Here is a 144,179-nt window from a genome sequence, read left to right as displayed (position 1 = left end):
ATCTTCCATTCATTTGTCCTTAGTACCGTCTATATCTCTGATCCTCTTTCCCCCGACTCAGTCTGAAGAAGGGTCTCAACCGGAAATGTCATCTATTCCATTCTATGATTGTGGCTTTTGAAAACCCACGCGGGTAACAGGGAGAACGTACAAACTCCGTACAGACAGCACCCGTAGTCAGGATCAAGCCGGGGTGTCTGGCTCTGTAAGCGCTACAAGGCAGAATCTCTACCGCTGCGCCACCCTTGCCGCCAAAACCTTTTTTTCCCAGCGTGGAAATGTCAAAGACAAGAGGGCATAGCTTTAAGGTGAGGGGGGGCAGAATTCAAATGAGATGTGCGGGGCGAGTCTTTACAAAGGCAGGGTGGGTGCTTGGAATGTGCAGCCTGGGGTAGTGGTGGAGGCATGTACGGTGGTGACTTTTAAGACATTTTAGAGATACGATACAATTGTGACACTTAAGTCATGTTAGAGACTTGTAAACAGACACATTGATATGAAATTATATGGATCATGTGCAGGCATTTGAAATTAGTTTATCTTGGCCTCATGTTTGACATAGACACTTGGGGCTTGTATCTGGGCTAAACTTTTCTATATTCTATGTTCTATACACTCTGAGAATCATCCTATACCAGCTTCAATGTCCATGTTCAAAGGGCCCAAAATTAGAGCTCATAATTATTTTAAACCATCATCTGCAGTTCCTTCCTACACATTTCGTCTGTCCCACTGCGACATCTCCTCAAGGTTTGCCTACTTTGCAAATGTTCTCTTCCTCTCTCCTCCTCCGAGAGTTCAGCAACATCTCTGAAGAAGGGTCTCGACCTGAAACGTCACCCATTCCTTCGCTCTAGAGATGCTGCCGGTCCCGCTGAGTTGCTCCAGCGTTTTGTGACAATCTTCGGTTTAAACCAGCATCTCGCAGTTCCTTCTTACACATTTCGTCTGCAACATCCTCTCTCGCTGCTCACCCTCTCTGATTCCTCCTGCTCTCCGCTCAACCACCACGTTTTATCCCAGACTCATCACCTTGCCCACAGCTAACAATGGCCTGTTTGCTTTATCATCGTTGCTTTGCAAGTTCAAGTTCAAGTTCAAATTTATTTGTCATATGCACCATAAGGTGCAGTGAAATGTAATTTACCATGCAGCGTAACAATTAAAAAAGGACACAATACACAACATAATTCAACACAGACATCCACCACAGCATTCTTCACTGTGGTGAAAGGCAATACTGTTCACACAGTCCTCCTCCTCCTCCTCCCTTGTTCACCTGTGGTCGGGGCCCTGACCCTCCGTAGTCGCCGCTATGGATGGCCCGATGCTCAAGCACTCTGGTCGGGATTTTATTTTAGACTATTTTATATTTGAACTATTTTTTGCATATCTTTCATTCATTTGTTCCATATCTCTTTACATCGCCGTCTGTAACTCTCGTTTCCATTTCCCCTGACTCTCAGACTGAAGAAGGATCTCGAACCGAAACGTCACCTATTCCTTTTCTCCAGATATGCTGCCTGTCCCACTGAGTTACTCCAGCTTTTTGTGTCTGTCAACCAGTAGATTTTTCCCTTGAAGTTTATGTTCTCCCCTTCCCTCATGATCCAAGAATACAGGCAGCCCTAGTGCACAGCAAGTATAGGAGACAGAGTCGTGATGGTGAACTATGACAATGTCCTCTATCTGAGTGGCTAAAAGTTTTTCTGAAGCAGAGAAATCTGACTCGCTCACCTGGCAACATAGCTAATATCTGGTGTGTACTAATGCATTTAGCAACCAGCAATATCACCACAAGTATCATTGACTCTCGCTTCATGTTCATAAGTGATAGGAGCGGAATTAGGCCATTCGGCCCGTGAAGTCTCCTCTGCTATTCAATCATGGCTGATTTATCTCTTCCTCTAAACCCCATTCTCCTGCCTTCTCCCCATAACCCCTGACACCCGTATTAATCAAGAATCTATCTATCTCTGCCTTAAAAATATCTATAGACTTGGCCTTCACAGCCTTCTGTGGCAAATAATTCCACAGATTCACCACCCTCTGACTAAAGAAATTCCTCCTCATCTCCTTCCTAGAGGGACGTTCTTCTATTCTGAAGCTATGGACTTGTCCTAGACTCTCTCACTAGTGTAAACATCCTCTCCGCATCCATTCTATCCAGGCCTTCCACTATTCTGTATGTTTCAATGAGGTCTCCCCTCAACCTGCTAAACTCCAGTGAATACAGGCCCAGCGTCGGCAAACACTCATGATGTGATAATCCACTCATTCCTGGGATCATTCTCATAAATGTCCTCTGGACCCTCTCCAGTGCCACCACATCCTTCCTCAGATACGGGGCCCAAAACTGCTCACAATACTCCAAATGCGATCTGCCCAGTGCCTTATATAGCTTCAGCAATGCACCCCTGATTTTGTATTCTAGCCTTCTCGAAATAAATGCTAGTATTGTGTTTACTTCCTTCCTACCAACTCGACTTGCAGGCTAACATTTTTGGTGAATCCTCCCAAGCCCCTTGGCACCTCCGATAACTCAATTCTCTCCCCATTTAGAAAATAGTCTATGCCTTTATTCCTACTACCAAAATGCATGGCTCCACACTTTGCTACGCTGTATTCCATCTGCCACTTCTCTGCCCACTCTCCCAACCTGTCCAAGTCCTTTTGCAGTCCCTGCTATCTCTCCACTACCTGCCTCTCCACCTATTATCGTATCGTCTCCAAATTTGGCCACAAATCCTCCAATCTTCTCATCCAAATCATACAACGTGAAGAGCAGCGGCCCCAGCACCGAGCTCTGCGGAACTCCGCTAGTCACTGGCAGCCAACCAGAAGCAGCCCCCTTTATTGCCACTCTTTGTCCTCTGACATCCAGCCAAACTGCTATCCATGCTAGTATCTTCCCTCTGCCCCCCCTGGAGGAACTATACATCAGAAGGAGCAACTCCAGGGCCAACAAGATCATGGGAGACCCCTTCCAGCCCAGCAACGCACTGTTCCAGCTGCTACACAGGCAAACACCTCCGTTGCCATGCTGTGAGAACGGAGAGGATGAGAAGGAGTTTCTTCCCAGAGGTCATTAGGACTGTAAACTCCTATCTCACCAGGGACTAACTTTACTAAACCATTTTACTGTTGTGTGGTGTCTTTTTAAAATTGCTGTTTTATTTCCCTTTTTTCCTCCCACAAATGTGTAATATGTGAATATGTGATTTTACTTCGGAGTCACGTGAGTGACTACGTGAAGACCCCGTCCAGTACGCATGCGTGTCATATCGTCTATCGCATTGCGTGACGACTGGCAGAGTGAAGTGATTCTCCTGCCAACAACAGACCTGAGGTAAGTTTTTAAAATACTTTCAGGTTAAATTTTCTTGCAGGAACCCCCACTTAGAGGTCCTGCTTTAAGTCCGGGGCTAAGTCGGGACGGAGGGGAAACCCCAATCTCGAACTTCAGGGAACCCCGGTCACGGGGAATCCCGCCCACGGACCTAGACGCTCGGAACCGCGTAATGCGGGTAGCGAGCAGCGGTAAATTCACCATTGAGCCGCTGGCAGCAAACCAACGGCTTCATATGGTGGAGAACCCGCTCGGGAGACCGCGGGACGCGGGGAGCGGACGGCGGGGATTCGCCTTCGAGCCGCTGGCTGTAGAGCCAGTGGCTTCATATTGGTGCCGGGGAGGGCACCTGCATAGCCGCTCCGGAGACCGCGGGGAGCGGACGGCGGCGGATTCACCTACATAGCCGCCCCGGAGACCGCGGGAGTGGACGGTGGTGGATTCACCTACATAGCCACCCCGGAGACCGCGGGGAGCGGACGGCTGCGGATTCGCCTTCGAGCCGCTGGCTGCGGAGCCAGCGGCTTCATATTGGTGCCGGGGAGGGCACCTGCATAGCCGCTCCAGAGACCGTAAGTATACCCCCCCCCCCCCCGAAGCAGGATAACCCCCCCCCCCCCCCCGACTTTGTAAATTGCAGCTATCCCTTTGATAGGGACCGCGGGGATATCCCGGCTGTAGTTACTGCGGGGATACCCAGATGGGGGGGGGAAAGAAAGCCCCAGCTGGTGAACACCGTGGAGAAGCCCTGTTATAAGGGACCACGGAGAAAAAGCTGGGGGGGAGAAATAACCCGCAATGGAGTGTTTCTACAAGGACCACAGAGGAACCCCACCTGTAACAAACCACGACCACGAGACTAGGCTCGGGAGGAGTGTTGCCCCGCAGCAGAAGGTTTTAAAAGGACATGCAGGTAAATTCCTTACTCGAAGGTCGTTGTGTGCTGTTTTGTGAGAATATGTTACAGGAATGGACGCCGGCGGGAGCAACTGTGATCGCATATCCCGCATGGAGCGGTTGATGGATCAGAAGCTCCAATGTGACATGCTCCGGTATATGGAGCCTAGTCACCAGGGGGTCCTTGGACGCCCATAGCAGCACCTTATTGAGGGCTGCATAATGCAACTCCCTCGACAGAGGGGTGTATTGGGAGTCACTTCTGGGCTGACTCTGAAGAAACCACAAGTGTGCAGGGGGTGCAGGAACAACACTACCAGCAGCAGGAGCTCGACGAGTGGCGTTGGGTTAAGGAAGGCCACATCATCACGCAAGACCTCACATCTTCGATGGCAGCACCCCTACGCACCCACCAGCAAACCAAGATGAACTGAAGCTGGTGAAAGCTTGAAGGCCGTACAACCAGGACAAAGGTCTTTTTAGGCCACAGCCCAGAACGGCCTTCGTTGGAAGATGCGCCAACCTCGTACGCGAGCTCCTCTACCTCCAGGAGCAGATGTAATCATGCACACATGTTTGAGCAGCTCCTGGTCGGGTTGCATAAGTCCTCCCATTCGGATAAAGGTATGGAACCTCATCGATGATGTCTCCAGTCACGGATACAAGTTGGTTTGAATATTTACACTGGTTTGGGATAACACTAGATTAGTTTATACTGCACACAGGTATGGTTGGAGTTGCTTTTCAAGACAAGGCTCACAAGAATGGGATGATCATTGTCAGCAGCCTCAAACCGCATGTGCAATATAGACTTTTCTGAATAACTTCCATGTGATCATTTCCACTCACAGGGTTGAAGATATTTGAAATTTAACTGGATGAGGCAACGATTCACTCAGTAGCGTTACAATGGGCTAACTCCAGTTTCTAGATTATTTACCAAATCACTACTATCAGTGCTTCGACTGCACAGAGCTAACAAATAAGTAGCATGGCCAATCTGGATGATATTGAACATACTGTATTTTACTAAATTAGCCTTATCAGCCACATAGCTATATTTGAGGAATTGGTTCACACCCGTCCAGTTAAATTTAAATTAAGTTGATACCAACTGAAACTATTGATTGTTGGGATACAATCATCCATTTATTGGTCTGGGATCAGCTCTGAGATAAAAATTAGACCTCTGCTATTTTTAGCTGAAACAATCAAAGTCACTATGATGGACAGCTTTGCTCCACTAAAACCTCTTATCCGTAAATCTTCAGTCATTTCCAAACTGATGCTATTGCCCAAAGATGGGTAATTTACTAATACCATCTCTAGTTACGGAGGCAGATGGGATTAGCATGAGTTATCAAGTGTTCAGTCATGGTATCAACTGCCAATGGACACCAGGTGCATTCTGTGCATTAAAGGGTGTGTGGATATGCATATACGGCATGCACAAGTCCAAGGTGATACACTTTGGTGGTGGTATATGTTAATCACAAAGGTACAATCAAATCAAAGTGTCTGGTGATAGTTTTACCAAACCACATTTAGCACTGGTGTATTATTATGCAAAATCAATGACAACACAGAATGAATGTGTGATCACAAAGTATTTAATGACAATGTGGATTGATAGAACACTAACTATTGAGTTGCTTGCATCTAGTTTCAATCAACAGTGAACGAGGCATACAGTGGCGAAGGGTGCATTCTCGCTACACTAGGAAGGAATGTTCTTTTATGTCTTCCTCCATTTGGCCTCAATAGACGGGTTTTGCAAAATTCAGCAAGATTCCCGCTTCCGGGTTTTCATAGTGCCTGCCTGGGTTATACACCTATGGCTCCTGCTGAGGCGAAGAATGAACATAAAACCTTACATGGTTAATTCCGGATAAAAAGATGCTGGTTCAGTTATGATGTTGAAACCATCCTCTGCATGATATAATCAATCATAGACTCACAGACTCTGAGAGATCGTTTCTGCGGCTTGGGTTGTCAAACCATGAGCGTTAGAGTGCTCACTACAGATTGTAGGGATAGCAGCATATAGCAGCTATCTGCATAGGAGATGGGAAGCATTGTTTATGCTTCCTTACGTTTAACACGGCACGGATGACTGACACATTAAAATTCAGTTTTATGGGATTATAACATTAAGTTACTATTCCATTACTGTGCCTTAAGTACCTCCTAATCATTTGGCTGATGAGTACATAAACCACTCTGTCCGGTTCTCACCCTCTGATATCCAGAGAATGAAGGTATCGTCAGCTTAAAACCTCCCAGGTTTAGGGACGCAGAGATATGGGTTGTTAACATTGTACTACGTCACTTCACCGATGGGCATCAGCAACATCCCTGCCCATGGTCATACTCACGTACTAGTAATTACGCCATGACACTGAGTACATGGCTATGGGTCCAGTCATTGCAACACTGGATAGGATGATCATATCTGCGGGCTATTATAACATGTTTGTTTATGATTAATCAAGCAGATTAGACAGGGACATAAGACCAAACTAGAGTTGCATACCCCATGGACCTGGGGTTGCGTGTGATCACGCATTTACACCAGTATGTCAAGGTTCCTAAGAGCTTTACAGACTGACAGCAATATTATAAGTTACATAAAATCTTGTTAGAAGGTATCACTACGAACCTTCTCCTGATGGTTATATGGGTCTGGCATATACAGGAGTGTACATTGACATTGAGTCTCACTCCACCAGGACCATTATACCTCAGCAGCAGGGATGGACCACATCCTAGCGGTTGCAGGATGGTCAAACTATTGATCTATCCAAATATTCAGAATAAACCTATTGCCAGAACAGGGGTATTTGCCAACTCTATGTTAGGTATGGTTCATACTTCCTCCAGGTTGAGGGAGGTTACTATTGCCACTATTATTCATTTATAGCATCAACATGTCTATATCTATGTCATGTCTGAATGCATTCTCAATGCTCACTCATCATTGGCCTACTGATGCAGTGTATGACGCCTGGACTTGGTTCCACGGCATGAAATCACAGAGCTTTAAAATCTTGACGTAGTCACTCACGTGACTCCGAAGTAAAATAGTAAGATTAAACGAGAACTTACCAGTTTGAAGTTTGATCTTTATTTTATGAGGCATAACGTTGAGGGATTACGCTCCCAGCCCTCTATCATAAAGTTCAACAGGTATTATGGTTCTCTTATCTTACTGTTCATTTCAACAACTGTTTTCTGTGATTTCACACCGCTGCTTTGAAGATTGACACGCATGCGTACTGGACGGGGTCTTCACGTAATCCCTCAACGTTACTCCTCATAAAATAAAGATCAAACCTCAAACTGGTAAGTTCTCGTTTAATCTTACTATTCTGTTCCATAGTTTGTTTGTTTTTTTGCACAATCCGCGAGTATTGCCACTTTTCATTTCACTGCACATCTCGTATGTGTATGTGACAAATAAACTTGACGACTTGACTTGACTTGATACCATGGGCTCTTATCTTTAGCATCCTCACATGTGCACTTTATCAAAGGCTTTCTGAAAATCCAGGTGAACAACATCCACTCATTCTCCTTTGTCTATCCTGCTATTTACTTCTTCAAAAAATTCCAGCAGATTCGTCAGGCAAGATCTCCCCTTCATAGAACCATGCTGACTTCGGCCTATTTTATCGTGTGCTTCTAACTACTCCACAACCTCATCTTTTATAACCGACTCTAAAATCTTACCAACCACTAAAGTCAAACTATCTGGGCTATAGTTCTCACTATTCTGCTTTGCTCCCTTCTTGAACAGCAGAGTAATATTTGGAACCATCTGGAAACACCCCTGACTCTAGTGACTTTACCAAAGGGAGCTGAGGGAATGCTCTGCGTTCTGTTTCACAGAGACATGGCTCACCCCCAGCTCCCTAGACTCAGTGGTCCAGCCTGAAGAGTTCTCCATCCACCTTATGGACCGTACACTGGCATCTGGGAAAGGAAGAGGAGGGGGCGTCTGCCTCATGGTCAACTCTGCGTGGTGCTCAGAAGTGGCAGTCCTGTCCAACTCCTGCTCTCCACAACTCGAACATCTGACGGTGAAGTGCCGCCCCTTCTACCTACCGAGAAAATTCACCTCCTCATCCTGACCGCGGTCTACATCCCACCCCAGGCAGACGTCCGTCTGGCACTGGAGGAGCTGCACGCCATGGTCAACAAACACCAGACGGCTTACTCCGAGGCATTTACCACCATTGCTGGGGACTTCAATAAGGCAACCTAAAGAAATCACTCCCTAACTTCCACCAACATGTCTCCTGCTGCACCAGAGGACCAAACACCCTCGACCACTGCTACACGACCATCAAAGATGCCTATCACTCTAGGCCTCGCCCTCACTTCGGTAAATCCGACCATACTGCGGTGCTGCTGCTTCCTGCCTACAGGCAGCAACTGAAGAGAGCACCTCCAGAGGTGAGGACAGTACAGAGCTGGTCGGGGGGAAACTCCTACAGACTCCAGGACTGTTTGGAGTCTGTAGACTGAGCAATGTTCAGGGACTTGGCAACGGACCTGGATGAATACGCCACAGTCGTTACAGACTTCATAAAGAACTGTGTGGAGGACTGCGTCCCAACCGAGTGTTTCCTAACCAGAAGCCTTGGATGAACCATGAGATCCGCAATCTTCTGAAGTCCAGATCCCAGGCATTCAGGTCTGGAGATACAGAGGTCTACAAGAAGTCCAGATATGACCTTGGCAAGGCCATCAAAAAGGCCAAAAGGGACCTGCTCCAAGCTGGAGGATGAGACGGTTGTTCGGCAGCTGTGACGGTGCTTGAATGCCATCACCTCCAACAAGGCGAAATCAGGAGGCAGCTCAATTGTCGGTGAAACATCACTCCCTGACAAGCTCAATGCGTTCTATGCACGCTTTGATAGGGAGAACACTGATGGTATTTCAGTCACAGTCACAGAGGCCGACATCAGAAGATCCTTCATGGGGGTGAACCCTCGGAAAGCGCCTGGACCTGGTGGTATACACCGCCGTGTTCTAAAAACCTGTGCGGACCAACTGACTGGAGTTTTTACGGACATTTTCAACCTCTCACTTCTGAGGTCTGAGGTCCCCACCTGCTTTAAAAGGGCATCAATAATACCGGTGCCCAAGAAGAGCAAGGTGACGTGCCTCAATGACTATCGACCAGTGGCACTAATGTCTGTGGTGATGAAGTGCTTTGAGAGGTTGATTATGGCGCATATCAACCCCTACCTCGAGAAAAACCTTGACCCACTGCAGTTCGCCTACCGCCACAACAGATCAACGGTGGATGCGATCTCACTGGCTCTCCACTCCGCTCTGGACCACTGAGACAACAAAAACTCATATGTCAGGCTGTTATTCATTGATTACAGCTCGGCATTTAATACGATCATCACCTCCAAGCTGGTTACCAAACTCTCAGATCTGGGTCTCTGCGCATCCCTCTGCAATTGGATCCTCGACTTTCTCATCCACAGACCACAGTCTGTTTGTATTGGTGGAAATCTGTCATCCTCGATAACAATCAGCATGGGAGCACCTCAAGGCTGCGTGCTCAGCCCCCTGCTGTACTCACTCTATACTCTATACTCATGACTGCATAACCGGACATAGTGCAAACTCCATCATCAACTGTTGTGGGACGTATCACTGATGGTGACGAGTCAGAGTATAGAAGTGAGATCGACCGATTGACCAAATGGTGCCAGCACAATAACCTGGCTTTCAACACCAGCAAAACCAAGGAACTGATTGTGGACTTTGGAAGGGGTAGGATAGGGACCCACAATCCCGTTTATATCAACGGGATGGAAAGGGTCAAGAACTTCAAATTCCTGGGTGTGCATATTTCTGAGGATCTTTCCTGGTCCCAGCACACTGATGCAATTATAAAGAAAGCACATCAGTGCCTCTACTTCCTGAGAAGATTACGGAGAGTCAGTATGTCAAAGAGGACTCTCTCGAACTTCTACAGGTGCACAGTAGAGAGCATGCTGTCCGGTTGCATCGTGGCTTGGTTCAGCAATTCGAGCGTCCAGGAGCGGAAAGATTGCAGAAATTTGTGACCATTGCCCAGTCCATCATCGGCTCTGACCTCCCCACCATCGAAGGGATCTATCGTAGTCGCTGCCTCAAAAAGGATGTCAGCATCATCAAGGACCCACACCATCCTGGCCATACACTCATCTCTCCGCTGCCATCAGGTAGAAGGTACAGGAGCCTGAAATCTGGTACATCCAGGTTCAGGACCAGCTTCTTCCCCACAGCCATAAGGCTATTAAACTCGCCATCAAACAAACTCTGAACTATAACAGCCTATTGCACTTTATCTGTTTATTTATGTGTATATATAATAATAATAAATAATAATACATTTTATTTATTGGGCGCCTTTCAGACATCTCAAGGACACCTTACATAGATTAACAGGAATATAAACATATAATCAGAATAAAATAAATAATAAAGACATCACAGAAACACAAATTCAAAACAGAATTCAGTCCAAAAACAAAAAATCAAAAACACAATGTGAAGATAGAGCAGCGGCAGCTAAAGCGCGCCAGCGTCCACTCTCCCTTCACGGCAGCCATCTTGGACAAAGACTAACAGGATTACCATACAGACAAAAAATCATCCCCCCAACAATGGATATCACTGTGGGGGAAGGCACAATGTCCAGTCCCCAACCCCAAGTTCACCCAAAGTCAGGCCTATTGAGGGCACTGCAATTGCCTCTATGGAGGCCCGATGTTCCTGGCCGTTCTCACCGGGTGGTGTTGCCCCGGCGTCGGGAGAGTCCTCTCAGCGGCTGGGCCACCTGGAACGGCCGCTTTCTAGCTGGAGACCGCGGCTTCCGAAGCCGACAAGGCCGCGCCGGTTTGGAGCTCCCAGGCTCCCGATGTTGAAATCGGCGCCGCCCGCTCCGCTCCGCAGACCCGCAGCCCGGAGGTGTCGAACACGGCGGACACAGCTCACCAGAGCTCCAGCGCGTCGATCCAGCGCGGCGACCCAGGCAAGGCATCGCCCGCTCCGCTCCACGATAGCGCTCCAGCGCTGTGCCGCCACCGAGGCCGAGGTGCTGGGCGGTCCCCGCCAGGAAACGGCGCTCCAAGCCCCCTACCCCCCACATTAAAAAGTCCATATCTCCAAACATCACTAAACAAGACTCACTAAAAACTTTTTAAAAAGCGAATTAAAACGGATGGCTGCTGGCTAGCAGCCGTTCCCCAAGATGGCTCCTCCTCCCGCGATCACAGTATGGTCTTTGCTATATGGACACACTGAACTGTTCTGTATTTATGCTTACTATATTCTGTTGTGCTGCAGCAAGCAAGAATTGCATTGTCCTATTTGGGACACATGACAATAAACTCTCTTGACTTGACTTGACTCATGCCTCCACAATCTCTAAAGCCACCGCTGAAATCTTATTGAAACATGTAAGATTATTGAGGGTTTGAACACGCTAGAGGCAGGAAACATGTTCCCGGTGTTGGGGGAGTCCAGAACCAGGGGCCACAGTTTAAGAATCAGGGATAAGCCATTTAGAATGGAGATGAGGAAACACTTTTTCACACAGAGAGTTGTGAGTATTAGGAATTCTCTGCCTCAGAGGGCAGTGGAGGCCGGCTCTCTGGATGCTTTCAAGAGAGAGCTAGACAGAGCTCTTAAAGATAGCGGAGTGAATGGATATGGGGAGAAGGCAGGAATGGGGTACTGATTGTGGATGACCAGCCTGTCACAGTCTGCCCTCTCCTCATTCTCATCCACTTCACCTCCCAGTACTTTTCCACCGGTCCCTCCTTCTCCTCACCTGCCTGCCTGCCACTCCCCTCTCATCAGCCCAACTCTCCTCACCTGTTGCACTCAGTTGCCTCTGATCACCAATTAACCCGGTATATAGACTCTCCTCACCATTCACACAGTGCCAGATTGTTCTCAGCATTCATGCAAGACTCTCCAGCGATTTCCCGACTTCCTGCCTGGCTTCGACTCTCCTTTCGTCTGTCCCTCGCTGGTTTGTTTGCATCGTGTGTTGGATCTCCTGGTTACCGGACCTTCCGCTACCCCGATTACGTCTCCTGCCTGCCCCTCTTCGGAACCCTCGCTCAATCCTGAGCCTCTGTGTGAGTACGGTGTACCCATTCCTGTGTTACTACTCTGTGTTACAGTATCGTAATAAAGTTCGTTACCAACTATACCTGCCTGATTCTGTGCTGCTATTGGGTCCAAGCTATACCCGTTACAGTACAATCTGGCCAACAATGGACTCAGCGCACACAACGTCTCCGTCAAACCGCTTCGAGAGGATTGAGCACACGCTCCTGCAGCACGAAGCTATGCTCACTGCCTCCAACTCTGAGGTTCGACAGGCTGTGTCAAACCAGGAGCAAGCATTGGTTGCACTAGCCACCCAGGTCCAACAGCTGACGACCACCCTCGCCCAGGCTACACCCCATGCTTCGCCTCCGGCTCCGACAGCACCAGCTCCCGGTCCGCCAGGACCATCACCTGAGCCCCGGGTGGGAACCCCGGAGCGCTACGCTGGAGACCCGGAGGGCTGCAACCCATTCATCACGAACTGTTCCATTCTCTTCGCCCTACAGCCCTACACCTTCGCCCAGGAAGCAGCGAGAGTGGCGTTTACCATTAATCACCTGACTGGCAGAGCTCGGCTGTGGGGAACGGCTGAATGGGAGCGACGCACGCCAGCTTGCTCCTCTTTCCAGGCCTTCGCCGCGGAGCTTCGCAAGGTGTTCGGTGAGGTTTCGATGGGTCCGGAAGCTGTGGGAGGTCTGCTGGGGTTGAGCCAGGGGAACCAGAGCGTCGCTGACTTCGCCATCGACTTTCGCACCAGGGCCCGTCAGAGTGATTGGAACGCCCCGGCCCAGTGTGACGCTTTCTTGCTGGGCTTGAATGACTATATCAAGGATGAGTTGGTGTCCCACGACCTTCCTTCTTCTCTGGATGGGCTTATTGAGCTAACGACCCGTCTGGACCGACGCATCCTGGCGAGACGTCGGGAGCGGCGACAGGTACAGGCGGACCGCCAGCTATCCACCCAAGCTCATTTTCCTCCGGAGACTGGACTACCCTCGTCGGGGCAACCGTCGAGGCAACCCGAACCCATGCAGGTGGGTCGCACCAGTCTCACCCCCGGGGAACGTCGGCGTCGGGGGAACCTCTGTCTCTACTGTGGCCTGGCGGGTCATTACATCTCCAAGTGTCCAGTAAAAGGCCAGACTCACCAGTAGCGGAGGAATTACTGGTGAGTCGAACCTCTGAACTTTCCTCTGCCCGACGCCCTCTTTGTCATGCCCGTCTGCTGTTGTCTGATGGTTCTCACACCCTCGCCACCTTCATAGACTCTGGTTGTGACATTAATCTTATGGACAAGGAACTAGCCCGCCAGCTTGGCATCAGTTGTGTTCCCCTGCCTGAACCTGTTCCCGCCAACGCCCTCGACGGCCATCTCCTGGGGACTGTTTCTCACCAGACGGTCCCAGTGCGCATGCTCCTGTCTGGTAATCACCATGAGACCATCCAGTTCCACATCCTGCAGTCTCCCCGTCTTCCCCTCATCCTGGGTTACCCCTGGCTTCAGCGACACAACCCCAACATCGACTGGAGGACAGGGGTCATCTTGGGTTGGAGCCCTTCCTGCCACCAAGTGTGCCTGAAGCAAGCCTCAGCTCCTCAACCGGCCACCTGCTCCAGTTCTGCTCCAGATCTGACGGGGGTCCCAGCCGAGTACCATGACTTTGGGGAGGTTTTTAGCAAGTCTAGGGCCACCTCCCTTCCTCCTCATCGGCCCTATGACTGCGCCATAGACCTCCTGCCTGGTTCCGCTCCTCCTTGGGGTCGCCTTTACTCACTGTCCGCCCTTGAGAGAGGCGCCATGGAGAAATACATAAACGACTCCTTGGCTGCTGGTCTCATCCGTCCCTCCTCGTCTCCTGCTGGGGCTGGGTTCTTCTTCGTGGAGAAGGACAAATCTCTGCGTCCCTGCATAGATTACCGGGGGCTCAACGGCATCACGGTGAAGAATCGCTACCCTCTCCCACTCATCTCCTCTGCTTTCGAGCTCCTGGAGGGGGCCACCATCTTTTCGAAGTTGGATCTACGCAACGCCTACCACTTGGTCCGCATCAAAGAGGGAGACCGCCTTCAACACTCCCACGGGACATTATGAATACCTGGCGATGCCCTTTGGCCTCACCAACGCCCCGGCCGTCTTCCAGGCTTTGGTCAATGACATTCTCGGGGACATGTTGAACAAGTACGTGTTCGTCTATATTGATGACATCCTCATCTTTTCACGGACCAAGGAGGAACACGTACACCACGTCCAGGCAGTTCTACATCGGCTCCTGGAGAACTCGCTCTTCGTTAAAGCTGAGAAGTGCGAGTTTCACTCCCCGTCAGTCTCCTTCCCAGGATACATCGTTGGCCAAGGGAACATCAAGATGGACCCCGCCAAGGTCTCTGCTGTCACCACCTGGCCTGTTCCTGACTCCCGCAAGCAGCTCCAAAGGTTCCTGGGGTTCGCCAATTTTTACCGACGGTTCATCCGTGGCTACAGTACTGTGGCCGCACCCCTCACGGCACTCACCTCCTCCAAGGTTCCGTTCCGGTGGTCTGCCGTGGCCGACGAAGCTTTTCAGGCACTCGAGACACGGTTTACATCTGCCCCCATCCTCCAAGTTCCGGACTCAGAGAGACAGTTCGTGGTGGAGGTGGACGACTCCGACGTGGGGGTGGGAGCTGTTCTGTCCCAGCGGGCTGCCGGGGACCAGAAGCTCCATCCATGCGGCTTCTTCTCCCGACGCCTGACCCCTGCTGAGAGGAATTATGACATTGGCAACCGAGAACTGTTGGCGGTTAAGTTGGCGTTGGAGGAATGGCGTCACTGGCTGGAGGGAACCGAGCAGCCTTTCTTGGTTTGGACTGACCACAAGAATCTTGAATACCTCCAGTCAGCCAAGAGGCTCAACTCTCGTCAGGCCCGCTGGTCTCTCTTCCTCACCCGCTTCAACTTCTCCCTCTCCTACCGACCTGGGTCCCGCAACGTGAAGCCCGATGCCCTCTCTCGACAGTTCTTGGCGAAGGAGGAGCCTGCCTCTGGCCCCAACACCATCCTCCCGTCCTCGCACAGGGTTGCCTCCCTCACCTGGGAAGTGGAGGAGAGGGTCAAGGCGGCCTTGGAGAACCAGCCGGGACCCAGCGCATGCCCTCCTGATCGCCTGTTTGTGGTTTCTGCCCTGCGGTCCGACGTCCTTCAGTGGGCCCACAGCTCTCGACTCACCTGTCATCCCGGCATTCAGCGGACCAAGGAGATGGTGCTACGGAGGTTCTGGTGGGCATCGCTGGAGGTGGACACTCGGGAGTTTGTCAACGCCTGTCCCGTTTGCAACCAGCACAAGGTCTCACACCAAGCTCCTGCGGGTCATCTGCTTCCACTGCCTGTACCCCATCGACCATGGTCCCACATCTCCCTGGACTTCGTTACCGGCCTGCCCCCATCCAGTGGTCACACCACCATCCTGACCGTGGTCGATAGATTTAGCAAGATGGCTCACTTCGTGCCCCTGCCCAAGCTTCCGTCAGCCAAGGAGACTGCCGAGCTCATGTTACTCCACGTCTTCAGGCTCCATGGTCTCCCCGTCGATGTGGTCTCCGACCGGGGACCCCAGTTTGCCTCTGTGTTCTGGAGGGAGTTCTGCACGCTTGTGGGGGCCACCGTGAGTCTGACGTCCGGATTTCATCCCCAGTCCAACGGCCAAACTGAAAGGAAGAATCAGGAGATGGAGACGGCGCTGCGGTGTATGGTGTCCAAGCATCCCTCCTCCTGGTCCCAGCAGTTGTTGTGGGTGGAGTACGCCCACAACACCCTGACAAGCTCGGCCACTGGGCTCTCCCCTTTCCAGTGTGCCTACGGGTTCCAGCCTCCACTGTTCCCGGCGCTGGAGAAAGAGGTTTCCTGCCCGTCCGTCCAGGCCTTCATTCGTCGCTGCCGCAGGACGTGGACCCAAGCCAGGGCGGCTCTTCTCCGCTCCGTGGACCGTTACGCCACGGCTGCCAACCGTCACCGCACCCAGGCCCCCACCTACCTCGCGGGCCAGAAGGTGTGGCTGTCGACCCGGGACCTTCCCTTGAGGGTGGAGTCCAAGAAGTTGGCACCCAAGTTCATCGGTCCCTTTGAGATCCAGAAGGTCATCAACCCAGCGGCTGTGAGGCTCAAGTTCCCTCGTTCCATGCGGGTCCATCCTACGTTCCACGTGTCCAGAGTAAAGCCAGTCCGGGAGAGCTCCCTGGTCCCCGCAGTCCCTCCTCCTCCACCTCCTCGTCTCATCGACGGAGGCCCCGCCTTTACGGTGCACCGCCTCCTGCGCTCCCGCCGTCGCGGGAGGGGTCTCCAATACCTGGTCGATTGGGAGGGTTACGGTCCAGAGGAGAGGTCCTGGGTTCCTGCTCGACACATCCTGGACGCCTCCCTCATCAGGGAGTTTCACCGGCGTCATCCCGACCAGCCGTCCAAGTCCGCCACTCCTAGAGGGGTCGCCGCCCCTGAGACTCTGTCCCCTCTTCCGTCTGAGGCGCCCAGTGATGACGACACGGAGCTTTCCTCTGATGCTATGGAGGAGGATGCGGACATGGATGTCTCGGACGAATATTAGCCCTCCTCCGGTCCCCCTCCTCCCACCCAACTCTGCGTGGGATTGGGTTTATTTTCTTTATTGTTTTTTTTTTTGTTTTGGGACGTCAGGAGCCGTCCCTTGAGGGGGGGGGTTCTGTCACAGTCTGCCCTCTCCTCATTCTCATCCACTTCACCTCCCAGTACTTTTCCACCGGTCCCCCCTTCTCCTCACCTGCCTGCCTGCCACTCCCCTCTCATCAGCCCAACTCTCCTCACCTGTTGCACTCAGTTGTCTCTGATCACCAATTAACCCGGTATATAGACTCTCCTCACCGTTCACACAGTGCCAGATTGTTCTCAGCATTCATGCAAGACTCTCCAGCGATTTCCCGACTTCCTGCCTGGCTTCGACTCTCCTTTCGTCTGTCCCTCGCTGGTTTGTTTGCATCGTGTGTTGGATCTCCTGGTTACCGGACCTTCCGCTACCCCGACTACGTCTCCTGCCTGCCCCTCTTCGGAACCCTCGCTCAATCCTGAGCCTCTGTGTGAGTACGGTGTACCCATTCCTGTGTTACTACTCTGTGTTACAGTATCGTAATAAAGTTCGTTACCAACTATACCTGCCTGATTCTGTGCTGCTATTGGGTCCAAGCTATACCCGTTACACAGCCATGATCACATTGAATGGCGGTGCTGGCTCGAATGGCCTACTCCTGCACCTGTTGTCTATTGTCTACTGTCTATTGGGAGAGGGAGATAGAGGGAGCAGATGAAGGTTCAGGATGGAAATCTAGAGCTCAGTGCTGACACCCAAAGGTGTGGTGGGTTGAGAAAAGGAAACAACTTTAGCTTCTCAACGGATTGTGGGACTGGCGGTACTGAGAACAAGAATCATGATATTAAACTAAGGACACTTGAGGACCAGAGCCAATATTGATCAGCAAGAAGTGAGGTGATGAATAAGATCAGCACTCTGCTGGCAGGGATCTCTTGTAAGGTACCTGGGTGTAAACCTGTTTCCCAGCTCACTGTGCTTCCAGTATTCCTCACACCTCACCTCTTATCCGTCGCACATCTCAGTTTTACCTCAGTTTGCACCAAAGAAGAGGCTCTGTAAAGGCAAACTCTAAACGTGCTGCTGAAGCTGATGAATAGGAGAGAAATATAGCAGATTCATAATGTGCCTGTCTACGTAAAAGGCCGTTGCCCGAAGTATTTGACTGAAACCAATATCAATACACACACACACACACACACACCATCAAAAAATTATTGTGTAGCAAGGAACCGCTGATGCTGATTTAAGCCGAAGATAGGTACAAATCTCTTGCTGAAGGCTCGCGATGCCGCTTTTAGATCTGGCGACGCTGAGGGATACAGCTCATCCAGGGCCAACCTGAAAAAGGGAATCAGGAGCGCTAAACTCAAATACAAACGGCAGATCGAGGAGCATTTCCAAAACAACTCCGACCCCAGACGTATGTGGCAAGGCATCAAGTCCATTGTCGACTACAATAAAGTTAACACCCCCCCCCCCCCCCACCACCCCACACAGAGACAACGCCTCCCTTCCTGACGAGCTAAACTACTTCTATGCTCGTTTTGACCGGGACAACAAAACACCAGCCATCAAAGCTGCCCCACTCCCGAATGAACAACCCCTCAGTCTCTCCACCTCTGCTGTACAAGGCGCACTGAGCAAAGTGAATGAGCACAAAGCTGCCGGCCCCGATGGCATCCCCGGGCGTGTGCTCAGGGCATGTGCTGGACAACTATCCCTGGTCTTCACTGACATTTTCAATCTGTCACTGGCCCAGGGTGTCGTCCCTACTTGCCTCAAGACCTCAACCATTGTGCCAGTGCCCAAACAGTCAGCTTCAGGGAGTCTCAACGACTTCCGCCCAGTGGCACTCACCCCCGTCATCGCAAAGTGCTTTGAGCGGCTGATCTTGGCTCACCTCAAAGCCAGCCTCCCCCCCCACACTGGACCCCCATCGGTTTGCCTACCGGCCCAACAGGTCTACAGAGGACGCCATATCTGCGGCCCTACACTCTGCCCTGACCCACCTGGACAACAACTCCTACATCAGGTTGTTGTTCATCGACTTCAGCTCCGCATTTAATACTGTCATCCCCGCCAGCTTGATCACCAAACTCAGCGGACTTGGCATCACCACCTCCCTCTGCAATTGGACACTGGATTTCCTCACCAACAGACCACATTCTGTTAGAATCAACAACCTCACCTCCTCCACTCTAACACTAAACACCGGCGTGCCACAGGGCTGTGTGCTCAGCCCTCTCCTCTACTCCCTCTTCACCCATGACTGCGTCCCTAAGTATGGCTCCAACGCCATCATAAAATTTGCCGATGACACCACGGTGGTAGGACTGATCAGGGACAACAACGAATCAGCCTATAGGGAGGAGGTCCAGAACCTGGCAGCCTGGTGTACCAATAATAACCTCGTCCTCAACTCAAAGAAGACGAAGGAAATCATTGTTGACTTCAGGAAGAACAGAGGTGGCAGACATACCCCCATCCACATAAACGGGACTGAGGTGGAGCGCGTCCCCAACTACAAATTCCTCCGGGTACACATCTCAGAGGATCTGTCCTGGTCCCTCAATACCACCAAACTGATCAAAAAGGCGCAGCAGCGCCTTTACTTTCTGAGGAGGCTTAAGAAAGCTCACCTGTCCCCCCAGATCCTGTCCAACTTCTACCGCTGTACCATCAAAAGCATCCTGACCACCTGCTTCACGGTATGGTACAGCAGCTGCACCGCAGCTGACAGGAAGGCACTGCAACGGGTGGTGAAAACCGCTCAGCACATCATCGGTGCCCCGCTCCCTGCCATGGATGCCCTCCACCGAAAACGGTGTCTGAGACGGGCCGGGAAAATCATCAAGGACCCCTCTCACCCTAACCATGGACTGTTTGCCCTCCTCCCATCAGGGAGGCGGTACAGGAGCCTCAGGCCTCGCGCAAGCAGGCTGAGGAACAGCTTTTTCAACAACACCATTACACTGCTGAACTCAGAGTCCCGTCGCTAGCTTTCTTTAGACTCTCCCATTTGTATACATTTATTTGCCTATGTACCAGTTTAATTCATCCACAGTCCACACATTGTTAACCAGTATTTTTACTTTTATTTGTATTTTTTATTTTTATTTCTACTATCTTGCACTATGACCAGACGCTAAAATGCATTTCGTTGTACCTATACTCGTATTTGTGCAATGACAATAAAGTTGAATTGAATTGAATTGAAATGCTGGAGTGACCCAGCGGGACAGGCAGCATCTCTGTTGAAAAGGAATAGGTGATGTTGCGGGTCGAGACCCTTCTTCAGATTGAGAGTAGGGGAAAGTGAAATGAGAGATATAGATGGTGGTATAGTCTGAAAAATGGGTCTCACCCAAAATGTCACCTATTCCTTTTCTCCAGAGCGGCTGTCTGACCCGCTGAGTTATTCCAGCTTTTTGTATCTTTCATAACTAAATTATTATCAGTCATTCATTTTGACGGCAAAAGAACTGTATCAACAGATCTTTTCTATTTGTCCCTGTTTGTTAATCTGGTTTTAATATCTCAGAAATCCCACTTGTAAAAGTCTCTATGCTTTTCCTGTTCTGGTGCACATGCCTCTGACTAGGAATACCAAAAGTTGATTTTTTTTTTCTGGAAAATATCCCAGAAACAAATACGCATCTTCTGCATAACCTGTAGAAAGGATCACAAGTAAATGCAAGCATGTGGAACTGGCACTGTGAGAGCCCACACGCACAAACCCAGCCTTGTTTGACCTGAGTGCTATTAATTGCTTGGAAAAACTATCTTGTAAAGTTTAATAATGTTGGAAGGATTGTATTTGTCGCTGCTCTTAGTCCTATGTGCAAGCAAATCTATGCGTGTGCGGAAAAAATGAACGGAAATCCTTGCTTGTTAAAGTTAGTTATCAAGTTTAAATTGTTTCTCAAACATAGCGAGGTGGCTTTAAGGTACTGAACCTGGGGTGTACCTTTCAACATGTGAGGTTATAGATACCGTTTTATCCTTCTTGTAGAGCAAGTTGGCCGGTGACCTGTGCTGGCTGTACGTGGCGACACACCAATGTGTGTTTATTCATTACCCTTAACATCTCAGACATTCCCCAAGGCATCTCATGGAAACATAATCAGAAAAAACAAGTTAACACTGAGTGGGAGAGATTAGGAGCACTGATCAAAACAGGGGAGTAGTTAAAGGGTCAGTTTCCATGCCGTATGACTCTATGAGATCTTGTGTGTTGGAAGGAACTGCAGATGCTGGTTTAAACCGAAGATGGACACAAAAAGCTGGAGTAACTCAGCGGGACAGGCAGCATCTCTGGAGAAAAGGAATAGGTGATGTTACGGGTCTGAAGAAGGGTCTCGACCTGCAACGTCACCTGTTCCTTCTCTCCTGCGGTGCTGTCTGACCCGCTGAGTCACTCCAGCTTTGTGTGTCTATTTTCTATGAGAATTTGACTGCATTGATACTAACTAACATTAAAAAAAAAATGATTAGGGTCAGTGTTTGATCTTTGTGGCAGAAATATATATCATTATCAGCAGCTGTTCAGCTCGGAGAACAGGATGTACATTCTAAAGCTAATTACACACTAGAGTTGAAAAGATTAGATCACAGTTGACACTGTTGAATCAGGAACATCTGGGGCATCTGTACACGGGCTGCAGATGCGCAATAAATGCTGGACGTGTTGACAAAGTGCAAAGCCCAGGGCTGAAGAAGGACAGAGGAAGGAAAGGGCAGCACGGTGGCACAGTGGTAGAGTTGCTGCCTTACAGTGCTCGCAGCGCCAGAGACCCGGGTTCGATCCTGGCTACGGGTGCTGTCTCCCTGTGGGTTTCCTCCGAGATCTTCGGTTTCCTCCAACACTCCAAAGATGTACCAGTTTTGTTGGTTAATTGGCTTGTTATAAATGTAAATTGTCCCTAGTATGCAAAGGATAGTGTTAATGTGCGAGGATCGCTGGTCGGTGCAGACTCGATGGGCCGAAGGGCCTGTTTCTGTGCTGTATCTCTAAAACTGAAACAAAAAAATGTCTCACATAGTCCACACAATCGCAAAGCTTTAGCTGCAGGTATTTGCAAACAAGGTTTATTTCCGCTATTTCATGCTCATTCATGCTCAACATAACTACACATGTTGCTTCAAGACCTCTTCAACTGAGATAGTATGAGGCTGCGTTTAAGTGTGGAGGAAGGGACTGCAGATGCTGGTGTACACAATAGACACAAAATGCTGGAGTAACTCAGCCGGACGCAGCATCCCTGGATGGAAGGAATGGGTGACGTTTTGGGTCGAGACCCTTTTCAGACTGAGAGTCAGGGGAGAACGAGACACAGAGATAAGGGAGGGTGAGGTGTAAAAATCAGAGTTTGTATTTCGTAGTTGGTAATAATACTACTAAATACTAAACATTTAGTGGCAATACAAAATACATCCAACAATTAAAGTGAACAATTGGGCTGGGTACTGTGAAATGGGAATAGAAACTGATTTCATACTCAAGGCTGATGATCTTGGGTAAATGATCAGATAGAGGGGACAGGGAGGATGACAATCAATGAGGAGGACAAATCACGGGGACCATGAATGCACTTGCTGACAACTCAGCTCTACAAAGTGTAGGAACGGTCAGCCCTGTGGTTAAAAACACAGCATTCATGTTACAAAACAAGGGAATACATTAAAAGTTTTTGAGCAGAAGAAAGAAGGGACGGCCATGTGGTGCAGCAGTAAAGTTGCTGCCTTACAGCGCTTGCAGCACCAAAGACCCGGGTTCGATCCTGACTACTGGTGCTTGTCTGTAGGGAGTTTGTACTTTCTCCCCATGACTTGCGTGAGTTTTCTCCGAGATCTTCAGTTTCCTCCCACACTCCAAAGATGAACTGATTTGTAGGTTGATCGGCTTGTTATAAATGTAAATTGTCCCTAGTGTATATGTATAAGTGTAATTGTCCCCAGTGTATTGGTATAAGTGTAAATTGTTCTTGTGTGTGTCGGATTGTATTAGTTTAGTTTTTAGTTTAGGTTAGAGATACAGCGTGGAAACAGGCCCTTTTGGCCCACCGGGTCCGTGTCGACCAGCGATCCCCGCACATTAACACCATCCTACAACCAGGGACAATTTTTACATTTACCAAGCCAATTAACCTACATACCTATACGTCTTGGAGTGTGGGAGGAAACCGAATATCTCTGATAAAACCCACGCAGGTCACGGGGAGAACGTACAAACTCCGTACAGACAGCACCAGTAGTCAGGATCGAACCCGGGTCTCTGGCGCTGCATTCGCTGTAAGGCAGCAACTCTACCACTGTGCCACCGTGATCGCCCGTTTAGTGTGCGGGGAGCGCTGGTCGGTGCGGACTCGGTGGGCTCAAGGGCCCGTAAACGTCCGCGCTGTATCTCTAAACTAAACTAAACTAAACTAAAGTAAGAAACATGTCTGGAAGCACTGGGTTGTGAGTCAGATTGTAATTCTATGTGGCCTGCAAAGTTCACGTTTTTAATGACGCACAGCCAGCAGGAATCTGGATTGTGAGACATGTCTTACTTTGAACTAATGGCTTCATCTTTTATGCGTTTGATAAAACAAAGGGCGAGAGAGCTCTTTTCTGTAAATAAATCTGTGGAGCCAATTATTTCTGGTTGTTCTTTGTATGTGTGAGGGAATCTTTGTAGCAAGGTCAGTGTGGGGGCAGTAATGACTCATAGCAAATAAGAGGATAACGAGAGGCCCATTGGAGTGGACAAATGAAGAATTGTATCCATTTAAAGTAGTTGCAAGATTTCTCTGTCACATTTCTTCTTGGAGTTGACTGATTCAGACAAGATATTAAACCAATGTCCTGTCAGTCCCTGGGAGTGTGTTAAAACATCGGAATCCTAGTCTATGGAATAGATTCACAGCAATGCGGAGAGCTCTGCACTCTGTGTCTTCCTCTTTGCTCTACCTGTTGTACTTGAGTTTGACTTGACTGTATTTACATATAGTATATCTGATCTGTTTGGGTAGCATGCCGGTGTGGCGGAGTCTTGTGGCAGCGGCTCGACTGCAGTCCGTCTGTCTTCTCTTTTTTTAATCCTGTTAGGTGTATGTTTATGGTTTTGGTTTTACTTTATTTTTAGCTGTGTATATGCGGGGGGGGGGGGTTGGGAGAAACTTTTAAATCTCTTCCCTGTACGGGGACATGTCCTTTTCCCTGTCTAGTCTCCATTGTCGTTGGGGCCTAACATCGTGGAGCCTGCGGCCTCCATCCGGAATCGACCTGGGGCTCCAGTCGCAGAGCCTGCGGACTCACCATCGCGGCTGTGACCCGACCGGAGCTTCGGCTACACGCCCTGTGGACGGTAACATCGGAAGCTCGCGGGTCTCTGGTGGGAGACCACTTTTCGGAGTTCCCGCAACGGCAACTTCCCCCGCCCGAATCGAGGGGTTTAAATCGACCTGGAGCGGGGCCTTACATCGCCCGGCGCGGCTTAAACGGCCGTGTGACTTACCATCGTCCGCTGGGGGCTCTAACATCAAGAGCCTCGATCAGTTCGATGCAGCAGTTTGACTGCTTGACTGCGGGAGAAGAATAAAGAACAGAGAACAGGGAAGAGATAAGACTTTTGCCTTCCATCACAGTGAGGAGGTGTTTGGAGATTCACTGTGATGGATGTTTGTGTGGAATTGTGTTAATTGTGTGTTTTGGTTTTTTGCTGTTATGACTGCAGGAACGAAATTTCATTTGAACCTTGACAATAAATGGCATTCTATTCTACACTGTACCTCAGTGTCCCGGCAAGCAGGCCCTGGGTCTTGCAAAGCTTGCCACCACAGAGTGGCGATGAAGGACCCGCTCACCGCAGACAGACCAGACCGAGGAGCGGTAGCCGTGGATCGACAATGGTGGGCCCACCAGTAAGGCCTGGCTCTCCCTCCGCGGGGTCCAAACTCGGCCCCGAGCCAGCGGCGTCAACGGGGGCTGCACAGCCGAGGGTGAGGAGGAACCTGAGAGTGATGTGGAGCGTTGAGATTGAGGAGGGCCGTCCAGAACGAAGACGGACCCTGAGGGGGAGGGTGCTGTTGAGAACAAAGGGGGGGACGGCAGGGGGGTCATCGAGAACAACAGGGGACCAGGTGGGGGGGGGCTCTGAGAACGATGGGGAGACCAGACCGTGGGGGAGGTGCTGCTGCCACGTGCGGCAACAGGCAGTAGATGGGAATGTTTGGTGAACCTTTGTAAAACCCTGTCCCACGGTACGAGTTCATTAAAGAGTTCTCCCGAGTTTGCCCTGATTCGAGCTCGGAGATTTACGGTAATGGTAACTCGTCGGTACTTGGGGCTCTCGTGGACATTTTTCAACATGAAAAATCTTCACACGTCTTCCCGTGCTTACCTGCCATTAGCGAAGTTTCCCGAGTAACTGCCGTTAGCGCTAAGAGATGTCCCCGAGCTCCGACGTACCCGCTACGTTCATTCTCTGTGTTTACCACGAGTTTGATTTTTTTTAAACTCGGGAGAGCTCTTTAAATGAACTCGTACCGTGGGACAGGGCTATTACTTTGTCGGTGCCAGACACACGGCGACATTGTGTACTGCCCTGGTGAGGTCTTCTACTGGATTTTACCGGGTTGTATGCAACTCAAAACATTTCCCTGTGCCAAGGTACATGTGACAATAAATTTTACCTGTTTCGCTTTTCCCCCAGAAGCTGCTTAAAGGGCTTGTCCCACTGTGGCGACCTAATTGGTGAGTTCAGAAGAGTTTAGGAGAGTTTGAAAAAGAAGACCTCCTTCGACTATGTGGAAGACTGGAAAACGGCACCCGAGCCGCGGGGCTGGAGAACGCCAGCAGAGCCGCGGGGCTGGAAACAGCCAGCGGAGCCGCGTTGCTGGAGACCGCCAGCAGAGCCGCGGGGCTGGAGAACGCCAGCGGAGCCGCGTTGCTGGAGACCGCCAGCAGAGCCGCGGGGCTGGAGAACGCCAGCAGAGCCGCGGGGCTGGAGACAGCCAGCAGAGCCGCGGGGCTGGAGCCAGCCAGCAGAGCCGCGGGGCTGGAGACAGCCAGAGGAGCAGCGGGGCTGGAGACAGCCAGCAGAGCCGCGGGGCTGGAGAACGCCAGCAGAGCCGCGGGGCTGGAGACAGCCAGAGGAGCAGCGGGGCTGGAGACAGCCAGAGGAGCAGCGGGGCTGGAGACCGCCAGCAGAGCCGCGGGGCTCGAGACCATCAGCAGAGGGCGGGGCTAGATACCGCCACCGGAGCCACGGAGACGCGGAGCAACGGAGCGGCAGAACACCAGCACGCACCAAGCCAGCTCGGCCGACCGGAAGCACCAACAGACGGCGACGCGTACGAAAGCACCGCCGGGGACGCAGAGGTGGGTTAAAGGCCAGGTTAGATCTAGCCTCACACAGGCTAGCGATTCCTAGCCTTTTCCTCGCCAACGTGCGCTCACTGGCAAACAAAATGGACGAACTCCGGCTAAGGATTACCTCCCACAACTGGATCAAAGACTGCAGCATCCTGATCTTCACGGAAACTTGGCTCAACACCGACGTTCCTGATAGCGCCATCCAGCTAACGGGGCGTCATTTACTCCGAGCGGACAGGACGACAGACTCCGGTAAGACCAGAGGTGGGGGTCTGTGCATTTATGTAAATAAAGCATGGTGCACGGACTCCACCATCATCGAGAGTCACTGCTCAGCTAACCTTGAGTTCCTCTTGGTTAGATGCAGACCGTTCTATCTGCCCAGAGAGTTCACCTCCATTGTTGTGACTGCAGCCTATATCCCTCCTGATGCTAATGCCAAGCTTGCAATGAAAGAGCTGCATACTGCCATTAGCAATCAACAGACGCACAACCCCGAGGCAGCCTTCATTGTTGCGGGTGACTTCAATCACTCCAACCTGAAGACTGTACGTCCAAATCACCAACATGTCTCCTTCCCCACTAGAGAAGACAAGACACTGGACAAAGTCTACACTAACATGGCTGAAGCTTACAAAGCCGTCCCCCTCCCCCACCTTGGTCAGTCTGATCACCTCTCATTGTTCCTGCTCCCATAAGTACTCCCCACTCATCAGACGGGTTAAACCCACTGTGAGGACAGTTAAAGTCTGGTCAGAGGAGGCGGACTTCACACTTCAGCAGTGTTTTGGAAACACTGACTGGAAGGCGTTTGCAGCCCAGGCCACCCTTGACTCCCACACGGACATTGATTCCTACACATCCTCTATTCTGGACTTTATAAACTCCACCATCAACAGTGTCACCTCCCTCAAACAGGTGACCATATTCCCGAATCAGAAGCCATGGATGAACAGCGAGGTCAGGCTACTGCTGAAAACACGGGACACCGCTTTCAGGTCAGGCGATGCTCGAGCCTACAGCTCATCCAGGGCTAACCTGAAGAGGGGCATCAAGAAGGCCAAGCACTGCCATAAGCTCAGGATTGAGGAGCACTTCAACAACAACTCCGACCCCCGACGCATGTGGCCAGGCATTCAGGCCATGACGGACTATAGACCCACCAACACCACCCCCACATCCAGCGATGCCTCCTTCCTTGAGGAGCTTAACCACTTCTATGGCTGCTTTGACAGGGACAATCTAGAGATGGCAATCAAGGCTGTGCTCCCTGCCGATCACCAGCCCCTCACACTCACCCCCTATGACGTGTACGTGGCACTGAGTAGGACTAATGCACGTAAAGCTGCTGGCCCTGACGGCATCCCCGGGCGCGTCCTCAAGGCCTGTGCTGCGCAGCTGACAGATGTCTGGACTGACATCTTCAACCTGTCACTTGCCCATGCAGTTGTCCCCACGTGCCTTAAAACCACCTCCATCGTGCCGGTGCCAAAACACTCCACTGCGGCGAGCCTCAACGACTTCCGCCCAGTTGCACTTACTCCCATCATCACCAAGTGCTTCGAGAGGCTGGTCCTGGCACACCTCAAAGGCTGCCTACCCCCCACATTGGATCCCTATCAGTTTGCCTACCACAAGAATAGGAGTACGGAGGATGCCATCTCAACGGCACTTCACTCCGCCCTCTCCCACCTCGACAACAGAGACACTTACGTAAGAATGCTGTTCATCGATTACAGCTCAGCATTCAACACCATTATACCCTCTAAACTGATCACCAAACTCGGTAACCTGGGCATCGACCCCTCCCTCTGCAACTGGATACTGGACTTTCTAACCAACAGACCCCAGTCTGTTAGGTTAGACAAGCACACTTCTTCAACCCTCACCCTGAACACCGGCGTTCCACAGGGCTGTGTGCTGAGCCCCCTCCTCTACTCCCTCTTCACCTACGACTGCACGCCTGTACATGGTACTAACACCATCATCAAGTATACAGATGATACAACGGTGATTGGCCTCATCAGCAACAATGATGAGTCGCCCTATAGGGAGGAGGTCCAGCTCCTAGCAGCATGGTGCGCTGACAACAACCTGGCCCTTAACTCCAAGAAGACCAAGGAGCTCATTGTAGACTTCAGGAAGTCTAGGGGCGGCACGCACACCCCCATCCACATCAACGGGACGGAGGTGGAACGTGTTTCCAGCTTCAGGTTCCTGGGGGTCAACATCTCCGATGACCTCTCTTGGTCCCACAATACCTCAACTCTGATCAAGAAGGCTCACCAGCATCTCTTCTTCCTGAGGAGACTAAAGAAGGTCCATCTGTCTCCTCAGATCCTGGTGAACTTCTACCGCTGCACCATCGAGAGCATCCTTACCAACTGTATCACAGTATGGTATGGCAACTGCTCTGTCTCCGACCGGAAAGCATTGCAGAGGGTGGTGAAAATTGCCCAACGCATCACCGGTTCCTCGCTCCCCACCATTGAGTCTGTCCAAAGCAAGCGTTGTCTGCGGAGGGCGCTCAGCATCGCCAAGGGCTGCTCTCACCCCAACCATGGACTGTTTACCCTCCTACCATCCGGGAGGCGCTACAGGTCTCTCCGTTGCCGGACCAGCAGGTCCAGGAACAGCTTCTTCCCGGCGGCTGTCACTCTACTCAACAATGTACCTCGGTGACTGCCAATCACCCCCCCCCCCCCCGGACACTCCTCCCACAGGAAAAACACTATGTCTGTATATATGTAAATAGCTTTATTTATTGAAATCATATGCTATGTCGCTCTTCCAGGGAGATGCTAACTACATTTCGTTGTCTCTGTACTGTACACGGACAATGACAATTAAAGTTGAATCTGAATCTGAATCTGAAGACCTCCTTTGACCTCCTTCGACTATGTTGAAGATTAGCTACAACTAGCTTCGGGAACATTGGACACTGAATAGTGGAGAGTGAAAACGACCTCCTTCGATCTCCTTCAACCTCCCTTCGACTATGTTGAAGATTATCTACGACTACCTTCGACTACCGTCGATTACCTTTGACTACCCTCGATTATCTACAACTAACATGCCGACCTACTACGACCTACCTCGATTAAACCTACGAGTAACAAAAAAACGATTTTTCCATGGCGACCTTTATTAACCCGCGGGCATTTTTCAGCATGTTGAAAAATATACGCCGTGACCTAGCTGAGGCCTCGAGTACGCGGGGACTACTCTTGAGCATGAAGGAGCGTTACAAAGACCTCCTAGGACCTCGTGTCGACCATGCTGCGAGTATGAGTCGAGGGCAAACTCTTCTGAACTCGCAGATTAGGTCACCACAGTCGGACAGCCCCTTAACTCTGGGCACTCTCTGGAATTGTCTATGTTGTTTGTGTTTTAGTTCACAAGTGATTGGAGATGAATTAGGCCATTCGGTTCATCTAGTTAGTCTACTCCGCCATTCAATCATGGCTGATCTATCTCTCCCTCCTATCCCAATTCTCCTGCCTTTTCTCCCCATAGCCCCTGACACCTGCACTAATCAAGAATCTATCTATCTCTGTTGGCCTTCATAACAAGAGGAGTTGAGTACAGGAGCAAAGAGGTCCTTCTGCAGTTGTATAGGGCCCTAGTGAGACCACACCTGGAGTATTGTGTGCAGTTTTGGTCTCCAAATTTGAGGAAGGACATTTTTGCTATTGAGGGAGTGCAGTGTAGATTCATAAGGTTAATTCCCGGGATGGCGGGACTGTCATTTGCTGAGAGAATGGAGCGGCTGGACTTGTATACTCTGAAATTTAGAAGGATGAGATGGGATCTTATTGAAACATATAATATTATTAAGGGTTTGGACACGCTAGAGGCAGGAAACATGTTCCCGGTGTTGGGGGAGACCTGAACCACAGGGGGCCACAGTTTAAGAATAAGGGGTAAGCCATTTAGAACGGAGATGAGGAAACACTTTTTCACACAGAGAGTTGTGAGTTTGTGGAATTCTCTGCCTCAGAGGTCAGTGGAGGTTTGTTCTCTGGATACTTTCAAGAGAGAGTTTGATAGGGCTCTTAAAGATAGCAGAGCCAGGGGATATGGGGAGAAGGCAGGAACGGGATACTGATTGGGGATGATCAGCCATGATCACATTGAATGGCGGTGCTGGCTCGAAGGGCCGAATGGCCTACTCCTGCACCTATTGTCTATTGTCCATAAACTAACTGGATAATAAGCTACTAAATAGAGCTGTACATCTTTCAGGAGAATTTAACCTCAGCTGTGAGACGTTAATCCTCCATCCATTCTTTCAAAGGTGGACCCCACCTGGGTTTAGTATTTTCCCAGGGGAGAGCAGTACTCACACAAAACAATTTCTGGATTCACTATGTGAGCAGTTTTCAGCTGAAAATAGAAATGTCAACCCTTTCATTTTGGCCACATCGGGATAGCCACATCGAAACATAGACGATAGGTGCAGGAGTAGGCCATTTGGCCTTCGAGCCAGCACTGTCATTCAATATGATCATGGCTGATCATCCAAAATCAGTACCCCGTTCCTGCTTTCTTCCCATACCCCTTGATTCCATTAGCCTTAAGAGCTGTATCCAACTCTCTCTTATACATCCAGTGAATTGGCCTCCACTGCCTTCTGTGGCAGAGAATTCAACAGATTCACAACTCTCTGGGTGAAAAAGTTTTCCCTCATTTCAGTCCTAAATGGCCTATCCCTTAATTCTTACACTGTGACCCCTGGTTCTGGACTCCCCCAACATAGGGAACATTTTTCCTGCATCTAACCTGTCCAATCCCTTAAGAAATTAATATTTTCCTTTAAGGAGAGGGCCGCCAGCTGTATCCAGAGGTAGCAGGATTACTGCCAGAGCCGTGACTGTGACAGCAGCTCATTTTGAATGACAGCTGCTGTCAAGACCCTTCTCCAGACAGATGTCAGAAGTCACTTTAGTGCAAGAGGTAAAAAAACTGCATTATTTGAAACTGCACATTAATTATTTTGGGAAACCAACTTCCAGTTAGGCATAGAAGTTAGACACAAAAAGCTGGAGCAGCTCAGTGGGTCAGGCAGCATATCCGGAGAGAAGGAATAGGTGACGTTTCTGGTTGAGACCCTTCTTCAGATTCAATTAGGCATACCTAATTAGTCTGAAGAAGAGTCTTGATCCGAAACGTCACCTATTCCTTCTCTCCGGAGATGCTGCCTGACCCGCTGAGCTGCTCCAGCTTTTTGTGTCTATCTTCTAAGGCTCGCCGACCACAAAGCATGTTCCAGTTTGTGCAGTTGCACATCTTTCACTTGTGGAAAACTGCTCCACAATTCATAGCTCCACCACTTAGATTTCATTTGGCCTGCGTTCATTTTGGAAGAGAGTTGCAGCAACATAACTGAAAATAATTTCATTGGCAATCTGTAGTTTCCCCCGAGGAGACTTTCAGGGAAGTAAAATGACTAATGTTTTATCCAATGGAAACAGGAAGTGTTTCATAATTAGTGTTGCCAACTGTCCCGTATTAGCCGGGACATTCCATATATTGGGCTAAATTGGTTTGTCCCATACGGGACCGCCCTTGTCCCGTATTTGACTGCTACTACTCGTGTCGAGGGGACTGGTTGGGTCATAGCGACATGTCTGGCCCCGCCTCACCCGTCCCGACGTAGTGCAGCCCATGGAGTGCAGCAGCAGCGCCTCGCCCGTGGGCCCGTTGGTCGGCAGCCCGGCCAGCTGTCCAACCTTCGGGCCTTCGCTTACCGCGAGCGCACGCCGGGGGCTCTAACACCAAGACCCGGTGTGCGGCCTTGCATCACCCGGCGTGGCTTTAATGGCCACGGGACAATCGCCATCGCCCGCCGGGGGCTTTGACTTTGACTTTGACTCTGACATCGGGGGGGAGAGTGCAGTGGAGAGAGTTTTTTTTGCCTTCCATCACAGCAATGTGATGGATGTTTATGTAAATTATGTTGTGTCTTGGGTCTATTTGTTTGTAATGTATGGCTGCAGAAACGGCATTTCGTTTGGACCTCAAGGGGTCCAAATGACAATAAATTGAATTGTATGTTGTATGTTGTATCAACTGTTGCTACGAGGCCACAGAGAGGCCACATCTCACCTTCTCCTCCTGCCCCTTGCCACACACATGTCTTTCTTCTTTATCGTTGTACATACCAAGGCCTAAAGAAGAGGAAGGAGTGAGTGAAGGTGAAGAGGCAGTGTTTCATGGTGTTAAACAGTTGGAGCAACAACAGGGGGGGGATGGGGGGAGGGGGGGGATGGGGGGGGGGGGGGGGGGGGGGGGGGCACAGTGGCCCGACGGTAGAGTTGCTACCTTACAGCTCTTATCATTGGACTGTATTTTGGGTGTGGGATAAAACAAGAATCTGCTGTTAGTGAGGCATGGTAAAATGATGTTACATATCCACCTCACAGAGACTGGTTCTGGTGTAGACGAGGCACAGCCAAGGGGGGAGTCTAGCACCAGTTTCATTCAAGGACCCAAGCAGTCGTTCCAGGTGCGACAGAGGTTCACCTGTATCTCCTCCAACCTCATCTATTGCATCCGCTGTTCTAGATGTCAGCTGATCTACATCAGTGAGACCAAGCGTAGGCTTGGCGATCGTTTTGCCGAACACCTCTGCTCGGTCCGCATTAACCAACCTGACCTCCCGGTGGCTCAGCACTTCAACTCCCCCTCCCATTCCGTATCCGACCTTTCTGTCCTGTGCCTCCTCCATGGTCAGAGTGAGGACCACCGGAAATTGGAGGAACAGCACCTCATATTCCGCTTGGGTAGTCTGCATCCTGGTGGCATGAATATTGAATTCTCACAATTCTGTTAGCCCTTGCTGTCTCCTCCCCTTCCTAGCTCTCCCTCAGCCCTCGGGCTCCTCCTCCTTTTTCCTTTCTTCTCCCCGCCTCCCCCCACCCCTCATCAGTCTGAAGAAGGGTTTTGGCCCGAAACATTGCCTATTTCCTTCGCTCCATAGATGCTGCTGCACCCGCTGAGTTTCTCCAGCATTTTTGTGTACCTTCGATTTTCCAGCATCTGCAGTTCCTTCTTAAACACCAGTTTCATCCAGGTCTTGTGCAGAGGTTGGAGCTGTGCATTCCAACTGGATCAATGGCTGCCTCCATCAGCACAGCTGTGCAACACACCACGAACAAACATCCAATGGCCACAAGTTTTATTGCAGGCGTGCAGGTCGGGGAAGCTCAGGGCCCTGCTATTGTGGCTCTGAATACCTCGCCGCACAGGGTTTTGGGTAGTCCTTCAGCCTTCTCTCCACTAGGGTCTTAGAATTGCTCATGTTCTGTATCTAGACTGGAAGTGGCTTCACCCCACACACACTTGATGCTCTTTCTTTCAATGACGGCAGTCATGATCCCACCCCTGCCTCTGCTCCAGTGTCTATCAGCTAACCAGCCCACTCTGCTGCTGTTTTAGTTTAGTTTAGAGATACAGCACGGAAACAGGCCCTTTAGCCCACCGAGTTCGCACCAACCAGTGATCCCCACACATTAACACTATCCTACACACACAAGGGACAATTTTTTGAACATTCATATCAAGCCAATTAACCAACAAACCTGCACGTCTTTGGGAAGAAACCAAAGATCTCGGATGAAAATCCACGGCCGGTCACGGGAAGAAGGTGCAAACTCCATACAGACTGCACCCCTGGTCGGGATCGAACCCGGATCTCCTGTAAGGCAGCAACTCTACCGTTGCGCCACCGTGCCGCATCCCCCCCCCCCCCCCCCGTGTTCAGAAAATGATGGTGAGGAAACGTTATCCTTAAGACTCCAGTTCATCAGCCACAAACCTTGAATCCAAGAAGATCAAATAAACAATGGCAAAAGCTTTTACTATTACCACTGAAGTAATCTGACCAGGAAACCCTTTTACTCTAAATAATACACGTGGTAACGCAGTGAAGGCTATGAAGTGCAACTGAGAAAGAATCATGGGATCAAATCTCCCTGATAATAAGCAAACATCATATTGTGTACTTCATTATGTTGTGATGCTCTGACAATTGTCAATGGAGGCAAATGTAGCCAAAAAATCCTTCAAACTCACTGGACAACTTCATGTCCAGAGTCGATGCATTTGGGAGTTTCTTGATCATGCTGTGCCTGCCTTTGAGTCTGAATTATGCTATGGCATTATCCATAGGGTTGCCAACTTTCTCACTCCCAAATAAGGGACAAAAGTTTGAAATAAGGGGCAAATTCCCAACGGCATTTCGTTGACAGACTCGGCTGTGGCTGGGTGAATGATGAGTTGGCCCGGGTGATGGACTGCACACAAAGCCCAGCCGGCATGCCAGCTGAGGAGTTTTGGCCCGGGCCCATCCCATCCAACTCATGAACCGATGATCGGTCATGGGAAGGAGGGGTGGTGGTGTAAGGCCCCGCTCCAGGAGCTCTTCAACCCCGCAACTCGGGTGGGAGAAGTCGCCACTGCGGAAGCCCCGAAAAGCGGTCTCCCTCCAGGGACCCGCGGGCTCCCGGTGTTACCGTCCGCCAAACCCGCAGTTGCAGCCACCGAATCTCCGGGGGTCGGGTCGCAGCAGCGTCCACCACAGCTCCACCCGCTCTGGACTCGGCCAGCTCCGCGACGGTGAGTAGTCGGCACCACAGCCCCCAGTCTTCCTGTTGGAGGCCGCTCCTCGTTGCAGCCCCAACGACAACGGAGACCCGACAAAGAAAAGGTCGGGTCTCCCGTGCAGGGAGAGATTTAAAAGTTACCCCCAACCCCCCCCACACCCCCCCCCACCCCCCCCACACACATACCCCAACAAAAATAACAAAAACTACATAAAAACATAGACATAAAATAATAAAAACGCAGACGGACTGCAGAGGCCGCTGCAGACAAGAGTCGCGCCGCCTACCGGATCCACATCCGGATCCACATCAGGTCCCACAAGGAGTTCCAGCTTCCCTCCTCACCTCCTCCATCTATTAGTGACTGCCCGGCCCACATATTCTCTCAGTTCTGAAGAAGGGTCTCGATCCAGAACGTCACCCATTCCTTCTCTCCAGAGATGCTGCCTGTCCTGCTGAGTTACTGCAGCATTTTTGTCTGTCTTTGGTTTAAACCGGCATCTGCAGTACCTTCCTACATCTTCTCGTTTGATAGCTTCCTGCCCTCTTCATTGACTTCCCATCTACAAAACTGATGGGCTCATTGTGGAACTAAACATAGAAGTACAAAACTACCTCAGATTCCCATCAGAGATGGGGTGAGCCTGCTGTTGGCTGGCCTCATGTTTGCCTACAACATCCCGTTAGCAGCAGGGCCCTGAAGAACATAGCTTTGACTCGGACGATTTAACCTGGTACTACCAAGGGTCAGTCCTGTTCTTACCAACGATCCTTCAACTTGGGTCCATTCAGATCCAGGATATTAATCTACATGGGTGCCGTTTCGGGTTGGGTTGAGAAGAGTCTGAAGAAGGGTCTCGACCCAAATCGTTACTCAAGTCTAAAGAAGGATCTTGACACAAATCGTTACCCAAGTCTGAAGAAGGGTCTCGACCCAAAAAGTCACCCATTCCTTCTCCCCAGAGATGCTGCCTGACCAGCTGAGTTACTCCAGCATTTGGTGTAAATCAGCATCTTCCTTCCTCCACCTATTAATCTACACGGCAGGTTCACTGAGGTCAGTGTGTGGTACTCATTCTCTTCCCCATTATTGTGTGAATTCTACCATCGCATTCCTGTCGTGACTCAGTCAAATTATTATGCATTAGTCAACTTGGACGAATTCATCGCTGAACGTTCCAGAGCCCAGCGTCGGGAAACAGCTGGCAGCGGAGCTTGGAATTTTCCCAGTTTTATTTGGAATTGAAATCATGTGTACAAAATCAAGTGGATTGCTTTGGCCTGCAATGAAACAGCCCACTTGTGTATTCGAGAGGTCCCAGTTTACATGGTAAGATGTTTCGTTGTGAAGGTATTTGTGCAGCAGTTGGACATCACAATAACAATCTGACCCGTCAACTGCTAATAAAAGCATTAAAACTGGAAAATAGCTGACAATTATTTCAGGGATCATTGGGTTCTGAAGGGATGCCACTGCCAATGGATGTTTTTGAATTAAAACCCTGCAACTGTTATCATATCGGAAGAGTTTGCAACCTATACCACACAGCTGGAGATGGACACAAAACGCGTCTCAGGGCGCCGTCCTGTATGGATATGGCTGCCCAGCCTGCAGCTGTCTGTTTTTTCATCTCTTTTTTTAATTTTTAGTTAGTTGAGTTTTTATTTTTCGGAGTTCTAGTCTTTTTTATGTGGGGGTGGTGGGGTGAAGGGGGAAACTGCTTTTCAGGGTCCCTACCTGGTTGGAGAGGCGGCTTTTCTCCGGGCAGCACCTTCGACCCGTGCTCGCGGCCTACCAGCGGGCCTGGAGCGGCGTTTCCTGAGGGGACCGGCCAGAACCTCGGCTTCGGCGGCGGCACAGCGCTGGAGCGCTATCGCGGAGCGGAGCGGGAGATGCCTTGCCCGGGTCGCCGTGCTGGAAGTCCAGTGAGCTGAAGACCGCCGATGAACATCGCGGAGCTGCGGTCTGTGGAGCAGCCTGCTGTTGGCGGCAGCGCTGAACTTTACATCGGGAGCCTGGGATCTCTCGCCGAGATCGCCAGTGGTGGAGCTCCATCCAGCGCGGCCTGCCAGCTTCGGAAGCGGCGGTCTCCGGTAAGGAAGCGGCTGTTCCAGGTATCCCATGCCGCTGTGAAGTTTCTCCTGACGCCGGAGCACCATCATCCCGTGAGAACAGCCTGGAACATCGGGCCTCCATAAAGGCGACTGCGGAGGCCTCAATAGGCCCGACTATGGGTGGACATGGGGATGGGGATTGGACTTTGTGCCTTCCCTCATAATGGGAACCATTGTGGGGGGATGTTTTTTATGTTAAATGTCTTGATTATTGTTATGTTGTTTTCTTTTTTATGTGCTGCAATGGCAATACGCATTTCACTACACCAATTGGTGTATGTGACTAATAAACAACCTTTGAGCAACTCAGCGGGTCAGGCAGCATCTCTGGAGAAAAGGACTAGGTGACGTTTCTGATCAAGACCCTTCTTCAGACTGAGAGTCGGAGGAAAGGGAAATGAGAGATATAGACGGTGATGTAGAGAGATATAGAACAAATGATATGCAAAAAAGTTACGATGATAAAGGAAACAGGCCATTGTTAGCCGTTTGTCAGGTGAAAACGAGTACAGACTATGAGATTGAACAAGACAACTTTGAAGCTGGTATGATTTGGGTGGGGGAGGGATGGAGGGAGAGGGGATGCAGGGGTTACTTGAAGTTAGAGAAATCAATATTCATACCTCTGGGATGTAATATGAGAGGCTGTTCCTCCAACTTGCGTTTGGCCTCATTCTGACATTGGAGGAGGCCCAGGACAGAAAGGTCAGTGTGGGAATGGGAAGGGGAATTAATGTGTTTGGCAACCGCACAGCTGGTTTGCTTTGCTCATGTTAACTGCTGGATTAATATTAGCCAGAACACTGTTCTTCTTCTGATCATGAATTAACATCTTATTAAAACAAGTATATTTCTGACAAAGAATTTTCAAACATTCAAAGGTTTCGCCTGGTCGGCATCTGGCAGTTTCTTAAATCATTTCAGCATTCTGAGGTTCATCCTCAGTAACAGCTAAGTTCACAATCAATCAATCACAATCATACTTTATTAGCCAAATATGTTTTGCAACATACGAGGAATGTCATTTGCCAAGTCAGTCATACAAATAAAAAGCAACGAAACACTTAAAATATATTTTAACATAAACATCCACCACAGTGACTCCTCCACATTCCTCACTGTGATGAAAATTTCAATCTCCTCCCTTTGTTCTCCCGCAGTCGGGGGACTGGAGTCCTCCGTTGACGGGATGATCTTGACTCCCATAGCCGGCGGTGGGCCCTCCGCATCGAGGTGACCAGCTCCTGCATCGGGGGGATGTCAGCTCCCCCGCATCGGACGATCGAACCCCGCGCCGGGGCTAGTCGGACCTTCCGCGACATTGGAGCTCCGACATCCACGGCCTCTCCCGAGACTGCGAGCTCTCAATGTAAAGTCCGCAGGCCGCGGTTGGAGTAATCCTAAGCTAGGGATCGACTCCAATGTTAAGTCCACGCCTCCACGGTGGGGCCCAAGGTCAGTCCGAGGAGGCCTTCAGTTCCATCGATGGTAGGCCGCAGAGCGACCGGAGAATGCAATCCGAAAATTAATTGCATCTCCGGCAAGGTAAGAAACTGAAAAATACGTTTCCCCCGATCCCCTCTCCTTCCCCCCACATAAAACAAACCGGAGAACATTTACACGAACATTTGACACACACTAAAACATTTTAAAAAGACGAAGAAACAAACAGACTGTTGGCGGAGCTTCCAATCATGCGGCGCCCCCTGGTGGTATCAACAGTGAATCAACAGCTTGATTAGTACGGGTGTCAGGGGTTATGCGGAGAAGGCAGGAGAATGCTGTTAGGGAGGGAGAGATAGATCAGCCATGATTGAATGGCAGAGTAGACTTGATGGGCCAAATGGCCTAATTCTGCTCCTATCACCAATGAACATAAGCATTATGCACCTCTTCCATCGAGGAAGCCTCTGAACCCCTGGGCACCCAAAGTATTCAAAAGGCTTTCTGTGCACGACAATTGCTGTGTAGGGCCCTTGCCTTGTTCATGTGCTGACTGACTCGACGTTGGTGAGGACTCACCTGCACATTTAGTTTAGTTTAGTTCAGAGATACAGTGCGGAAACAGGCCCTTCGGCCCACCGAGTCTGCACTGCCCAGCAATCCCTGCACCCTAACACTATCCTATATATAGTAGGGACAATCTTTTACAACTTTACCAAGTTAATTAACCTACAGACCTGTACGTCTTTGGTGTGTAGGAGGAAATCTCGGAGAAAACCCACGCAGTCACGGGGAGAACGTACAAACTCCATACAGACAAGCACCCCTAGTCAGAATCGAACACCGGGTCTCTGGCGCTGCAAGGCAGCAGCTCTACCGCAACGCCACCGTGCCACCCCACACGGTGGCCCTCGACACTGTGCCTCTAGTAAGTGGAGTGAGTGGGCATCTGCTGCTCAAGCGTGGCTCCCCACCACACTGCTGCAGCTTCAGGGCAGGCTCCTTGGGAATTCTGGCAATAAAGAACCTCGTCCATTGATTTGCAAATCTGCAGGGAGTCTTTGTCCGAACTCTCAGCTGCCAATGCAGTGGGTGTGAGAACTGGAAAATAATGATTCTTGGATTCTGGCTGTTGATCATGACATCATAAAACGGCAACATTAAACTGACACCATCCCCCCGTGGAATTGTAGCTCAATGCAAGTCTGTGGGCTTTGTGTCAGGCACGTGAAGAGAATATCCCACTCTTTGACACAGACCATATTTTCATCGCATTACTGACTGCTTTACGTCAGCATAGAGCATGAATGCCAAGGAAACACAGGGTCCATAGATCTGATCTTAACGTGCTGCAAGTTGTGGCCATGGGGTGAGATTGGGAAAAACAGGGAACTGGTGAGTGTACGGCAATTGGAGAGATTTCCTAACACCAACCCAATATGAAACTGAAATCACACCTTATGAAACTGAATTCACACTTCAAATGCTAAATGTTGCTTGGCAATATATTCAACATTTGGACCTACTTGTCTAAACAGGACACTGGTCACTGACTCACCAGCAGGCGTGTGCTGTGTTCCAAATGGCAGGGGTCTCGGCTAATATTAAGGTCAGCGCTAGATGAGGTTTCTGGGGCAGAAAAAGCTCCAAGGATTCCTTATGGAACCTGGAGAAATAGTCTAGAACCACAAAAATAATTTTAATAATTTAGGCCTCTGAGACGCAATCCTGTTTGCAGCCTGCGTTCACTGATGGACAATGATCTGTACTTTGCGCCCCGAACTACATCAGATTAATGAGTCTCCTGACCCCATTCCCTGACCTGCATGGTTAAAATCACAATGGGCCGGGAACAAACTGAAAATTAAATGGAGGATGTCTGATCACTATTACAACTACCATCCTGGCCCCCGACCACGGGTCTCCGTTCAACACAAGCCCAGGAAGGTTACACTCTCACGAATGAGGGAGGACACATACCCTACACATCAAGTAGACAGCAGAACTATAATTTAACATCCCAAACAGGATGGCACGGTGGCTCAGTGGTGGAGCTATTGCCTTACGGCGCCAGATACCCGGGTTCGATCCTGACCACGGGTGCCTGTCTGTATGGAGTTTGTACGTTCTCCCTGTGACCGCATGGGTTTTCTCCGAGATGGTTCAGTTTCCTCCCACACTCCAAAGATGTACAGGTTTGTTGGCTAATTGGCTTGGTGTAAATGTAAAATTGTCCCTAGTATGAGTAGGATAGCTTTAGTGTGCGGGGATCGCTGGTCGGTGCGGACTCGGTGGGCCTAAGGGCCTGTTTCCGCGTTGTATCTCTAAACTAAAAACAAAACAAAATCCCATTTGAAAGCCGGCATCACCAACAGCAAATGCCCGATGACTTTCTGAATTTCTAGAGTGGGACTAGTACCTCCTGACACAGAGAGAGTGCCACCAACATGCCAAGGCTTAGGGAAAGTATTATTTGATCATATAAAGTGAATAGGATTAGCATGAGCTCAAAGAGGTCCCTTAATCATGTTGTAAAGATTGTTGCTAGATATACGTTTGTTTGAAGTTGCTGGGCTCAAACTTTGAAAATTACCTCAGTAATTACATTGAGTTAGAATTGAATAATTGGCTTTAATAGATGTCAGGAACTTTTAACCGGCTTTCAGAATGAATCCAATTATTTTCTGCATGGTTTCACACTGACGTTTCTCATGACTGTACCGCTGTGCTCGACACTGGGTGTAATGTTCCCACTGTTGATGAAATCTTTGTCTTTACTCATGAGTCTGTCCCCCAATGACATCAACGGGAGAAGACTGGAGTTTGCCTTCGAAAGCTCAAAGCTTGCCCTTGCTTTTGAAAATCGCTGCCCAATTACGCAAACAGATGGAAGTTTAAAGTGAACTCCGATTAAATTAAACTAAAACAGGAGTGTGAGACGGCGGATCGCAGCATCACGTTAACACATGGAACTTTAACATTTGGAGATCTAGTCCACCCACTCATTTTAAGCCAGTTCAGTGCAAACTGACCAAAAGTAAGAAAGAAATATTGGGCCATTCTTTGGAAAGTGAACCAAAATGTCACACACGTGACCAGATCACATAAAGTAATACATTAAAAATCTTCTTGTAAGAGATTCATCTTATTCATTGCTATTTTCCTACCCATAGAACGATAATGCATGTCTGCTGAAGATATGCATTGAGTTGAGGGACCATGCCTCCTGTAGGGGCTACGTGTTAGTGGTGCAATATTGCGTTGGGAAACGGGTTGCGTGGGGGACCCAACGAGTCCCAGTTGGTCTAGTATTCTATTAAAAGTCTCATCTTGTTTCTATGGCAGCTGAGATCTGTGTGTGTGTCTGTGTGATGGTATTTTCGCCAAAACGATACACAATTTTTGCAGAACCTTACTCAGCTTTTTCCCGTCATCGATCTAATCAAGTTTCCTTCAGATTTGACGTTATATTTCACATGTTATTGATATTTAAAGGTTTAGAAAAGCCAACGTCAAGAATAATAACTGACTGTGAGAGGGAGATGTTTCTGGCAGCTTCCAATGATGATGTCACAATGGCATCTCACAGTCCTCCAACCACTACGGGATCTCAGCTGCCAAAGTCCAAGCTATGAGAGTTAACGGAGTGGGGGATGGGAGGAGAAGAAATGTTATTTAAACATTGTCTTTGGTGGGGGAGTGCGGAAGGGGAGGGATGAGGGAGGGAGCGGTGACAGAGAGTCAATGGGGTCAGCAGCTTCAAGGGGAGTAAGGAGAGAGTGAGATTGTTGCCCCCCCCCCCTCCTCCTCCCCCACATGGGAAGGAGTGATAGAGAAAGAGAGAGACTGGCAGTTAGGCAGTTATGACGTCACAATGCCCTACCAGCTACAATGTTACTATCCCAGAACACTGAGTTCTTCGCAGCAAATGTCCTTCAGGGAAAGAATCTGCCGGCCTAACCCAGCACAGCAAAGTTTAATGATTAGATTTGGATAACAAAAGATAACAAAAGGTGGCCATGTTGGTGGCACCTACATGACATTAAACCTTAGTGCAATTGCATTTTTTTTAGTTTAAAATGAGGGAGGGTGAAAAAATGAGCTGACCTGCACAGTTGGGGGCTATGGGTGAGTGGTGGATAATTATATTCGGGGAATGGGTTGCGTTGGGGGAACTGATGAGTGGTGGAATCTTACGTTGGGGAACGGGTTGCGTTGGGGGACCAGGCCTCCCGTCGGGGCTATGGGTGTGGTGGAAACGGGTTACTTTGGGGGAATGGGTGAGTGGTGGAACTGGTTGCATTGGGGGAACGGGTGAGTGGTGGGATTATTGCGTTGGGGGACAGGGCCCAACAGATCCCACTTGGTCTAGTTATATATAAAATTTTCAGTTGATAAACCCAAAAAAAATATGAACCATATATACAGTACAAAACAATATACCTGTAATGCTTTTAGAATTAGAAGAGATGTATTCCATGACTTTTCATATTTTTTGGTCACACACGTGACCAAGAATGGCCCTATTACTGTAAGATTCACAAGACTGATAAGATAACGAATATATCACAGGACACAAATCACACCATTCTGGAACTCAGTTCCTAAAGTTACTGTTTCTATATACAGTACAATTACTAAAGGGCTTCTGCCCCCCCCCCCCCCCCCCCTCCACTAGACCAAAGCTAGCATGACAAGCGTGAGTGTGAGAGTCCACCAACAAGGAAGGTGTGTGGCATCTATCTTCCTTCCTGGAGGACTCTGTGCTTGGAGAAGCTTGCAGTACCCTTTAGTTTATTGGCATGTATACCAAGGTTCAGTGAAAAGCTCCCAACCAATTAATTATTTAAAAAATGTTAAATGCAGAAAGAGCTATGGTTTACAGAATTAGCCATTCTTTGCCAATTGTGCACAACTATTTGGCTGCTCTTCTTCCCAAAATAAACACCTGGACTCTGGAAACATGCAAGGATGCTTGGATTCTGAAGACGAACAGCTCACTTGCAGAATTGGTGTGCCCAAGAGCTTGCATGGACGTAGATGCATGCTCCCCTCTATGGGCTCTCTGATCTCAGCATTTACGTGCAACAGGCAGCGTGGAAGCTACTACCTAGCTTTGGTTGTAATGAGAAGTATCCTTTATACTCCTCAGATGTCGTCCAGCTGGCCGGGATGGCACTTGCCCAGTCATATTCACCTCTAATCAAATGTAGCCACAGAATTACAACCCTGTCTCTTTCAGTCACTCCTGATCTATCTCAGACAGCCTACCCGCTCCTCCACCCCCAGCCCCCCCCATGACTATATCTCTTCTATATGCTGCCATCAGCAACATCACTGGAAAATAATTGCAATGGTTTTCCACATCAATGTCGACAGCTCCAAACTGCTCGTAGTTTAGCCCCTTTATTTGGCTTAGATTAGTCCAAGGTCAGAATTCCTTCTCATTAGTGATACCTCGGAGTTAAGGGTGACTTGCATCCATTCCTGATTCAGTGAATGTCAATGTGGCTGATATGGAGTTTGCAATTCTGCCACAAGTGGGCCTCTGGAGGCTGATGGGGCGAGTAGCAGAATGACATTGGTAGTCTGTGCATTCCTTTGGAGAATTATATAATCAAGGACACAATGACTATCGCTTCTAAAACTCAGTTTGGCCACCAAAGTAATCTGACAATATTTACCATAATCAATAACTTGAAGTACTTATGACAAGGAGACTTGTTCAGTTTAAGTCCACCTCCATACTGTTTTTTTTCTCATTTGCTATTATCAGGGCTGCCAACTCTCACGCTTTGAGCGTGACACTCACGCATTTCAACCAATTCTCACGCCCTCACGCTAAAGACAGAATTCTCACGCTGACAGGTTGTCTTCAGTCCCTGCACAGCAAAGATTTTGTAGTGGAGCTATAGGATATTTGCTGCACAGTTTGTCTCAAGTTTGCGCCGCATGACAGCGATCTGCACGGATTGGGGAAGCGCGTCGGTACCGGGCAGCAGGTGCCAGCACTTTTGTGAGCCGTCTGCGAGCGCTGCGCTTCTCGCTACCGCGGCAACCTCGCTCCCTCCCTCCCTCCTGCCCTTCAACTCACACGGCAGCGCCGGCAGCGCCAATCCACGCTACACCGTGCCCGCCAGACTCCCCATTGGGCGGCCGGGGAAAGAGAGGGAGGAGAGAGAGAGAGAGAGAGAGAGAGAGAGAAAAAAAGGGAGGGATGGAGGCAAAGAGAGACAGGGGAAGGGAATGTAGAAAGGGGATGAAGGAAGGGAAGGAGAAAGAGGAAGCGTGAGGAAAAAGAGGGAGGGGGAGGAAAGAGGGAGGAGGGAGGAAAGAGGGAGGGGAGGAAAGAGGGAGGGGAGGAAAGAGAGGGAGGGAGGGGGAGGATGGAGGGGGGGGGGAGGAAAGGTGTGTGTGTGTGTATCCCTGTGTGTGTGTGTGTCTCTGTGTGTGTGTGTCTCCCTGTGTGTGTGTGTGTGTGTGTCTCCCTGTGTTTGTGTCTCCCTGTGTGTGTGTGTGTGTGTGTGTGTGTGTCTCCCTGTGTGTGTGCATGTCTGTGTCTTTTTTCACACAGAGAGTGGTGAATCTCTGGAGCTCCCTGCCACAGAGGGTAGTCGAGGCCAGTTCATTGGCTATATTTAAGAGTGAGTTAGATGTGGCCCTTGTGGCTAAGGGGATCAGAGGGTATGGAGAGAAGGCAGGTACGGGATACTGAGTTGGATGATCAGCCATGATCATATTGAATGGCGGTGCAGGCTCGAAGGGCCGAATGGCCTACTCCTGCACCTAATTTCTATGTTTCTATGTTTCCCTGTGTGTGTCTCCCTGTGTGTGTCTCCCTGTGTGTGTGTGTGTGTGTGTGTGTGTCTCCCTGTGTGTGTGTGTCTCCCTGTGTGTGTGTGTGTGTCTCCCTGTGTGTGTGTCTCCCTGTGTGTGTCTCCCTGTGTGTGTGTCTCCCTGTGTGTGTCTCCCTGTGTGTGTCTCCCTGTGTGTGTGTCTCCCTGTGTGTGTCTCCTTGTGTGTGTCTCCCTGTGTGTGTGTCTCCCTGTGTGTGTCTGTGTGTGTCTCCCTGTGTGTGTCTCCCTGTGTGTGTGTGTCTCCCTGTGTCTGTCTCCCTGTGTGTGTCTCCCTGTGTGTGTGTGTCTCCCTGTGTGTGTCTCCCTGTGTGTGTGTGTCTCCCTGTGTGTGTGTGTCTCCCTGTGTGTGTGTCTCCCTGTGTGTGTCTCCCTGTGTGTGTCTCCCTGTGTGTGTGTGTCTCCCTGTGTGTGTGTGTGTGTGTCTCCCTGTGTGTGTGTGTGTATCCCTGTATGTGTGTGTGTGTGTCTCCCCATGTGTGTGTGTGTCTCCCCGTGTGTGTGTGTGTGTCTCCCTGTGTGTGTGTGTGCATATCCCTGAGTGTGTGTGTGTGTGTGTGTCTCCCTGTGTGTGTGTGTGTCTGTCTCCCGGTGTGTGTGTGTGTGTGTGTGTGTGTGTCTGTCTCCCTGTGTGTGTGTGTCTGTCTCCCTGTGTGTGTGTGTGTGTCTGTCTGTCTCCCTGTGTGTGTGTGTCTGTCTCCCTGTGTGTGTGTGTGTGTGTGTGTCTGTCTGTCTCCCTGTGTGTGTGTGTGTGTGTGTGTGTGTGTGTGTGTGTGTGTGTGTGTCTGTCTCCCTGGGTGTGTGTGTGTGTGTGTGTGTGTGTGTGTGTGTCTCTCTGGATGTGTGTGTGTGTGTGTCTGTCTCCCTGTGTGTGTGTGTGTGTGTGTGTGTGTGTGTGTGTGTGTGTGTGTGTGTGTGTGTGTGTGTGTGTGTGTGTGTGTGTGTGTGTCTGTCTCCCTGGGTGTGTGTGTGTGTCTCCCTGGGTGTGTGTGTGTGTCTGTCTCCCTGTGTGTGTGTGTGTGTCTGTCTCCGTGTGTGTGTGTGTGTGTGTGTGTGTGTGTGTGTGTGTGTGTGTGTGTGTGTGTGTGTGTGTGTGTGTGTGTGTGTGTGTGTGTGTGTGTGTGTCTGTCTCCCTGTGTGTGTGTGTGTGTGTGTGTGTGTGTGTGTCTCCCTGTGTGTGTGTGTGTCTTCCTTTGTGTATGTGTCTCCCTGTGCGTCTGCTGTCACATCCTGGCCTTAGACAGGGCTGCCAACTCTCACGCTTTGAGCGTGAGAGTCACGCATTTCAGCCAATTCTCACGCTGATGACAGAATTCTCACGCTGTCTTCAGTCCCTGCACAGTTTGTCTTTTTGCGCCATATCACAACGATCTGTGCGGTCTGTGGAAGCGCGTCAGTTGGCGGCTGTGAGTGACGTCGCATCTCTTCTCTTCTTTCTTGGTTGGATGTGCAGCCGCAGACAACATGAAGCTGCCGGAGATAAAACTAACCAGGTGAATCGGTTGTAAAACATGGGGAGGACCACAATGAGGCCAAACATCTAGGACAGGGTTCGGCAACCTACGGCACATGGGCCGTAACCCAAAAAACCTGAACACCCTCCTCCCATCCAGGTTACCCCTGCAGGAACTTGATTCTGGGTCCGTTCATTCATAACCAACCAAAGGAATGTATTGATTAGCATGTAAAGCACAACCCCCGTCATCATCTGTACAAAGTTCATTCAAATTGTGTGTAGCAAGTGCCACAAAGAGACAATACACACGTCCAGCCAATTAGCCCACAGTGGGCCATCGAAGCAGGAGTAAATAGCCAAAGACCCAGATCTGGTACATGAAAAATGAGCACAGTATTTGCCTACGTTGACAAGCTTAATTTATTCCTTTTCTTTGCAGACTGTAAAGTCAACTTGGTTAACGGAAGGAAGACTCCGCACCTCAGTAACCTTTTACAGTAAATGCATCACATGTAATAGATACAAACCCTTTAGCCCACTTTGTCAAGCACCTAACTGTACTAATTCAACACACTGGGGGAGGGGAGAATGGCGACCCAGTGGCAGAGCTAGTAGAAGTGCAACCTCACTATGCAACAGATGCTCATTCCACCCTGATCTCGGGTGCTGTCTGTGTGGAGTTTCCACTTTCTCTGCGTTTCTTTGGGTTTTCTCTATTTGCTCTAGGAAGGGTAAGGTGTGTCTTCATCCCCCCTGACCCTCAGCCTGAAGAAGAGTCTCGACCCGAAACGTCACCCATTCCTTCTCTCCAGAGATGCTGCCTGTCCCGCTGAGTTACTCCAGCATTTTGTGTCTATCAAGGCAGCAACGCTAACACTGCACCACCGTGCCACCCAGAATATGACAGCATTATTTAAAAAACTAACAGTAATTTAGTTCAATCTGAAAACAAAACCTATTTCTGAATAAAAGAAACTATGAAAGAATTGTGTGGGTGAGATTATTATGGTAGTTTAGGAATCTATATATTTTTTGAAATCACACACTAAGGGGGAGTATGGAAATATTGGAATGAGAAAGTACACCATAAGTGATAGGAGCAGGTGGGTCTAAGGAACAAGTTGCCAGAGAAAGCGGTAGAACCAGCTACAATCACAATGTTTATACACATTTTGATAGGTACAGCAAAAGAAAGTGTTTGGAGGGATATGGGGCAAACACAGGCAAATTGAATTAGCATCTATAGGATGTTGGTTGGCATGGATGAGATGGGCCAAAGGACCTGTTCCTGTGCTGTATAACTCTATGAGTCTATGAACTTTTGAAAACGTTTGCCTGTAGATAAAGCTCAGTCAATTCTTCAAACCTGCTTCACCATTTAATACGATCATCGAATAGTGAAAGGCTTGGATAGAGTGGATGTGGAGAAGATTGTTTCACTAGTGGGAGAGTCTAGGACCAGAGGTCATAGCCTCAGAATAAAAGGACATATTTAGGAAAGAGATGAGGAGGAATTTATCTGGTCAGAGGTTGGTGAATCTGTGGAATTCATTGCCAAAGAAGGTTGTGGAGGCCAAGTCAGTGGATATATTTAAGGCAGAGATAGATAAATTCTTGATCAGTACAGGTGTCGGGTAACAACCTTCTAAGTGAACAAACATCTTCTCTTCGTAGTCTTTGGTGTCTGATTCTGTAACCTGTGTAACGTGAGTGTGAATTCTTGTTCCAGGCTCCTCAGCTAAGGGGAAAAATGCATCTAGCCTGTCAAGGTCTTTCAGCATTTTGTAGGCTACAATAATATCTCTTTTTTTTTTCTTTTTTTTTTAAATATTTTATTTTATTAGAAGTAAGTACAGTCATATGGCACCTAAGTGCCTAATATATATTTTCATAATACATTTTATGTACTTCTTTTTTTTTTTTGTTACACTGAAAAAAGATTAGAATAAGAAAAAGAAGTTAGATAGTAAAGGATAGAAAGATGTGAAATATATAGTGTGTGAAAAAAGAAAACGAGTAAATGAAGAAAGTTGAGAGAGAGAATAGAGAAAATAAAATAAAATAAAAAAGAAAAGGAGATCATTATTTATAATCTTGACCAACCCTCGTCCAGTCCTGAAACAGTTATTTTTTACAATTGTGTTGCACCATATGATTCCAAAAAAACGGCGAATGGAGACCAACTCGTTATGAATTGGTCTGATTTATCCATTAGGAGGAATCGCATTTCCTCAAGATGAGCGGTGTCCAACATACTTGCAATCCACATTTTAAGCGTTGGTATTGATGTACCCTTCCAAAATTTAAGAATTAATTTTTTTGCTATTATTAAACCATAGTTAAGGAATAGATTTTGAGATGTGTTCAATTTATTCCCATCTTCCATTACGCCAAATATAATCATTTCAGTATTAGGTTCCATTCTTGTCTTGAATAATTTTGTAAATATTTCAAAAATATCATTCCAAAATCTATAAAGTTTTATGCAGGAAACTAAGGAGTGTGTTATAGTTGCCTTTTGGGCTAGACATTTATCACAAGTGAGATAAGATCTCTTAAGGGCCTGTCCCACTTGGGCGTCATTTGCGCGTCATTTATGCGACATCATTTAAACGTCACGATGCACGACGCGCGCATCGTGAAGCGCACGTGATGCGCGCATGGTGCGCATTACGGGCGCATGGATGCGTGGTGATGTAGGCAGTGACGTGCGGTGTACAAAATCTTGTACACGGTGTACAAAATTGAGATGTACAAAATCTTTGCGCGCCATCTGAGTGACGCGGAAATGACGCCCAAGTGGGACAGGCCCTTTACTCTTCTGACCTCTGGTAATAAAAGTTGTTGTCAACCCAATCTCTGTTAATTCAGCTGTCCTGCCAGCCAAGGATGGTGAATCTTTATTGAACCTCCTCTGTGGCAATTCTAAGCAATCAAGACTACATAAAATGCACCATATGTCAATCCTGCATTCGGGGCAAGACTTTGTTGCCCCTTCACTCAAAGCCTTTCGCAATGAAGGCAAATATATTATTTGCTTTCTTAACTGTTTGTTGAAACTGCATGTTTGCTTTTAGTGGCTGTCGAGAATTGACACACAGATCCCTTTGTACATCAACATTTCCCATTTTTCCACTATTTAAAAAATCTTGTTACTCTGTATTTTCAACCAAAGTGGAGAGCTTCACATTTACTCAGGTTATTCTACATCTGGCATGTGTTTGTCCATTCACTCAACTTGTCCAAATCACCTTGAAGCCTCAAGCAATGGTGTGGGTGTACAGGACGAATCCACAGTTTATAAATGATACATATCTTTCCCTTTAACACAGAAAAAAACAACAGGATATGTAGTCCAGCTGTGACGATCAAGCGAAGATAGAGATGAGATCAAAGGAGAAGGTTCATAGCATGGCCAAATATGCAGTAATGCTGAGAAATGGAAAATTTAGCATAAAAAGAACATCAGTTGATAAGGAAAAAGGAAGGAGCGATCAGGTTAGCCACAAACATAAAAAACGAGCAGAACGAGTGTCTATAGATATGTAAAGCAATAAGATTAGTTTGTTAACATGGGCCCCTGACAGATTGAAAGAGGAGAAATTATATTGGGCAATAAGGAAATGACAGGGATAGTAAACAAATATTTTATAACTGCCCACACGGAAGAAGTCGCAGAAACCTTCCAGATTTGGTGGAAGTTAGGGTAAGCATGGAGTTGAAAGAAATTAATCACAGAACATATAACAATAGAGCACAGGAACAAATTATTCAGCACAAGATGTCTGTGCCAACCATGTTGCAGAATTAAACAAATTCCATCTGCTTGTACCTGATCTCTATCTCTCCATTCCCTATCTTCATGTGTCTGTCTAAATGCCTCTTAAATGTCACACTTGTTCCACCACTTGTTCTTGCAGTTCAACAACTTCTCTTTGTAAAATAAACTTGCCTTGTAAATCTCCTTTAAACTTCCCCCTGCTGATCTTAGAATTATATCCCCTAGACTTTGACATTTTTCCACTCTGGGAAATAAAAGATTTTGATTATCTCTATCCCATCTCATAATTTTCACATAATTTTATGAACTTTTCTCAGGTCAGTCTCCAACAACCCAGAGAAAATATCCAAGTTTGTCCAATATTGGGTGGCACATAGAGGTGGTGTAGCAGTAGAGCTACTGCCTCACCGTGCCAGAGACCCGGGTTCAATCCTGACATTGGGTGATTGTCTGTACGGAGTTTGTACGTTCTCCCCGTGACCTGCGTAGGTTTTCTTCGAGATCTTTAGTTTCCTCCCACACTCCAAAGATGTACAGGTCTGTAGGTTAATTGGCTTGGTATAAATGTAAAATTATCCCTAGTGTGTGTAGGATGGTGTTAATGTGCAGGGATCGCGTTCCAGCGATGCCACAACCAGCACTGCACACAATACCTTCAACGTGGACTGTCCAAAATTGTATTCAGCTGCAACATGACTTATCTTATACTCATTGCCCTGATTAATCATAATCATAATCATACTTTATTAGCCAAGTATGTTTTGCAACATACGAGGAATTTGATTTGCCATACTGTCATATCAATAAAAAGCAACCAAACACATTTAAACATAAACATCCACCACAGTGCGTGTGATGAAGGCAAACATGTTATACGCCTTCTTTACCATCTTATCCACTTGTGTTGTCACATTCAGGGAGTTGTGAATTCGCACTCCAAAATCCTTCTGTACACCAATACTGTTAAGGGTCCTGCCGTTCACTGTATACTTTCCGCTTACATTTGACCTCTCAAATTACACCTCACAGCCCACCTTCATTTTCTGGATTCAGCTCCATCTGCTTTTTTCTCTCACAGTTTCCAATAACCTTCTTCACCAGCCACAACTCTGCCAAATGTTGTGTCACCTGCAAACTTTACTATTCAGACCACCTACATGTTTTGTCCAAATCATTTACATACATCACAAATAGTAGCTAATCACCCTTCTGAGGGTCATAGAGTTAAAGAGTGTTACAGCATGGAAATAGGTTCTTCAGCCCAACTTGTCTACGCTGACCAAAGTGCATTTGGCCCATATTCCCCTACAACCTCCCCATCCATGTATCAGTCCAAATATCCTATAAACATTGTAATTGTACCTGTCTAAGCCACCTCCTATGCCAGCTCATACCATACACCCTCTACCACCTGTGCTATAAACGTACCCCTCAGGTCCGCTTTGAATCTTTCCTCTCTCACGCCTCTAAGTTTTCACTCCCCTGCTCTGGGCATAAGATTGTGACAATAAGCGTAATCTAAGTCCTCATGATTTTATCAACTCAGCCTCCTGCACTCCAGGGAAAATAGTCCCAGCCTATTCATTATCTCCTTCCAACTCAAGCCCTTGGACAATATGTAGGAAGGACATCTCCCTCAAACTCAATCCTAACAACATAATTGCCAATCGTTTCTGACCTATCTTAATCACATCCATCCTATAACAAGGTGACCCACACTGCACACAGTACAACCCATGTGTTAAAGAAAGCTTTTGGTACATTAGCCTTAGTAGTCTGATGAAGTGTCTCAACCCGAAATGTTCCTTTTCTCCAGAGATGCTGTCTGAGCCACTGAGTTACTCCAGCTTTTTGTGTCTATCTTTGGTTTAAACCAGCATCTGCAGTTCCTTGAGTAGGAAAGAATTGCAGATGCTGGTTTAAATCGAAGGTAGACGCAAAATGCTGGAGTAACTCAACAGGTCAGGCAGCATATCTGGAGAGAAGGAATGGGTGATGTTTCAGGTCGAGATCCTTCATCAGACTACTTCATCCATTCCTTCTCTCCAGAGATGCTGCCTGACCCGCTGAGGTACTCCAGCATTTTGTGTCTAACTTCTGCATTTCCTTCCTACATATTGAGTATAGAAGTTAGGACATTATACGGTTGTACAAGTGTTGACGAGGCCACATTTGGAATACTGTGTTCTGTTCTAGCAAGCTTGCTGTAGAAAAGATATAATTAAGCTGGAAATAATCCAGAGAAGAATTACGAGGATGTTGCCAGGACTTGAAGGGCTGAGATATAGGGAGAGGTTGGGCAGGCTAGAACTCTATAACCTTGGCGCACAGAAGGATAAGGGGTGACTTTATGGAGGTGTATAAAATCTTGAGGCATTATATAGGATGAATGCACAGAGTCTTTTACCCAGGATAGGGGAATCAAAAACCAGTGGACATACAGTAGGTTTAAGGCAAGAGGGGCAAGATATAATGGAACCTAAGGGGTAATTTTTTCACAAAGTGTGATGTGCATATGGAACCACCTACCAGAGGAGGTAGTTGAGGTAGGTACTATAATAGCATTTAACAGGTGCATTGATAGGAAATGTTTAGAGGAATATGAGCCAAATGCAGGCCAGCTTGATCAGCATGAATGAGTTGGGCTGAAGGGCTTGCATTGTCTCAACAATGTTTTGTACAGTTGATGCATGATGTCCCAACTTTGTACACTGCTCTGCCTGATGAAGTGTGTGTTAAATATGCAAGCATGCCAAACGTGTTCTTCAGCACTCTGTCTAGCTGTGTCTCCTCTTTCAGGATCTATGTATTTCTAGGTCTCTTTAGCCTCAGAATAAAAGGACGTTCCTTTAGGAAGAAGATGAGGAAGAATTTCTTTAGTCAGACAGGTGGTGAATCTGTGGAATTCTTTGCAACAGAAGGCTGTGGAGGCCAGGTCAGTGGATATTTTTAAGGCAGAGATAGATAGATTCTTGATTAGTACGGGTGTTAGGGGTTATGGGGAGAAGGCAGGAGAATGGGGTTGAGGGGGAGAGATAGATCAGCCATGATTGAATAGTGGAGTAGACTTGATGGGCCGAATGGCCTAATTCTGCTACTATCACATGAACTTATGAACTATTTTAAAGGGGAGGCACTTTAAGCTTAAGTTGGTTTTGTTTTCATTTTCATCTCATGGTTTTAGCAGTCAGGCGGGGTCAAGGAAAGAGCGTTCACGTCACGGCCCTGTTTCCACCAATCTTTCCACCACCACGCACAAGAACCACAAGAAGCGACAAGACAGACACCATTGTGTGCAGATGCCGACAAGTGTGTTCAGCTCTGGCTGAACAACTTCTAATCTTGTGTGTGGGCTCGATAAGAAGAAGACCTGTCAGGCAGCATCTGAGGAGAGAGATACAGCATTGATATTTCAGGCAAATGAACCTTTTCCCTAATGTAGGCAAATAATGGCACTGATGGAAGAGGTAGTTCCAAGCCATGTCCTCTGGCAGCAGTAGTCTGGAGTTACTCCAAAATGGTGTCGTCGTGGCTATCCCTCAAGGTCGAGGATGATGGATTACATTCTGTTTTTTTTATGGACTCTCATGTGGCTTATGAGTCCAATCCTGGCTTTGCAGCTCACAGAACAAAGACGCCTGTGCATGTGTTTGTTTAACGTGTACTTGATGTTGCGCTTAAAGAAGCACACGGTCCTTCACAAATCAATCAACTAATTCCAATGGCAAGGAAACCAAGACGATTGGAGCTGATAGATCTGTTGCAGCCTTGATCCGCCTTCACAGCCGTTGAGTTCAAGATAACTTTATCCGCCTGGTCCGCCGTTGAGATCTTGAAGGTTGGATCGTTCTTAGTCTGGACCCTCATCCTCGACCATACCGCCATCGCTCTAGGAATCATGGTGGCACGCAAGCCTCTTCACCACGACAAGGTAAACGATCTGAAGAAGTCCAAAATGGCATAGGATCAAGAAATTGAGTGATTGCTTTTGATTTAATGCACAGTCTGACAAAGACACAAAATGTCATCTGTGCATTTCCCCCCACAGATGCTGCCTGACCTAATAATTTCCTCTCGACTTTGTATTTTACTCTAGATTCCAGCATTGCCATTTCTTGTTTCTTCATGATTTTAGGTTAGAGATACAGCATGGAAACAGGCTCTCGGCCCACTGAGTCAGCGCCAACCATTGAACACCTGTTCACGCTGGCCTTATGTCATCCCATGTTCTCATCCACTCCCTGCACACTGGGAGCGATTGATAGAGGCCAATTAACCTGCAAAACCACACGACTTTAGGATGCGGGAAGAAACCAGGGCACCTGCAAGAAATCCTCGCAGTCACAGGGGGGACGTGCAAACTCTGCACAGACAGCACCCAAGGTCAGGATCGAATGCGGGTCTCTGATGCTGCGAGGCATCGGCTCTACCAGCTGCATCACTGTACTGCCCTGACAAAGATGCTCATCCCACCTCCTGATAGACCCTTCCCTATTATCTCCCTCTCCCCACTTTTGGTTTTCCTTGTCAGGGCTGCACATAAGGTTAAGGTCCCTTTTACAGTTATCCCCCTATTTTATTGGGCATTACCATTGTTCATATTCAGAGCCCCCTTCGTTTTAACACACGAGGTTTCTATTCCATTCCTAAACAAATCCCTTTTAATCTCTGATCAGTCTAAAGAAGGGTCTTGATCCAAAATGTCACCCATCAGTCTGAAGAAGGGTCTCAACCTGAAAGAAACGTCACCCATTCCTTCTCTCCAGAGATACTGCCTGTCCCGTTGAGATACTCCAGCATTTTGTGTCTGTCCAAGATTCTTTTTAAGATGCAGTGCAAGTAAATGATTTACAAAGTAAACCCTGCCTGCAGTGAACACAGCAACACAAAGGCCAAGCGCAGTATATTGGCTGGGAATTTACACGATGCTGTTTTCATTTAAGGAAATAGAGTTTCACAGCACTCACAATAAAGTCACTGCAAAGGACAGAGAGCAGATCTGCGGAAATGTCTGAGCATCTTCTCCATGAGTTGTTTAAAGAACTGAAAAGAAACCTTGGATAGACACAAAAAGCTGGAGTAACTCAGCCGGTCAGACAGCATCGCTGGAGAAAAGAATAGGTGGCATTTCGGGTCAAGACCCTTCTTCAGACTGAGAGTCGGGAAAGGGAAACAAGAGATATAGACGACGATGTAGAGAATTATAGAACAAATGAATGAAAGATATGCAAAAAAGTAACGCTGATAAAGGAAACAGGCCATTGTTAGCTGTGGGCTTGGTGAAAACCAGTTACAGCGGGAGAGAAGACTGAGGAAAATTGTGCAACATCAGGGGACAGTAGACAATAGACAATAGGTGCAGGAGTAGGCCACTTGCAGAGGATTAGAAGTTAAAGTGGAATGGTATCTTACACCAAACAAAATGTGGAGGAAGGAACTGCAGATGCTGGTTGGCACAAAATGCTGGTGTAAGTCAGCAGCCAGGTGGCGACCCTTCTTCAGACTGAGAGTCAGGGGAGAGGGAGATATGGAAGGGCAAGGTGTAAAACGAGAGATCAAAGGGGTCAAAGCTCAGGGAAAATGCAGAATAGATCATTGTATTTTAATTGTAGTTGTTGAAATGATAAAAGGTTTCCCATTTCATACATGTTCATTCCTTCATCTAATAGATCTGAGGTTAAGGTTTGATATTCTCGTGTGTGTTTTTTCAGGTAATCGCGGATTTGAAGGTATTTGAAATAATGATTACTTTTCAGGTTGTATTTTAATTGTAGTTGTTGAAATGATAAAAGGTTTCCCATTTCATACACGTCTCCAAACGTTTTGATTCCTATTCTTTCCCAAACCGTGTCCTGGTCGAGGGCCCCCACCAGGTAATAGTACCGGGTGGCCGACGCATTGTCCCGCCCCGCTATCAAAGCCGTTTTCGAGGCGCCCGGAATTGACTATTCTGCTCTGGCAGAGGCACAGCTCACGGACGATGAGATCTCCGCCTTGAGGATGTCCCTCTCGGTCTTGGAGGAGCAACGGTCCTGTGCGATGTGTCGTCCGGTCAGCCGCGCCCCATCGTCCCTGCCGCCTGGCACCAGAGGGTGTTCGAAGTCATCCACGGACTGTCTCACCCATCAATCCGGGCGACAACGGCACCAGTGGCCGCTCGTTTCATGTGGCACGGTCTGCGCAAGCAGGCTGGCAATTGGGCTCGCACCTGCATTCCGTGTCAGACGGCGAAAATCCAGCGCCATGTCCGTGCGCCTCTCCAGGAGTTTGGTCTACCTCACCGGCGATTCGACCATCTCCACGTGGACATTGTGTGGCCTCTCCCGCCGTCCCGGGGCATCACCCACCTTCTCACAATGGTGGACCACTTCACGCGGTGGCCGGAAGCCATTCCGCTGGCCGATACTTCAACGGCTACGTGCGCTCGTGCGTTGTCCGAGCACTGGATTGCTCGCTTCGGGGTGCCGGCGCACATCTCCTCAGATCGGGGGCCACAGTTCACCTCCGAGCTGTGGTCAGCCATGGCTCGCTTGCTGGGGGCGCGGCTACACCACACCACGGCTTACCACCCGCAAGCTAATGGTCTGGTGGAGAGATTCCACCGGCAGCTAAAGGCAGTGCTGAAGGCGCGACTCTCCGGCCTGGACTGGATGGACGAGTTGCCGTGGGTCATGCTGGGCATCCGGACTGCTCCTAAAGAGGACTTGGCCTCATCATCGGCAGAGCTCGTGTATGGGTCGCCACTCACGGTGCCCGGGGAGTTTGTGCCGTCGGCGCCGGGGCAGCAGGGAACGCCCTCATCCACCCTAAAGCGCCTTCGCGAGCGAGTTGGCAGGCTCGCACCCGTCCCGACGTCCCGCCATGAGCCATCAGCCCTCAGGGACTGCCCATACGTTTTCCTGCGCAGTGATGCCCACCGGACGCCACTCCAGAGGCCGTACGAGGGCCCGTTCCGGGTGCTGGAACACGGGCAGACGACTTTTGTGCTGGACATGGGGGGCCGGCCGGAGGCAGTGTTGATCGACAGGTTGAAGCCAGCGCACCTGGACATTGACCAACCTCAGCCTCGAGGGTGCCCCCCTTCACGGCTCCCTCTGCCTGTCACTCCACCTGTCCTCCCGCCAGTCCCTCGACCATTCCCTCGACCATTCCCTCGACCATTCCCTCGACCATTCCCTCGACCTGTCCCTCCACCTATGCCTCCGCCAGCCCCACGATCTGCTGACTTCCGCACGCGGGCCGGCTGGGTCGTGCGCCCACCAGTGCGTTTCGTGCCTCGGGTTCTGGGGGGGGGGGGTCCTGTGGCGGCTCCCAAGGGTCGCGCCATCATTGCTGTCGAACCCCTCGGCACAGGAGTGGTTCAGTCCGGAAGCGGCCCTTAACCAGAGGGTTTAAAGGCAGGGGTTTGGGTGCCATCTTTCTCTCGTTTGGACCTCCCTACAACCGGGAGGAACATAATTAAAGGTGCCTCTCAAAATACTTGACTCCTCTCTTCCTTTTTGAGACCCACGCACCACAATATCATATTTGTATAACATCATTTTAAATACAGAAATACCATCGACAGAAGCAATTAGAAGGGACTGGGAACAAGAATTATCTATAAAAATTCCGAAAGACAAATGGGAAAAATCCTTGCTACAGGTATATGTACATAAATGCTCGATTAATGTAAGACATAACTTAATTCAATTTAAAATTTTATATAGATTATATTACTCGAAAACCAAACTGAATACATTTTTTCTAAATGTTTCTCCCATCTGTGATAAATGCTTATTCAAAATGCTACTATAGTACACTCTTTTGTCACTTGCATAAAACTTCATAAATTTTGGAATGAAATTTTTGGAATTTTCACAAAATTATTTAAAATAAAATTGAACCCCAATACAGAACTGATTATCTTTGGATCAATGGAAGACGGATGTAAGCTAACTTCGTTTTTAAAATGTCTACTTAATTATGGCTTAATAACGGCATAAAAACATATACTTAAATTATGGAAAAATGCACCCACACCGACGCTCAAAATGTGGATTTCAAACATGTCGGAAATGTTACACCTTGAAGATATGAGATTCGTCCTATCAGGCAAATCAGACCAATTCTTAAAGATTTGGTCCACATTTATCGACTTATTACAAGCATGTGGTGCAACACAACCTTAGAAATTAAGTGTTTCAGAACTGGGTGAGAGGTGGGTAAAGATACGAAGGAGGCATATCCCTTTCAATTTCTCTCTTTTCTCTTTTATCTCTACGATTCTTTTTCTTTTTGCTTAGTTCACATCACCTTCTTCTTTTCTTTTTCGAGATATATAATATTCTCTATCTATATTTCTTGCTTTTCTTACTCTTTTTTTCTACTATTAAATTTAAAATAAGAAGTTGTACATGAAATGTAATATGTTATTTATATCTTATATTATTGTACATCACTTCTAATAAAAAAAAGTATAGATCATTGTTAGCCAGGGGAAGTTGACAGCAAGACGTACAGAGATAAAATGTAATCAGGAGGACAGTGAAATTAGTCGGAGAACTAGGATGCCATCCTTGACTCTCAGTCTGAAGAAGGATCTCAACCTGAAACAATTCCTTCTATCCAGAAATGCTGCCTGTCTCGCTGAGTTACTCCAGCATTTTGTGTCTATCTTCGGTATCTTATACCATCCCTATGGGGTCCGAGTGAATGCATAGCTGGAATATTATGTATGGGCCTGGTCTCCCTATCTCAAAACACCTATGCCAGATAGAGCACAGCAAAGTTTCACCAGATTAATTGCTGAGATTACAGCTTTGAAATACCAGGAGAGATCTAAGCGATGGGCCTACACTCACGTTTAGACGAATGAACAGTATCTCGATCAAAACACACAAAACCCTTAATGTAGATGCTGATTCCGAGCAGGTGAGCTGGAGTTCACAGTCTCAAATGGGTTGTCCATTCAGGAGTGAGATCAGAGAAATTACTTCAAACAGAGAATAGTGAACCTCTGGGATACTCGACCTGGTAAGATTGTGGAGACTCAATTATTGAGTTAACTCTGGACATTTTTAGATGCTGGAGGTTCACGGGACATGGGGCCAATGTAGGAAAATGGTACAGGGATATAGTATTAGACATGATCACATTAATTGGCAGTGCAGTCACAAGGTACCAGAGGGCCTACCTGTGCTATTATTTCTTATGCTCTTTAGGTTGTGAAAGGCTTTTTGAGTTTAGTTTAGAGATACAGCGCGGACACAGGCCCTTCGGCCCACCAAGTACACACCGACCGGCGATCCCCGCACATTAACACTATCCTACACACACTAGGGACAGTTTATACTAATGCCAAGCCAATTAACCTACAAACCTGTACGTCTCTGGAGTGTGGGAGGAAACCGAAGGTCTTGAAGAAAATCCCCGCAGGTCACGGGGAGAACGTACAAACTCCGTACAGGCAGCACCCGTAGTCGGGATCGAACCTGGGCCTCTGGCGCTGCAAGCGCTGTAAGGCAGCAACTCTACCGCTGCGCCACCGTGCCGCCTTGGTCAGAAAATGGACAGGGAGGCTTTGAACTATTTGCATCACAGAAAATTAAAATCACTAACCATGAGGAAGATTTTAACTCACAGTAAACCAATGTGGATTAAATATTAACCAAAATGTCTTTCCCTGCAGGCCACGGGAAACAAAGGGTTTAGTGCTGATCTTTTCAAATAGGCTGTAAATCAAGAGGAAATACACGAGAATGTTGCCACATACATGCATACTCCATTCAGACCTCCATGGTGTGGCTATCATCTGAGATTTATGAGTTAATAGATATGGTATATAGCACGTTGGCCCTAGTGTATTTAATTCTGTCCACAAGTCTTTGGGGATGGTAACTTCTTAGCATTCTGATAAACTTTCCCCATCTACACACAACCAAAAGAGAAACTGGTCTCATTCAAATGATCAAATATATGATTTTCACTTGACAAAGTGGCATAGATTTAGGATAAACGTTGGTGAACTTGCAGAAAGCTGCAGATGGCATCCAGTGTTGAGTGGTACACCGCAGGGCACAGTACTTGGCCCACATCTATTTTTGCTTTATATAAATGACATCCATGAAAAAGTCGCAAGTACGACCAGACTATTCGTTGATGATTGTTTGCTGTACCGTCCAATTCAATCAGCTGATGAGGAAGATGCTCTCCAAAAGATTCACGATACTATGGTTGAGTGGTCACAACAATGGGGCATGCAGTTCAACCCTTCCAAATGTGAAACCATGCGTGTCACCAGAAAGAGGAATCCAGGCGAAACATCTTACAATATACTTGGTGCCACCCTTGAAGAATCCAAACAAACCAAGTATCTTGGCATCAAATTGCAGAATGATCTGCGTTGGAATGGTCAGACTCATCATGCAACGGTGAAAGCAACAGGTGTCCTAAACTTTCTGAGGCGCAACTTTCATAATTGTTCAACTTCTGTCAAGGAGAAGCTATACTTCACCCTTGTTAGACCTCATTGGACTACGCAGTTGCAGCATGGGACCCATACACAAATAAAAACATTTATTCCATCGAACGTGTCCAAAGACAGGCAGCTCGATTTGTTACTAACACCTATGAGAGAGAAGCGAGTGTCACCAAACTCCTGAATTCATTGGGGTGAAACCCTCTCCAAGACAGACGTGAAGCTCACCGTTTGACCTGTTTTTACAAAATGTTAAATGGTCAGCTCGCAATAGATTACAAGACCTACACCAAACCCAAACCAATTAGGAGCAGACGAGGGCATTCGATCCAATTTGTGATCCCAGCTACAAAGACAGATGTGTACAGCAATTCGTTCTTCCCCCGCACAATTAAAGCATGGAATAATCTCCACCCTACTATAGTTACCCAACCAGATGTAACTAAATTTAAAGTAGCTCTTTCTTCCCAATAACCCTTTCTGGCTTAAGTCCTCCCTCCACCACCTCCAGTTTAAATTTCATTTGGAATATTTTGGAGGACCAAGAAACCAAGAACTGTATTATATTCCAAGTGATTGCCAGATGAGTCGCATCCAAAAACATCCAGAATGAAAGAGTGAATAATATTTATAGAAACGCTTGCCAGGCACCTGCAGACACAGGTGCACAACATACTGTAAGGGATGAGGACATGTGATTGGAAGTGCAAGGTACTGTACATAGGTCACATTAGTGCACAATAATTTGTAGTAATTCTAACATATAATCAGTGGTGTGCAATGTTACTTAGGAGACAATTTGGCCCATTGGGTCCATGCCAGGTTCCGGCAATCTCATCAGTTCCATTTGCTCTCTCCTAATTGCTGTAACACTGCAGCTTATGTTTTCTCACATGCCCATCAACTTCTTAGTCTATGTTGCCACAGTGTGGTACAGTGGTGCAGCGGTAGAGATGCTGCCTTACAGCGCTTGCAGCACTAGAGACCCGGGTTCGATCCTGACTACGGGTGCTGTCTGTACGGTGTTTGTACATCTTCCCCGTGACTGTGTGGGTTTTCTCCGAGATCTTCGGTTTCCTCCCACACTCCAAAGTTATACTGGTTTGCAGGTGAATTGGCTTGGGTATAAGCGTAAATTGTCCCTAGAGTGTGTAGGATAGTGTTAATGTGCAGGGGTCGCTGGTCGGTCAGGACTCAGTGGGCTGAAGGGCCTGTTTCCACGCTGTATTTCTAAACTAAACTAAACTAAAGAGTAGATAGATATAAAAAGCTAGAATAACTCAGCAGGATGGGCAGCATCTCTGGAGAGATGGAATAGGTGACGTTTAGGGTTGAGACCCTTCTTCAATACCGCAGCTTTTTGTGTCCATCTTCGGTTTAAACCAACATCTGCATGCAGTTCCTTCCTAAAATAAGCAGTGATGTGCAGTGGCCATTTGGCATTTTTACATATCTTTGAGATGTGGGAGGAAACCAAAGTATCCAGATATCCACACAGTCACAGGAAGAACGTGCAAATTCCATACAGAAGGTACCCGGAGTCAAGATCAAACCAAGATTCCTTGAGCTGTGAAGTAGTTGTACTATTTTACAAATGCACAGTACACATGCTGCACTGCATTACACCACCCCTCACCCCCCCCCCCCCTTCTCCTCTGAGCCCCCAACCCCCATAGTCCTCCCCCCCAAGCCTCCCTCCACCCCTCAGACCCCAGCTGTCCCCCGGTCAGGCTTTCACCACTCCCCCCCCGACTTCCCTCTATCTGAAGGAATGGTCAGTCCGCAGCAAAGGCCTTACCTTTGCACCCTTACACCCACATCTCAATCAGTCTTAGGACATTAACTTTACCACTAATTTCCACACTGCCCTCAAATTCACTTGGACCATCTCTGACACCTCTCTCCCCTTTCTTGATCTCTCTGTTTCCATCTCTGGAGACAGACTATTGACTGATGTCGACTACAAACTTACTGACTCTCAGTTATCTGGACTACACCTCCTCCCACCTTGCCTCTTGCAAAGACGCTATGCCCTGCCCTCAATTGCTCTGTCTCCACTGTACCGGCTCTCAAGATGAGGCTTTCCATTCTACGACATCCGAGATCCTTTAGTAAACGTGGTTTTCTTGCTGCTGTCATAGATGGATACCTCACCCACATTTCCTGTGTCCCCTTCCCCCAGATGGAATAAGAATATAGATTCCTCGGTCCTCACCTTTCAGCCCACCAGCCTCAACATTCAACACATAAGAAAGCGAATGGCATGTTGGCCTTTATAACAAGAGGAATCGAATATAGGAGCAAAGAGGTCCTTCTGCAGTTGTACAGAGCCCTAGTGAGACCACACCTGGAGTATTGTGTGCAGTTTTGGTCCCCTAATTTGAGGAAGGACATTCTTGCTATTGAGGGAGTGCAGCGTAGGTTTACAAGGTTAATTCCCGGGATGGCGGGACTGTCATATGCTGAAAGAATGGAGCAGCTGGGCTTGTACACTCTGGAGTTTAGAAGTATGAGAGGGGATCTCATTGAAACATATAAGCTTGTTAAGGGCTTGGACAAGAGGCAGGAAACATGTTCCCGATGTTGGGGGAGTCCAGAACCAGGGGCCAGTTTAAGAATAAGGAGTAAGCCATTTAGAACGGAGACGAGGAAACACTTTTTCTCACAGAAAGTGGTGAGTCTGTGGAATTCTCTGCCTCAGAGGGCAGTGGAGGCAGGTTCTCTGGATGCTTTCAAGAAAGAGCTAGATAGGGCTCTTAAAAATAGCGGAGTCAGGGGATATGGGGAGACGGCAGGAACGGGGTACTGATTGGGGATGATCATCTATGATCACATTGAATGGCGGTGTTGGCTCGAAGGGCCAATGGCCTACTCCTGCACCTATTGTCTATCATTCTCTGCATTTCCGTCACCTCCAACATGATTGACACCCCTTTCTGTTTTCCACAGAGACCACTCCATCTGCAACTCCTGCAACCACTGGAGATTTAACACCCGTCCCTATATCCCCTCCCTCACCTCCAACCAGGCAGTCCTTCCAGGTGAGATAGATGTTTACGTACACCTCATCCAACCTTAACCACTGCACCCAGTGTTCCTGTCATGGCCTCCTATATTTTACGAATAAGTGTTGACTCGGTAACTGTTTCGCTGAATACTTGGGCTCGGTCCACCAAGGACGGTTGCTAACCATTTTAACTCCCCTTCCCATACAGACCTTTCTACCCTGGACTGCCTCCAATGCCAGAGTGATGCCACATACAAACTGGAGGAACAGCAAGTCATATTCCGCTTGGGGAACTTACAGCTCAACAGAATGAGCTGCTTACCTAATGTGTATCTAAGTGTTTATGTATAATGATACTTGTACTGAACTGTATATGAAATGAATTTCACTGTACCTCAGTACATGTGATAAATAAAGTATCATACCATACCAGAATGAACGTCGAATTCTCCAATTTTAGGTAACACACCCCCCTTTTGGCCCACTTGGATTCACATGAATCTCTTCCCTCTCCCCGCCCCGACTTCATAATGTACACCTGTTGTCGCACACCTTTCGTCTTTTCATCGCTGGCTTTTGTCCAACTATCAAATACCCCTCTCACTTGTATCCACATAACAAGTCAAGTCAAGTCAAGTTTATTTGGCACATACACATACGAGATGTGCAGTGAAATGAAAGTGGCAATGCTCGCGGACTTTTGTGCCAAAAGACAAACAACCAAACAACCAAACAAACTATAAACACAATCATAACACACATATTCTTTTACATAATAAATAATGGAAGGAAAAAGTTCAGTAGAGTTAGTCCCTGGTGAGAAAGGCGTTTACAGTCCGAATGGCCTCTGGGAAGAAACTCCTTCTCAACCTCTCCGTTCTCACCGCATGGCAACGGAGGCATTTGCCTGACCGTAGCAGCTGGAACAGTCCGTTGCAGGGGTGGAAGGGGTCTCTCATGATATTGTTGGCTCTGGAGTTGCACCTCCTGATGTATAGTTCCTGCAGGGGGGTGAGTGAAGTTCCCATAGTGCGTTCGGCCGAACGCACTACTCTCTGCAGAGCCTTCTTGTCCTTGGCAGAGCAATTCCCAAACCAGATGGTAATGTTCCCGGACAAGATGCTTTCCACCGCCGCTGCGTAGAAGCACTGGAGGATCCTCAGAAACACTCTGAATTTCCTCAATTGCCTGAGGTGGTAAAGGCGCTGCCTTGCTTTACTCACGAGTGCTGAGGCGTGTGATGCCCATGTCATATCCTCGAAGATGTGGACTCCCAGATATTTAAAACAGTTCACCCTATCCACAGGATCCCCATTTATCCTCAATGGAGTGTACGTCCTCAGATGATGTGCCCTCCTAAAGTCCATGATCAGCTCCTTCGTTTTTTTGATGTTCAAGAGGAGGCTGTTATCCTGGCACCAGAGTGCTAGATCAGCCACCTCCTCCCGGTAGGCCTTCTCGTCGTTGTCTGAGATCAGGCCCACCACCACAGTGTCATCAGCAAACTTAATTATTAAGTTGGAGCTGAACCTAGCCACACAGTCATGGGTGTACAGGGAGTACAATAGGGGGCTGAGGATGCAACCCCGGGGTGATCCTGTGCTCAGGGTGAGGGACTTTGATGCATTTCCTCCCATCTTGACTATCTGGGGCCTGGCGGTGAGAAAGTCCAGGACCCAGGCACACAGGGAGGTGTTGAGCCCCAATTCCATTAGCTTCCCGGCCAGTCTGGTGGGGACTATCGTGTTGAAGGCTGAACTGTAGTCTATGATCAGCATCCTCACGTAGCCCCTCTTCTGGTTGTCCAGATGGGAGAGAGCGGTGTGCAAGACCTGGGAGACCGCATCGTCCGTGGATCTGTTCGGACGGTATGCGAACTGCAACGGGTCCATGTTCCGAGGGAGGAATTGCCCTGCCCCTACTCTCCTTCCAACACTCCCGACCCCCCCCCATCCCCACAATGTCTGAAGAGGAGTGCTGACCCAAAGTGTCACCTACCCACTGTCTCCAAAGCTGCTGATTGACCCACTGAATTACTCCAGGACTTTGTGTCCTTTTTAGTTTAAGATCATCTCAACAGGCTCAGGCTGGATGCACAGGATAGGTGCATGAGAAAGTCCTCTAGACGTCTTGCCTTTCTCTAGATCAGCGTTTCTCAACCGGGTTTCCCCAGAACGCTAGGGTTCCGCGAGAGTTCGTTAGGGGTTTCGAGAGAAATTGTGATAAATAGGCTAGTCATATGTAAATGCATTTTTGAGTCATTTTTGTGTTAGCGAAAACTCGTGATGTTAACAGGGCTCATGTCATCCTTTGGTAATGATAAATGGTAGCAAGGCACTCATCCATTCCACACACAATACACAAAACAGATTGCAGCAAAACCACCTTCGAATTTTACATTTTTAAAAGGTTCTTGCATTTAATGAGTACTGCAGAACGATTGGAGTCGTTTATCACTTCATTCCTCTGAGACGAAAACGATTTGTTAACTGCCACTGTTAACGCTTGTTAACTGCCACTGTTAAACATGTATTAACACTGTTATACAATGTGTCACCAATACATCAATATGCATTCCTCAGTAATATAATTGTGTTTGCTATTCTCCCGTGAATATAATTCACGGGAGAATAGCACTTCTGGCTGATTTGTCTGCGCTTTTGTCAAATCAAAAGAATGGAATGCTGCAGCTACAAATGCATTGGTTATCTCCAGCTACTGCGAAAATTTAATACAATTTCTTAAAACTGTCTGATGCGGGTACAATTACCGTTTGAACTTTAGATGTATTGGTGGATGGGAAAAATTTAAACAGGTATCGGACGGTCATTAAGTGCTCTGGCGGTCGAGCACGTGCTTCCTGGCGTGCAGGTACAGTCCCTCATTCACCCACGTTTTTAGTAATTTTTACCCAGCATTTAGGGATGTTATCTATATAATACAAAAAGTCTTCCAATTGTTTGTGCCCATGATGTGTCTGTGTCAATCTGGTTTTCCTATCTTCTTCCAAACGCTAGACCACAGCCTTCCCATTTTCATACATCCTACTCACATTTTTCCCGTGGTGGCGATAAACATCTTCCCGTCGCATTCCCACCTATATGTCCGAAGTTATTAGTCCTTGAAATTTTAAAAACAGTCTGATTTCTTCAAACTCACCCACTTTGGGAGAAGAAATATTGCGTTGGGGGAACAGGTTGTGTAGGGGGATTGGGTGAGTGGTGGAATCTTGTGTTGGGGGAGCACTTGGTCTAGTATGATTTTTTTTTTAATTAAGTATGTTTATGTTTATTTTTGTTAATTTATCAAAAGTTTATTTATGTATGTTTTTGTTAGTTTGTAAAAGGTGTGTTGTTTTCTCTCACTCTTTCTCTCTCTTCTCCAAGGTTAGTTCTTCTGTTTAAACCAGTTATCAGAAATATATATTATGTTTGCCTTATGATCTTTAAGTTTATGAAAGAGAAAGAAAGGGATTAATAAAGATATATAATAATTTTTATGTAGGGGTTCCTCGAGACATGAAAATAACTTCAAGGGTTCCGCAAGGGTATAAAGGTTGAGAAACACTGCTCCAGGTGGTGCCAGACAAGACTCTTTATCTGACCCAGTTAAAGGTTTCGAGCAGCTCCATGTGCTACATATATGGCAGATTCTCTTTCATTAATCATCAGATGAGCAATAAACAATTTTCGTTTGCTCCAACCTGAAAGTGACTCACCAAGCCTGAAGAAGGGTCTCGACCCGAAACGTCACCCATACCTTCTCTCCAGAGATGCTGCCTGTCCCGCTAAGTTACTCCAGCATTTTGTGTCTATCTTCGTTTTAAACCGCATCTGCAGCTCCTTCTTACACACCAAGTTTAAAAATTGTATGTCTCTAGTCTGGAAATGATAGATTATAATTAAAAAATGAGAGTAATAGATCGGGTAGATGCACAGGGTTTCTTGCCCAGAATAGGTGAATCGAGAACAAGAGGACATAGGTTTAAGGTGAAGTGGAAAAGATTTAATAGGAATCTGATGGGTAACTTTTTCACACAAATGGTGGTGGGTGTATGGAAGCTGTCAGAGGAGGTAGTTGAGGCAGGGACTACACCTACGTTTAAGAAACAGTCAGACAGGTATATGGATAGGACAGGTTTGGGAGGAAATAGGTCAAACACAGGCAGGTGAGACTAATGTAGATGGGATGTTGGCTGGTGTGGCACGTTGGGCCGAAGGGCCTGTTTCCACGCTCTATTACTCTATGATAAGCATGTTTCCAACTATGATCGCTTAGTACGACTCTGACATATTGCAAATGACACCTTTTGGCTTATGTTCACCATAATTATTTGAATATACCCTTCAGCATAACCACAGCAATTCTAAACTTTGGTACTCCACAAGGTTCTGTTCTCAGTTATTACTGCCCTCTATATACAGTGCATTCAGAAAGTATTCAGATCCCTGCACTTTTCCACATTTTGTTCCGTTACAGCCTTATTTTAAAATGGATCAAATTCATTTATTTTTTATGATCAACCTAAACACAATACCCCATACTTTCAAAAACCCTGGAGCGTATCGTTGCGTCGCAACTTCATTCCCACCTCCTTGCGTATAACCTACTTGAACCCCTCCAATCTGGCTTTCGACCCCTCCATAGCACAGAAACTGCTCTCCTCAAAGTCCTCAACGACCTCCTCACCTCTGCTGACACTGGTTCCCTCAACATCCTCATCCTCCTCGACCTGAGCGCAGCCTTCGATACAGTGAACCATAACATCCTGCTCACCAGACTCAAGGACCTCGGCATTGAAGGCTCTGCACTCAGCTGGCTCCGTTCCTACCTTTCCAACAGATCCCACTTCATCTCTCTCCACAACCACACCTCTGCTACAGCCGCAGTCATTCAAGGCGTTCCCCAAGGCTCCGTACTCGGCCCCCTCCTCTTCATCATCTACATCCTCCCCCTTGGTCAGATACTCCGCCACTTCAATCTGGACTTCCACTGTTACGCTGATGACACCCAAATTTACCTTGGCACCAAATCCCCCCACAACCCCCCCCTCTCCCATATCAACTCCTGTTTGTCAGCTATAAAAACCTGGATGCAACATAATTTCCTCAAACTCAACAGCGATAAGACAGAATTCCTCCTCATAGGCTCCAAAGCCACACTCAGCAAAATCAATAACCCCACTCTCACCATCGACGGCACCACTGTCTCCCCATCTCCCCAGGCCCGCAACCTTGGCGTGATCTTTGATTCCACCCTCTCCCTTGAGCCTCACATCCGCCATGTCATTAAAACCTCCTTCTTTCATCTCCGCAACATCGCCAAACTCAGACCCTCTCTCACACCGCCTGCTGCTGAAAGACTCATCCATGCCTTCATCTCCTCCCGACTGGACTATTGCAACTCACTTCTCCTTGGCATCAGCTCCACCTACATCAACCGACTCCAACTGGTCCAGAACGCAGCCGCCCGACTCATCACCCACACCAAATCCTGGCATCACATCACTCCAGTCCTCAAAAAACTTCACTGGCTTCCCATCTCCCACCGGATCACCTACAAAATCCTGGTCCTCGCCTACAAAGCCCTCCACCATCTGGCCCCCACATATCTCACTGACCTCCTCTCCCCCTACCAACCCTCACGGTCCCTCAGATCCACATCAGCCGGTCTCCTCTCCATCCACAAGTCCAACCTCCGCAGTTTTGGGGACAGAGCCTTCTCCAGGGCAGCTCCCAGGCTCTGGAACTCCATCCCCCAACTGATCCGCAATTCCGTGTCCCTCCCCATCTTCCAGTCCCGCCTCAAGACCCATCTCTTCACCTCTGCCTATCCTTAGCCCCACGTCCCCGTCCCTTTTCATCTGTGCATTAATTGCCTCATGCTGTGTTTTGTATTGAATTCTGTCTTTACTTTGTGTACTAGTCATGTCTCTACTATTTATTTCATTCCCCTTACATGTTTTTCCTATACATGCTCAATTTTTGTAAGGTGTCCTTGAGACTCTTGAAAGGCGCCCATAAATAAAATGTATTATTATTATTATAATAAAAAAGCAAAAACAGGTGTTTAGAAATTTTTGTAAAGTAATTGAAAAGAAATAACTGAAATATCACATTTACATAAGTATTCAGATACTCAAAGATCTCAGTGGTAAATATGAAACCTTAACCGTCAAGCACAGTTACTCCGTAGTTTATAACAATAATTTCCATGGGATTTATCTTTGTGCAAATTGATCAATACATTTCATATGTTATGGTAGTGACCATACTTCATCAGTAGTAATAATGATGTGTAGGAAGGAACTGCAGATGCTGGTTTACACCAAAGATAGACACAAAATGCTGGAGTAACTCAGCAGATCAGGCGATATCTCTGAAGAGAAGGAATGGGTGACATTTCGGGTTGAGACCCTTCTTCACACTTGAGATGTCCGGAGGTCATGAGAGATGCAACATAATGCAACCGTGTCATTTTAAATATGAAAACTGAGAAAGATGTTACAAGTTAATATAGTTACAAAAATGTCTCAAATAGACCAGCGATGCACAGACTTTGGGAGTGCTGAACTCTGCTTTATTCAGAATGTACAGTACATATGTAGATGTAGGTGTATCCTTTTGAACATTCAAGTCTTTTTACAACAATAAAACAATCCATCACGGCTGCTGTGTGAGAGCTTCACAGATAATGTTCAGCTGAACCGACACAGAAGACCCACAAAGTACAAATATCCCACAGCAAAGGATTCATTGCCAACCTTCATTATAAATGGAAAAAATAATCATTTTGAGATAGGATTTTACAATTTCAGGAGCGCATATCATAATGTCATTGCAAAACTAATTTTTCTATTGAACTGGCTGAGATGCTTCTAGCATCTGCAGTGCATGTTCCCCAATGCTGCTGCACTAATTATGCATTCTATTTAAGAGAAATCATTTATGGATAAATACAAAAAGAGCATTGCTTTCATTATTAGCACCCACTATGATATTGAAGATGAAGCTCACCTTTTACAACACAATTGATAGTTAGAAAATAGGAACAGGTCAGATGGGAACGTAATTTGCCAATACAATATTATACAGAATTTTTTTAAATAAAGCATTTGATAGATGACTTTTTTACGCCAATTCACTTTGCAGTGGATTTACCAGTGCAGTTGTGCTAATATGAACGTATTGCTGGAGGAACGGTGGCACAATCTTCAGCATCCAATGTTGTATCTATTACAGGTCTGTAGTTCAGAGTCACCTAGAATTTCAAAGTTACACGTGATTGATTAGAAGAGATGTCGGTTTACTGTCAACTAACCCTTCACTGGCATGCAATTCTTATTCATTTCAAACAATATAGACCAAATATGCTCCAATAGATTTAATTAATATGACATACATCCCACAACACATAACTTCAAGATAGACACAAAATGCTGGAGTAACTCAGCAGGACAGGCAGCATCTCTGGATAGAAAGGAATGAGCGACGTTTCGGGTCAGAGACCTTTCTTCAGACTGTCTGAATTACTCCAGCATTTTGTGTCTATCTTTGGTTTAAACCAGCATCTGCAGTTCCTTCCTTCACACAACTTCAAAACAAACTAAAGGAAAATAAGAGTTCAGAAAATGCTGGTAAATCGACAAAAAGAGGAAAATAAGATAAATTCTACCTGGAAAACTGGTTATCCACAGAAACCAAATACAGCCCAATTTGAAAACCCATGGCCCATATCTAATGAGATAACTACATGAAAGCTGACTCATGGGAATGTCTGCAATGTAGTGTTTTGTCTTTTCACCCCTCATCATAAGCACATGCTCCTAATTAATTAATTAAAGCAGCCCCATGTGGAGTCCAATTTAAAAGACCATTTCAGATGGTCTATTTTAATCAGAATTTCTACATACACAAGCTCTTGCTCAGCAAGATATTCTCCGGTGTCATCGGGCATAAGGTTGGAATGCCATTCTAGATGCTTCTGGTAATTAAAATCCATTACTCCATCTGCAAATTCTTAGTTGACATTGTGCAGGACTCTTGCGTTTGGCGAGGGTGGGTTGTAACTCCCACTGAACGGGTGAAAGAACATGCAAAACTCCCACCACTATATGGGAGGGTAGAGCATGTAAACTCCCACAGTTCAATGATGCCAGAAGTCTGTCAATTCTCCACCACTATATGGGTGACATGAGCACGTACAGCCCTTCCTGCTGTGTGGAATTAACTGCCTATCAACTGATAAAACAATGATCATAGGAACGGAAAGGCAATCCACATTAATTCCTGCCAAACTGTTAAAATAACCTATAAATATGCCCGCTCCTTCATATTTTTCTTCCACCATGAGAATGAAAATAGAACAGGGCGGCACGATAGTACAGTGGTAGAGTTGCTGCCTTACAGAGCCAGGGATCTGAGTTCGAACATGACTACGGGCGCTGTCTGTAAGGAGTTTGTACATTCTCCCCGTGACCTGCATGGGTTTTCTCCGGGTGCTCCAGTTTCTTCCCCCACTCCAAAAACACACAGGTTTGTAGGTTAATTGCCTTTGGTAAAATTGTAAATTGTCCCCAGTGTGTGTAGGATAGTGTTAATGTGCGGGGATCACTGGTCGGCGCGGACTCAGTGGGCCGAAGGGTCTGTTTCCACGCTGTATCTCTAAAACTATATTGAAATAGAAGAATATCTTTCCATCAAAGAGTTTTGTCGCCAGAAAATCATGATTACAGTATCTGCAATTTCCTAAATTGTGTGAACAACAATTAAAAACATCTTGTGACAACAGCATTTGTAAAATTAGCCATTTAAATAAAGCTTGCAATTAAAAAAATACATTATCCGGATGGAACGGTATTTCTCAATCAATAGATTAACTGGGGAAGTGGGCCAAGGAATGGCAGATGGAAGTGCGAAGTGTTGGAATTTGGCAAGTTAAACTAGGGCAGGTCTAGCACAATAAATAGTGTGATCCTGGGGAATGTGGCAGCGTCCTGTAGTACAGGTACATGGCTCCCTGACAGTGGTAATACAGGTAGATAAGATGGTGAAAGAGATGCTTGGGGTATGTGCCTCCATCAGTCAGGGCATCGAGTGCAGGAGTTGAGACTTTATATTGCAATAGACAATAGGTGCAGGAGTAGGTCATTTGGCCCTTCGAGCCAGCACCACCATTCAATGCGAGCATGGCTGATCATCCCCAATCAGTACCCCGTTCCTGCCTTCTCCCCATATCCCCTGACCCTGCTATCTTTTAGAGCCCTATCTAGCTCTCTCTTGAAAGCATCCAGAGAACCTGCCTCCACCGCCCTCTGAGGCAGAGAATTCCACAGTGCAACTTCTGCACTCAAGGCCCTGACTAATGAATCATGCGAAAACTCCGGTGTCTTCCCACATGCCAAAATGTACTGGTTTGTAGGTTAATTGGCCTCTGAAAATTATCCCTAGTGTGTAAGGCGTGGATATGAAAAAATAGGATAACATAGAACAAATGTGAACGGGCAATCGATGGTCAGCTTGGTGGGCCAAAGTCTCCATCTCCATGGTGTATCTCGAAACCAAACTGTACAAGGCGTTGGTGAGACCATATCTGGAATTCTGTATACAAGTTCTAGTTGTCCAGCTACAGGAAATATGTCATTACATTTGAAAAGAGTGCAGAGAAAAAGGATGCACAAGGTCGCTACCAGGATTGGAGAACTTGAGATACAAGGAGAGGGTAGAGAGGCTGCGACTATCCCCTCCGCCCCCTCCATCCCATTCCCTCCAGTATATAAGGCTAAATAGTGATCTTATGGGGCCATATAAAATCATCATAGGCATCGATAATGAGGATGGTCACAATCTTTTTCCCAGGATAGAAGTCTAAAAGCAGAGGACATAGATTTAAGTCAATCTGACCCAATTGAACATGCCTTTTATATGCTGAAGAGAAAACTGAAGGGGACTAGCCCCCAAAACAAGCATAAGCTGAAGATGGCTGCAATACAGGCCTGGCAGAGCATCACCAGAGAAGACACTCAGCATTCATAGCAAAAGGATTTGATTATAAGAGCAGGGAGGTTCTACTGCAGTTGTACAGGGTCTTGGTGAGACCACACCTGGAGTATTGCGTATAGTTTTGGTCTCCTAATCTGAGGAAAGACATTCTTGCCATAGAGGGAGTACAGAGAAGGTTCACCAGACTGATTCCTGGGATGGCAGGACTTTCATATAGACTCGGCTTGTACTCGCTAGAATTTAGAAGATTGAGGGGGGATCTTTTAGAAACTTACAAAATTCTTAAGGGGTTGGACAGGCTAGATGCAGGAAGATTATTCCCGATGTTGGGGAAGTCCAGAACAAGGGGTCACAGTTTGAGGATAAGAGGAAAGTCTTTTAGGACCGAGATGAGAAAATCATTTTTTACACAGAGAGTGGTGAATCTCTGGAATTCTCTGCCACAGAAGGTAGTTGAGGACAGTTCATTGGCTATATTTAAGAGGGAGTTAGATGTGGCCCTTGTGGCTAAAGGGATCAGGGGGTATGGAGAGAAGGCAGGTATGGGATACTGAGTTGGATGATCAGCCATGATCATATTTAATGGTCGAAGGGCCGAATGGCCTAATCCTGCACCTATTTTCTATGTTTCTATATTTCTAACTGGTGATGTCCATGAATCACAGACTTCAAGGAGTCAAGGAGTCAAGGAGTCAAGGAGACTTCAAGGAGTCATTGCATGCAACAAAATACTAAACATCACTACTTTCATTTACATTACATTGTTGTGTCCCAAACATTATGGTGCCCTGAAATGGGGAGACTATGTATAAACACTGCTGTAATTTCTACATGGTGAAACCAAAATGTATAAAAATGGCCTTTATTAAAATCTGACAATATGCACTTTAACCACGTGATTTTTTTCTATTACAAATCTCAAATTGTGGAGTACAGAGGCAAATAAATAAATGATTGGTCTTTGTCCCAAACATTATGGAGGGCAGTGTAGAAGGGAGCCAAGGGGCAGGTATTTCGACACAGAGGTAGGTGGAATGTGGAACAAACTAATAGAGGAATCCATAGAGGCGGCTACAATTACGAGGTTGAAAAAGACATTTGGGCAAGAAATGCTGGAACAACTCAGTGGGTTGGGCAGCGTCCCTGGAGAGAATGGACAGGCGACACCTCTGGTCAGGACCCTCCCCCTGACAGGTACATGGATAGAAAAAGGGTTGCTGGGATATAGACATCTTGGTCAGCATGGTTGGGCCAAATAATATGTTTTTGTTCTGTAGATTTTATGCACAAGGAACCTTTTTTGTGCAAACTTTCTTCTGTTTATCCTAGTCAAACATTCTCACCTTTCCAGTTTTTGGATCCATAGATGATAGGGTGTGTTTTCGCCAGTGTTCATCAACTGATTTTTTCTCTTGACCTTGCAATGGCTTTGCAAAATCATATTCATCGATTCTCACCTAAAATGACAAAAGAAATGAGAAAGTCAACACTTCAGACACAGCCACAAATAAATATTCTCAGTCCTTTCATGAATGGCAATATGAAATCTAGCTAATTGTACTCACAAGAGGATCTAACAAATTACGGCACCATTCAAAGCATAAGGGAGCGATCTCAACGCTAATCTACCAGCCAACAAAGTACACCAATTCAGTCTAAAGAACGGTTTCGGCCTGAAACGTTGCCTATTTCCTTCGCTCCATAGATGTTGCCTCACCCGCTGAGTTTCTCCAGCACTTTTGTCTACCTTCGATTTTCCAGCATCTGCAGTTCCTTTTTAAACACCAATTCATCCTATCACTTTCACGCTGCTATTTGTTGCACACAAATTTTGCTACATTACGCAGTCGATTACATTTCAAAAGAACTGAATGTAAATCAATTTGGGATACCTCCACTACCTGGGTTCATGACACCCAAGAAATGATTTTCTATACTCAGAGTCCAGGCATGTGAAACTACCACAAGTATGCTAACGGATGAAATATCAAGTCAATGATTTTCCACATGTACAGACCTAAGAAGGAAGGGGACATTCTGACAAATGGGTTCCATGTTAAGCCCTCTGCCACTGCAAAGAATACCCTGTAAAAGGCTACCAAAAACAAACTCTCTATTAATATTTTAAAAACAGGATTCCACTGTTAATTAAAAAGTTTGCAAAACCAGAGGGGAAATATTGATCAGATCGGGATGGCTTCGATATTTTTAACGATCGGTAGAAAATTACTTTGAGGTTGTTTTTTTGTTCAGACGTTCCGTGTTCCACAGAAACCCACTAGCTACTGAATTCTGCAGATACTCAACAGTTCAGACTTCAGATGAGGGATCATTGAATAAGCATAATACACTAGCTTCCATGGTTCTGACAAAGTGTTCTATTGCGAGGCCAGGAAGTTAAGCAGAAAGGTTCAAGTAAAATTCAACTGATTGCAGTAATTTTCCTTAATGGTAGAGCTGCTGCCTTACAGCGCCAGAGACCCGGGTTCGATCCTGACCTCGGGTGCTGTCTGTGTGGAGTTTGCACATTCTCCCTGTGACCGCATACTCTGGCTTTGTTCCACATCCCAAAGACATGAGAGTTTGTAGGTGAATTAGTCTGTAAAATTGCCCCAAGTGTGTTGGGAGCAGTGGAGAAAGTGGAATAATATAGAACTAATGTGAATGAGTGATCAATGGTTGGCGTGGACTCGGTGGGCCAAAGGATCTATTCCCATGCTGTAACTCTAAAACTAAAAGAAAAACATTTGCAATAATCAGTACAGGGAGTAGTTTTTAAGTGGTATTTGTAAAGCAAAAACCCATAGAAACTGGAAATATGAGATTATCTGTAGAGACAAACAGATTAATGTTTCAGGCCAATAGCTCCTTATTAAATATCTGGTCTGATGAATATCAGTACCATTTTCTGTGTTTGATAAAATCTAGTTCAGAGATACAGCGCGGTAACAGGGCCTTCGACACACCGGGTCTGCACCGACCAGCGATCCCCGCTCATTAACACCATCCTACACCCACTAGGGACAACTTTTTTACATTTACCAAGCCAATTAACCGACAAACCTGTATGTCTTTGGAGTGTGGGAGGAAACCGAAGACCTCGGAGAAAACCCACGCAGATCACGGGGAGAACGTACAAACTCCGTACAGACAGAACGCGGGTCTCCGGCTCTGCATTTGCTGTAAGGCAGCAACTCTACCGCTGCGCCACCATGACCGCCCACTAGAAAACCGACCATGATAAATTAGAAAAGTCTAATTTCACATAAAATCAATGCACAATTCATGCAATTTTGTGGTGGTTAAGTTTTGTTGTGTGATCTCATAACATTGTTTTAGAGATGACCCTAACCTTGAAATCCTCCCGAGCGTGGGCTCCTCTGCTCTCTTTGCGAGCCTCTGCACCATTGATAGTCTGCATGGCACACAGCATCAAATTTTGCAGCTCTAACGTTTCAATCAGGTCAGAGTTCCAAACAATTCCTGAAAAAAAGCACAGCTCTCATTAACACAATCACAGGTTTAGTAACCCTTCAGCAGAGTGGAAATTAAACGTTAACTCATCATTTCTCCACAGTTGCTGCCTGATTAGCTGAGTAGGTCCAGCATTTTCTGTCTTCATTTCAAATATTCCCATCTACCTCATTTTAGGTCTTCTTTAATCGGACTTATCCTGCACTAAACATTATACCCTTTATCCTGTACCTGTACACAGTGGATGGCATGACAGTAATAATGTACAAACTTTTCACTGACTGGATAGCATGCAACAAAAAGCTTTTCACTGTACCTCAGTACATGTGACAATAATAAACTAAACATTCCATCTCTTCAGTTTTTTGCTTGTTGATTGTAAGAATTTCAGTAAAATTCCAATTCCATTTCCCCAGTTTCTCCTTCTCCGTGCCAACTGTTCTAATGAAGACACACGACGCGTGTGCCTCTAAGATATGTTTTGCTTGGCATGCACTGTGGTGCTCCTTGACCATAGCTGAAAGAGCCCTTGACCACAATTCACATTTCCCCGCGTATCTGCTCCAAATCCCTCTCCTCATTTCCATGGTCCCCAATTTCCATCAACCAGCGTCCTTATACAATAGATCATCCTTTGCAATTTCCACCACCTTCAATGCTATTCCACCACCTGACATGACTCTACTATCATTTCCCTTTCAGCATAATGAAGCGACTGCTCCCCTTGAAATTCCCTGGTCAGCACTTCCGTCTCCACCCACCATTCCCATCTCACATAATTTCCCCATGTTACCACAGGAGATACAACCCTTTTATCTCTTCTTTCCCCATCATCCAAGGGTCTAAACTGTCCTTCCAAAGGAGGCAGCAATTCACTTACAATACAGTGTGGTCTCTTACTTAGGATAAATCTAATCCAGATTTTCTGACCTCCCCAAAGCATGACTGTTCAATCTTTAACAGTGAACATTCACTTTTAGTTGCCCATCTTTTTAGCACTCCGTCGCATCACATTTCCACAGTTTGATCTCTTCCTTTTATAGCCTTTAACAGTGGAACAATGAAACCCAATTTAAATTCAAAGCACAGGGCAGGCAGATGATTCATCCATCTAGAACACTAGCCCGGTTTTCTCTACCCACTGGACATTTCCTGCAACTCGACATTTTGCAGTCTCTGTTGTTCTTTAAATTAACTTTCTCTAATTGCCTTCATTTCAAAGTGTTTATCTTCCTTTGCTCGTGTTATTTCTAATTCCCACATTAAGCTATCAACTATTCCTTTTCTCCAGAGATGCTGTCTGACCCGCTGAGTTACTCAGCTTTTTGTGTCTATCTTCGGTTTAAACCAGCATCTGCAGTTCCTTCCTACACATATTAACTAGATGAGTTAATCTACAATTTATCTCCTTGGAAAACTTGGTCTCAACCTAATGGATAATATACCATACCCTCCCTGTAACTTAACTGTTTCTCTCTTTCTTGCTTCTGACAAAGTAAAATTCAACTGATTGCAATAAGAAACAATAATGGTTCTCTTTCCAAGGATGACAGTTTCCAGAATTACCCTTTTTTTTCCATCTGAAACTTAACCCTTTGGTTACTACACTGAAATAATTCTTGGAATGAAGTGGCAATTTATTCAATGTATCAAAAAATATCGTCATCCATTTGTCCAAAAAGTCAATGGTCTGAAACGTTAACTATGTGTCTCTCCACAAAGATGTTATCTCATTAATCAAGTAGTATTTCCAGCATTTTTCATTATTTTAGGAAGAATATTTACCTCTGTCAAATGTCTTGATGTCACTCAAGGAATCATACAACTCGCCCAACTTTTCACAGCCTTCTTTTAGCACAGGCCCTGTGCGGAACACAGCTGCGTGACTTTGCATGCACTGTTAAAGGTAGGAATTAAATGCAACATCAGTCTCCAGTATATCTCTTTAATGACCAGTGCAGGTTACTTGTTCTACACACCCTTTCAATCTCTTGGGAAAATTCCAGATTGTAAACAAATTGGAAGATTGTATGCAAAGGATGTATTGCGCTATTGAAGACATTTTTTATCACCGATTTATAATTATTAATTTCCAGATTAAATTCACACTGAACCATTGACATGCATCCTTTCAGCACTACATTCATATTGATTGACATAATAAACTGACAAACAGTGCTAAGGAAGCCAAAGCTTCCGGCCGGCGCGGTTTTAAATTGCCGCGGACTTGCTAGCACCCGCCGGGGGCTCCAACATCAAGACCCGGAGCAGGGCCTTACATCGCCCGGCGTGGCTTTAAATGGCCGCGGACTTGCTAGCGCCCGCCGAGGGCTTTGACTTTGACATCGGGAGAAGAATGGAGAGCAGGGGAGAGACAAGACTTTGCCTTCCATCACAGTGAGGAGGAGATTCACTGTGATGGATGTTTGTGTAAATTGTGTTGGTGTGTATCTTGGTTCTTTTCTTGTATGACTGCAGAAACTAAATTTCACCTCATGTGAGGTTCAAATGACAAATAAATGGTATTGTATTGTATTGTATATTGTATTGTATTAACTCCAAGGTAAAATATAAGAGTTTATCAAGAAAATGTCCATTGGTAACTGTACTTTCTCCAGCAAAGTGCAGTATCCAATTGTATAACAAAACCATCAGTAGATACACCACATTAGAGCCTGAAAGCAAAATATGATTTACAGCAACTCCTGACGTGGGCCAAGAGGATCACATCTGAAAGAGAAGTAGCGATATGACACTGCACTAAACCCAAGGAAACGTGCATGATAGACAAAGCTTTTGCCTTGTAATCCCAAACCACCGAAGAGCGAAGAAAGTATTGGGGAACAGACCATGCGGGTGGCTGCCAGATAAAGGATTGTAATGGTGAGGTGGAAATAATTCAGTGGCCAAGAGAGAAATTGGGGAAATCCATAAGCATGAATGGTGTGGATGGAAGAGGTAACATTGAAATTCAGCTATTGAGCGCCATCTGTACTGGGCCATTAATCCATAAACCAGTTCAATTCCCACCGTGGCAGATCGTGGATAATGAAGAAAGAACAATAAACGACAACAATGTCCACATCTCAACAACAAATAAATACATTTCTGTCAGCACAGTGAAGCAGCTGGTAGAGCTTCTGCCTCACAGCAGGAGTGACCCAGGTGCTGTCCATGTGGAGTTTGTACGTTCTCCAGGTGAGTTTCTTCTGGATGCTGCAGTTTGCTCTCACGTCCCAAACAAGTATGGGCTTGTAGATTAATTGGTCTTTTAAATATTTTTCAAAATGCCCAAAAAGTGTAGGGAGTGGATGAGAAAGTGGCAGAGGATAGGACTAGTGCGAATGGGTGATCAATGGTCATTGTGGACTCAGTAGGCCAAAGGACTGTTTCCATACTGTATCTGGGGATAGGAGCTTTAACGCCATACCACTGGCTAAGTAAATCCTGCTTCGAGTTGGAGTGGGATTTTCTGGCAATTGACATGACATAAATATTTTAGGTCTTTTCACATTATTGTGTAAGTCAAGGTTACTCTGTGCGTGGAGGTATAAATAATAATTTCAGACCAGTGATTTCTTCTACAATTATAACCTTCCAAAACCAAATGTTTGGGCATCGTTATTTTTAAAGTTATGGACTGACCACTATAAATCTTTCATTCTGTATTATATTGAAATATAACTGTTCGCAGACACGTGAGGACATAGAATTATAACTTGTTATTCTGATGTACCCCCAGGATTGCAGTTTGGTCCATTGTAACAACATTTTTTTTAAACTTTAAATGCAGTACTAGTAATTAACAAAAAAGTAAAAAAGGACTAACAAATGTGTGTCTTTGTCACGTGTGATACACATTACAAACATGAACTATTTATTCTCATGTATTTTTATCAGAATAATACTGGGGCCTATGTGGTTAAATTGAGATTAGGTTGCATAAACTACCCTCCTTTTCCTAACGTTTAGAAGATTAAGAGATATCTGACACAGAGAAAATAATTTGTCTGGTGAGAATAAATAACAGGGGGACTTGAAATTAGAGTGAGGTCGCTCAGGAGTAAACATTTACTCACAGAAGGTAATCAACCAAATCCCTTTTCTTAAATAGCTAGAATGTTTATGAAATGGGTAGAAAGATTTTATCAAAATTATATGTTGACTACATTATCACATTATTGGATCAAGTAGGGATTTATTCCCCCTAATTTGAAACTAATAGATACTCTCATTGAAGTTTTAGGATATTAAAGGCAACCGGGAAAACAGATTGAGCTACGCTTTACTCAGCAATCTACAGCTAGGAGTCCTAAAACTAGAACCAGCTCCATCATCAATGATAGACGCAAAATACCAGAGTAACTGAGCGGGACAGGCAGCATCTCTGGAGAGAAGGAATGGGTGACGTTTCTGAAGAAGGGTCACCATTCCTTCTCTCCAGAGATGCTGCCTGTTCTGCTGAGTTACTCCAGCTTTTTGTGTCTATCTTCGGTTTAAACCAGCATCTGTAATTCCTTCCTACACATCTATCATCAGTGATGCTGACTAATGCTTCTATACCCAGAAAATGGTAGATATTAGAAATATATTTTGTACACAGCATCTGGTGCTGAGCGAACGTAATTTTTCGTTCGCTAGATCTACTCGGGAGGATTTAAACTTGAGAGGCAGGGCGGTGGGGAAAAAAAGGGGTAGCTCAGAAATTAGGAGTGATGAGAAGATAGAGGTTAGGACTAGTAAATTTCAAAGGAATGACAGGCAAGGAGAGGTGAAGGAATATGGTGATGCTGATGGGCTGAAGTGTGTTTATTTCAATGTAAGTATTGTGAAGAAAGCAGATGAACCTACAGCCAGGATTGATGCTTGGGTCTATGTGGTCATTGTGCAAATGTAGTTACGGGAGTGACTTGGTTGGTAGCTCAATTTTCAATGTATCGATGTTTCAGGCGTGAATCAAGAGGGAGGCAAAGGAGGTGTAGTAGTTGTGCTAGTAATTAGGGCAATTGTCACTGCAGCACTCAGAGAGGACATACTGGTGGGTTCACCAGTGGAGCCGTATACATGAAGCTTAGAAATAAGAAAGGTGTAAGGCAGGAGGCTGAGGGGAGATCTTATAGAGGTGTAAGTGATCATGAGGAGAATAGATATGGTGAATACACAGTCTTTTACCCAGAGTATAGAAGTAGGGAGGTCATGTTGCAGTTGCATAAAACGTTGGTGAGGCCACATTTAGAGTATTGTGCTCAGTTCTGGGCAGCGTGGTATTGTAAAGATGTTGTCAAGCTGGTAAGGTTTCAGAGATTTACGACGATGTTGCCAGGACTAGAGGGTCTGAGCTACAGGCGGAGTTTGAGTAGGCTGGGACTCTATTCATTGGAGCGCAGGAGGATGAGGGGTGATCTTATACAGGTGTATAAAATCAATTAAGGACTCGATTGGGTAGATGCAAAGAGTTTCTTGCCCAGAGAAGATGAATCGAGGACCAGAGGTTATAGGTTTAAGGTGAAGGGGAAAAGATTTAATAGGAATCTGAGGGGTAACTTTTTCACACAAAGGATAGTGGGTGTATGGAACAAGCTGCCACAGGAGGTAGTTGAGGCAAGGAATATCCCAACATTTAAGAAACAGTTATAGACAGGTACGTGGCCAGGACAGGTTTGGAGTGATATGAACTAAATGCTGCCAGGTGGAACAAGTGTCGAGTTCAAGTTCAAGTGAGTTTATTGTCATGTGTCCCTGTATAGGACAATGAAATTCTTGCTTTGCTTAAGCACACAGAAAATAGTAGGCATTTACTACTGGGCCAATTTGGTTGATGTGGGCAAGTCGGAACGAAGGACCTGTTTCCACACTGTATCACTCGATGACTATGAGTAGGGGAATCAAGAACCAGAGCACATAGATTTTACAGTGAGAGGGAAAAGATTCAACAGGAACCCGAGGGACAGCTTTTTCACACAGAGAGTGGTGGGTATATGGAGCAAGCTACCAGAGGAGGTAGTTGAGGCAGGTTCCATATCAACATTCACAAGACATTTGAACAGGTACATGGAGAGGAAAGGTTTAGAAAGATACTAGACCAAGTGGGACCCGTTGGGCCCCGTTCCCCCAACGCAATATTCCACCACTCACCCGTTCCCCCAAGGCAACCCCTTCCCCCACTGCATTATTCCACCACTCACCCATAGTTCCCAACTGCACAGGCGCGACTCATTTCCCCTCATCCCCCAGCACTCCCTCCCCCTCCTCTTCACCTACTTCTTCTTTCCCCTCTCCTCCTCCCCCACTCCCTCCCTCCCTCTCTCTCCTTTCCCCTACGCTCAGTCACTCCCTCCCTCCCTGTACAACCACTCTCCCCTCCCTACCCCCCTCCTTCCTACCCCCCTCCTTCCTACCCCCCTCCCTCTATCTCCCTGCTTCCCCATTTCTCATCTCTCCCCTATCCCACTCCCCAACTAAACACAATGTTTAAATAACATTTCTCCTCCTCCCCTCCCCTACTCCCTCCCTCTCCTTAGAATAATGTAACAAATCTCTCATTGCACTGGGAGTCCTGTCATTTGTTAACATGGTAATGGGCAGGGAAAGTTTTAAAGTGAAAAGTTTGGTGTTTTAAAAGTGATTTTTTTAAAGTTTAAAATGTGAATAAATTGTAAAATATAACGTCATTCTGAAAGGAATGCTGCTGTGTATTTGAAAACGGAGTTTTTTCTTTTATGTAAATGAGATCCCATTGTGGGGTTGAACACTGCTGATGGGCAGTTTATGTTAATGAGATCCCATTGTGACATCATACGCTGCTGCCTGCCAGTGCAAGGTTTGTCAAACTGGATTTTGTAAAGTTTAAAATGTGAATAAATTGTAAAATATACCATCAATCTGAACAAAACCTGATACACCACACCCCAGGACAATGGCGAGTAAGGTAGGCCAACATTTATAGTGCTATCGTGTACCGTTTTGGTGGAATTTCAGGATCATCTGGACAGACAGGCAAGCAGACAGACATAGAAACAAACATATGAGAGTTTTAGTAATATAATATAGATTGGACAAAGACAGATGGGACTAGTGTTGATGAGACATCATGGTAGACATGGGCAAGTTAGGCCAAAGGACCCTTTCCATGCTGAATGCTGTTTCCATCTCTGTTGTCAGCAGAGTTCCACTCAGACCATGACACTCTGCCCAATTGGTCAGAGCACCATGTGCTGCTCTGTAATATGATCTGGCTGCCCCTCAAAACATCTCTGGCCTTTTTACAAAATAAAATTCTGCTCTTTCCAAATAATTATATTTAAATACACATGTAGCTGTTGTTTCGATAAACAGATTATGTATTGCAATGTGAATAAAATCACAGGTAATGTAGTGTAAGAATGCAAAACTTCGGCTTTTAATCTCACTTTACTCTTTTTGCACTTGATTCGAGTTCCATGGGTTAATTCTGTTCAGACCAAAATCGTGGAGCTTACTATTGAATGTGTAAATGTGAAAGTGCTGAACCAATCATCATTTTAATTTTTCATAACTAATTCTAGTGGTACAGTGGCAGAACAGTAGAGATGCTACTGCCTCGCAGCTCCAGAGACCTGGGTTCAATCCTGACCTTGGGTGCTGTCTGTGTGGAAACTGTACGTTCTCCCTGTGACCGCGTGGGTTTTCTCCGGGTGCTCCGGTTTCCTCTCACATTTCAAAGTCATACAGATTTGCAGGTTAATTGTCTTTTGTAAATTGCCCCAGGTGTGTAGGAATTAGAACTAGTGTACAGGTGATCGATGGTCAGTGTGGACTCGGTGGGCCGAAGACCCTGTTTTGGTCTGCGTGGACTCAGTGGGTCGAAGACCCTGTTTCCACGCTTTATCCCTAAACTAAACTAAAACTAAACATCTACTCCTGGAAAGCTTCAAGAGGTACTGAGTCATGCAGATTGGAATATTAGTCAACAGTTTCCCCAAAAGGAGGCAGTGGCAAAACCTTGATATATTGCTCTAAAGGGAATTGATGATTCCTTGATGGTGAAGCAGTATAGATGATCATGGAACATCTATCACAATTAATAAGCTGGCAGCCAAACCCAATTATGCCTTCACTACCATGAACACCTACTCTCCATCAAAGATTGTGATTTAAGAAAGCCGGATATTTTCAGGACATGTATGAAAGGCAGGTTAAAAAAAATATTAACATATAAAGATAAAAGTATGGAGGAAGGAAGCCACTGAGCATTAAGGGCATCCTTCATTCGGATACACATTGCTACTTTTTTTTGGACAGTGCAACCCAGAACCATTAACTACACTTCCATCTAAGTCTTGTGTCCACTTGCAGATGTACAGTAACATCAGGTCGGAGACAGAAGGAATTATGAACCCCAATGTGTTACCCAATCTTTAATGATATTATGGGAATATTTTGTATATTAGTTTGATGAACTGAATTTATTTAAACATAGTAAACCCTTACTTTCAATAATTAACTTGCGCATTCCAGAAACTTAAAAATCTAGTATTTGAATAAATCTCGAATGCTGCTTTTATTCCCTCACCTTCTGCATGTTCAGTCGGAGTTCAGATGTGCGAGTACTTCCATCGGCAAACCGCAGATGGTCAAGGTTTGCCACCGACTCTTCTCCAGCATTTGGGTCAATAGGTGAAAGAGCTTCCCCTGGATTTGGAGCAATAAATAACAGGACCTCAGCCTCCAAAACAGATTGTCAAAGTACCGAACTCAATTCTGCTGGGAAGATACTTGACAGAAATTCGTCATAAAAAAAACGAAATCTATATTATTGTAGTTAGAGTGTCATTTCACATTCTAACAAAAAAAATGTATTAAGAGCACAAGAAAACTGACCTTTTTGTAATGTTAGAACGGAAAAGGCCCAAAAATGGAGGTTGCAACAATAAAGTCAGAGCATTCTCATATCAAGCGTTAGAACGTTGTGCATTCAAACGTGGCCATTATTGAACCTAGTCCGCAAGCTCAGTGCTGTAATGTGAAAGGATTGGACCTGCTGTTCGGGTTTATTGTAACTTGTTTTCTAGCTTAGAACATTATTTGAAAAGCAGTAAGCTTTCTTAATATCCTCAATCAACAACAGTTGGCCTGATTCCTTGCTAATATGATCCCTGCTGAAAGAATGTTGGCTGCTATGCCAGCCTATGTAATAATGAATATCCTTCAGAAGTGACGCTCTGATGAAAAAGTCAGAGTTGAAAGACAATATAGTTTCTATTCAGTCTGCTTGCAACCCTGAATATAGCAATAGATTGCCACACTTTAACAAAATATACGGTACCTAGAATGGTGGCAAGAAATCCTGTTCACTGCGTTGGGGAAGAATGGATGGCAGGAGACAGTGAGAAAGTGGCACGGTGGTAATAAGTTGGATGCAGGGAGTGGGGTTTGCTGTTGCTCGTTTGTTTTGCTGTGTAATCGTTGGATGCAAACTTCGCCCCCTTTCGGTCCCAATGACACCCCTCTCTGTCACGACACAAGCTTGAATGCCCCTCAAACAAACAATTGATGCTAATTAAACTTTTGAAGCTTTGAAAGACTCCATAAACTGCTCGGTCAGGAGGAACAGGACTGAAAAGTCCTGTCGTGAGTTCGGTCTAGGCAATAAACCATTGCTTTTGGATTTCAACAATGAAAAGTATAGAACTCTTGTTTTGAGGCAATGTTAGAAATAATCACCATAAACACATTCTTCTCCAAGATTCCTGTTACCAATTTTAACCCTCTAAGCCTCAGCACCTTATGGTGTAATTTCCTGAACCAACTGGAGAGAACATTTTTTAACTTACTGTAGAGGACTAGATAAGTACAGGTTGCAAAAAAATGACATTTTCTATGAACCGTTTGGGGCTCAGTTACCTCAATAATATTTAGCAAAGAAAAATACTGGACATCTACACATTGATATACAACTGGTATTCAAATTTAAGATGAACACAAAAAGCTGGTGTAACTCAGCAGGACAGGCAGCAACTCTGGAGAGAAGGATTGGGTGATGTTTCGGGTCAAGACCCTTCTTCAGTCTGAAGCCTTCAGTTCTTCAGTCTGCAGAAGGGTCTCGACCCAAAACGTCACCTATTCTTTCTACCCAGAGATGCTGCCTGACCTGCACAGTTAGTCCAGCTTTTTGTGTCTATCTTCGGTTTAAACCAGCATCTGCAGTTCCTTCTTACAATGATATTCAAATTTGAACTTATGGAAAACAAAAGCGTAGGATCAAGAACAGATTTTTACGTTGATTAATTAGATCAAATTTGGTGCAAAGCTGGGCACTCTGGAACAACACTGCAAAACTAGTTGGAAAGCTTACCGGGCTTGGACACTTCTGTTATGGTTAGGGCACAGGCACGGCCGAACACCACCAAGTCGAGGAGGGAATTTGCTCCCAGCCGATTAGCACCATGAACAGAAGCACTGGCAGCTTCACCACAAGCATAGAGTCCAGGCACAACCACATCTTTACCATTTACATGGTTAATCGCCTGCAAGATGTAAATTTTCCACTTAAACATTATGTACTATCTTGAATTAGAGATTTCCCTTAAGATAAGTAGTTTTTACAAAAACTGCATGCTCAATGAACATCTAAAGGAGCAGTTCATGTGGCAAGCTATGCAAACAATTAACTGGTCTATGTGGTGTTATATATGTCGCTGCAACCATTTTCTCAACATGAAATCCTCTGTAAATATAACATGTTACAAATTTTGAAGAACATTGAGATTCATACTGTTCACAATAGGCCGCACACTAAAATGATCTCGCTGAAGAGGAATAGTGGTGCATTCCTCGTTTTGCGACTTTATGGTTAATCCCAAACTTGAGTCATAATTATTAATATCAATAAGACTGACAACCAAGGCATTAACTGTTGGCAGAAGGAACTGCAGATGCTAGTTCCAAAAAAGAAAGGAATGCTGGAGTAACTCCACGAGTCAGGCATTATTGATGATGGACAGATGGAGCCAGGTCGGAGTGGGGGAGGAATGGAATTTAGAGAGAATGTTAGATAAATGATAGATGAACGCAGACAAATAAAGCGTGAGAGGAGGGTGAAGGTGGAGACTATTATGAAGGTGAAATAAGCAGAAACAGAGGTCACCAGTATAAAGTAGCATCTGCAGTCCCTTCCTGCACATTTTCCCCTGCTGGACCCATTGTTTCTACCAGTTTAGTTTAGTTTAGTTTATGGATACAGTATGGAAACAGGTCCTTTGGCTCACTGAGTCCGCGCCGACCAACAATCACCCCGTACACTAGTTCCATCCTACAGTCTAGGGACAAGTTACCAAAACGAATTAACCTACACATCTTTGGAATGTGGGCGGAAACTGGAACAGCCGGAGAAAACCCACATGGTCACAGAAAGAATGTGCCAACTCCGTGCCAACAGCACCCATAGTGAGGATCAAAACCAGGTCTCTGATGCTGCAAGGCAGCAACTCTACTGCTGCGCCATCCAAAACTTGCTCTTGCCCCACTGTGAACACATCTCCTCATATCTTGATTCTATCGTATCTCTCTTTGTCAGTGCATTCCCATCTATTTATGGCACACTTTGCATTACCTCCACCATTTGTACAACTTCTGGAATACCCAGCCCTCCAACCTCACCTTCACTATGAACGTGAGGATTTTATACACATTTCATCCCACATCAGGAAGGTCTTAAAACCCTCTGCTTCTTTCTGCAACAAACAGCCACTGGTTACCCTCCACCAACACTCTCATCACCTGGCTAAAGTTGTTTTTACCTGTCACAACTTCTGTTTTGACTCCTTTCATTTCCTACAAATCAAAGGTGTAGTCATGGGCCGTTACAAGAGCCCTAACTACATCTACCTTTTCATTGGCTGTGTGGAACAGCCTATTCCAATCTTCCTCTGGTACCACTCCCTAATTCTTTCTGTTACATCGATGTCTGCTTCCTACAACAATGCAGTACATGTCAATGTTGTCATCTTTGCTACTAGCTTACCACCTGCTTCTAAATTCACAGACCATTTCTGACACCTCTCTATTTTGTAGATTTCTCCATCTCAGGAAACTTACTATCCACTGATATTTACTATAAACTAAACAACCCCCACAGTTACCTAGACTATATCTCTTCCCACCCTGTCTCTTGTAATGATGTCATCCTTTTCTTAAAAACAAACTGCTTGAGAAGCTCAGTCGGTTAGGCAACATCTGTGGAGGGAAATGGATAGAAGATGTTGAGTTGAGACACTCTCAGTTCCAGAATCTGCAATCTCTTCTGGCTGCCATCCACGTTAACCAGTTTCTCCACCTCCACCACATCTGCTGTGAAGATGAGGCTTTTCATTCCAAGACATCTGAAATTACTCCCTTTATCAGCAAGTGCGGTTTCCTTTCCACTGCCGTTAATCTTCCACATCTGTCCCTCCCCGACCTCTGGCACTTTCCCCTGCAATGCAGGAGGTGCAACAATTGTTCTTACACCTCCACTACCATCCAGAGATCCAATTTGTCCTTCCAGGTGAGACAGAGATTCAAGGGCACATCTTCCAACCTCATATGCTGCCTTTTGTGCTTCCAATGAGGCCAATGACTAAGCTCAGAATAGAAAACCAATTCCCAAAGCATCTATGCTCAGTCTACAATTGTCATCGCAAGCTCCCGATTGCATGAAGTTTAAACTCCCCTTCCCATTTCCAAAACAACCTGTTTGACCTTTGCCTTCCCCACTGCCAGTGTGTGGCCCAAAGCACATATTCCACCTGGGGTAGTCTACAACTAAAAATATCCATTGACTTGGCCTCCACAGCCCTCTTATTTACAGTTGTTTCGGCATGGGATCCTATTTAGACTAAAGAAGGGTGTCAACCCGAAACATCACCTGTCCACAGACCGCTGAGTGTCTCCTTCACTTTGTTTAACAGAGCATCATTGCATAAGTGTCAATAGAAGCAACTGCTTGTCAATTCCAATAAACTCCCGCAGTTGAAAAAGCGGCTGTGTTTTTCAGTAACAAGTATCTGATTACTGTCGGAAGGTAACATGGGAATGGTCCGTTTCTCTTTCCCCTCACCTTCACCGCCCCCCTCCCCAATACAACGTTTTTATTTCTGCCTGCCGATTTCTGAAGTTACTTTTAAGTCGTTTATGTTACAGATCAAAATATTGTTATAGTCAAAGTGGCCAGCACAATACAAATGGTGTCCTCCAATTCTCATCACTTGTATTATCTCGAATTCAAGTTATACCCAGAAAATTTTTAAGCAATAGATAAATAATGACTAAGAAACCCAGAAGTCTCTTGATGGCCTTGAAAAATTGCAGATAGATCATTATCAAGGAGTGCTGAGAGGCTGATTAATTTCTCATCAAAAACATCTGTAACAATTCATCGTATTGCATTATAGTACTAGGAAAACATGAACATTGCTTCTGCCACAGAGACCAGCTTTGATCCCCTTCCTGAGGCTAAAGATACCTGGATCCATGCCCTCTCCCAACCTGAGAATCCAAGCCTGATATTTATAAAATCCGTATCAAAACTAAAATCAGTGCAATGGATTGTCATTACCTGCCCTCTATAGTTGGTGGGGAGACCTCCCATATTGTAATGCACAGTGGGAAGAACTGGTATAGGCTCTTTGGTGACATCCACACCAGCAAAAATCATGGCAGTTTCTGAAATACCAGGCAGTCGCATTGCCAGTTGCGCAGGGGGCAGATGGTGCAGTTGCAGGTGAACATGATCTTTTTCGGGGCCACATCCTCTGTTAGAATAAAAAGTAAACAACGATGATCACAAGAAAAGACACCAGGGAAATGACTGGATCTTTTAGAGCCCTGCACCCAACTGTGTGTGTGTTATAGAGTCGGGTTGGGTACCAAGAAGTTATATTGCCAGACTACCTACATTACAATCAAGCAGGTTCTTTAAAAGCAAGTTCGTTCTTTGAGTTGGATAATCACTGCGGTTGCACAAAACAATGGTTAGACCTTATTTTGAGTGTTGTGTATAGTTCTGCTCGAAACAGTAAGGCTGTGGTAGCAATAGCGAGAAAGTGCAGAAGACATTCATCAAGCTGTTGTGTGGAATGGAGGGCAGTAGTTATAGGAGAGATTGCATAACCTGGGTGTATTCTCACTGGAACATAGGAAGCTGAGGGATGACCATAGATATTTAAACAAATCTGAGGGGCATTGATAGGAGAGATAGATTTTTTTTCCATAGCAGCACAGACTGGAACAAGAAAGCTCAGATTTAAGATAAAAGGAGAGAAATTTAAAGGATATCTGTGGTCAGTTTTTTCACAGAATGGGTGGAGAATATCTGGAACAATGTGCCTAAGAAGATAGTGTAGCAGACAGTATTACAATGTTTAATGTGCATTTGGTATGTACATGGATAGGAAAAGAGAAGTACATGGACCTATTGCAGGGAAATGGGATTAGCACAGATAGGCATCACAGTGAGCACGAATGAGATGGGCCAGAAGAGCCAGTTTCTGTGCTGTATATTTCTATGATTCTAGATCAATAATTCATCTAATTGTTCATAGTCATAGAGCCATACAGCATGGAAACAGGCCCTTTGGCCAAATCTGGAGTCCAAGCCCTGCTTGATACTGCTGCTCCACCTTGTGACCTTGTGTTCTCTCTCAGTGAGGAATAAATCTGTCACTATATTAAAGTCTGCAGCCCATGAGCTGAGTGACAATCTCTCCCAGAGTTGGTGGTGATAAATTGCTGCAATTCAACCAAAGGTCCAGGCCAGGACATTGGCCCTAAGCTGGCAGCAGGAGCCTTGACAGCTGAACCCAAAATCCAGGCTAATGCGTGGGTAATGCAGGTAGCAACATTGCTTCTGCCACAGAGGCCAGTTTTGATCCCCTTCCTGAGGAGAAAGATACCTGGATTCATGCCCTCTCCCAACCTGATGAACACGTCGTACTGGAAATGTTGCCTGACCTACTGAGTCATGACCTTCCAGTATTTAGTGATTTTCTTCCAGATTTCCTGCATGTTCACTTTAAAAAATGTTTTTATCAAGTATTACACTTAGCATAGATAGACGATAACATAAACCTATTCAGCTTAACAAATGAGCTATCTGTGACCTTGTTCCACCCTATCCGCTCCATATACGTCCTAGATCAATTCTTCTATTTGCTCTTGAGAATACTGCTCTTTTTCAAACATTTATAATTCTCTAAGCTCAAAACATCCTGGCAATAGCTTGTGGTACAAAAATATAACTAAACTCTGCCCTCTTGAGGATAATCAAAAATCAGCATTTTAAAACCATTCATCCCAACCCTAGTCTTGCATAAACCAGGAAAATCGAGGTGGAATGAAACATTACTTTGCAACATTTAATGTACTGCTCAAGGAAAAGATGATGTTCCAGAATTCAGATTACTATCTAAATGGCGTCAAGTTGGGAAAAGCGGAAATACAACGTGATCTGGGGGTCCTTGTACATCAGTCTATGAAAGTAAGCATGCAGGTACAGCAGGCAGTGAAGAAAGCGAATGGCATGTTGGCCTTTATAACACGAGGAATCGAATATAGGAACAATGAGGTCCTTCTGCAATTGTACAGAGCCCTAATGAGACCACACCTGGAGTATTGTGTGCAGTTTTGGTCCCCTAATTTGAGGAAGGACATTCTTGCTATTGAGGGAGTGCAGCGTAGGTTTACAAGGTTAATTCCCGCGATGGCGGGACCGTCATATGCTGAGAGAATGATGCAGCTGGGCTTGTACACTCTGGAGTTTAGAAGGATGAGAGGGGATCGTATTGAAACGTATAAGATTGTTAAGGGTTTGGACACGCTGGAGGCAGGAAACATGTTCCCAATGTTGGGGGAGTCCAGAACCAGGGGCCACAGTTTAAGAATAAGGAGTAAGCCAGTTAGAACGGAGACGAGGAAACACTTTTTCATCACAGAGATGGTGAGTCTGTGGAATTCTCTGCCACAGAGGGCGGTGGAGGCAGGTTCTCTGGATGCTTTCAAGAGAGAGCTAGATAGGGCTTTTAAAAATAGCGGAGTCAGGGGATATGGGAGAAGGCAGGAACGGGGTACTGATTTGGGATGATCAGCCATGATCAAATTGAATGGCGGTGCTGCCTCGAAGGGCCAAATGGCCTACTCCTGCACCTATTGTCTATTGTCTAATGCAAATGTGTGGGCAAGCCAGGTATTTCTTTTAAGTTTAGTTTTAAGATACAGTGCAGAAACAGACCCTTTGGCCCACCGAGTCCACACCGACCAGCGATCCCCACACATTACCACTACCCTACACACCCAAAGGACAAATTTACATTTATACCAAGCCAATTAACTTACAAATCTGTACATCTTTGGACTATGGGAGGAAACCGAAGATCTCTGAGAAAACCCACGCAGGTCACGGGGAGAACGTACAAACTCCGTACATACAGGATTGAACCTGGGTCTCTGGCATTGTAAGGCAGTAGCTTTACCAACATGCCACCGTGCTGCCCTTCTAAGGAAGAAGACATTCTAGATAGTTATTGCCTGATTATTGTCTAAATGTGTCTTGTTTATGAGAGATGTGTTTTCCATTGGCTCTTAGGTGTAGATTGCCCCTTACAGCAGGGTGAAGCGGATGTAGGATGAAAGATAAAGTGCAAGTCCTATTCTCACAAAAACAGAGTGCACAAGACTTAAGGTCAAATTCTTACCGTCCTTCACGAATTTCGATCGTAATGGATCGTGAAACAACATCTCTTGAAGCCAGATCTTTCGCAACAGGAGCGTAACGCTCCATAAATCTCTCTCCCTCACCGTTGATGAGAATTCCACCCTCACCACGACATCCTTCAGTAATGAGACAACCAGCACCATAGATTCCTGATTAGGGAAGAGGAAGGGTGGAGAAAGCTAGCCAGGTGGTGAGTGCAGGGCAGGGAAAATAAACCTGCCTTTCAGGTACATCCAAATCTAACACGTCTAAGGTCAACATTTATATGATCTGATAAGATCACCCCACAAATAATCCATAGACAGCAGAAATATAGAGACAGCTGCATTCTCTCTAACAAACTCATCTCATTTTTGCTTTTAATCATTCCCCTTGGCTCAATAGGGCCATCCTTCATGCGCCACAAGACTATGGGTTTTGCTCCGACAGAGTATTGAGTAAAGAAGTTGGGACGTCATGTTGAAGTTGTACAAGACGTTGGTGAGGCCGCATTTAGAATAATGTATTCAGTTCTGGGCACCATGTTATAGGAAAGATATCGTCAGGTGGAAACGGTACAGAGAAGGTTTATGAGGTTTATGAGGTTTAAGAAAGGTTTATGAGGGTTGTCAGGACTCGAGGGCCTGAGCTATAGGAAGAGGATGATCAGGCTAGAACTCTCTTCCTTGAAGTACAGGAGGATGAGGAGTGATCTTACAGCGTGTACAAAATCATGAGAGGAATACATTGGGTAAACGCAGAATCTCTTGCCCAGAGTAGGAGGCTCGAGAACCAGGGGGCATAGGTTTAAGGTGATTTCATAGGAACCCGGGGGGTAACTTTTTGTTTAAAAACACAAATGGTGGTGGATTTATGGAACAAGCTGCTGGAGGAGGTTGTTAAGACAGGAACTATCACAATGTTTAAGAAACATTTAGTCAGGTACATGGATAGGATAGATTTAGTGGGATATGGGCCAAATGCAGGCATATGGAACTAGAGGGATATCTTGGTCAGTGCGGGCAAGTTAGGCCACACAGTATGACTCTAATTCTCAATTATTTGGTCTTTGGATTATTTATCTATGCCCATGTTAAATATAATGAATAATCGGATCCCACCCTCCTTGGTGGAAGAGGAATTCAATGATTCACTACTGTCAGAGGAAATCACTACATAACTGAGTCTTAAATCGCCAAACTCTTACATTGTACCTATGTCCCCATGTTCGTGACATCCCAACATACATCCTGTCAACACCCCTTGGGATCATAAAACGGTTGAATAAGGTCAACCCTCATTCTTCTAAACTTCTAATACAGACTTTAACTGCCTGGCGGCTCTTGACAGGACAACCTATTCATCCCAGGAAGAAATTGTGGGGCACCTGGCAAAAGGAGCCATGGGAAAGATGCAGGAAGACCGCAGGTGGCTAGTGTTGTGCTTCCAGTCATAGACCTATATAGTAGAGAAACAGGCCCTTTGGCCCAATCTGCCTACACTGACCAAATTGACATTCTGGGGTAGTCCCATTTGCCAGTCTTTGGCCCATATCCCTCTAAACCCATCATATTCATATATATGCCAAAGTCTCTTTTAAAAGTTGTAATTGTAACCTTGTAATCTACTAAAGAAAGGCTGCAAGTATAAGCCTGGGAAGAACTACTTACTGCTGAGCCTAACATTAGTGGTGGGTACATTTCTGAGAAGCAGTTTCTACATGCATTTGGAAATGCGAGCACTGATTAAAAGGATAGAGAGCCAGCAAGGCTTTGTGAGTAGGAAATCATGTCTCACCAATTTCATTGAGCTTGCTGAAGAGGTGATCAAGAGGATAGATGAGGGCAGTGGGGTAGACGTTGTCTACATGGACTTAAGCAAGGCCTTTGACAAGGTACTACACAGTCGGCTTATCTAGAAGGTTAGATCACTTTGGATGTAGGGCGAGCTAGCCAATTGGCTAGAAGTTAAGAAAGAAGATGGTGGTAGAAGGTTGTTTCTCAGATGAGAGGCCAGATGGTGCACCATAAGGGGCAGTGCACAGTCCACTGTTGTTCATTATTTATATAAACAATTTGGATGTGATAGTGGGTGGCATAGTTATTCAGTTTGCAGATTATACTAAAATCAGTGGTATAGTGGATAGTGAAGAAGGTTATGTACGATTACAATGGGATCTTGATCACCAGGGCCACTGGGCTGAAGAATGGCAAGTCAGGTAGTTGCAAGATATTGCATTTTGGTCAGACAAACAAGGGGAAGACTTGCTCAGTAAATGTTCGGGCCCTGTGGAGTGTTGTAGAACAGGGAGTCCTAGGGATTGAGGTACAGTTTCATGAAGATGGCGACACAGGTGGAAAGGGTGGTTAAGGCAGCATCTGGCACACTTGGCATAATCGGTCAGGGTATTTAATACAGGAGGTAGGATTTCATCTTGCAGCTACAGTCACGAGGCCGCACATTTAGAGTACTGCTGATAACCCAACTATAGGAATGATGTCATTAAACTGGGAAGTATTCAAAAAAGATTTACAAGGATGTTATCAGATCTGGAGGGTTTGAGTTACAAGAAGAGGCTGAGTCTTTTTTCCCTGAAGCATAAGATGATCACAGACCTTAGAGGTATATAAATTTATGAGTAGCAGAGCTAAGGCGAATTGCCGCAGTTTTCTCCCCAGGATCGGAGAGTCAAAACTACAGCACATGGGTTTAAGGTGAGATGGGAAAGTTTTCAAAGGAACCCGAGGGGCAACTTTGTCACATGGAGGATCTAGCATACATGAAACAAGCTGCCAAGGAAGTGGTTGAGTTGGGTAAAATTATGACATTTGAAGGACACATACAGCTACTTTGACAGGAAAGGATTGGAGAGATTTTGGGTCAGAAACAAGCAAATGAGACTAGTTTGGTTCGGAAACTTGGTCGTCCTGGACGATGTTGGCCAAAGGGTCCATTTCCCTACTCAATAGCTCTATAACTAAATATCTTTTGCACAGTCGCCATTGCTGTTATATTTTTTCAGCTGTGCACTGCATTTGAGATGCAGTGTCACTAACGGCCTGTGCAACTGTAACATTGCCTCCACATTTTCAAATACCCTACCTTTTGCACTAATGCCAAAAATGAGGTTTGCCTTCGTAACTACTTGCTAGATCTGCCTGCTAGTGCACAGTGATTCATAAACTAGGACAAGTGGAGCCCTCTAAACTTCACTCAGGTGCAATGTCTTGCCATTTAGATAATAACTTGCCATTGGAACACTCCTCCTGATATGCATGTTCACTCTTCCTCACATTAAACTCCATTTTCCAGGTTTATTCCCCAATCATTCAATTTATCTTTATCAAGGAGCATTAAAAGCAGTTGATAACCATGTCTTTATCTGTCCATGTCCAAAACTCTGGATTTTCCCCCCCTTTAGATTTCCCTTTCTTCCATAATCTTTAAAACCTAGTTCCTTGACCAAGCTTTTGCTTGATGATCAGAGTATGTCATTTACTTTATGTTATGTTTATGGAAGGCGCTTCAGATATTTTACAGCATCAAAAGTTATTACTATTTAAAAAGGTCCACCTTAAAACATTCATAAGCATTAGTGAAAGCAAAAACCTCTCAGCCTTTAAATGACCTTTTAAGTTGTGATAAATATAACTCTCCTGAAATAGAAAGTGACTTGTTTAAACTCTTTCCCTAACTCATAAAGAATTCGGCACAATTGGGTTTAGAAAACATTCCTAGTTACGTACTTTCTAACTTCCATGACAAAATCTTTTTAAAAGGATAGACAGATATCATGACATTAATACATGAAGCACATGTGACAGCAATGCACATACCTGTGGGATGAAACTGGACAAACTCCAAGTCCTGGTTTGATAATCCAGCCCGTGTGGCCATGGCGCATCCATCTCCAGTGCTTGTATGTGCTGATGTGCAGCTAAAATAAGTTCTTCCATACCCACTGCAAGGCAAAATATTTTTTCAACTCCATAACTTCTACATAAAAAGGTACTCAGTCATATTACCTACAATTTTTACTTTGTTACATAACTCAAATTAGTCCATACATTGTCTTTGTAAATGATAAGCCTTTGCAAGCCCTGCAACTGTTATAAGCCCTGCAATGTTTCAGTGGAATTTGTGAAGCGGAGGGACGATGTCATAGAAACATCGAACCATAGAAAATAGGTGCAGGAGTAGGCCATTCGGCCCATTCACTATGATCATGGCTGATCATCCAACTCAGTATCCTGTACCTGCCTTCTCTCCATACCCCCGATCCCTTTAGCCACTAGGGCCACATCTAACTCCCTCTTAAATATAGCCAATGAACTGGCCTCAACTACCTTCTGTGGCAGAGAATTCCACAGATTCACCACTCTCTGCGTAAAAAATGTTTTTCTCATCTCGGTCCTAAAAGATTTCCCCCTTATCCTTAAACTGTGACCCCTTGTTCTGGACTTCCCCAACATCTGGAATAATCTTCCTGCATCTAGCCTGTCCAACCCCTTAAGAATTTTGTAAGTTTCTATAAGATCCCCCCTCAATCTTCTAAATTCTAGCGAGTACAAGCCGAGTCTATCCAGTCTTTCTTCATATGAAAGTCCTGCCATCCCAGGAATCAGTCTGGTGAACCTTCTCTGTACTCCCTCTATGGCAAGAATGTCTTTCTTCAGATTAGGAGACCAAAACTGTATGCAATACTCCAGTTGTGGTCTCATCTGAGGCACTGCTTCACTGCTTCAACCCACTCCCTCTCCCACTGCCAACTCTACCGGTTGTAAGTGTTTAGACCGATAAATGGGAGAGGATATGCAAACAAACTTCAGGCAGTACCTCATCGTATTTCCCCATGTTCAGGAACAAGTACTGGAGTCAAGCACAATCAGGAGCAAAGGTGACTTCAGCACAATTTGAGGGTGACCAGGAGCAATAGTGAGCTGGATTGGAAGCAGGATTAAGCATGTCGTGGGTGTGGGACTTGAGAAAGGGCATGGGTGAGGGGAGAAGGGCAAAGGTAAGAAGGAACTGCTTAATTCAGCAGAATATAAATTCTACCATCCCTCACAGGATCACATGCATATTAAAAATATAAGGAGTATATTGATACAAATCAAGGCTGATACAACTAAAATACAGCAGATGTTATCTTATAGGCTAGTTAACATAGCAGCTGGAGACAATGGGCAGCCCTGGCTTCACGGTATTTCAAGATGATGGAGACCACAAAGAAGAAGCAAGTACAATTGTGCTCAAGGCATCAATTTTATACACCAGCACATTGTCCGAGCAAGGGATCACCAAACGTCCTGACGACTGCCAGACAACAGGAGCCTCAGTGGCTTAAATGCCTGATCAGTCCACAAGTTCATCATAATTAGCACCAATATAAGGATACTTGGTATTCTCCGTGAGAAAACAAAGATTGGTTTGATGAGATTGACTGGAAAATCCAGGAAATACCCAACCACATATTAAGGTGAGCATGGACTAAACGCACCAATGTGATTCCAGGGGAAATGAAGAGATACCTGAAGGCCTTTAACAAAATTTGCACATTGACGTGCACAGGAGATTTAGAACTTAGCCAATAACCACAATGCAAGTGAATGAATTTGTCAGCGCTATCAAATCAATATAATGTCCAATATTTAAGGGCAAACCCATAGATAACTAAGAATGGAGGAATGTTTCTCAAAGACTACAAGGCAGTTAGCAACCAATGCAAGGAATACTTCAAAGATCTCCTCAATCAGAACTCGGTCTTTGATGTGGGCATCCTTCACTCCATTTCAGAGTGAAATATCAGCAAAACAGTTCACATTAACCTAGTTTGGTTGAACCCTGTTCTCTGGCACACTAAGACAGCAACTCTACCCCAGCACCACTCTGCCCCCAAGTAACGACAATATCCTTGCAGAGAGGTTTACTGGTGGTACCCAGGGGGTTTAAACTAGTGTAGCAAGGATAGGTTGGCAGGTAGATTACGAAGGTAGGTATCGTCAAGCAGATCTAACAACAAAAACAGGCCGTGAACTTCTGCTAGCAATACACACACACACAGCATTAAAACAGGGACGTTGGCCCAACTTGCCTACACCGGCCAAGATGCCCCATTCACCTGCCCACTTTTGGCACATTCCTCTAAACTTTTTCTATCCATGCGCCTGTCCAAATGTCTTTTAAATCTGCTTACACACCTCCTCTGGCAACTTGTTCATATACCCACCACCCTCTATATGAAAGAACTGCCCCTCGGGTTCCTATTAAATCTTTCCCCTCTCACCTTAAACCTATGACCTCTGGTTCGTGTTTCTCCTACTCTGGGTAAAAGACTGTGCATCTACCCTATCTAGTCCCCTCATGATCTTATATGCCTCATTAGGGTCACCCCTCATCCTGCTCCTAGCCTGAAAAATCCTCAACAAGTAAATGTTTTTATAAAACACCTCTCATCTCCGCATATGTACCAAAGCGACTCATAGTCAAGTGATACCATAATAATGAAAATATATGACGTTTGGTGAACACAAAGGTATAATATGTTTTGGTACTGCGAATCAAGAAAACAATTGGTCACAATCCTGGAAGATTGGCTTTAACTAATAATGTGGAGTGTTTCACATTTATTTTTTTCTCTAAGATTCCAGCATAGGATTCTTATCAATACATTTACAAAGAAAAACTATACAAATAATTTATTTGATACAGAAAAAAACAAATGAATTCTTACCCTGTAGCAAGGACAGTGTTATTGGCTCTAAATCGGTGAATAGATCCATCTTCCATGCACAGTGCAATAACACCTTTACACTCCCCATTCTCCATCAGAAGATCCAAGGCAAAGTACTCAACAAAGTAGCTGGTGTCATAATGTAAAGACTGTGGAGGAACATGACCACAACATTTATTATCTAGGGGCAAACAATATTATGCAAGAATGCTCACTGTGCAAGGTAAATGGGAGAGGACCAACTGTCATGAAGAACAGGAATCTTCCCCCGCAGTAGGGGCACATTTACGAGCATAATCTACAACATAATGAAATGATTCCAATTGTCTGCATTATTAATCTGGCCCATTTCTCTTTCATTGTTTGTTTTAAACCACAGTTTATTATAAAAATTAAATTGTGGCACATAATGTCACATGCGAGAAGCAAATGCTTTGTTCCGAATACTGATTTAAACACAAAGCTCTGCTACGAAGTCCTCACTCGCAATAAGTCCCATAAATCCATTCTCACTAGGTTCCCTGATTTGCCAACCTAGTAATTTTAAACTTCTTACACTTGTTTTGCAATCTTGATATGCGTTCATCCACTCCAAACTTTAATCTCGCCCAGCTCTAAACCCCCATAGTCTCTGTGCTGCTTCAAGGCTGGTATTTTGGGCATCCCTTGTTTTACTCAATTCACCATGGGCAAGTATGTCTTCAGCTGCAAAAGACTAATAGGTTGGGATTCCCTTACTACATCACTATACCTTTCCTCCTTTAAAGATGCTCCTTTAATTCCTATTGGTCATAATTTCCAATTACATCATGCACCTCTGTGACAAAATTTGCTGAATATCTTTCCTGTGAAAGTGCAGTGAGACACAATAATCTATATTACTAAAAGTCTGTTCTTGACCGGTTTTGGCGATCTGTGCTTCGATTTCCGAGAGAACGCCGCCACCTACGGCCGTCATTTTTAGCCATCTGCTCAGAGCCCCCTTCCGCCGCATGTGCGCCGAGGATTTTTCCAGTCGATGAAAAATGACAGAGATATTAATGATTTTACAAAATTCCCCATTTTCTCTGCTGCCCCCGCTGGCGGCAGGGGGAGGGCCTATAAAACCAGGAAGTGGTGTGCCTCATTCAGTCTCTTCAAGATGGAGGAAGGCAGAGGGTCACGTTTCTCTGAGCTGTGAGTAACACTGAACACATGTCCACACTACTGTGAGTAAGTACCCTTAATGTGGTTTGAAAATGAAAATATGGTTAAAGTAAAAAAGCACTGCCTGCAAATGGTTGTTTGGGGGGTTTGGGTTGAAATAAAAAGGCACTCTCTCTCTCCCCTCCTCTCCTCTCCCCTCCCCCCACCCTCCTCTCCCCTCCACCCTCCTCCTCTCCCCTCTCCCCTCCCCCCTCCTTTCCCCTCCCCTCCCCCCCCTCACTCCCCCCTCTCCCTCTCCTCTACTCTCCCCCCGCCTCTCCTCCCCCCCTCTCCTCTCCGCTCTCTCCTCTCCGCTCTCTCCTCACCGCTCTTCCCCCCTCTCTCCTCTTCCCCATCCCCCCTCTCTCTTTCTCCCCTCTTTTTCTCCCCCTCCTCCCCTCCCCCACCGTCCCTCCCCTAAACCCCCCTCCCCTCCACACCCCTACCCCCTTCCCTCCACGCTCCTCATCTCTCCCCCTCACCTCTCCCCCTCCCCTCACCTCTCCCCCCCTCTCTTCCCCTCACTCTCATCCTCTCTCTCTCCTCCCCTCCACCCCCACCTTTCCCCCCTCACCCACCTTCCCTCTTCTCCTCCTCTCCACCCCCCTCTCCCTCTTGCCCCTCTCTCTGTGTCTCTGTCTCTGCCCCTTCTCTCTCTGCCCTAACTATCTACCCCCGCCCCCCGCCCCCCGCCCCCCCCCTCTCTAGATGTGACTGCAAGTTGGGGGCTATGCGTCAGTAGATAGGGTGGTTATGGGGTAAAAGGAGCAAATTAATATATTAATATAATATCAAGGGGGGTAATTAGCGTGAGTGCGGGGGGGATAGTTAGTGTGTGTGATGCTGCATGCCGCCTCCCCCCCCCACAACCGCACGTTGGGGGAACAGACCCAACGGGTCTGCATTTGATCTAGTAGCTTTATAAAAATGACAATTTGGAGGAGGCAATAAAATATTAATTATTCAGCAGACTAAATTAATCCCAATTAATGAAGGAGGATGTAGACAATATTTTACATTTAAGATATTCCTTCATATTAACTGGCTTCTTAAATACTCCCAGCATTTTGTTTTCATGTCTTCTTACTCTGCCATATAATGTGTGCAGCAAAGAGTGTCCAGTTCGGTCTGCAACACAACAGCAGCGATGTGCCTGTCCTCCTTTTCCATACTGTAGGCTCTGCCCACCAAACGCACGCTGGTAAATCTTGCCTTCGTCCGTCCTGCTAAAAGGCATCCCATAGTTTTCAAGCTGGTGTGAAGACAATGGAAAACACACGTTACAATCTTTATCTAACCAAAGAGAATAAAAAGTCCCATGGACCCAACGGTTTGGAGTTCTAACAGAAGTAGCTGCAGAAATAGTCAATGCATTTTTGTGGTCTTCAAAAATGACTCATCTTCGGGAGACGGTCCAGTGGATTGGAAAACTGAAAAAGTGTCAACACTATTCAAAAAGGAAGAGGGGGAAAGCAGGAAACTACAAACCAGTTAGCTAGTCTTTAGTTGTTGGAAAATTGACAATATATTTTTTTTTAATTGGTGGTGAAGGACACATGGATAGGACAGGTTTGGAGAGATATGGGTCAAACGCGGGCAGGTGGGACTAGTGTAGCTGGGACAGGTTGGCCGGTATGGGCAAGTTGAGCCGAAGGGCCTGTTTCCACATTGTATCGATCTATCACTTTATGACTCTATGATACCAAAGAAACTGATAAAATGATTCACTCTGATAAAATTGTCTTATGAAAAAGAAGTAGTGCTCGGCACATTTGGTTGATTCTTTGCGATTGGAAACAAATGGATGAATGTAATATATTTGGATTTTCAAAAGGTCATTCACTAAGATGTAACACATATGCTCATTGTAAAAACAAGCTCATGGTATTAATGGCAAAAGATTCATGGGCATGTCCCACTTAGGCTATTTTTTAGGCGACTAAAGGCGACTAGATTGTCGCCACATGGCCGCCTGGGTGTCGCCTGTATGGTCGTGAGTAGTCTCCTCAGTCGCCCAAAGAGTCGTAGTGTCTTTCTGGTCGCTGCTGGATTTTCAACATGTTCAGAAATTTTCGAAAACAGTGGGCTTGACACCAGCGAGCGTAGATTGACTACTCTTGACGTAGGTGCTGTCATAGGTTGTCGCCAGAATGACGTAGGTTGTCACCAGGTAATGCAGGTTGTCACCGGTGCTGACTTTGGTGAATTCCATTGGCGACTACCTATGTCAACCTACGTCAACCGGCAACAGGTACCGGCCACTGAATTGTTTTCAGCTGTTTTCAGTTGTTGCCGACAGGGTCATAGTTGCGCGGGTGGACCTAGGTTGACTTAGGTGTGGTCGTAGATGGACGTCCTAATGGGTCGTCGGTTGTCGGTAGCTTGCTGCAGCTTGACGTAGACTTGGTGGTAGGTTGTTGTAGCTTGTAGACATTGTCTTAGGGGGGTCCAGTCGCTGTTTTTTTGGCGACTTGCTACGACTATGACAGTCGCCGGCAGTCGCCTAAAAAATCGCCTGTGGGACAGGCCCTTAACACAAATAAAGGATTGGTTAAGTGACAGAGAACAAGGGATTAAAATGTCATTTTAAGGTTGGTAAATAGAAACTACTGGGTGCTACAGAGTTTCAACTGATTACAGCCCCATGTATGACAATGACGTAAACAAAGGGATCAAGTGCATTGTATCAACGTTTGTTTAGGATACAAAAATAGATGGGAAAGCGAATTCTGAGAAGGTACACATTCTGAGAAGGACAGGTTTTATAAAGTGATACAGATGGGTTAAAATGTGGCAAAATATTTGACAGGGAGTATAATGTGGTTAAATGTGAGGCTATTGACTTCGATAGCAAAGATACAAAAGCAGAATGTTGCTTAAATGGAGTGCCTGTGTTCCGCAGTCGTACAAGAAAGCAAGTTGTCATACTGGTTCTACAAGGAATAAGAAAGACAAATGGATGGATAGCCTTTATTGCAAGAGAATAAAAGAAGGGAAGTTTTGCTTCATCGGAACAGAACTTTGGTGAGACAAGTCGAGGATGGATTTAATTTTAATTTAATTAATGATATAAATGCCTTGTTGACAATGCAGAGAAGACACGCCAGATTGATTAGCGGGATTATCGAATGAGGAAATATAAAATAAATTGGGATCATTGGTGTTTAGAAGAATAAAACCCAATCTATTGAGAGGAAGCTTGACAGCTGAATGCAGCAAAGGCATTTTCCCTCGTGGGTCAATCTGGAACCAGAGGACAGAATCTTGCGATAAGCAGATCATAGTTCTAAGAACGATATAGACTTTAGAGATACAGCACGGAAACAGGTACATCGGTCCACCAAGACTCCGCCGACCACGATCACCCCCATACACTAGCACTATCCTACACATTAGGGACTTATTACCAAAGCCAATTAACCTACAAACCTGTATGTCTTTGGAGTGTGGGAGGAAACCAGAGAAAACCCACACGATTACAGGGAGAACTACAAACTCCCTACAGGCAGCACCCACAGTCAGGATCGAACCCGGGTCTCTGGAATGGTAAGGCAGCAATTGTACTGCTGCGCCACTGTGCTGCCCGTAAGATAATTTATTCTCGTACGTAACTGCAAATCTTTAGTATTCTTTACTCGAGTGCTGTGATGCCAAATTATTAGTTATATTCATGGCAGAGATATATAGACTTCAGGCCCTTCCTATTGGATAAATTCAGGATTAAGTATGAAAGTGGAGTCAAAGTCAGCCATGATCTTAACAAGTAGTAGAGGAGGCTCAAAGTTTAATCCTGGAATTTTATATATTTCTATATACATAGAAATACATGATATATGAATATATCAAATTACAGGATTAGACAAGCCTCCTCTGCTATTTAATATGAATATAAGCTAGACAATAATATAACAGAGGATAGCACAAGTTTCTTCAGATATATAGAGTAAGAAAGATGCAAGTGTGGACATTGAACTGCTGGAGAAAGGATAATGGGGAATAAAGAAATGGCAGAGGAATTGAATACGTTTTTTGCATCTGGCTTCACATTCCCTGACAAAACTTTATCACCTTTCGTGGAAATGCTCATTGATATCGCATTACTCAATCACAATGGTGTTGTGAGCAGTTTTTGGTGCCATATCCGAGGATGGATGTGCTGAAATTGGAGAGAGTCCAGAGCAGGTTTACGAAAGTGATCCCAGGAATGAGTGGGTCAACAGATAATGAACATTTGACGACATTGGGTGTGTACTCGAGTTTAGAAGGATAAGGGGGGGACCAGAGGCCAGAGCCTCTCAATAAAAGGCTGTACCTTTAGAAAGGAGATAAGGGGGAATTTCTTCAATCAGACGGTGGTGAATCTGTAATTCATTGCAACAGTCAATGGATAGATTTAAGATGGTGATCGATAGATTCTTGATTAATACAGGTGTCAGGGGTTATGGAAGAAGATAGGAAAATGGGGTAGAGAGGGAAAGATAGATCAGCCATCATTGAATGGCAAAGTGGACTTGATGGTCCAATGGCCTAATTCTACTCGTACAACTTATGACTGACTCAAATTTAGGCTCATAGCACCCCAATTTTCAAACTCGAGAACTGAAATTCACTTTACATCAGTTTCATCACTTCAGCAATCCCCAGAACGGGCACGGGGATTTACACTGAGATCAGGTTGGAAATGTATAGAATTGAGAGGTTTAAAAAAAAATTATAGCTATATTGAGACACATGTTCAACATCATTCCCCTTGCCAGGTAAAATATATACAGGTCACAGCTCTATTATATGTTTAAACTCGTATCTTTTTTTTTTTTGTTTGTTTATTTTATTAGAAGTTAATACAGTACAAAGCAATACAGTGGTACCTAATTTTAGGTGCCAACTCCCATCTCCCACCAGATCACCTACAAAATCCTGATCCTCACCTACAAAGCCCTCCACCATCTGGCCCCCCCATATCTCACTGACCTCCTCTCCCCCTACCAACCCTCACGGTCCCTCAGATCCACATCAGCCGGTCTCCTCTCCATCCACAAGTCCAACCTCCGCAGTTTAGGGGACAGAGCCTTCTCCAGGGCAGCTCCCAGGCTCTGGAACTCCCTCCCCCAACTGATCCGCAATTCCGTGTCCCTCACCATCTTCCAGTCCCGCCTCAAGACCCATCTCTTCACCTCTGCCTATCCTTAGCCCCACGTCCCCCTCCCTTTTCATCTGTGCATTAATTGCCTTATTATTGTGTTTTGTATTGAATTCTGTCTTTACTTTGTGTACTAGTCATGTCTCTACTATTTATTTCATTCCCCTTACATGTTTTTCCTCTACCTGCAAAATTTTTGTAAGGTGTCCTTGAGACTCTTGAAAGGCGCCCATAAATAAAATTTATTATTATTATTATTATTAGTTTTATGTTTTTGAAAAGGAAGTTAAAAAAAAAATTTTTTAAATAGAGAGAAGAAAAAGAGGAAAAATAGATAGTAGAAAATAGAAAAAGGTGAAGTGTGTATATAAGAAAAGAAAAAATAGAAAGTAGAAATAGGAGAAAAGGACCCTTAAAAAAGAAATTTTCAAATCTTTGTTCGGAGATGTAAATCTATCCACGACCTGACCTGAAATCAGTAATCTTTACGGTACTGCTGCATCACATGATTCCAAAAAGTCGATGAAAGGAGACCAACTCCTTAAGAATTGGTCATATTTATCTATTAGGCGGAGTCTCATTTCTTCAAGGTGTGCTATGTCCATCATATTCCTAATCCACATTTTAATAGTTGGTATTTAATTTAATTATCAATTTCTTTCCAATTATTAACCCATAATTAAAGAATACTTTTTGGTCTTTATTTAAATTGATATCTTCTACTATTATTCCAAATATAATCCATTCCATATTAGGTTCTATTCTTGACTTGAAGAGCTTTGTAAATATATCAAATATATCGCTCCAAAATGTATTCAACTTTGTACATCCTACAAATGAATGTGTTATATTGGCGTTTTGAAACAAACATTTATCGCATCTGGGAGAGACGTTTGGGTAGAATTTATTCAACCTCGTTTTTGAATAATATAGTATATGTAATAATTTAAATTGAATTAAATTATGTCTTACATTAATGGAGCAATTATGTGTGTTCATCAGATACTTTTCCCATCTATCTTTCGGGATCTTTATCATTAGTTCATGTTCCCAATCTTCTCTTAGTGCCTCTGTTGAGGGTAATTCTTTATTTAATATGCTATTATAAAAATATGATATTAGTTTTTGTGAATCAGCCTTAATATTCATATAAAGGGTCTAAAAATATAGTTTGAAATCTATGTATATATTTCTTCATAAAGTCACATATCTGTATATATTTAAAATATTGATTATCATTCAGTTTAAATTTTGATTTTAATTGTTGAAATGATAACAATTTGCCCAATTCATACATATCTCCTACTTTCCTAATCCCCAGTCTATCCCATTGTTTGTATGTTTTGTCGATAAGAGATGGTTTGAATGCAGGATTGTTCAATATTGGGGTTAGTACTGATAGATTATTTAATTTCAAGGATAATTTTATTTGTTTCCAAATTCTTATTGTATTGTGAATAATTGGGTTCTTCTTATACCTCGGCATCAAATTCCCCCACAACCCACCCCCCCCCCCCCCCCTCCCATATCAACTCCTGTTTGTCAGCTATAAAAACCTGGATGCAACATAATTTCCTCAAACTCAACAGCGATAAGACAGAATTCCTCCTCATAGGCTCCAAAGCCACACTCAGCAAAATCAATAACCCCACTCTCACCATCGACGGCACCACTGTCTCCCCATCTCCCCAGGCCCGCAACCTTGGCGTGATCTTTGATTCCACCCTCTCCCTTGAGCCTCACATCCGCCATGTCATTAAAACCTCCTTCTTTCATCTCCGCAACATCGCCAAACTCAGACCCTCTCTCACACCTCCCGCTGCTGAAAGACTCATCCATGCCTTCATCTCCTCCCGACTGGACTACTGCAACTCACTTCTCCTTGGCATCAGCTCCACCTACATCAACCGACTCCAACTGGTCCAGAACGCAGCCGCCCGACTCATTACACACACCAAATCCTGGCATCGCATCACTCCAGTCCTCAAACAACTTCACTGGCTTCCCATCTCCCACCAGATCAACTACAAAATCCTGATCCTCACCTACAAAGCCCTCCACCATCTGGCCCCCCCATATCTCACTGACCTCCTCTCTCCCTACCAACCCTCACGGTCCCTCAGATCCACATCAGTCGGTCTCCTCTCCATCCACAAGTCCAACCTCCGTAGTTTTGGGGACAGAGCCTTCTCCAGGGCAGCTCCCATGCTCTGGAACTCCATCCCCCAACTGATCCACAATTCTGTGTCCCTCACCATCTTCCAGTCCCGCCTCAAGACCCATCTCTTCACCTCTGCCTATCCTTAGCCCCACGTCCCCCTCCCTTTTCATCTGTGCATTAATTGCCTCATATTGTGTTTTGTATTGAATTCTGTCTTTACTTTGTGTACTAGTCATGTCTCTACTATTTATTTCATTCCCCTTACATGTTTTTCCTCTACCTGCTAAATTTTTGTAAGGTGCCCTTGAGACTCTTGAAAGGCGCCCATAAATAAAATTTATTATTATTATATATTATACTATTCAATTTTATCGGTGAGAACAAGATCGTTCCTATATCGTACGGGAAACACTCCTCTTTCTCCATTCTTATCCACTCCGACTGGTGAGTGGAACTATCCAACCAGTACATTATGTTCTTAATATGCACTGCCCAGTAGTAATACGTAAAGTTAGGTAATGATAAACCCCCAACTTCTTTAGGTTTACACAAATGCTTTCATTGAATTCTGTGTGCTCTATAATCCCATATAAAATTAGTGATATTAGAATCTAGTTTTTTGAGAAAATATTTTGGAATATATATTGGGATCGCTTGAAACAAATATATTAATTGTGGTAAGAAAGTCATTTTTATAGCGTTAATTCTACCTATCAATGAGAGCGGGAGCGTTTTCCAAAATGTAATCATAACATTCAGTTTATTTAATAGTGGCATAAAATTGGCGCTAAATAATGTTTAATGATAAACTCGTATCTGACAACCAATGTTGAGATAGAGCAAGTTCCATATCAAACGTGCACCCTAATGGAACACGCAATAATTTAGGGGTGTCAGTTACAGCCAATACATTCCAAGTTGCTGCATCATTGAATCCGCTGACCTTTCAATATATTTTCCATTTCAGAGATTATAGTTGAAATGTTCTTGCTTACCTCAATGACAGCAGCTGGTGCCTGCTCAGTCATGTAGTGAATTGCATCTTGATCTCCTAACCAGTCAGACCCTTTCACTGTGTCGTAAAAGTGCCACCTCCAGTCGTCACTCTCCATGTTACCGAGAGCCGCATTTATTCCACCCTGCAAGAGGAATCATAGTTTCCACCAATTCTTCGAAAGACATTAAAAGCCTTTTGTTATTTTTGATCGCTGAGGAAATCAAACAGTTTCCCATATTAAATAAAATAATCAAATTCTCTGAATCTTTCGCGATGAAGAGTGCAATAACTTTCCTCCACCTTGTGTCACAAATGCCTCTTCACCTCAGAGGCTTATTACGATTATTAGGGCAAAAATATGCAGAAAATTGAGGCGATATTCTCTGTATGCTGTCAACCGATATAAGTGAAAGGAAATAATATGTTAGCGCCTAGCTGAGTGACATCGGTTATATTAAACGTGCAACTTCATTGTTAATACACGAGTGTTCACAGTGACCCTGATAATACTTTTTACTGAAGCATTCCAGCTGAATTATCCATGGAAATTAAGCATATGATTTAGAATCAACATATTCAATTTAACCTCATCACTTCTCAATACTGTACTAAGCATCGTTGATGGCATTTAGATTTACTGTACGAATTTTGAAATAAGAAGTTACACTAGCAAAACCTTTAAAAGAGACGGCATTTCCATCCAGTAGTTTGATCTCCGAACCAAAAGCAAAATTAAAACAATAAACCTTAAAAACAAGATCACCAAATATAATTATTGACTATTAATAACAATTCCTTGTAATTAATTATCCTCTATCTTCCCACTGATAAACAGAATTTAAAAAATGATTGATGTAAAAGAATAAACAGCAGTTTTTGTGTATCTTTTGTGAAGACAGGCAGTATGACTGTAGATCCATGAGAGACTATTCACGGTGGTGATGGGGGGGGAAGGGGTACTGCAGTTGAATTGAAATGTAAGATGCAGCATGGAAACAGGCCATTCAGTCCACACCACTCATCGATCACCCGTTCACACTAATTCTATTTTCTCACTTTCTCATCCACTCCTTAAGCACTAGGGGCACTAAGCCGACAAATCTACACATATTTGGGATGTGGAAGGAAACCGGAGCACCAGGGAGAACGTGCAAACTCTACATAGATAGCACCTGAGGTCGGGATTGAACCCGAGTCTCTGGTGCTGTGAGACAGCAGCTCGACCAGCTGCACCACCGTGTCACCCATGGTAAAGAGTGAGAAAATTAGTTGGTGATAGGGGACAGTATGTAAGGCAGATAAATGCACAACTCAACATGGTGTGGGGAAGATCCAACTGGTTTATATAGATTCAATAACATTGGCAGGATTAAGAATTAAGGGCTTCTGAAAGACTTTGAGAAAAGCAAAATTAAAACAAATAATCACAAGAACATAATTTCTGGACAATTATTTGACCCAGGCAGAACTGGAGCAGAATCACAATCCTCACGTGCGCTCCACAGGTTAATGTGCAAAATAAACAATTTAAGGGAGTCTGAAAACAAAATGTGAAAAGGAAGGCTGTGGGGAATATACTGAATTGAATGCGAGGAAAGATACTGGCTTGGAAAATCACAACATGAATCAGTATAGATGGAGAAAACAGATAGCAAGGGTCAGAAATAACTGTTGGAGTCATGTATGGCCTCCGAGGAACAACTTTACTTCTTGATGTGTAAATCAAGTAGATAGCTTATGCAAAGACAAAGGATGCTATAACAACACAAGACTAAACCGAGTCCCACCAACACCCCTTCTGCACGAGACTTGACAAACATGCCCCGACAAAACTTTATCACCTTTCATAGAAATGCTCCTTGTTATCGCATTACTCAATCACAATGGTTTTTGGAAGAATATTTGTTGGTATGTTTTTTTTAAAATACCACTTGTAAAGCATAGAAAAGACATGAGTATCTTACCTGTGCTGCAACAGTGTGCGATCTGGTTGGAAACAGCTTTGTAACACAGGCAGTATTGAACCCAGCTTCAGATAAACCGAAAGCTGCCCGCAAACCAGCACCGCCTGCTCCAACAACTACTGCATCAAACTCATGATCAACCACAGGATACTGAGTGGAGATCTGCATGTAAGAAAGGCATGTACACACATTTCAGAAATAAAAGAGCAAAGAGATAAATATTACCAACATTGCATAATAACCAAGTATTCAATTATATTGTGATATTTTTTCAAAGCACACAATCTGAAAAGCTTTACATCTGTTTCAGGGTGCAATATCATTACAATCATAATAATAGATTTGCAAACCAGGTCAAATATTTACATTCGAAAGTTAAAGAAAAATAACCGTGAAAGCCGACTGTTACAAAAAATCTAATATTCTGCACAAAAAAGTGTGTTCTCTTTTTCAAGTCCCACTCAATACTGTTAACTTTACACAGCACTTATGCTGTTAAAAAGGCCTAGCATCGTTCAGATTACCAACTGGTATTGCTATACCTGCATCCCAAAAATAAAGCCTCTCATGAATCGATCATATTACAGGAACAATGGAAGTCAATGACACGACAAATCACCACAAATAAACATTATTAAAACTCTAAGGTACACAAAAAAGCTGGAGAAACTCAGCGGGTGCAGCAGCATCTATGGAGCGAAGGAAATAGGCAACGTTTCGGGCCAAAACCCTTCTTCAGACTGATAGGGGGTGGCCTATTATTAAAACTCTCTTGTTCATTTCTAGTTTAGTTTTTTTTAGTTTAGTTTAGAGATACAATGCGGAAACGGCCAGAGTCGACCATCGATCCCCACACATTAACACTATCTTACAGACACTAGGGACAATTTATACATACACCAAGCCAATTAACCCACAAACCTGTACGTCTGGAGTGTGGGAGGAAACCGAAGATCTCGGAGAAAACCCACAAACTCCGTACTGACAGCACCCGTAGTCAGGATCGAACCCGGGTCTCCAGCGCTGCAAGTGCTGTAAGGCAGCAACTCTACCGCTACGTCACTGTGCCACCCAGAACACTCAAATTTGTTGTGTAAATTATGCACATATGTTAGGCTTAATTAAAATTAATGATTATCAATATTAGGCAAACTACAAATTATACATTCGAGCTGAATTATAGATATTATAATAGATTCCTGCTATGAGTAATGTAGACCTCAACTTTCGTGCGATAGTGCAAAACTGATGATAGGCAGTCAGCAGACTATTTTATATAATCTTGACTTTAATTTCCATTATATCACTGTGATAACTAAATATTCTCACGCTTTCTCTAGCTGCTAGCTCCATTCTTAGTCCATTTCAAAACTACTTTCACAAAGATGCAGCTTCTAGGAATGCCCAGATCTTGCCACCCACTTCCTTCAGACGCAAGACTTCGGACCCTAGGTCATAGCCTCAGAATTAAAGGATGTTGCTTTAGGAAGGAGATAAGGAGGAATTTCTTTAGTCAGATGGTGATAAATCTGTGGAATTCATTGCCACAGAAGGCTGTGGAGGCCATTGATGGATATTTTTAAGGCAGAGATAGATAGATAGATTCTTGATTGGTACGGGTGTCAAGGGTTATGTGGAGAAGGCAGGAGAATGAAGTCAGGAGGGAGAGGTAGATCAGCCATGATTGAATGGTGGAGTAGACTTGATGGGCTGAATGGCCTAATTCTACTCCTATCACTCATGAACATGTATGAAGACTGGCCTTGTGCAATGCTACACTGAATATTCTCTTGATATATGGCCCACTGCTTTCTCTGTCACTGTCCAGCTTGTGCCTTAAGAAACCCAAGAAGAAAGTCTAAATTTCATAATTCAAGCTCCCCTATAGATACTTAATTTGATGTACATTCGAGATCTAATTTCTCGACACAATGCCTGAAACCAACATTCTGCGTGCTAACATGACTGCGTGTGATGCTATTATACAGTTGCGGATCCACAATTCTACATTTGCAATGTAACTATTTGTTGAGATATTTTACCTAAGCAAGGTCCTAAGAAAGGACATGTTTCTGAGAATTAAAATTAATTTTTTTAAAAAATTAAATAGAGGCTCATCCTTAAAAAAAAGGTGCCTTAGGAGTCCAAATTTCAAAATTTGGAAAAGATGCACATTTTCATGCAATAGACCCATAAAATTAAGACATTACATTTACACTTCATTAAAAATTAACGTCATGGTATACTGATACCTGTACAATTAATGCAGGAAAAATTGCTGATTATATTAAAAATCAATAGTAGAGCTCACAGGAAGCACTCTGTGGAGTTTTACTTACATCATTTGAAACTTTTGCTGTATTTTTGTTATGCTTCCCATAGGTGGCAAAGTGGAACCTACGAGCTGCAGATCGACTCACACCAGGAATCTATTAAAATAAAGCCGTAATTATAAATGTTTAAACTTACAAGCTTAAAATATAAAGATAAATACAGCAACACTGCAAATACTGTAATACTGTAAATACTGTAACAAAAAATTACTATAACAAAAAATTAATTTACAGAAACAATAATGCATCTGCACAGGTGTCACAATTTGGAGACACATTTTACCAATGCAGCTACTAACTAGTTTCAGTCAGATTAATATCATTTATATCAAAAAAAGCATTGTTCACACAATGTTTACTGTCAGTGTGTAGGAAGAAACTGCAGATGCTGGTTTAAACTGAAGATAAAAAATGTTGGAGTAACTCAGCGGGACAGGCAGCATCTCTGGAGTGAAGGAATGGGTGAAGAACAGACTGAAGAAGGGTCTCAACCCGAAATGTCACCCATTCCTTCTCTCCAGAGATGCTGCCTGTCCCACTGAGTTATTCCAGCCTTTTAGTGTTTATCTAATGTTTAATGTCAATCAAACTTAGAGGTAAGTACTCTGGGGCATTTAATTAAATTTAATGCAAGGAAGTGCAAGGTAAATACAGTGCCCTCCATAATGTTTGGAACACAAAGACCCATCATTTATTTATTTGCCTCTGTACTCCACAATTTGAGATTTGTAATAGAAAAAAAATCACATATGGTTAAAGTGCACATTGTCAGATTTTATTAAAGGGTGTTTTTATACATTTTGGTTTCACCATGTAGAAATTACAGCTGCGTTTATTCATAGTCCCACATTTCAGGGACACATGGCTTCAAAGGCATTTGTAATTGCTCAGGTGTATTGAACTGCCTCCTTAATGCAGGTACAAGAGAGTTCTCAGTACCTAGTCTTTCCTCCAGTCTTTCCATCACCTTTGGAAACTTGTATTGCTGTTTATCAACATGAGGACCAAAGTTGTGCCAATGAAAGTCAAAGGAGCCATTATGAGACTGAGAAAGAAGAATAAAACTGTTAGAGACATCAGCCAAACCTTAGGCTTACCAAAATCAACTGTCTGGAACATCATTAAGAAGAGAGCACTGGTGAGCTTACTGGTCGCAAAGGGACTGGTAGGCCAAGGAAAACCACCACAACTGATGACAGAAGAATTCTCTCTATAATAAAGAAAAATCCCCAAACACCTGTCTGAAAGATCAGAACCACTCAAGAAGAGTCAGGTGTAGAGTTGTCAATGACCACTGTCCGTTGAAGGCAAGGCAAGGCAACTTTATTTATATAGCACATTTCATACACGAGGCAGACTCAAAGTGCTTCACATAAAAACATGTCATACAATAAATGAAATAATAAAATGAAATAAAATAGAAGAACTAAAAGAAAAGAAAAACAAAATTAAAAATGCATTATAAAAAGTGCAAAAGTTAAAAGTGCAATGTAGTTAAGATTTAGCTGAAAGCTAAAGTAAACATAAAAGTTTTCAGTCTTGTTTTAAAAGTGGTCAAAGTTGAGGCAAGTCTTAAATCTTCAGGAAGTTTATTCCAGCTATTTGTTGCATAGTAACTAAATCCTGCTTTCCCATGTTTTGTATTTACTCTGGGAATCACTAGCAGATTGAAGACTTCATGAACAGTAATACAGAGGCTGCAGTGCAAGATGCAAACCACTGGTTAGCTGCAAAAATAGGATGGCCAGGTTACAGTTTGCCAAGAAGTACTTAAAAGTATAACCACAGTTCTGGAAAACGGTCTTATGGACAGATGAGACAAAGATTAATTTATATCAGAGTGATGGCAAGAGCAAAGTATGGAGGAGAGAAGGAACTGCCCAAGATCCTAAGCATACCACCTCATCTGTGAAAAACAGTGATGTGGGTGTTATGGCCTGGGCATGTATGGTTGCTGAAGGTAGTGGCTCACTTATCTTCATTGATGATGCAACTGCTGATGGTAGTAACACAATACATTCTGAAGTATATGGACACATCCTATCTGCACAAGTTCAAACAAATGCTTCAAAACCCATTGGCCGGCGGTTCATTCTACAGCAAGACAATGATCCCAAACATACTGCTAAAGTAACAAAGAAGTTTTTCAAAGCTAAAAAATGGTCAATTCTTGAGTGGCCAAGTCGATCACCCGATCTAAACCCAATTGAGCATGCCTTTTATATGCTGAAGAGAAAACTGAAGGGGACTAGCCCCCAAAGCAAGCATAAGCTAAAGATGGCTGCAATACAGGCCTGGCAGATCATCACCAGAGAAGACATCCAGCAACTGGTGATGTCCATGAATCGCAGAGTTCAAGCACTCATTGCATGCAAAGGATATGCAACAAAATACTAAACATGACTGCTTTCCTTTACGTGACATTGCTGTGTCCCAAACATTATGGTGACCTGAAATCTGGGGACTATGTATAAACACTGCTGTAATTTCTACATGGTGAAACCAAAATGTGTAAAAATGGCCTTTATTAAATCTGACAATGTGCACTTTAACCACATGTGATTTTTTTCTATTACAAATCTCCAATTGTGGAGTACAGAGGCAAATAAAAAAATGATGGATCTTTGTCCCAAACATTATGGAGGTCACTGTAGTTTTATTGAGAGTAGGACCATTGACTTTTACACTGTAGGAAGGCTGTATGGCTTCCTACAAATGCAGCTGGCAGTACCAGGATCAGCTTTGTCCCTATAACCTTTCAACTTGTCTTCTACGTTATCTCTTTTTGCAAGCTTCTATGACATCAGCTTCCACTGGAAATGAAAATAATTTGGCGCAGTGCTCAACAATCGTGTGCATGAATAGCCTTTTGCTCGCTTCCTCACTATGCTTTAAAATACTATTTTAAATCCATGACCCCTGTATCTGAGCCCTTTGTCAGTACTGCCTGTTGTAGTAAATCTTTTCCCCTTCACCTTAAATCTGTGACCTCAGGTCCTCGATTCATCTACTCTGGGCAAGAGACTCTGTGCATCTACCCAATCTATTCCTCTCATGATTATACACCTCAATAAGATCAACATTTCAATAAGATCTCATATCTTACTTGAGCAGCTCACAACACAGTGGAATTAATTTTGATTTCTCTAACTTCAAGTAACTCAACTTCTCTGGTGATGCTCTACCAGGCCTGTATTGCAGCCATCTTTAGCTTATGCTTGTTTTGGGGGCTAGTCCCCTTCAATTTTCTCTTCAGCATATAAAAGGCATGCTCAATTGGGTTCAGATCGGGTGATTGACTTGGCTTTGTTGCTTTAGCAGTATTTTTGGGATCACTGTCTTGCTGTAGAATGAACCGCATTTGTTTGAACTTGTTTTGTTTTTAGGCATTTGTTTGAACTTGAGCAGATAGGATGTGTCTATACACTTCAGAATTAATTATGCTACTACCATAAGCAGTTCTATCATCAATTAAGATAAATGAGCCAGTACCTTCAGCAGCCATACATGCCTAGGCCATAACATCCCCACCACCATGTTTCACAGATGAGGTGGTATGCTTTGGATCTTGGGCAGTTCTTTCTCTCCTCCATACTTTGCTCTATCCATCATTCTGATACAAGTTGATCTTCGTCTCATCTGTCCACAAAATCTTTTTCAAGAACTGTGGTTGCTCTTTTAAGTACTTCCTGGCAAACTGTAACCTGGCCATCCTATTTTTGCGGCTAACCAGTGGTCTTGCAGTGTAGCCTCTGTATTTCTGTTCATGAAGTCTTCTGCGGACAGTGGTCATTGACCAATCCACACCTGACCCCTGAAGAATGTTTCTGATCTGTTGGACAGATGTTTGGGGATTTTTCTTTATTATTGAGATAATTCTTCTGTCCTCAGCTGTGAAGGTCTTCCTTGGCCTGCCAGTTCCATTGCAATTTGTAAGCTCTCTTTCTTCTTAATGATGTTCCAACAGTTGATTTTGGTAAGCCTAAGGTTTAGCTGATGTCTCTAACAGTTTTATTCTTGTTTCTCAGTCTCAGAATGGCTTCTTTGGCTTCCAAAGGTGATGGAAAGATTGGATGCTGAGAGCTCACTTATACCTGCATTAAGAAGGCAATTAAACACACCTGAGCAATTACAAACACCTGTGAAGCCATGTGTCCCAAACATTATGGTGCCCTGAAATGGGGGGGGGGGGGGGGGGGGGGGGGGGGTAAGACTATGGATAATTTCTACATGGTGAAACCAAATGTGTTAAAATCTGACAATGTGCACTTTAACCACATGTGATTTTTTTTCTATTACAAATCTCAAATTGTGGGGTACAGAGGCAAATAAATAAATGATGGATCTTTGTCACAAACATTATGGAGGGCACTGTACACACATTATTACATACTCATACACATGTTGCCAGACTTGCTGTTGTTAACAATTTAACTTTTAATTTCACTTTAGATTTATAATATCTGCAGTTATTTTTATTCCCGCTGTTATATTTATTGCCTATTACCCACGATCTCAGTTGTAACCATGTATACCTACACCTACCAACGTCATTACAAGTAGACGCCATTGTTGCACAAAGCTCTTTAGCCTGATTTCCACCAAGTGGCATTATTCATGCAACTATTGCAACTCAATAACTAATTTCACAGTGGCATAGTTTATGTAACTCCTGACATCAATTTACCAAACTATAACAACCTTGGAGGCAGTAAGCGCTTGCAATAATACAACTGCCACAGCGGCTGATATGTGGCAAGCATATCCCATCATCCGTTGCCAGCAAACTGGGACACCTTCACCAGTCTGACCAGCAAACTGGGACCTCTAGAACTGGAGGTCATAGTCTCAGATTTAAAGGACGTTCCTTTAGGAAGGAGATGAGGAGGAATTTATTTAATCAGAGGGTGGTGAATCTGTGGAATTATTTGCCACAGAAGGATGTGGAAACCAAGTCAATGGGTATTTTTAAGGCACAGATAGATAGATTCCTGATTAGTACGGGTGTCAAGGGGTTATGGGGAGAAGGCAGAAGAATGGGGTTAGGAGGGCGAGATAGATCAGCCATGATTGAATTCCACCAAGTGGCATTGTTCATGCAACTATTGCAACTCAATAACTAATTTCACAGCGGCATAGTTACGTAACTCCTGCCATCAATTTACCAAACTATAACGACCTTGGAGACAGTAAGCGCTTGCAGTAATACAACTGCCACAGCGGCGGGGTAGACTTGATGGGCTGAATGGCCTCATTCTGCTCCCATCACCTGTGACCTTATAACCGGCGAGAGGCGAGTGGACTCACCATGTCCCGCACCGCCACCAAGCAACGAGCCGCCATCTTGAAAACTGCGCGATGTCGTGCGACGGCGCCACGACCAACACTTCGCGCGATGACGTCACCACGCGGGTGACGGCGCCACGACCAACTCTTCGCGCGATGACGTCACCACGCGTGTGACGGCGCCGTTCCGACGTCAGCGGATGGACCGGGTGGTGGAACGCGAGGAAGGTCGCTGCTGCTGCTGCTGCTCCAGGAGACGAGGTGAGTGTCACTGTAACAAAAAAGATATCATATACAGAAACAATAATGCATCGGCACAGGTGTCACAATTTGCAGATACATTTTACCACTACCAGCTGCTAATTCTTTGCAGCCAGTCATTTATATGATAGGTTAATTTGTAGGTTTGTTGTCCCCAGTGTGTCGACCTAAACTAAACATTTTCATTGTTAAATATTCACTCTTATTTTCAAATTATTCAATTTCCTGGCCTCTTTCAGACACTGTAATCTGTAACGACCTTCTAAATCTCTGACATCTGTGCAGTTCTAATTCGAGTTTTCTTGCACCTTTCCAAATGTTTCCAATATATCTTCAGTAACTTGAGTCTTACCTGAACCACTTTCTTTGGCTTATTCTCTCTTTTAAATTAAAATCAAGCTTTTAATTATCTCTCTTAATTCCTCTTTGTTTATGATTAGCATCATTTTTTGTGTGTGATATGTCACGTTAGGGCATCTTACTGTGTTAAATACTTTACGTAAATCCAAACTGCTGTTTGAATAGCATAATACAAGTTAAGATATGGTCTGCAAAGTTTTGAATCATTTTAGATATTTGAAGGATTGAAACTGGGAGTCCTCAAGCACTTGTCATGAAGCAGGATGGATGGGAGTCAGAATAACTAGGTTTATGGAGAAGCCAAAACTGTGGTCAAGCAGGCAGTGTAGTATGCAAACAAGTGAAAAGTTAAAAAAAACGTGCTGAGATGGATAATGTTTTTAACGTTTTATGAAAAGTGGCAGAGCATACAGAACGTATATGTGAAATGACAAGTAAACTCTTCATATGTAGATTTTGTGGCACCAATGATGGTTGCCACGGTGTACGGCTCCTTGCTGTTTTGTCTGTGTTTGTTTGTTTATGTCGTCTAGGAAAATCCCACAAAGATCGCTTTCATGAGAGAGGTACAATACAATACATGCAATACAATACAATACAATTCAATTTATTGTCATAAGGTACTCGTTAACATCAGGTATTCGGTATTAATTATTTCTGCAATAATTTACAGAAACAATAATGCATCTGCACAGGTGTCACAATTTGGAGACACATTTTACCAATTCCAGCTACTAATTCTTTGCAGCCAGATTAATATATATATCAAAAAGAGCATTAGTTCAAACAATGTTCGCTGTCAATGTACAGGAAGGAACTGCAGATACTGGTTTAATCCAAAGATAGACACAAAATGCTGGAGTAACTCAGCGGGACAGGCAGCATCTCTGGAGACAAGGAATGGGTGACGTTTCGGGTCGAGACTCTTCTTCAGACTCAGTATCTGCAATTCCATCCTACTCAACAACTATTGCAATTTAATAACTATCCTCGAAGAGGTTTTAAGATGTTGAATGAGGGCACGTTGACCACTCATTTTACTGAATACCATAAATTTTACTGATTGTATGCCTCGTTGTCACCTTCCCCAGCTAACAATGATTTATTCTACATTGTCCTTGAACAACAGCTATTTTGATCTGTCGTTTTCACACTGTACCCTTCCATACCTCTGTCTCCATCTCTCCTGACTCCTGTGTGAAGAAGGGTCTCGACCCGAAACGTCACCCATTCTTTCTCTCCGGAGAAGCTGCCTATCCCGTTAATTACTCCAGCATGTTGTGTCTACCAAAATCGGTAGTTCCTTCCTTCGCATTCCCATTTAGTTTGCATTGGTGAGGACAAGCGTGGACTGGGCGATTGTTTGCCGAACATTTGCACTTTATTGGCAAGAACTGCTGAGTTTCCCGGTTGCTAGCCATTCCACCGAGCTTTCAGTCCTGGGGCTACTCCACTACCAGGGTGAGGCCACACGCAAACTGAACCGCACCTCGTATTCTGCTTGAGCAGCTGTCAACCTCATTGTATGAACATTCAATGGTCCAATTTCAAGTAATACCTCCCTTACCTCTTCCCTCCAACCCCCAGCAGTGTGCACACACCCCCCACAATCTCCCACGCCCAAAGTCACTCTGCTCCTTTCCTCTCCTCGATAAATATTCTCCCGTCCTCAAATCACCCATTTTCCTTTTATGCCCCCTTCCCCCTCCCTGCTTTCAAGGATCAAGTGAGAATGAGGAACTGAGATAATTATAGTTGAATAGCACAGATAAAGGCCTGTTTTTTATTATTTCAATAGTATGGAAAATGCTGGAATCCATAACTGAAAGATATAACAGCACAACTTAAAAAGTGGCGCAGCAGTAGAGTTGCTGTCTTACTGTGCTAGAGACACGGGTTCAATCCTGACTAGGGATGCTGTCTTTTCAGCGCTCTCTACAGCTGTCTTTACAGCCTGACTCCAGTCTGCAAAGACTGGACCCTTGCCCACGACTCCTCCCCAATCACCATTTCACACCCACAGCCTGAATCCTCCCCAATCACCACTTCACACCCACAGCCTGATTCAAGTTTCTCAAGTTTGCGGATGACACAACCCTGATTGGACTGATCCAAGATGGGGAGGAATCTGCCTACAGACAGGAAGTGACACAGCTGGCGTCCTGGTGCCATCGCAACAACCTGGAGATAAGTGCTCTTAAGACAGTGGAATTGATTGTAGACTTTAGGAGAGCTCCCCTTCCCTCCCCCCCACTTACCATCAACAACACCACAGTCACATCTATGGAGTTATTTAAGTTCCTTGGAACCATCATCTCCAGGGACCTTAAATGGGGGGCCAACATCGACTCCACAGTCAAAAAGCCCCAACAGAGGTTTTACTTCCTGTGGCAGCTGAGGAAGCACAATCTGTCACTGGCAATGATGGTCCAGTTTTATACTGCCATCATAGAGTCTGTCCTCACCTTCTCCATCATGGTCTGGTTTGGCTCTGCCACCAAGTACGACACCTGGAGGCTGCAGCGCATCATTCAGTCAGCCGAGAAGGTTATTGGCTGCAACCTTCCCCCCCCCATTGACGAACTGTACACTGCGAGGGGCAGGAAGCGAGCTGGCAAGATCATCTCTGACCACTCTCACCCTGGCCACAAACTCTTTGACGCACTTCCCTCTGGAAGGCGACTTCGGACTGTCAAAGCTGCCACAGCCAGACATAGAAACAGCTTTTTTTCCACGAGCAATAGCTCTACTCAACAGCCAAAAGTCTGTAGCCTCCTTTTCCTCTGGTATTTTATTTCATTCTTTACATGTTTAAATTATAAAGTTTTATTTTTAATTGTCTACTGTATATCGTGTTGTTACTTGCGAGCAAAGTGCCAAGGCAAATTTCTTGTATGTATACATATTTGGCTAATAAAATGTATTCAATTCAATTCGATATATTGCCATAAACAAGGAGCCCTCTAGATTGCATGTTATTGTTGACAATATGCTGTTTATTTTGACCTAGGCAGGCAATATTAAAAGCAATTAGTCCGTTGGCTTCTTCAAAATGAAACTTGTGAACATGTTCATTGTTTGCTCTGGTTTCCTCCCACACTCCAAAGATGTACAGGTTTGTAGGTTAATTGGCTTCCATAAATTGTCCCTAGTGTGTAGAATAGTGCTAGTGTACGGGGTGATCACTGGTTGGTTTCCATGTTGTATCTGTAAAGTCTTAAGCCAAAACGTGAAGCATACCACTGACTAGGGAGTCACATGGAATGCTCAGTTTTATTTTAAATATCCTTTTACAACACTGTGAAGATATTTTAATATAAGCCACCGCATTTCTATATGTTCATCATTTCTAGAGAAACATTTACGATTTTGTTTCCTGCTCTGGAATTCAGATACCCACAGCCTGCAACTCCATGAACAATCTAAATGAACCAAGGGAGAATTGGAATATCTTGCCCAATCACAGGGATGGCGAAGGTGATGGAAGCAAATGGAATTATGCTCTACTGGTTCCTTTGTTGGGACTTGCTGCATTCCGTAAGTGTTGTGAATTTGCATTCATGTTGGTTTAGTTTAGGGATACAGTGCAGAAACAGGCCCTTCGGCCCGCCGAGTCCGCGCCAACCAGCGATCCCCACACAGTAACACTATCCTACACACACTAGGACAATCTTTACATTTGTACCAAGCCAATTAACCTACAAACCTAAGATAGACGAAAAATGCTGGAGTAACACAGCAGCATCTCTGGAGAGAAGGAATGGGTGACATTTTGGGTCAAGACCCTTCTTCAGACTGGTTAGGGATAAGGGAAACAGGAGATATAGACGATGAGGTAGAGAGATAAAGAACAATGAAAGATGCAAAAAAGTAACGATGATAAAGGAAACAGGCCATTGTCAGCTGTTGAAACGAGTGAAAACGAGTGGCTAGTGTGACTTGAGTGGGTGAGGGATAGAGTGAGAGGGAATGCTGGGGCTACCTGAAGTGAGAGAAATCGATATTCATACCACTGGGCTATTAGCTGCCCAAGCAAAATATAAGATGCTGTTCCTCCAATTTGCGTATAGCCTCACTCTGACAATGGGCGAGACCTAGGACAGAAAGGGCTGTGTGAGAATTGGAAGGAGAATTAAAGTGTTTAGCAACCGGGAGATCAGGTAGGTTCAAGCTGAGCGAAGGTGTTCCGCGAATCGATCGCCCACTCAACATTTGCTCTCGCCGATGTATAACAGTCCACATCTTGAACAACGGATACAGTAGATGGGGTTGGAGGGGTGCAAGTGAACCTCTGCCTAACCTGAAAGGACTGTTGGGGTCCCTGGACTGTGTCGAGGGAGGAGTTATAGGGACAGGTGTTGCATCTCCTGCAGTTGCAGGGAAAGGTACCTGGGGCAGAGGTGGTTTGGCTGGGAGTTAACCAGGAAGTTGCAGAGGAAACGGTCTCTGTGGAAGGCGGAAAGGGGTGGAGATGGGAAGATGTGACTAGTGGTGGGATTCCGTTGGAGGTGGCGACTATTTCAGAAGATGATGTGTTAACCTACAAACCTTTGGAAGCTGAAACTCTGAGAGAAAACCCGTGCAAGTCACGGGGGGAACGTACAAACTCTGTACAGACAGCACCCGTAGTCAGGATAAAACCCAGGTCTCCCGGCTCGTTGCTCATTTCTGGGCGTACCATTTATTTCATGTTGTGAAACCATATAGGTGTGTTTTGATGCCGTTTTTAAAGAAAACGTTACTATGTAGGATTTAACTTTTAGACTCTTGGGCCAGTGGTCTTTTTTAAAACAAAATTTCAACTTCCTTCAATTCATAAACCCCACTAATTTAATTGTAGTTAAGTAACAAATTTAAAAGTTATATTTAACCTCTTGAATGAAATTAATACATTTTAAGTGAACAGATTTCCTTTTAAAGATTTTTTAATAAACCTGGAATAAAAGCTGATTTCATCTTGTTTACAAGGATGGATCTGGTCCAGAGAATCACAAAAAGAAATTGAACAGGAACGATCTGCATGTAAGAATACGATAGAAGCCACAGAGAAAGAGCTGAAACTGAAATACCAAGATGTAATTATTCAGAATCGGAAATCGCTCGCACGTTGTGAGCTGGAGCAGGAGAAGCTCAAAAGCAAAGTCCAAAGTTATCATGAAGCGCTTTCAGCACAAAGCCGTCACCTAGTTGAAGAACGCCGGCAACTGGAACAAGAACGTAAAGTACTAGAGGAGAAAAAACATACCGTGCAAAATTCAGGAGCAGCAGGGGCTTTGTATCAGGATCTGATGGAGAAGGAAGGACTGTGGGAAACTCAAGCCAGAGCACTCATAAAAACATATGAAAACTCCTTAGTCAAGAGGCAAAATCTTTTCTGCAGTTACTTTATTCCAAGGCAAGAAAGACTTGATTGGGAGAGGACAATGCGTAGCCAAGCTGCTGCAAATCCAATTGCTAAAGAATTGGGCATTGAAAGAGGTTTGAGAGATATCTTTGACCATGAAACGCATTGTGCAAACGTACAAAATAATGACCCTAGAAAAAATGGTAGGTTATTATGGATATATATTTCATTATGGGAACTTCGAGCTGAGCTGCAAAAATTCAAAAAAGTAGGCAAAACCTTATTAGTAAAGCCAGTTAATTAGAACACGGGTCATTTATTACAACAATAAGAGGTAGACATTTTCTGAGAAATCACTCGAGTATGAAGACAAATTAATATCTCTTGTTATTGTTGATCCACAAAACAATGCAGCAAGCCGTGTTGAAGCGATGTGCTGTGAGTACTAGTTCATTGTAAACTGCGAAAAGTTCACCATTGGCCACATAAAACAATTGCAATCTTACCCCGTAAAAATGTTCAATAGACTGAATTACGCCATGGAATTGCTGAATTTGCACTAAATTCATAAAATAATCCCACCACTGCAATTTGGAGCTGATAACTCCCATTTGAAGGACAATGATTAAGAATGTGACTTCTGATCCAGATCTGAAACTGAATATTAGATGCCCTGAGTGAAAACGAATAGATTTGTGGTTTCACCAGTTTCTTATGGTCAATTTCCTCTGCGTTAAGCTTGCTTATTTAGGCTTTGAATCTTATTTTTAACTTCAGACTTAAATCTAGTATCAAGTTCAATCATTTAACATTTTTTGTTTGACTCAGTTTGTTAATGAGACTCATTACTCAACTATGATTCAAAAAGATAAACCAAGTTATTTAATCAAAAACCCATCATTAACCATGATTGGATACATTGCCGTTATTAAAAGTTGTGGGACCTTCATGGGGAAAATGTGTATTTGCTTAGAGCCCACAGTATGCACATTAATACCAAATGGTCTCCCTAACACATTTCTGACCATTGCAAAATTCATTTGAACATTGGAAGCCTACAAACAGCTGAAAGATATCTGGGTTACAATGATTGAGTAATTTGCAAGATGATATGATAAGTTTCACATTCATGGAAATGGAATGTGGTTTTTCCACACAAGGGATGTGCCTTTGTGTAAATTTATACCAACAGACTAACATACAGGGACTGATTATTCTGACGGCGAATTATATATCATGCAACATTTAAAGTTTTAGAATTTTAACTTGCCCTTTTATCATCTGCTGTTCTTGTCGTATTTTTGAAAGTAGCTTCATTATTATTGATCGTGATGAATTAGACATCTGGAGGTACTCTGTAGTTTTCACATTGTCATTGATTCACTGTTAATGTCTGAATGATTGATGTGACAATTCCCAACAATAACTGGATTACCATGTGCTGTTTAACTCTCTTCATTTCAAGCAATTTTCTCTTTTTGTTTCCTTAATGAATACTTAAAGCAACTAAATCCACCACCTTTATTATTTGCCGCGACTTTGTCCTTTCCTTCCAATGGTTAAGGAGTTGAACATTTGGACCTTTGAACCTTTGAAACATATGATTATTAAGGGTTTGGACACGCTAGAGGCAGGAAACATGTTCCCGATGTTGGGGGAGCTCAGAACCAGGGGCCACTGGAATAAGGGGTAAGCCATTTAGAACAGAGATGAGGAAACACTTATTCACACAGAGAGTTGTGAGTCTGTGGAATCCTCTGCCTCAGAGGGCAGTGGAGGCCGGTTCTCTGGATAATTTCAAGAGAGCTAGATAGGGCTCTTAAAGATAGCGGAGTCAGGGGATATGAGGAGAAGGCAGGAACGGGATACTGATTGGGAATGATCAGCCACGATCACATTGAATGGCGGTGCTGGCCCATTCTAGCACCTATTGTCAGCCCTCCCACTCTGAAAAATCTGCAAAGACACCAGTGACATTTCTGTGTTGATATCCGTGTACATTTTCAGCAACTTATGGTGCAAATATCCCTGTGATTTTAAAAGTTGTGAAGAAAGAGAGCAATTTGTAATGTACTTCTTGAAATGCTTCCTTCCAAAAATACGCCTTGGATGAATACGCCTTGCTGCATATCTATTGTCCTATTCACTAGCATGGCAGATGTATACACAATTAAACCATCTGAAATCCTCCACACCCATGAAGGAATCACCAAGGACAATGGGAATTGCATATATCATCCATAAATGACACCTTTTAAAATATTTAAATCAAATTAACTTGCTATTTCATTTTTAAATGCAAAGGCTTTTGAGTATGTCCGCACGTCACAATTCCTTGAAACATGTTGGATGAATAATTGAGCTTAACAGGAATGGCAATCATAGTGGAAAGATTGCACCTTGCAGGTTGAGAGATTGTATTCATTGTAGTGCTCGTTAATGTTCACTTTATATGAAATTCTTTATAACATATTTTCCCCAGCAAGGCAGGAGAGTTGTCTGGTAGAAAAATAAATATTCACAATTTCAGCAATATGGGTAAACAGATCAAAATGCAACCAATAAGTGTGATTAGTGCCAATATATTTCAACCCTCCTTGGTCAATTTGTTGTTTGAATTCCTGCCAATTGCTCAGTGATTCACATTAAAAACAGAAGTATAAGATGCTCATGAAGAATAAATTTGACCCGATAACCAAAAGTCACTGTTCGGTTCAAAATTTGGAATATTTGATTATTTTGTAAAAAGTAATTATGCTGTGTTTAAGAATGGCCTATATAAGGAAATGGAAAATCGTGGTTAAGGAATTTTGGTTCATGTATAAGCTTTTAAATAAATGGTAGGTACACAAAAATGCTGGAGAAACTCAGCGGGTGCAGCAGCATCTATGGAGCGAAGGAAATAGGCAACGTTTCAGGCCGAAACCCTTCTTCAGATTTCAGACTAAATAAATGGTGTTTAGAACCGGTTGCTCAGACCTGATGTAAGAATTTGAGGTTTTTAATATGAAATGTAATGTGTGGAGGGATCTGATTATTGCCTATCCTTAACTTGCTTGCAATTATATTTTGCTGCACCATCAGGTTTGGGGGAGATTTCAGGTGTGTATACCTTTATTTGATTCATATTTTTCCAGGAATTATATTTTTTCCACGTGAAAATTTGGGGGCTAGGGAGCACTGATTTACTTATTACCAAGGATGCTTGTAACTGATGAAAACCATTTTGTGAAATGAATCATCCCTGTGCTTTCTTGTCTACATGTGTTCAATAAGAAATCAATTAAAGTTGTATTACTCTTCTGGTTTCTATTTTCTATTATTTTCCTATTCATGGGGGAAAATGTTTTGATATTAGCTTTTAGAGTTTTGGAGGATCATTTATTGTTAAACATTACATCACCTTGAGCAGGGAAATAAATATGAACACACACAAATCCAAACACACAAATCCCAAATGAATCTAGATTTTATTTTCTACAAAATAGTGTCAAATCATGAATGAGTGTTTGGAGCCCTTGCTGTCTCCTCCCCTTCCTTAACCCTCGAGCTGTCTCCTCCCATCCCCCCCCCCCCCCCCCCCCCCCCCCCCCCGCCGCCCTCGGGCTCCTCCTCCCTTTTTCCTTCCTTCTCCTCCCATCAGTCTGAAGAAGGGTTTTGGCCCAAAACGTCGCCTATTTCCTTCGCTCCATAGATGCTGCTGCACCCGCTGAGTTTCTCCAGCATTTTTGTGTACCTTCGATCTTCCAGCATCTGCAGTTCCTTCTTGAACACTGGTTCCTAAGACTATTCACATTAGATTTTCATGCCTAGGGTATTCTATTGATTAATAATTAATCGAGATTTGACTGCTGTGATCATTTGGGGATGAGGACAATGGACCCTTTGTCATCTCAATAATTTCATGTCATTATTTCTTTATTCCGACAACCCTTCCAATCCACCAAACAGCCTTTGTTTATTTGTGATGGATCCAGGTAAGAAGGGGCTGATGGATAAATGAAGCCAGATGGGTGAGATATATAGTGATAGACTCTACCAACAACCGGGGAACACGACTACACATACAATCCAAGAAACGATATACATCAGTACTACAGTTACTGAGCCCACTTTCTACCCGTACCATATCATTGTACTTCCCTCTCTTCACTTCATAAAATTAAAAAAAAGACTACCAATCTACACTTCAACAAGTGGCTGCTAACTCTTTATCGTTCCTCAAGCTTTGTCAAACGTTAAACCACTGCGGAATTTACCCGTCTTCTTTGTTTTCATTTTTGCACAGAGAGCACTGTTTGCAATTTTTCAGTCATCAGACAACTATCAATGTGTTCACAATTATGGACCAAACCTCTGAAACTTCCTCCTTTAGTTCCTTCAGGAACCTGGGCTATATCCCATCTGGACTAGGGATTGACTAACTTTTAAGTGTTGCCAGTCATTCTGCTATCCCCTTTACCCCAAATCTCAATTACTTTGTTCCTGATACTGCATATTATTCCTTGGTGAAGACTTATACAAGTATTATTAGAATCTCAGCTTTGCTTCCACAAGTAATTTCATTTTTTGATTCTCACTGGACATCTTTAGACTTTAGAGATACTGCATGATAATGGCCCTTCGGCCCATCGAGTTCGCGCCGACCAGTGATCACCCCGTACACTAGCACTATCCTACAAACTGGGGACAATTTACGATATGATAGAACTTTATTTATCCCAGGAGGGAAATTGGTTTGCCAACAGTCATAAAAACACATGAGACATGAAATTAAATTGATGAGGGGTAAGGATTGGGGATGTGCAAAGATTGTACAGAAGCCAATTTACCTACACACCTGTATGTCTTTGGAATGTGGGAGGAAAGCGGATCACATGGAGAAACCCCATGTGGTCACAGAGGGAAAGTACCTTCTGTACTTGCCTCTGTACTCCACAATTTGAGATTTGTAATAGAAAAAAAATCACATATGGTTAAAGTGCACATTGTCAGATTTTATTAAAGGGTGTTTTTATACATTTTGGTTTCACCATGTAGAAATTACAGCTGCGTTTATTCATAGTCCCACATTTCAGGGACACATGGCTTCAAAGGCATTTGTAATTGCTCAGGTGTATTGAACTGCCTCCTTAATGCAGGTACAAGAGAGTTCTCAGTACCTAGTCTTTCCTCCAGTCTTTCCATCACCTTTGGAAACTTGTATTGCTGTTTATCAACATGAGGACCAAAGTTGTGCCAATGAAAGTCAAAGGAGCCATTATGAGACTGAGAAAGAAGAATAAAACTGTTAGAGACATCAGCCAAACCTTAGGCTTACCAAAATCAACTGTCTGGAACATCATTAAGAAGAAAGAGAGCACCGGTGAGCTTACTGGTCGCAAAGGGACTGGTAGGCCAAGGAAAACCACCACAACTGATGACAGAAGAATTCTCTCTATAATAAAGAAAAATCCCCAAACACCTGTCTGAAAGATCAGAACCACTCAAGAAGAGTCAGATGTGGAGTTGTCAATGACCACTGTCCGTTGAAGACTTCATGAACAGTAATACAGAGGCTGCAGTGCAAGATGCAAACCACTGGTTAGTTGCAAAAATAGGATGGCCAGGTTACAGTTTGCCAAGAAGTACTTAAAAGTACAACCACAGTTCTGGAAAAAGGTCTTATGGACAGATGAGACAAAGATTAACTTATATCAGAGTGATGGCAAGAGCAAAGTATGGAGGAGAGAAGGAACTGCCCAAGATCCTAAGCATACCACCTCATCTGTGAAAAACAGTGATGTGGGTGTTATGGCCTGGGCATGTATGGTTGCTGAAGGTAGTGGCTCACTTATCTTCATTGATGATGCAACTGCTGATGGTAGTAACACAATACATTCTGAAGTATATGGACACATCCTATCTGCACAAGTTCAAACAAATGCTTCAAAACCCATTGGCCGGCGGTTCATTCTACAGCAAGACAATGATCCCAAACATACTGCTAAAGTAACAAAGAAGTTTTTCAAAGCTAAAAAATGGTCAATTCTTGAGTGGCCAAGTCGATCACCCGATCTAAACCCAATTGAGCATGCCTTTTATATGCTGAAGAGAAAACTGAAGGGGACTAGCCCCCAAAGCAAGCATAAGCTAAAGATGGCTGCAATACAGGCCTGGCAGAGCATCACCAGAGAAGACATCCAGCAACTGGTGATGTCCATGAATCGCAGAGTTCAAGCACTCATTGCATGCAAAGGATATGCAACAAAATACTAAACATGACTACTTTCCTTTACGTGACATTGCTGTGTCCCAAACATTATGGTGACCTGAAATCTGGGGACTATGTATAAACATTGCTGTAATTTCTACATGGTGAAACCAAAATGTGTAAAAATGGCCTTTATTAAATCTGACAATGTGCACTTTAACCACATGTGATTTTTTTCTATTACAAATCTCCAATTGTGGAGTACAGAGGCAAATAAAAAAATGATGGATCTTTGTCCCAAACATTATGGAGGTCACTGTAGTTTTATTGAGAGTAGGACCATTGACTTTTACACTGTAGGAAGGCTGTATGGCTTCCTACAAATGCAGCTGGCAGTACCAGGATCAGCTTTGTCCCTATAACCTTTCAGCTTGTCTTCTACGTTATCTCTTTTTGCAAGCTTCTATGACATCAGCTTCCACTGGAAATGAAAATAATTTGGCGCAGTGCTCAACAATCGTGTGCATGAATAGCCTTTTGCTCGCTTCCTCACTATGCTTTAAAATACTATTTTAAATCCATGACCCCTGTATCTGAGCCCTTTGTCAGTACTGCCTGTTGTAGTAAATCTTTTCCCCTTCACCTTAAATCTGTGACCTCAGGTCCTCGATTCATCTACTCTGGGCAAGAGACTCTGTGCATCTACCCAATCTATTCCTCTCATGATTATACACCTCAATAAGATCAACATTTCAATAAGATCTCATATCTTACTTGAGCAGCTTACAACAAAGTGGAATTAATTTTGATTTATCTAACTTCAAGTAACTCAACTTCTCTGGTGATGCTCTGCCAGGCCTGTATTGCAGCCATCTTTAGCTTATGGTTGTTTTGGGGGCTAGTCCCCTTCAATTTTCTCTTCAGCATATAAAAGGCATGCTCAATTGGGTTCAGATTTTTTTTCTATTACAAATCTCAAATTGTGGAGTACAGAGGCAAATAAATAAATGATGGATCTTTGTCACAAACATTATGGAGGGCACTGTACACACATTATTACATACTCATATAACATATAACATATAACAATTACAGCACGGAAACAGGCCATCTCGGCCCTACAAGTCCGCGCCGAACAATTTTTTTCCCTTAGTCCCACCTGCCTGCACTCATACCATAACCCTCCATTCCCTTCTCATCCATATGCCTATCCAATTTATTCTTAAATGATACCAATGAACCTGCCGCCACCACTTCCACTGGAAGCTCATTCCACACCGCTACCACTCTCTGAGTAAAGACGTTCCCCCTCATGTTACCCCTAAACTCTGTCCCTTAATTCTGAAGTCATGTCCTCTTGTTTGAATCTTCCCTATTCTCAAAGGGAAAAGCTTGATCACATCAACTCATACACATGTTGCCAGACTTGCTGTTGTTAACAATTTAACTTTTAATTTCACTTTAGATTTATAATATCTGCAGTTATTTTTATTCCCGCTGTTATATTTATTGCCTATTACCCACGATCTCAGTTGTAACCATGTATACCTACACCTACCAACGTCATTACAAGTTGACGCCATTGTTGCACAAAGCTCTTTAGCCTGATTGCCACCAAGTGGCATTATTCATGCAACTATTGCAACTCAATAACTAATTTCACAGTGGCATAGTTTATGTAACTCCTGACATCAATTTACCAAACTATAACGACCTTGGAGGCAGTAAGCGCTTGCAATAATACAACTGCCACAGCGGCTGATATGTGGCAAGCATATCCCATCATGTCCCATCACCCGTTGCCAGCATCACTGGGACACCTTCACCAGTCTGACCAGCAAACTGGGACCTCTAGAACTGGAGGTCATAGTCTCAGATTTAAAGGACGTTCCTTTAGGAAGGAGATGAGGAGGAATTTATTTAATCAGAGGGTGGTGAATCTGTGGAATTATTTGGCACAGAATGATGTGGAAACCAAGTCAATGGGTATTTTTAAGGCACAGATAGATAGATTCCTGATTAGTACAGGTGTCAAGGGGTTATGGGGAGAAGGCAGAAGAATGGGATTAGGAGGGAGAGATAGATCAGCCATGATTGAATTCCATCAAGTGGCATTGTTCATGCAACTATTGCAACTCAATAACTAATTTCACAGCAGCATAGTTACTTAACTCCTGCCATCAATTTACCAAACTATAACGACCTTGGAGACAGTAAGCGCTTGCAGTAATACAACTGCCACAGCGGCAGGGTAGGCGGGGTAGACTTGATGAGCTGAATGGCCTCATTCTGCTCCCATCACCTGTGACCTTATAACCGGCGAGAGGCGAGTGGACTCACCATGTCCCGCACCGCCGCCAAGCAACGAGCCGCCATCTTGAAAACTGCGCGATGTCGTGCGACGGCGCCACGACCAACTCATCGCGCGATGACGTCACCACGCGGGTGACGGCGCCGTTCCGACGTCAGCGGATGGACCGGGTGGTGGAACGTGAGGAAGGTCGCTGCTGCTGCTGCTCCAGGAGACGAGGTGAGTGTCACTGTAACAAAAAAGATATCATATACAGAAACAATAATGCATCGGCACAGGTGTCACAATCTGCAGATACATTTTACCACTACCAGCTGCTAATTCTTTGCAGCCAGTCATTTATATGGTAGGTTAATTTGTAGGTTTGTTGTCCCCAGTGTGTCGACCTAAACTAAACATTTTCATTGTTAAATATTCACTCTTATTTTCAAATTATTCAATTTCCTGGCCTCTTTCAGACACTGTAATCTGTAACGACCTTCTAAATCTCTGACATCTGTGCAGTTCTAATTCGAGTTTTCTTGCACCTTTCCAAATGTTTCCAATATATCTTCAGTAACTTGAGTCTTACCTGAACCACTTTCTTTGGCTTATTCTCTCTTTTAAATTAAAATCAAGCTTTTAATTATCTCTCTTAATTCCTCTTTGTTTATGATTAGCATCATTTTTTTGTGTGTGATATGTCACGTTAGGGCATCTTACTGTGTTAAATACTTTACGTAAATCCAAACTGCTGTTTGAATAGCATAATACAAGTTAAGATATGGTCTGCAAAGTTTTGAATCATTTTAGATATTTGAAGGATTGAAACTGGGAGTCCTCAAGCACTTGTCATGAAGCAGGATGGATGGGAGTCAGAATAACTAGGTTTATGGAGAAGCCAAAACTGTGGTCAAGCAGGCAGTGTAGTATGCAAACAAGTGAAAAGTTAAAAAAACGTGCTGAGATGGATAATGTTTTTAACGTTTTATGAAAAGTGGCAGAGCATACAGAACGTATATGTGAAATGACAAGTAAACTCTTCATATGTAGATTTTGTGGCGCCAATGATGGTTGCCACGGTGTACGGCTCCTTGCTGTTTTGTCTGTGTTTGTTTGTTTATGTCGTCTAGGAAAATCCCACAAAGATCGCTTTCATGAGAGAGGTACAATACAATACATGCAATACAATACAATACAATTCAATTTATTGTCATAAGGTACTCGTTAACATCAGGTATTCGGTATTAATTATTTCTGCAATAATTTACAGAAACAATAATGCATCTGCACAGGTGTCACAATTTGGAGACACATTTTACCAATTCCAGCTACTAATTCTTTGCAGCCAGATTAATATCATATATATCAAAAAGAGCATTAGTTCAAACAATGTTCGCTGTCAATGTACAGGAAGGAACTGCAGATGCTGGTTTAATCCAAAGATAGACACAAAATGCTGGAGTAACTCAGCGGGACAGGCAGCATCTCTGGAGACAAGGAATGGGTGACGTTTCGGGTCGAGACTTCTTCAGACTCAGCATCTGCAGTTCCATCCTACTCAACAACTATTGCAATTTAATAACTACCCTCGAAGAGGTTTTAAGATGTTGAATGAGGGCACGTTGACCACTCATTTTACTGAATACCATAAATTTTACTGATTGTATGCCTCGTTGTCACCTTCCCCAGCTAACAATGATTTATTCTACATTGTCCTTGAACAACAGCCATTTTGATCTGTCGTTTTCACACTGTACCCTTCCATACCTCTGTCTCCATCTCTCCTGACTCCTGTGTGAAGAAGGGTCTCGACCCGAAACGTCACCCATTCTTTCTCTCCGGAGAAGCTGCCTATCCCGTTAATTACTCCAGCATGTTGTGTCTACCAAAATCGGTAGTTCCTTCCTTCGCATTCCCATTTAGTTTGCATTGGTGAGGACAAGCGTGGACTGGGCGATTGTTTGCCAAACATTTGCACTTTATTGGCAAGAACTGCTGAGTTTCCCGGTTGCTAGCCATTCCACCGAGCTTTCAGTCCTGGGGCTACTCCACTACCAGGGTGAGGCCACACGCAAACTGAACCGCACCTCGTATTCTGCTTGAGCAGCTGTCAACCCCATTGTATGAACATTCAATGGTCCAATTTCAAGTAATACCTCCCTTACCTCTTCCCTCCAACCCCCAGCAGTGTGCACACACCCCCCACAATCTCCCACGCCCAAAGTCACTCTGCTCCTTTCCTCTCCTCGATAAATATTCTCCCGTCCTCAAATCACCCATTTTCCTTTTATGCCCCCTTCCCCCTCCCTGCTTTCAAGGATCAAGTGAGAATGAGGAACTGAGATAATTATAGTTGAATAGCACAGATAAAGGCCTGTTTTTTATTATTTCAATAGTATGGAAAATGCTGGAATCCATAACTGAAAGATATAACAGCACAACTTAAAAAGTGGCGCAGCAGTAGAGTTGCTGTCTTACTGTGCTAGAGACACGGGTTCAATCCTGACTAGGGATGCTGTCTTTTCAGCGCTCTCTACAGCTGTCTTTACAGCCTGACTCCAGTCTGCAAAGACTGGACCCTTGCCCACGACTCCTCCCCAATCACCATTTCACACCCACAGCCTGAATCCTCCCCAATCACCACTTCACACCCACAGCCTGATTCAAGTTTTTCAAGTTTGCGGACGACACACCCTGATTGGACTGATCCAAGATGGGGAGGAATCTGCCTACAGACAGGAAGTGACACAGCTGGCGTCCTGGTGCCATCGCAACAACCTGGAGATAAGTGCTCTTAAGACAGTGGAATTGATTGTAGACTTTAGGAGAGCTCCCCTTCCCTCCCCCCCACTTACCATCAACAACACCACAGTCACATCTATGGAGTTATTTAAGTTCCTTGGAACCATCATCTCCAGGGACCTTAAATGGGGGGCCAACATCGACTCCACAGTCAAAAAGCCCCAACAGAGGTTTTACTTCCTGTGGCAGCTGAGGAAGCACAATCTGTCACTGGCAATGATGGTCCAGTTTTATACTGCCATCATAGAGTCTGTCCTCACCTTCTCCATCATGGTCTGGTTTGGCTCTGCCACCAAGTACGACACCTGGAGGCTGCAGCGCATCATTCAGTCAGCCGAGAAGGTTATTGGCTGCAACCTTCCCCCCCCATTGACGAACTGTACACTGCGAGGGGCAGGAAGCGAGCTGGCAAGATCATCTCTGACCACTCTCACCCTGGCCACAAACTCTTTGACGCACTTCCCTCTGGAATGCGACTTCGGACTGTCAAAGCTGCCACAGCCAGACATAGAAACAGCTTTTTTTCCACGAGCAGTAGCTCTACTCAACAGCCAAAAGTATGTAGCCTCCTTTTTCTCTGGTATTTTATTTCATTCTTTACATGTTTAAATTAGAAAGTTTTATTTTTAATTGTCTACTGTATATCGTGTTGTTACTTGCGAGCAAAGCGCCAAGGCAAATTCCTTGTATGTATACATATTTGGCTAATAAAATGTATTCAATTCAATTCGATATATTGCCATAAACAAGGAGCCCTCTAGATTGCATGTTATTGTTGACAATATGCTGTTTATTTTGACCTAGGCAGGCAATATTAAAAGCAATTAGTCCGTTGGCTTCTTCAAAATGAAACTTGTGAACATGTTCATTGTTTGCTCTGGTTTCCTCCCACACTCCAAAGATGTACAGGTTTGTAGGTTAATTGGCTTCCATAAATTGTCCCTAGTGTGTAGAATAGTGCTAGTGTACGGGGTGATCACTGGTTGGTTTCCATGTTGTATCTGTAAAGTCTTAAGCCAAAACGTGAAGCATATCACTGACTAGGGAGTCACATGGAATGCTCAGTTTTATTTTAAATATCCTTTTACAACACTGTGAAGATATTTTAATATAAGCCACCGCATTTCTATATGTTCATCATTTCTAGAGAAACATTTACGATTTTGTTTCCTGCTCTGGAATTCAGATACCCGCAGCCTGCAACTCCATGAACAATCTAAATGAACCAAGGGAGAATTGGAATATCTTGCCCAATCACAGGGATGGCGAAGGTGATGGAAGCAAATGGAATTATGCTCTACTGGTTCCTTTGTTGGGACTTGCTGCATTCCGTAAGTGTTGTGAATTTGCATTCATGTTGGTTTAGTTTAGGGATACAGTGCAGAAACAGGCCCTTCGGCCCGCCGAGTCCGCGCCAACCATCGATCCCCACACAGTAACACTATCCTACACACACTAGGACAATCTTTACATTTGTACCAAGCCAATTAACCTACAAACCTAAGATAGACGAAAAATGCTGGAGTAACACAGCGGGACAAGCAGCATCTCTGGAGAGAAGGAATGGGTGACATTTTGGGTCGAGACCGTTCTTCAGACTGGTTAGGGTTAAGGGAAACAGGAGATATAGACGATGAGGTAGAGAGATAAAGAACAATGAAAGATGCAAAAAAGTAACGGTGATAAAGGAAACAGGCCATTGTCAGCTGTTGAAACGAGTGAAAACGAGTGGCTAGTGTGACTTGAGTGGGTGAGGGATAGAGTGAGAGGGAATGCTGGGGCTACCTGAAGTGAGAGAAATCGATATTCATACCACTGGGCTATTAGCTGCCCAAGCAAAATATAAGATGCTGTTCCTCCAATTTGCGTATAGCCTCACTCTGACAATGGACGAGACCTAGGACAGAAAGGGCTGTGTGAGAATTGGAAGGAGAATTAAAGTGTTTAGCAACCGGGAGATCAGGTAGGTTCAAGCTGAGCGAAGGTGTTCCGCGAATCGATCGCCCACTCAACATTTGCTCTCGCCGATGTATAACAGTCCACATCTTGAACAACGGATACAGTAGATGGGGTTGGAGAGGTGCAAGTGAACCTCTGCCTAACATGAAAGGACTGTTGGGATCCCTGGACTGTGTCGAGGGAGGAGTTATAGGGACAGGTGTTGCATCTCCTGCAGTTGCAGGGAAAGGTACCTGGGGCAGAGGTGGTTTGGCTGGGATGGGATGAGTTAACCAGGAAGTTGCAGAGGAAACGGTCTCTGTGGAAGGCGGAAAGGGGTGGAGATGGGAAGATGTGACTAGTGGTGGGATTCCGTTGGAGGTGGCGACTATTTCAGAAGATGATGTGTTAACCTACAAACCTTTGGAAGCTGAAATTCTGAGAGAAAACCCGTGCGGGTCACGGGGGGAACGTACAAACTCTGTACAGACAGCACCCGTAGTCAGGATAAAACCCAGGTCTCCCGGCTCGTTGCTCATTTCTGGGCGTACCATTTCTTTCATGTTGTGAAACCATATAGGTGTGTTTTGATGCTGTTTTTAAAGAAAACGTTACTATGTAGGATTTAACTTTTAGACTCTTGGGCCAGTGGTCTTTTTTAAAACAAAATTTCAACTTCCTTCAATTCATAAACCCCACTAATTTAATTGTAGTTGTTAAGTAACAACTTTAAAAGTTATATTTAACCTCTTGAATAAAATTAATATATTTTAATTGAACAGATTTCCTTTTAAAGATTTTTTAATAAACCTGGAATAAAAGCTGATTTCATCTTGTTTACAAGGATGGATCTGGTCCAGAGAATCACAAAAAGAAATTGAACAGGAACGATCTGCATGTAAGAATACGATAGAAGCCACAGAGAAAGAGCTGAAACTGAAATACCAAGATGTAATTATTCAGAATCGGAAATCGCTCGCACGTTGTGAGCTGGAGCAGGAGAAGCTCAAAAGCAAAGTCCAAAGTTATCATGAAGCGCTTTCAGCACAAAGCCGTCACCTAGTTGAAGAACGCCGGCAACTGGAACAAGAACGTAAAGTACTAGAGGAGAAAAAACATACCGTGCAAAATTCAGGAGCAGCAGGGGCTTTGTATCAGGATCTGATGGAGAAGGATGGACTGTGGGAAACTCAAGCCAGAGCACTCATAAAAACATATGAAAACTCCTTAGTCAAGAGGCAAAATCTTTTCTGCAGTTACTTTATTCCAAGGCAAGAAAGACTTGATTGGGAGAGGACAATGCGTAGCCAAGCTGCTGCAAATCCAATTGCTAAAGAATTGGGCATTGAAAGAGGTTTGAGAGATATCTTTGACCATGAAACGCATTGTGCAAACGTACAAAATAATGACCCTAGAAAAAATGGTAGGTTATTATGGATATATATTTCATTATGGGAACTTCGAGCTGAGCTGCAAAAATTCAAAAAAGTAGGCAAAACCTTATTAGTAAAGCCAGTTAATTAGAACACGGGTCATTTATTAAACCAATAAGAGGTAGACATTTTCTGAGAAATCACTCGAGTATGAAGACAAATTAATATCTCTTGTTATTGTTGATCCACAAAACAATGCAGCAAGCCGTGTTGAAGCGATGTGCTGTGAGTACTAGTTCATTGTAAACTGCGAAAAGTTCACCATTGGCCACATAAAACAATTGCAATCTTACCCCGTAAAAATGTTCGATAGACTGAATTACGCCATGTAATTGCTGAATTTGCACTAAATTCATAAAGTAATCCCACCACTGCAATTTGGAGCTGATAACTCCCATTTGAAGGACAATGATTAAGAATGTGACTTCTGATCCAGATCTGAAACTGAATATTAGATGCCCTGAGTGAAAACGAATAGATTTGTGGTTTCACCAGTTTCTTATGGTCAATTTCCTCTGCGTTAAGCTTGCTTATTTAGGCTTTGAATCTTATTTTTAACTTCAGACTTAAATCTAGTATCAAGTTCAATCATTTAACATTTTTTGTTTGACTCAGTTTGTTAATGAGACTCATTACTCAACTATGATTCAAAAAGATAAACCAAGTTATTTAATCAAAAACTCATCATTAACCATGATTGGATACATTGCCGTTATTAAAAGTTGTGGGACCTTCATGGGGAAAATGTGTATTTGCTTAGAGCCCACAGTATGCACATTAATACCAAATGGTCTCCCTAACACATTTCTGACCATTGCAAAATTCATTTGAACATTGGAAGCCTACAAACAGCTGAAAGATATCTGGGTTACAATGATTGAGTAATTTGCAAGATGATATGATAAGTTTCACATTCATGGAAATGGAATGTGGTTTTTCCACACAAGGGATGTGCCTTTGTGTAAATTTATACCAACAGACTAACATACAGGGACTGATTATTCTGACGGCGAATTATATATCATGCAACATTTAAAGTTTTAGAATTTTAACTTGCCCTTTTATCATCTGCTGTTCTTGTCGTATTTTTGAAAGTAGCTTCATTATTATTGATCGTGATGAATTAGACATCTGGAGGTACTCTGTAGTTTTCACATTGTCATTGATTCACTGTTAATGTCTGAATGATTGATGTGACAATTCCCAACAATAACTGGATTACCATGTGCTGTTTAACTCGCTTCATTTCAAGCAATTTTCTCTTTTTGTTTCCTTAATGAATACTTAAAGCAACTAAATCCACCACCTTTATTATTTGCCGCGACTTTGTCCTTTCCTTCCAATGGTTAAGGAGTTGAACCTTTGGACCTTTGAACCTTTGAAACATATGATTATTAAGGGGTTGGACACGCTAGAGGCAGGAAACATGTTCCCGATGTTGGGGGAGCTCAGAACCAGGGGAAACTGGAATAAGGGGTAAGCCATTTAGAACGGAGATGAGGAAACACTTATTCACACAGAGAGTTGTGAGTCTGTGGAATCCTCTGCCTCAGAGGGCAATGGAGGCCGGTTCTCTGAATAATTTCAAGAGAGCTAGATAGGGCTCTTAAAGATAGCGGAGTCAGGGGATATGAGGAGAAGGCAGGAACGGGATACTGATTGGGAATGATCAGCCATGATCACATTGAATGGCGGTGCTGGCCCATTCTAGCACCTATTGTCAGCCCTCCCACTCTGAAAAATCTGCAAAGACACCAGTGACATTTCTGTGTTGATATCCGTGTACATTTTCAGCAATTTATGGTGCAAATATCCCTGTGATTTTAAAAGTTGTGGAGAAAGAGAGCAATTTGTAATGTACTTCTTGAAATGCTTCCTTCCAAAAATACGCCTTGGATGAATACGCCTTGCTGCACATCTATTGTCCTATTCACTAGCATGGCAGATGTATACACAATTAAACCATCTGGAATCCTCCACACCCATGAAGGAATCACCAAGGACAATGGGAATTGCATATATCATCCATAAATGACACCTTTTAAAATATTTAAATCAAATTAACTTGCTATTTCATTTTTAAATGCAAAGGCTTTTGAGTATGTCCGCACGTCACAATTCCTTGAAACATGTTGGATGAATAATTGAGCTTAACAGGAATGGCAATCATAGTGGAAAGATTGCACCTTGCAGGTTGAGAGATTGTATTCATTGTAGTGCTCGTTAATGTTCACTTTATATGAAATTCTTTATAACATATTTTCCCCAGCAAGGCAGGAGAGTTGTCTGGTAGAAAAATAAATATTCACAATTTCAGCAATATGGGTAAACAGATCAAAATGCAACCAATAAGTGTGATTAGTGCCAATATATTTCAACCCTCCTTGGTCAATTTGTTGTTTGAATTCCTGCCAATTGCTCAGTGATTCACATTAAAAACAGAAGTATAAGATGCTCATGAAGAATAAATTTGACCCGATAACCAAAAGTCACTGTTCGGTTCAAAATTTGGAATATTTGATTATTTTGTAAAAAGTAATTATGCTGTGTTTAAGAATGGCCTATATAAGGAAATGGAAAATCGTGGTTAAGGAATTTTGGTTCATGTATAAGCTTTTAAATAAATGGTAGGTACACAAAAATGCTGGAGAAACTCAGCGGGTGCAGCAGCATCTATGGAGCGAAGGAAATAGGCAACGTTTCAGGCCGAAACCCTTCTTCAGATTTCAGACTAAATAAATGGTGTTTAGAACTGGTTGCTCAGACCTGACTTGTAAGAATTTGAGGTTTTTAATATGAAATGTAATGTGTGGAGGGATCTGATTATTGCCTATCCTTAACTTGCTTGCAATTATATTTTGCTGCACCATCAGGTTTGGGGGAGATTTCAGGTGTGTATACCTTTATTTGATTCATATTTTTCCAGGAATTATATTTTTTCCACGTGAAAATTTGGGGGCTAGGGAGCACTGATTTACTTATTACCAAGGATGTTTGTAACTCATGAAAACCATTTTGTGAAATGAATCATCCCTGTGCTTTCTTGTCTACATGTGTTCAATAAGAAATCAATTAAAGTTGTATTACTCTTCTGGTTTCTATTTTCTATTATTTTCCTATTCATGGGGGAAAATGTTTTGATATTAGCTTTTAGAGTTTTGGAGGATCATTTATTGTTAAACATTACATCACCTTGAGCAGGGAAATAAATATGAACACACACAAATCCAAACACACAAATCCCAAATGAATCTAGATTTTATTTTCTACAAAATAGTGTCAAATCATGAATGAGTGTTTGGAGCCCTTGCTGTCTCCTCCCCTTCCTTAACCCTCGAGCTGTCTCCTCCCATCCCCCCCCCCCCCCCCCCCCCCCCCCCCCCCCCCCCCCCCCCGCCCTCGGGCTCCTCCTCCTCCCTTTTTCCTTCCTTCTCCTCCCATCAGTCTGAAGAAGGGTTTTGGCCCAAAACGTCGCCTATTTCCTTCGCTCCATAGATGCTGCTGCACCCGCTGAGTTTCTCCAGCATTTT

General features: G+C 44.7%; 3 protein-coding genes across 5 annotated transcripts; 2 read left to right on the top strand and 1 right to left on the bottom strand.

Moving 5' to 3' along the window:
* Window positions 1-70,603: 70,603 nt before the first annotated feature.
* On the bottom strand, window positions 70,604-134,609 carry sdha (succinate dehydrogenase complex flavoprotein subunit A). Of its 2 annotated transcripts, none has more exons than XM_033019171.1 (15): window positions 134,524-134,609; window positions 114,746-114,835; window positions 112,407-112,568; window positions 110,441-110,584; window positions 103,232-103,396; window positions 100,960-101,108; window positions 98,063-98,187; window positions 94,228-94,396; window positions 91,095-91,290; window positions 87,855-88,026; window positions 86,073-86,191; window positions 79,307-79,418; window positions 77,400-77,530; window positions 75,391-75,504; window positions 70,604-71,306 (listed from the first exon to the last, which is right to left on the bottom strand). In XM_033019171.1, exons 1-15 carry the CDS (start codon window positions 134,557-134,559, stop codon window positions 71,220-71,222), a joined length of 1,971 nt encoding a protein of 656 aa, XP_032875062.1. In that variant the 5' UTR covers window positions 134,560-134,609; the 3' UTR covers window positions 70,604-71,219. The 2 variants fall into 2 exon arrangements, with proteins under 2 accessions (XP_032875062.1, XP_032875063.1); XM_033019172.1 differs by lacking the exon at window positions 134,524-134,609 and adding an exon at window positions 120,047-120,291.
* On the top strand, window positions 124,039-127,519 carry LOC116971960 (coiled-coil domain-containing protein 127-like). The gene is made up of 2 exons (XM_033019175.1): window positions 124,039-124,183; window positions 125,615-127,519. Exons 1-2 carry the CDS (start codon window positions 124,060-124,062, stop codon window positions 126,292-126,294), a joined length of 804 nt encoding a protein of 267 aa, XP_032875066.1. The 5' UTR covers window positions 124,039-124,059; the 3' UTR covers window positions 126,295-127,519.
* Window positions 134,587-143,740, top strand: LOC116971959 (coiled-coil domain-containing protein 127-like). Of its 2 annotated transcripts, none has more exons than XM_033019173.1 (3): window positions 134,587-134,713; window positions 138,465-138,609; window positions 140,061-143,740. In XM_033019173.1, exons 2-3 carry the CDS (start codon window positions 138,486-138,488, stop codon window positions 140,738-140,740), a joined length of 804 nt encoding a protein of 267 aa, XP_032875064.1. In that variant the 5' UTR covers window positions 134,587-134,713; window positions 138,465-138,485; the 3' UTR covers window positions 140,741-143,740. The 2 variants fall into 2 exon arrangements, with proteins under 2 accessions (XP_032875064.1, XP_032875065.1); XM_033019174.1 differs by having other exon boundaries at window positions 134,617-134,708; window positions 138,463-138,609; window positions 140,061-141,965.
* The last annotated feature ends 439 nt before the right edge of the window (window positions 143,741-144,179 follow it).

This window comes from Amblyraja radiata, chromosome 4, assembly GCF_010909765.2.
Source record: "Amblyraja radiata isolate CabotCenter1 chromosome 4, sAmbRad1.1.pri, whole genome shotgun sequence".
Taxonomy (NCBI): domain Eukaryota; kingdom Metazoa; phylum Chordata; class Chondrichthyes; order Rajiformes; family Rajidae; genus Amblyraja; species Amblyraja radiata.
This window is presented reverse-complemented; position numbering and strand designations above follow the sequence as displayed.

What these genes read in the sequence shown, in the direction of transcription:
- sdha (XM_033019171.1), bottom strand. Translation starts at nt 134,559, where the DNA reads ATGGCGGCTCGTTGCTTGGCGGCGGTGCGGGACATG. An exon ending in AACAGAAGTGTCCAAGCCCG is followed by an intron (nt 86,192 to 87,854) that starts GTAAGCTTTCCA and finishes CTCCAAATCCAG; the next exon opens with GGGAAGCTCTTTCACCTATT. An exon ending in ACGCTCGGGAGGATTTCAAG is followed by an intron (nt 75,505 to 77,399) that starts GTTAGGGTCATC and finishes TTGTCATTTTAG; the next exon opens with GTGAGAATCGATGAATATGA.
- LOC116971960 (XM_033019175.1), top strand. Translation starts at nt 124,060, where the DNA reads ATGAACAATCTAAATGAACCAAGGGAGAATTGGAATATCTTGCCCAAT. An exon ending in GTTGGGACTTGCTGCATTCC is followed by an intron (nt 124,184 to 125,614) that starts GTAAGTGTTGTG and finishes CTTGTTTACAAG; the next exon opens with GATGGATCTGGTCCAGAGAA.
- LOC116971959 (XM_033019173.1), top strand. Translation starts at nt 138,486, where the DNA reads ATGAACAATCTAAATGAACCAAGGGAGAATTGGAATATCTTGCCCAAT. An exon ending in GTTGGGACTTGCTGCATTCC is followed by an intron (nt 138,610 to 140,060) that starts GTAAGTGTTGTG and finishes CTTGTTTACAAG; the next exon opens with GATGGATCTGGTCCAGAGAA.